The sequence below is a fragment of the Biomphalaria glabrata genome, chromosome 9 (genome assembly GCF_947242115.1).
Source record: "Biomphalaria glabrata chromosome 9, xgBioGlab47.1, whole genome shotgun sequence".
Classification (NCBI taxonomy): domain Eukaryota; kingdom Metazoa; phylum Mollusca; class Gastropoda; family Planorbidae; genus Biomphalaria; species Biomphalaria glabrata.
The window spans coordinates 2,785,923-2,905,149 of record NC_074719.1 but is presented as its reverse complement, the minus strand read 5'-3'; the positions used below and the strand labels follow the sequence as shown (position 1 = coordinate 2,905,149).

At 34.6% G+C, this 119,227-nt stretch overlaps 7 protein-coding genes across 22 annotated transcripts; 2 read left to right on the top strand and 5 right to left on the bottom strand.

Moving 5' to 3' along the window:
• Positions 1 to 2,493: 2,493 nt before the first annotated feature.
• On the bottom strand, positions 2,494 to 19,503 carry LOC106063225 (anaphase-promoting complex subunit 2-like). Its single transcript, XM_056042207.1, has 14 exons — positions 19,294 to 19,503; positions 16,135 to 16,363; positions 14,542 to 15,461; positions 13,861 to 13,978; positions 13,619 to 13,676; positions 13,185 to 13,317; positions 10,723 to 11,005; positions 9,129 to 9,246; positions 7,959 to 8,131; positions 7,542 to 7,828; positions 4,961 to 5,123; positions 4,297 to 4,392; positions 3,319 to 3,548; positions 2,494 to 3,097 (listed from the first exon to the last, which is right to left on the bottom strand). Exons 1-14 carry the CDS (start codon positions 19,354 to 19,356, stop codon positions 2,894 to 2,896), a joined length of 3,075 nt encoding a protein of 1,024 aa, XP_055898182.1. The 5' UTR covers positions 19,357 to 19,503; the 3' UTR covers positions 2,494 to 2,893.
• Positions 19,504 to 19,822: 319 nt separating this feature from the next.
• Positions 19,823 to 36,180, top strand: LOC106058467 (syntaxin-6-like). The gene is made up of 8 exons (XM_056040514.1): positions 19,823 to 20,043; positions 20,569 to 20,691; positions 21,979 to 22,148; positions 22,755 to 22,849; positions 23,146 to 23,328; positions 26,792 to 26,898; positions 28,863 to 28,957; positions 33,398 to 36,180. The coding sequence occupies exons 2-8, from the start codon at positions 20,657 to 20,659 to the stop codon at positions 33,472 to 33,474; spliced, it is 762 nt and encodes a 253-aa protein (XP_055896489.1). The 5' UTR covers positions 19,823 to 20,043; positions 20,569 to 20,656; the 3' UTR covers positions 33,475 to 36,180.
• A 2,625-nt stretch (positions 36,181 to 38,805) lies between these two features.
• LOC106075474 (zinc finger protein 675-like) lies at positions 38,806 to 51,737 on the bottom strand. 5 transcript variants are annotated; one of them, XM_056040509.1, is made up of 4 exons: positions 51,543 to 51,737; positions 49,866 to 50,153; positions 48,960 to 49,136; positions 38,806 to 47,355 (listed from the first exon to the last, which is right to left on the bottom strand). In XM_056040509.1, exons 2-4 carry the CDS (start codon positions 50,004 to 50,006, stop codon positions 46,354 to 46,356), a joined length of 1,320 nt encoding a protein of 439 aa, XP_055896484.1. In that variant the 5' UTR covers positions 50,007 to 50,153; positions 51,543 to 51,737; the 3' UTR covers positions 38,806 to 46,353. The 5 variants fall into 5 exon arrangements, with proteins under 5 accessions (XP_055896484.1, XP_055896487.1, XP_055896485.1 ...); XM_056040512.1 differs by having other exon boundaries at positions 38,806 to 47,352; XM_056040510.1 differs by lacking the exon at positions 51,543 to 51,737 and adding an exon at positions 51,203 to 51,507.
• A 2,926-nt stretch (positions 51,738 to 54,663) lies between these two features.
• Positions 54,664 to 73,431, bottom strand: LOC129928252 (zinc finger protein 345-like). 2 transcript variants are annotated; one of them, XM_056041757.1, is made up of 4 exons: positions 73,281 to 73,431; positions 63,287 to 63,570; positions 62,377 to 62,544; positions 54,664 to 61,263 (listed from the first exon to the last, which is right to left on the bottom strand). In XM_056041757.1, exons 2-4 carry the CDS (start codon positions 63,428 to 63,430, stop codon positions 59,596 to 59,598), a joined length of 1,980 nt encoding a protein of 659 aa, XP_055897732.1. In that variant the 5' UTR covers positions 63,431 to 63,570; positions 73,281 to 73,431; the 3' UTR covers positions 54,664 to 59,595. The 2 variants fall into 2 exon arrangements, with proteins under 2 accessions (XP_055897732.1, XP_055897733.1); XM_056041758.1 differs by lacking the exon at positions 73,281 to 73,431 and adding an exon at positions 73,001 to 73,273.
• Positions 64,697 to 66,562, bottom strand: LOC129928155 (piggyBac transposable element-derived protein 4-like). Its single transcript, XM_056041096.1, has one exon. The coding sequence runs from the start codon at positions 66,560 to 66,562 to the stop codon at positions 64,697 to 64,699; it is 1,866 nt and encodes a 621-aa protein (XP_055897071.1).
• An 8,912-nt stretch (positions 73,432 to 82,343) lies between the features above and the next one.
• LOC129928254 (zinc finger protein 383-like) lies at positions 82,344 to 93,177 on the bottom strand. 9 transcript variants are annotated; one of them, XM_056041770.1, is made up of 5 exons: positions 92,918 to 93,004; positions 91,869 to 92,247; positions 89,576 to 89,859; positions 88,841 to 89,008; positions 82,344 to 85,568 (listed from the first exon to the last, which is right to left on the bottom strand). In XM_056041770.1, exons 3-5 carry the CDS (start codon positions 89,717 to 89,719, stop codon positions 84,795 to 84,797), a joined length of 1,086 nt encoding a protein of 361 aa, XP_055897745.1. In that variant the 5' UTR covers positions 89,720 to 89,859; positions 91,869 to 92,247; positions 92,918 to 93,004; the 3' UTR covers positions 82,344 to 84,794. The 9 variants fall into 9 exon arrangements, with proteins under 9 accessions (XP_055897745.1, XP_055897744.1, XP_055897749.1 ...); XM_056041769.1 differs by having other exon boundaries at positions 92,807 to 92,991; XM_056041777.1 differs by lacking the exon at positions 82,344 to 85,568 and adding an exon at positions 87,048 to 87,216 and having other exon boundaries at positions 92,807 to 92,985.
• LOC106077683 (zinc finger protein 724-like) lies at positions 93,046 to 101,181 on the top strand. Of its 3 annotated transcripts, none has more exons than XM_056041766.1 (4): positions 93,046 to 93,132; positions 95,118 to 95,397; positions 96,094 to 96,261; positions 97,274 to 101,181. In XM_056041766.1, the coding sequence occupies exons 2-4, from the start codon at positions 95,254 to 95,256 to the stop codon at positions 98,417 to 98,419; spliced, it is 1,458 nt and encodes a 485-aa protein (XP_055897741.1). In that variant the 5' UTR covers positions 93,046 to 93,132; positions 95,118 to 95,253; the 3' UTR covers positions 98,420 to 101,181. The 3 variants fall into 3 exon arrangements, with proteins under 3 accessions (XP_055897741.1, XP_055897740.1, XP_055897742.1); XM_056041765.1 differs by having other exon boundaries at positions 93,094 to 93,161; XM_056041767.1 differs by lacking the exon at positions 93,046 to 93,132 and having other exon boundaries at positions 95,257 to 95,397; positions 96,090 to 96,261.
• The last annotated feature ends 18,046 nt before the right edge of the window (positions 101,182 to 119,227 follow it).

The window sequence follows — 119,227 nt, the reverse complement described above, 5'->3', positions numbered from 1 at the left end:
TTTTAAACTCTTTGGAAATTCAATTTTACCATATTTTGTACCCTGCAAAGTTTACGTGAAACATTAGTTTCCTGAAAACGAACCTATATAATTTGATTTTTTAATTTAGATTTGCTTATTTTACCCATTTAATTATACCATTTTTAAAACATTTCTTAAAAGATTTTAAGATTTATGTCAGGATTTGAGTTAGATTGACATATACAGTTTAAAGATAACTAGTCGACCCGAGGCGTAGCATACGCCGCGTCGTAATGGCCATGATCCAAAGACCGCTAAATAGCAGGGGTATGGAGAGACGTTTACCCGGATTGTAAACTCGAGGAGGGTCATGCGGACGTTCTCGGAAGTGAATAGTGATAGTAGCCAAAGAGAATTATATATATTATAGAGATTGGCTCCTTAGAAACCCAACTCTCCTCCAGTATACACTCATTTTGTTAACAAATTCAGGCAATGTTTTCCCTTGCTTGATTGAAAATATCTCTGAAAGCTTTAATGGTGGCTTGTGTTGCCTATAAGTAATTTCAGCACTGCCTAGTACTTTATGGTGTATGTAGATATATGTGGGCCAACAGCAAAAAAAAAAAAATGAAACATAATATAATTTATATATATAATTAGATGTGGAAAAATAAGCAGGTCACAACTGGGTCTGCGTATCATGTGAAACACCACAATCATCCTTAATCTTCAGTACATTGCCATTACATTTGCTGGAAGCCTGCTAGCTATTATTGGTTTACCAAAAATGTTTTTTTCGCTATATTTAAAAGGGTTGAACCACTAGGCTTGTAGGGATTAGCTTGTTGTGCTCAAATCCTCCTCCCCACCAAAAAGAAACAACACAATCGCCTAAAAAAATATTAGGGAACCGCACAACTAAATGTTTTCACACAAATAAGTAGGTTATGAATAAAAAGATATTTGTTATGTATTTTTTTTTCCTGTCAATGTTCTGTTTTGAAATATTTTCCAGTACCTCATTTATTCTCAAAGATTTATCTCTCAAGTACCCCTGAAGCAGAGTTCTCATTTCCATGTACTCACCACCACCCGTCTCACTAATTTTGTTCTAATAATTGATCAGTGGAGAATTAAGCTGTTAGATAATGAATTTGATTACAGTAGATGCATTAGACCATTTAATATAGGTAATCAGAATTAGATCTATTTAAAATTTATAATTTTAAGACCATAACCAACCAATACAAACAATGAATTTCAAATTTATTTTTTTTAAACAAAATTCATATTTATTCATAGTGTGAACATTTATTGTTTTGTTTTTTTATCACTTCCATATTATTATTATTACTGTTTTTGTATAACATGTCTACCATGTCTTGGCAATTTTCGTAGGTAGCAATTTTAAGTGGCTGTGCTGCTGCAATGACCAAGACATTTATTATGGTATTTGATTTTCAAGTCCTAATTGGACACACTACAATAATAGCAACATTTTTTTTTCCCTAAGTACACTTTTCAAAATAAATTATCATTTTTTTATAGTACTTTTTTAAAAAGTCAGCTCATACAACTTAATATCATTGACAGGAGAAGAGACAAGGGCAAGCAACTGGCATCTAAACCAGTAGGCTTTAGACAGGAGGAGTGGTTAGCCTTGCTGTATACCCACCCAAGAGAAGAAATACTCTATTATCTCAATCTCTGCTGCTGTGTAGCAACACCAAAAAATGGGAAAGCTGTTAGGAGTAGTTACGAATCTATAATACATACAAACGTTAAGTCTGTCCTTCTATACGGTTCTGAAACTTGGAGAGTCACTAAAACAAATATGGAAAAGCTACAGACCTTTGTTAACAGATGCCTACGCCGGATATTAGGAATTAGGTGGCCAGAAAAGATAACTACTATCGATTTGTGGGAGAGAACTAGACAAAAGCCCATAGCCCAAGACATCACAAAACGAAAATGGAGCTGGATAGGACACACCCTGCGAAAACCAGCTACCAATGTTGCAAGGCAGGCACTTGGCTGGAACCCACAAGGAAAGAGGAAAGTGGGCAGACCCAAGCAAACCTGGAAGAGGTCAGTCGTCAGTGAAGCTGAGGGTACTGGAATAACATGGGAGCAGATGAAGAAAGCTGCTCAGAACCGAGTTCGGTGGAGAGGTGTGGTTGCGACCCTATGCTTCCCTGGGAGTGCACAGGATTAAGTCAAGTAAGTAAGTCAGTCAGGAGTAATAGACCTTGAGGAAAAGTCATGAGCTTTGGCAGCCTCAGTACTACACCCTGGCAGAACCTGCAATGCTGCTGGTCCTAAACTGTATTGGATACCTGCCATTCCTTTGGACACATCAGCTGCATTCAGAGGGGGGACTTTTGTATGGGCAACAAAGTTCGAACCATAGATATTGCAGAGGCATTCATCTTTTAGAATAGCCAAAGTCATTCTGCAACTGCAGAAGGCCAACAGAACGCTCATATATATTAATAACTGATTTATCTATCTTTCTTCTCCTGGGTGGGTATCCAGCAAAACAACTTTAATCGGTGATTCATCTGAGCCCATCTAATGTCTATAAGAGACAGAAGGAGTCATAGTTAAGCTGCTTACATATTTAGTTTTTATTGTTTTTCATGTTTATTAGAGTAATGTTTACACATTGGCTCAATATATTTTTAACATTTTTTTTTTATCAGATAAAAGATGTATTACTGTCATTTCTTTAGCCTGTGCATCAGATTACATAATGCAAGCCTCCCCTTCAGTACGGGTACCTTTAATATGTATTGTCAACAAGATTCACTGTACTGAATGAATCAAACTTAAAGATGTTTTTTTATATACAATTGGTTTAATTTAACATTTGTACAATTAACAATAATTCAAATGCCACAATATATTATAAAAATAATGCTGCGAGTGTCTACTTATTAAGTCTATAAACTCCGCCAGAGAATATCAAAACTTGATCTTTGACCTTGTTATCAAGAAAAGTTTTGAGTTCCTGTTGTGTTATTTCGGAAGAGCTTGGCTCCTCCATGGCAAACATTCGTAGCATTGAGTGTATTCTTTCTAACGTTAAACAATCTAAATTGGCCAACATTCCCTGAATATAAGTCCAGAAAACCTAGAAAAAAACAAAACAAACAATAATATTTAAAAAAAACCACCAAGAATAAAGTTAAGTATTAAACATCAAGAATAAAGTTAAGTATTTTGATTGCAAAGTTGCGAAAGATGGCAGAAAAATGTCCAAACAAATTTTCAGTCTTTTTAACTATTCATAGCAGCGGTCTAAAACTATGTCACTAACTTCTAAATATAGCATGCGTGATTTGTAGCACTGACCTGCATCTCCTCTTCTTTTTGCTGCTGAGCCGATGCCATGGCTGATTCTATTTCCTCTTCGTCAATCATGATTAAGTCGTTGGGTCGACCTCGCTTCTCCTCAACCAGTTGATACACATCGGGGTGAACCTCTCTGAGCAATCCTTGGCCTTGCCAAAATGCAATTTTGCGTCGCAGTACAGATGCTGTCATCTCTAATTCAGAACTGAGCTCATCCACACTCCACTTGGCTGATATAAAAGTATAATTTGAGTTAGAATTTTCTACAAGTTAAGTGGCAATATAACTATTTGATAAACACAAGCTGAAACAAAAACTTTACTAAGTACTATTAAAATTTAGAGTTATTAGAAAAGTTATGGGGAAATATAAACTTCTAAGTGATAAGTTTTTTTTTTAAGCTATGGGAAAATATTAACTATATATTTGAATGTATGTGATATACACAAGCAGACAAAAACATCACTACACACTATTAACATTTAGAAAAGCAAACAAGTTTAATGTTTGATTTTTACTGAGGTTAAATACTTTGGAACAAGAAAAGTTTATGAATGATCTAAATTTAAACAAGATAATATTTTTAAAAGCCTATATTCTCAATAAATCTAACTGTGTCAAATTTGAACAAAACATAAAAATGTTTAATGTCGCACTGACAATTCCTTGCAGTCAACTAACAAAGACAATGATATTGAACAGTAGATAAATGAAATAATAGCTGATATCACTCAGAGCTATAGAACAAATGAATACTTCATGCTAAAAACTTTGTTAACTGTTCATCAGATATGAAATGACTAGCCCTGGACTAACCCAACACTAACATAGTTAACATTGGTATACTTTGAGACTGACTGACAATGACATAGTTTAACACTGATTTAGATTGACACTGACATAGATTTGACATAGACTGACACTGAATAGTTTGACACTGACATAGATGGACAGTTAAAAGAAAATTTCAAACATTACTTTTGTTTTGGAACTTCATAATTATGGCCGCTTGGACGGGAGACACAGAAAAGTTTAATGTTTCTTCCTTCAGTTCAATTTCAATATTCATTAAACCTGCAAATAAAAAATTGTAGTCAATAGTACATCACAGTCATTTTTAGTTCAACCAATAGCCAAAAGAAGAAATGTTCTAACACAGTGTTTCCCAAACTTTTGACCTATGTGTACCCCTTTTATAATTTTTGTAATGCTGAGTACCGCCCCCCCCCCCCCCCCATTTTTAATTTATTAACAGAACATAATAACTGGCTATTTTTTTTAAATCTGCATAGTTTATGAGGTGCAACGCGTACCCCCTCTAAATTCTTCCCCTTCACCTGGGGGTGCACGTACCTCACTTTAGGAAACACTGCACTACCAGATGAGCCTTGGTTGTCTAAGGTAACCAATGACAAGAAAGTTAGGGGTTCATGCCAATAATTTTACCAGACAAAAGATCTATAATAATTAGACAACATTATTGTCAAAGAATAAATGGTTTTTAACACATTTGTATAAGGTTTTCAAAAGATTCAAGCACTTAAATTTAAGGTCGGGCTGGTCAGAGTAACAAAACAAATTAAGAAGAAAAAAAAAAGCAAATAACAATGATGAGTACAAAACAACGGCATATATGACCAACCTAGATGTGGTTTCCATAGCAACGTCCTGTTTTGTTTCTGCATTTCAAAAGCCTTGGTATATTTATCCAGATGTTGTTGCAGCTCGAGTGGAAGTGTGATCTTTTCATCTCTGAAGGCTGGCCAGAATTGGGCAGACAGGATCATGGCATTCATTTCTATATCCTGGAACATTAAATGATGGATGTGGATTTCACAAATAGACGCAATGTCTCTTGCTATTACATTCATTCTGGCATCTGTGCACATTTTCAACATTCATTTCACAAGCTCAACAAAAGAACTAACAAATAGTTTACCCTTCGTCATCCAGTCACCAAAAACAAGGTTGATACAATGACTTGTCTTAAATGCAGTAAAACACAAACATATTTTCATTTCATTAGTTATTATTCCTTCTCCTTTCTTCTATGTAATTGAATTAGTAAACTATAGCTCTCATTCAAGTAATTAAATCTCAAAGATATGACTGAACCACCGGAGTTTGAGTTAACAGAGATGCCCACCCATAAGTGCTATAAATATCAACTCATGCACCATTTTGCCCTATCTAGTATAGAGGAAAGTACCTGGCAGCAGGATGCCGCTGTAAAAAACAGTTGGAGACCTGTCAAAAAAACTGCGGTACAAACATTTGAGACTCAAAGAAAAGCCATTATTGAAGACGAGTGCATAAGACGGAAAGAAAACTTACATAGACCACCAGCTGATAATGATTTTGCACGAAATGGAAGAAAACATGCAGGTCACAACTGGGTTTGGGAAGTCATGAGAAACATTGCATTCATCCTTAATCTTCAGAATCGAAGACATTGCCATCAGTAGTCTGATAATTTCAATCTTATTGTCAACACCCTCATTTGAGATGTGGTCCCTGTAAGTAATATCTAATAACTTCTCAACTTCATGACTTGAATTTTATTTCCATTTCTAAGCTTGAAGAATTGCAGGTTAGGAACAGTACCAGGAAAAAGGAAGGGCAGCAGACAAAGGAATGATGGGAATGAATGCTTAGGCTTTGCAAAAGATGAGCCCTTTAGACGCAGAGAAATGTAAGAAGCTGACAGATCACTTCTTGATCTCAATGATCCAGACAGGTGAATGAACTTTTTGAAGAGCGAGATAACTTCACAGAAGTATAAAAAACAACAACATTTGATTTGAGGCACATCGGCACAATTTAGGCCATGTCGTGCCTGCAGTCCCTTAAGGACTACTCTCTCTCTAAACAACAAGGGCCAGATTCTATACAATCATATCATTAAAATCAAGGTCTATTCAAAGTTAAAATAGTAAAGGTAGTAAAAATTTAAATATTTGGTAAAAATCTAATGTAAATAGTGCATGTTCACAAATTCATAAATCATATCTTCGTAGATAGCCCCACTTCCCGGATAAAGCCCAGTACCTTCCAAGGGTCGACATTATCAAATAGTGTTTTTAAATTAGTGGCTCTAAAATATTTCGCCCTGACATCCTGGTATCTGGGGCAATTAACGAGGATATGTTCCATGGTGAGGCGAGAGTCACAGTACTCACAAAGTGGGGACTCCTCTCTCTTCAGTACAAAAGAGTGCGTGATGTAGGTGTGGCCAATCCTAAGTCTGGACATGATCGTGCTACCACGCCTTGTCAGACCCTTAGATGTGGGCCGCCACCTGACATCCGCCACAATCTGCCTGAGTTTACTGTGAGTCTCAGCCTCCCATTGGTTGTGCCACTCTCGATAGGTGGCAGAGGCAATACTTTGTCTCAGGTCCGAGTAGGGAATTTGGGTTCCTGGCTCTCTTTGCTTCTCTGTCTGCGGCTTCGTTTCCCTCAATGCCAACATGGGAGGGGACCCAGATGAAGGTGACATCCCTACGGTCGGTTGTTATTTGGTCCAACAGCTTCAGGCTCTTATGTACCAATGGGATGTCAGTCTTCATCCAACAACTTTTGACCCTGACACATGTCAAAATAATACATAGCAAAAACAATAAAAGTATGAATAAAAACAAATGCCAACAGACAAAAAAAACAACCACATACACACCTAAAAAGCTACACATTAAAAGCTTCATTTTAAAAATATTTTAACTTTAAAAAATGAGCACACACAAAAAAACACTCCTTAATTTTAGGACCTAATGCCACTTCTTTGGAACTGTCTGGCATGCTTAAGGCCTTAGTCAGACAATAACATCCATTAAACGTTTGCATTCTTTAAATACAAAATGTGTCAGTCACTCTTTACGTGCCAATGCAGCAATGTGGCTTGGTCAAAACGTCTTAAAACTGTTTGTTGTAGGATTTAAATTGGAAACATTTTTTTGACAACAGGAAACATTAATGCTTTGCGTACAGTTGTAGAAAACAAGTAATAAGCAATTAAATTTTCTCTTGTGTTTCAGAATGTACTTTAGGGAGTGGTTCCGCCACATGTCCAAAAATGCGGATCATATGAATTTATCACGTTGAAACTTATGGTGAACCAGATCTGGTTCAAGGCATGTCAAAGGAATGTCTATTTGCTTATCTTGTAATCTTTCCTATTGACTATCTAGACACAAGTAAACAATTTAACTATGTCATAGAACTAACTTCATGTTTTTCTGTGTTTTTCCTGGCATCTTGAATTCTGGCATTCACACGTCGAGACTCTGTCACATCTCTCAACATGACTTCGCAGAAATGTAGCTGTGCCTCACCAAACCTTAGCTTGAGTAGTTCCAGATACCGCAGCTCTCTCTCAACATCATAGTTGTACTGCATCAGAATACGGTCTGCGAGCAGGGCCCTGTACTCATTAACAAATAGCTCCTTGCTGCCGTAGATGTTGACCAGAGTGGATAGTATGTCAGCCGATCTTCTATTTTTGGACACAGTGGCTGGACATATTAGAAAGTTCAAATATAAAACAACAAGTGATGGATCATGTAAGCTTCATATAGTGGATCTATCATAAATATTATTAAATACAGTATTCTTATGGTAATGATTCTTTAACAAAAGACTTACATGGGTCAGCATCTACTGGGTCCGGTGTCCAGCTCTCCCAGCCCACCATGTTGCCATCTTCTTGCTGGTTCTCTTCCCCAACTGGTTTGGTGTTGACCAGCTCGCTAATGAGTTCATTGTGACCTTCATCGGTCAAGCTGGCCACAATACAGCGCACAGTGTCTTCTCTTGACCTGTTGTAATAAGATAAGTTAATAACAGCCATGTCCAAATATTACTGAGTGCGATGTTTCACACGAACATGCAGAACCAGATGTGACCAAAATATTTTTACAACGTCTGATGCAGACAAACCAAATGTCTGCTGGTGATAATAAGTGATAAATAGAAAATATATTTTACAAAATGAGCTATAAGAGATTTCCTATTAAAAGAAAAATATTTTGCATAGAATAGAAATTTTGTAATAATAATCTTCTAAAATATAACTTTCAATAATTGTCTACAGTCCTTCAAAGTAAAAATAGTATTGAAAATAAACATTTTAAAAAATATAAGTAGTTAAATATGAAACTAAAAGGTGAAAATAAGAAATGGATGAAAAAGCTGAAATCAGACTATTATTATTATAGCTTTTATATAGCGCTACTTTCATGCTTATAGCATGCTCAGAGCACTTTTGGTCCAATCTCATTTTTGGACCAGTGGGGGGGAGGGGGTATCTAGGAGTTGGTTTTCCGTGCTGCCTTTAGGCGCTCAGTAAACACAAATCTGAGTCAGGTGTCAACCTCAAACCCCCTTCTAGGTAGCCAAGACAAGCCAAGTTCAAGCGCACTTAGCCTCTCGACCACGCTTCCCACTATTCACTTTTGTCTTTGCAAAACTTTGTAAACAAAATGGCCGTGAGAAAAATGTAGTTGTTTTTTTCATGAGTTAACACTAAAACAACAAGTTTCAATGTCAATTTTTCATAGATGTCTTGAACTTGAACCTCACTTTGTCATTGTGTGGTGTGAAAATCTACTTTAGAATTCAAACACACAAACATCTTTTCAAATTATTTTTGTACATCATATTATTTGACAAAATTATTATAAAATATATTTAATATTACAAATAAAAATAAAAAATAATTAGGTTTAAAAATGAGCGTAACTTTACCAAATAATAAAGGTTTTTATACTACAAAAAGTCCATTTTTGAGAAGAAACTTGACAGTCAAAGACTTACCTCAAATATCTGCCAACAGGTTCACAAACCAGTTCAAGGATTACTCCAGCTGGTTCTAAGAGTCTCAGAGACTTGATGGCTGCTATATAAGCTGTCAGTATATCTGCTGTGTTCACACCTAGTGAAATGGACCAGAGTTTTGATTGAATTGAATACCAAGTATAAAAAAAATTTGAATGAGAAAGTTGAAAAGAATTGTTCTGTTGTGTAAAAACTATTTTAAAACAGGAACTCTTCTGATGTGTAAAACTATTTTAAAATAAGAACTGTTCTGATGTATAAAAACTATTTTAAAACAAGAAACCTTCTAATGTGTGAAAACTATTTTAAAACTGGAACTCTGCTGATGTGTAAAAACTATTTTAAAACAAGAACTCTTCTGATGTGTGAAAACTATTTTGAAACAAGAACTTTTCTGATGTGTAAAAACTATTTTGAAACAAGAACTCTTCTGATGTGTAAAAACTATTTTGAAACAAGAACTCTTCTGATGTGTAAAAACTATTTTGAAACAAGAACTCTTCTGATGTGCAAAAACTATTTTGAAACAGGAACTCTTCTGTTGTGTAAAAACTATTTTAAAACAGGAACTCTTCTGATGTGTAAAAACTATTTTGAAACAAGAACTCTTCTGATGTGCAAAAACTATTTTGAAACAAGAACTCTTCTGATGTGCAAAAACTATTTTGAAACAGGAACTCTTCTGTTGTGTAAAAACTATTTTAAAACAGGAACTCTTCTGATGTGTAAAACTATTTTAAAATAAGAACTGTTCTGATGTGTAAAAACTATTTTAAAACAGGAACTCTTCTGATGTGTAAAAACTATTTTAAAACAAGAACTCTTCTGATGTGCAAAAACTATTTTGAAACAAGAACTCTTCTGATGTGTAAAAACTATTTTAAAACAAGAACTCTTCTGATGTGCAAAAACTATTTTGAAACAAGAACTCTTCTGATGTGTAAAAACTTTTTTAAAACAAGAACTCTTCTGATGTGTAAAAACTATTTTGAAACAAGAACTCTTCTGATGTGTAAAAACTATTTTTAAAACAAGAACTCTTCTGGTTTATTAGCTATTTTCTTTTTCTTCTTCTAGCCAACTTTTTGCTGCTGAACTATAGGCTCTTTAATTAATAAAATTACAAGCTATTTAAAACAGTTTTAAAAGAATTAAAAAAATAATAGTTGGCCTGTAAAAGGTGATTAACTTTATTGAAAAATGGTCTGGAGGAATGGGAGGCAACTTCCATTACCAACTCCAACAGCTGGATCTACCAGTATTCTTTAGGCCGACTACATGCCAGAATTAATGCATAAAATTGAAGCGTATTTCTAAATCCAGATTATCAACAATCTTCTATGAGCATATGACGTTTGGCTGACCTACAGAAGAGAGACAACTAAACTATTTGTATCCCAGTAATCCTGCATTTTACAAGGCGACCATCTTTTAAAAACATTTTGTAATACTTCTAGAATTAGAACACTATCTACTGTACATGTTTGCAGTTTTATAAAGAAAAGCTTAATAAATATACATTTTTTCATATACTACACTGCACATATTTCACAGGCTGAAAGCTACTACTCACCAGGATGTAAAAGTCTATTCTCCAATGCATGTTTCAGTGTGCACACGAGCTCAGACCTCAAATCTGTCTTCTCCAAACATGCTGTGAGATCTTGAATAGCAGGCTTGGAGTCGGGGTAGTCAATGATAATATCAAAAAACTGGCCAATCAAAGATTTGGCATACGTTTCATAGATGAAGTGGCGTAGTCTGTCTCGGAATGCAACCACACTGGCCAGCTGGGATGCCGTCTGCTTGCAGGCGTAGATGTGATTCAACCAACCCAAAACATGCTGATCCAACCACTGCAAAAAAATGTTTGCAGATAAAAAATACTAAAAAATTATATTTTAAGTACAACTGACTCTTGATAGTCTGACAGTTAAGGAATCAGAGGGGTGTCTAATTACTGAAAGCATAAGATTACCTGAAGTTGGCTGTACTTCAAAGAATTTAACTGTATATGTCAAGAGAAGTCTATTTATGATGCAATAAAGTATTCTTTTAGATTTCAAGAGTGTAAAAAAACATTAGACAAAAAAGAAAAAAGGTATTGATCTAAAAAATACATAACATTTGATTTCAGCTTTCACATACTGTACTAAATTGCAATTAAAATCTTGCTAAATTAAAAAAATATAGGTACTACAGTCTAGATCAATTACCTGATTGTACGTACGATAACTGAGTGTGTAGGGTTATAAAGTGTCAGACTAGCAAGAGCCACGTTAACAAAACAGATTGTGTACACATATCCATACAGATATTTTCATTACCAATCAATTATAACACCAGCACTTGAACATTGATGTCTTGCATCATTCATTCACCAAATTGGCTTCTTAACATAGAAACAGAAAAGACATGAAATGTGAGGAAAGTTAGGTTCAACTTTTTAAGTTAACTATAGCGGACAATGGATCGTGCCAACTGCCTTTGACTAGTCTAAAAAATGTATAGATATCCTAGAGATATCCCTGAGATATCCTTGAGAAATGGACGTTGTTAAGAAAGAATTCTGAAACACTTGGTGAAGTAGAAAATTCTGAGCCTCAACACAGAATCACTGTTTTTTTCTATTAAGGATTTCGAAGTGTTGTATTTATAAAAGGGGAAGTATCAGAAATTCCATGTAGCCAGGCTTAGCTTTAGATAGAAATATAGAATCTTCTGTATAGTCTTATAGTAATAATGCCATTTGTTTTTTATTCTTCACCAAGTAAGCCACTTCAATAGAAACACTGTGAGCCACTTCAATACAAACACTGTGAGCCACTTCAATACAAACACTGTGAGCCACTTCAATACAAACACTGTGAGCCACTTCAATACAAACTCTGTGAGTCATTTCAATACAAACTCTGTGAGTCATTTCAATACAAACTCTGTGAGCCACTTCAATGCAAACTCTGTGAGACACTTCAATACAAATTCTGTGAGCCATACAAACACTGTGAGCCACTTCAATACAAACTCTGTGAGCCACTTCAATACAAACACTGTGAGCCACTTCAATACAAACTCTGTGAGCCACTTCAATACAAACTCTGTGAGTCATTTCAATACAAACTCTGTGAGCCACTTCAATGCAAACTCTGTGAGACACTTCAATACAAATTCTGTGAGCCATACAAACACTGTGAGCCACTTCAATACAAACTCTGTGAGCCACTTCAATACAAACACTGTGAGCCACTTCAATACAAACTCTGTGAGCCACTTCAATAGAAACACTGTGAGCCACTTCAATACAAACACTGTGAGCCACTTCAATACAAACTCTGTGAGTCATTTCAATACAAACTCTGTGAGTCATTTCAATACAAACTCTGTGAGCCACTTCAATGCAAACTCTGTGAGACACTTCAATACAAATTCTGTGAGCCATACAAACACTGTGAGCCACTTCAATACAAACACTGTGAGCCACTTAAATAGAAACTCTGTGAGCCACTTCAATAGAAACACTGTGAGCCACTTCAATACAAACACTGTGAGCCACTTCAATAGAAACACTGTGAGCCACTTCAATACAAACTCTGTGAGTCATTTCAATACAAACTCTGTGAGTCATTTCAATACAAACTCTGTGAGACACTTCAATACAAATTCTGTGAGCCATACAAACACTGTGAGCCACTTCAATACAAACTCTGAGTCATTTCAATACAAACTCTGTGAGCCACTTCAATACAAACACTGTGAGCCACTTAAATACAAACTCTGTGAGCCACTTCAATAGAAACACTGTGAGCCACTTCAATACAAACACTGTGAGCCACTTCAATAGAAACACTGTGAGCCACTTCAATACAAACACTGTGAGCCACTTCAATACAAACACTGTGAGCCACTTCAATACAAACACTGTGAGCCACTTCAATACAAACTCTGAGCCTCTTCAATACAAACTCTGTGAATAAAGTCGTTACAAGAAAGTCCAGCTATACAAAAAATACGTCAACAAAAAGCTACTAAACAAACCTCTTCCAAGTCAGCAATGTGTGACGTATCAAAGTTTCCTTTACAGCTGTCCTCAATGTGTTTCTCAATCTGGCAGTGGACGATGTCTGTCACTGCTGACCCAGATATGAGTTCCATTAGACCTAGCTCATCCCTACAGATGAAAGGCACATAATATACTTTTTTCAAGCCAAAAAAAAAAAAATTAATAGTGAAAAACATTTGAATATATTTGCTAAGAAAAGTAAACAAAAGTTGGTGTAATGCACAAATTCAAAGACAAATTTCCGTACGGACAATAAAGATTATTATTATTATTATTAAACATTTACATAACATCAAAATACATTTTTTAATTAAACGAGAAAAATTTTTGCAATTTCAAAATTTATGTCAGTGTTACTTGTTAGTGGAAAGTAAAAAAAAATTATTTGTAAAAGAAAAAAAAAACTCACAATTTTTTGTTGATATCATCAAATTTTTTCTGACTTTCTTCCACATCTGCAAGAGAACCTATAAACAAATACATTTTAAAACCCAAGGATGAAAAAAAACACAATTACTAAGTTCTACTGATCACATTTTAGGGGAAGAGAATATTCAAACTTTAATAAGATATGAATGACAAGAGAAAAAAAAAAAAGTACAAACATTAAGATAACTATTATACTGAATCCACCTCAAGTCAATAATTTACCTGATTCATCAGTTTGATTTCGGTGAATGTCAAAAGCCTCAGAATAGAAGTTTTTCACAACATTTCTAAAGTGTTGTGGGAATGTGTAGAACAAAACAGATTTGATCATAAGTTGAACCTAAGAACAAGTCAAGACAAAAGATTAATGTGGAGAGCACGTAGAAAAAAGCGAGCTTCCAAGAGCAGTGATTAGCTGATCTACAAAAATGGAGAGTTACAGTATTAAGTTATATATTCACCCTTAATTCATGCTCACAAACGGCTAGTATTTTTTAACATCCAAGCTGCTGGTTCACTTTTCCCCAACTAATGTCAGGTACCCATTAGAACTGGGTGGACTCAGAGGCACCCTAAAATCCTGAAAGTCAAAATACCAGTCTTCACCAGGATTTGAACCAGGAACCCTTGGTTTGGAAGCTGAGTGCTTTACCACTCAACAACCACGCCTCCACAAGTAGTGAGACTTTGTATTTGTCAAGCAATATGTTGATAGTGTGCAAATAACAGCTAAATTAGGAAAAAGAAAAGTCTTGACATAAAAAAGTAACTATTTTTTTTGTAAAATGCTATGGTTGAAGTAAATTTTGATTCATTTGTCTTCAATATATGTACAAGCATTAGGAAGATTAAATAACCATTAAATATATTCAAAAGCAAAGTTTTTAATATACAAGTACTTACTCTGGCTTGAGTAGCAAAAAAAAGCTTTGTTCTATCATTAGCCTGCCACTGACTTGGTCTGTTAGTTAGACAAATACCGAACACTTCAGAGGCGTCTGGTAGCACCTCACATACTCCGGTAACTAATGAAGTTACCGGGTCTACGCTTATGGACATTCCCTGGAGCAATTGACCTTTCAACTGTTCTTCTGGCGTGCATTGAAAAGAGATAGGTGTGATGTTGCCAGGCGTTTGAGTTAATATTTCTCCGGGGGTGGATGTGATGCTGGGGAGATGAACTGCGACTCGGTCTGAATGTGTTCGGATGTCGGTGACGGGTGTTGTCTTGGCCATACAGAGGAGATGGAGATCCTTTCTACTGTTTACATGTGAGGCATACAGTTTCTTACTACCACCAATTGGAGAGCGTATAAATGATTCTTCTTCCTCCTCTTCTATGATATTGCTGATCCGGCTGTTAGAAAAATTTAAAGCTGGATTTAATGAACCTTGAGTTGTATCCTGCATAGAGTCACCTAAAATACTGCTGTCTTCACAATATGAAACTACCATTGACGTGCTAAGCTTCTTATCATTGGCAGCGGCACAGAGTTTTGTTTGGATAATACTTGCATCTTCACCATCATCCCTGGACTCTAACTCCATCTCCTCCCCCTTGGTACCTTTTTCGAAGGTGACACTCAGATGACCTGTCTCTATCTTGCTAGTGCGGTCAGACTTGAGCCCCACCAATGAAGAGGTCAGAGATTTCTGTTTATCTAGATTCCCAAAGCGCACACCTTTAGGGAAAGTGTAGTTCCCTTTCACAGGAGTGAATGCTGAAGCTAATGCTGATTGGCCAGACACAGGAGCCAGCAAGGAAAGACTTTGTAACCATTGCAATCTTAGTAGGGAAACCAAGTAATAGTCTTTAAACACACCTGGGAACATAGACAAAAAAAATTGGATAATAGATCATATAAAAAGAAAACTAAGAGAAGAGAATAGAGACAAGAAAACATATATATATATATATATATATAGTCTAAAGTAATGCCTCAAAAAAGATTTGTAACATTTATAAAAGAAAAATAGATTTTAGTTTTACTTAAATAATTTTTTTTCTTTATAATACAGTTTACTGTTGATAAGATCTTAAATGACACCATATAGCTGCCATTAAACATGATAAAAAAAAGGTGGTTAGGAGTTTTTATATTATTTTAATTAACCTAGTTTAGTGTGATTTGGACCAAATTACATTTACATTAACTGTAGAATAGGAACATTCAATCTGACTGAACATTATTATTATTATAGCTTTTATATAGCACTACTTTCATGCTTATAGCATGCTCAGAGCGCTTTTGGTCCAATCTCTTTTGTGGACCAGTGGGGGGGGGGGGGGGGGGGTATCTAGGAGTTGGTTTTCCATGCTGAACAGTGCTTTAGAAGTCCACAAGGACTTGAAATACTTAATGAGTTGGTGTTTTTTTTTCCCATTCTCTCAATGCCAGAGATTAAAAATAAATAATTACATTGACACAGACTGAACAGAATATATACATAAGACAGTGAAAACATTATTGCATTGAAACTTTGCTTTAAATTTACCATATAGAAATCCAAACGCTTCAAAAAGCACATCAGCATCAGTTTTGTTATCAGACTTGGAACACAACTTCCAAAAAGTTGAACTGACTCTCTTACTGAGATCCTGAAATATTGTTTCAATCAACCATTCCTCCAGCAAGGTATTCATGCCAGGGTTTTTTAAAAATAGGACTGCTTCTTTCAGTTCTGGAGTAATCGCAACTTGTCTCCATTTGATTTCTGGAAGAATCTATTTATAAATAGAAAAAAAAACAACAACAACATAAGCTTTAAAGCTAAGTAGCATTCCACAAAGGGAAATAAAATAAAACTATAGTTTATCTTTGACAGTGATTCCCAAACTAAAACTTAGTCCAGACATAGAGTTGGTTCTAGCTGTCCCATAATGTAGGCCCAAAGCTTCATTCCATTAGATATTGATTTTTTGAGGTGATAGTGCCCATAATATATTATATGTGTCAGAAATTTGTATAGCCAACATCTTCACCTATCCTTTAGTCTGCTGGACTGTTGGGGCACCACAGATGATCTGTCGACTATCTTCCTCCATTCCTCTCTCTCTTTTACCTCGGCTAGAATTTGTCCTTCAGTGATAGGCTCGTCCATTCTTAAACATTTGGTCTTCCATTGTTTTCTGTCTGCCTCTTCTTCTTTTTCCTGGTACTTCTCTCTGTGATACCTGAGGATCTTGTAATTGGGTCATAAAGTTTGAATTTGCATTTTTCAACAATAGTTAGCAGGTCGTCATGGGGCCAGATTGACACAGTGATCCTGTTTCTCATTTCTTTGTTTGTGATGTCGTCTTTGTGTGATGCCTATGATCCTTCCATAGCATCTCAATTCCACTGTTAGGATCCTCCTTTCTATTTCTGCAGTTAGTATCCAAGATTCGTAAGCATATAAATGTGGCCATGACCAAGGAATGCATCAGTTTGATTTTAGTGTCGATGATGTTATGGAGTTTGTGTTTCTATGGTGACGGTGGGAAGCATTTAGCGATGGGTTGTGAATGATGCAAGATAGATGATATTGTCGTCACTTGTTCATAGTTAGGACAGGCAATGGTAGACTATGCAATTCTGACCAGTAATTCCAGTTCGGTTCCTTCATCTGAAACAATAAGTTTGAGGTATTTAAAACTATTGACACATATCAGCTTTTCACCTCCAATACCGATGTCCCCTTTAAAACTCTGTCAACTGGCTATTGGTCAAAAGTTTGTCCAAAGAAGTTTCTACAATTTGAATATAATAGGTCCCAAGTTCAGACATTAGCAAAGATCTTCAGCAAGGTTCAGCAAATACTCAAAAGGACAAAGCGATGGAACGGTAACATTTCTAGAAGCAGGTTGCATGAAAAGAGCAAACTGTTTCACTTTTAAATTGTTGGTGAGGAATAACTTAATTACTAACACATATATGCACTAGTAGAATCTAGTTTGTGACTTTAAAACTTTAAAGTAATGAAAATCTATGTCTACAGAATATATTTCCGCTTGCTAACAGCACTAACACACTGGGTGACTAGATCTAGTAGCATCATTTTTATTTTCTTGTTCCTAATAATCTCTGGGATAAATCTGAGTACAGTAGATCTCTATCTAGTACATATTAAAATTTAAAAACATAAATAAGGCTAGTCTTATACTACTATAAATTATAATAGATCTATAGATCTAATCTAGATATTGTCACTAGACTATAGTACTATATATATATATATATATATATACTAAATCCAGCCCTAACTAGAAAAAATAGATTCTAGATTAGAATGATGTTTTAATTAATTAATTAAAATAAAAAAGTTTTTTGTTTTTTTTTAAAGTTTCATAATATTTCTTTAGAAATTAGATTCAAGATTCTAGAGATTTTAGATCTCTAGATTTTTTTTACTAGACTTAGATCTAGATTAGTAGATAATTATAATATACTTTTAACTTTACTTGGACTGGACTTTTAGTTAGTATTCATTTTAAATACTACATTATCATTAGATTATTTAAATATACTCACTCATCTAGTATTACTAATAACTAAGTAGTATGAACTCAGAGGCCGCCTGAGCAGTGCGAGGGGCCCTGGGCGAATGTCAAATGCGGGGCCCTGTGCTGTAAAAGTAGACTATGTATATATCGTAATATGTGTCACGCTAACAGGATTGCCCGCCTCTAACACTGAAGGCCTTATGATGAGATAAAGACGAAAATTCAATCTTTCAATCACAGTTTTTTTTGGACATTTTCTATAGAGTCTATTTTTCTACACATGGTATATAAAACAGCATAATTTTGCTCCTATCCTATATTTTTATATAACATAGAAATATAAATAAATTGGTATCATTGTAAACCTCTCAGCAAGCTCTACAGTCTACATAACTAGATAGTTTCTGTTCTTATTATATATTTATTTTTTAATTTTTTGTCAAAGTCAAAGTAGCTCTCCTAGTGACCTAGTCCTAGGTTGAGTAGTAAACTTAAATAATTCAAGTATTACTACTATACTATGTAGTTGAAGCTAGATGCTGAAACAAATGATACATACATATATTAAACATAAATGAATAACAGCACCAGGGACATTCCGATGCTCTAGAGGTTAGTTTCGCTTGGTGCATTATCGCTAGGCGGTGGTGTCGAATCCGGAGTCACAGGTTCGAGCCTCAGTCGGTGCATGCCCTTATTTTCGTAGCATTTTAATTCACTACTTTCTCTCTTAAAAAAACTTAGTCCCTGGTGCTGTTATTCATTTATGTTTAATATATGTATGTACTACTATACTAGTATTACTTACTAGGTATAGTATAAATTACTAATTAGTATTGACTAGTATGGTCTATAACACTATAACTCTATATTGTATATTTGAGTATTTGCGGGAAATTATTTGGTAGTATTTTTATTTTATTAAATTAAATAGGTGTAGTCACTCTTAGTCACTCTACTCTAGTTAAACTCTAGACTAGTAGACAGTAGTTACCAGTAGTAGTCTAAGTAGTACTCAGTACTAGTAGTAGATCTAGAACTAGATTTGATGACTAAAATCTAGATCTAACTAGTAGAAGTCCTAGATCTAGATCTAGATCTAGATTAATCTAGATAGAAGAATGATCATCATGACATCAATCATGATTTTAATTTTTTTTATCATGACTTACCGAACTAGCGGTTAAAATATTTTCTAAAAAGTTCCAAGATCGAGAAATATCCATCATATCCATGTTTAATTGTTTATAGATCTAGATCTATAATCTATAGATCTAGATCTATATAGATTATAGATCTATATTTCTAAGACGTCTAGTCTAAGTCTAAGTTATTCTAGATCGAGTCGTTCAATTATTTAAAATCTGTTCAGATCGAGTGATGTTTTCTTATTTCATTAAAAAGTATGATTGCTGTTTTGTTTTTCTTTTGTCCCCCCCCCCCCTCTCCCTCCCTTTCCCTCAAAAACATTTTTTTTTATATTCCACCTTTCGGTTACACCAAATATCAAGTATTAAACTACTGATTTTGTTTACTAAATTATTTAGATATATTCAAGGTGTTTACAATATATATCTACTCTAGATATAATATTAATGTTATGTTTTCTTTACTTTGTTTTCAGTTAATAATCTTAGTACACATTTTACAAAACTTAATATTTTAAGATTTGGAAAGTAGGTTAGGGATCCTCGAAGGAATTCCATTTAATGACGTCAATAGAAGTAGCCAAAATGGTGGATACTGTAAAATAGTTTATCAAAATACGTCTCTTTTTTTCTTTCTATTAACACTTTACAGATCTACTTTGTTTCTTCCCCTTTAGTGTTATAAATCTAGAGATGAAAATCTAGATTAAGTGTCAAAGTGACAGCTGTACAGCGCCTTCAACAACGAGAAAGTAATAAACATGAGCGAGTCTAGTGAGTGCGTTTTTTTTTAAATAATAATTTTAATTAATAATTAGATCTAGATCTAGACTAGGTCTAGTCTAGATAGATTTTAGATAGATCAATCTATATTTTAAGTCTAAGTCTAGATCTATATATTTATAATATTATTATTATTAAATATAGTATAGATCTAGGGTCTATAATGTTTATACTTTATAACATTATTATAAAACAGATTATCATGTCATGACTGTGTCATGACAGATGTGTCTAATATAGATCTATAATAATAATATTATAATATTTGAAAACGGTAATTACATGCTATATGTCGAATATGATGTCATTTGGAATGTGTCTGCTTTTGCCAAGACATATTTTTCCAACTTGAGTGCCACTCCAAAAGGGGTGTCTCCCTGTGCGGACCGCACCCTCCGCAAAGTTCACAAATTATTATATTTTTATTAATTTTATATTTAATATTATATATATATATAGATCTATATTATTATATATTATATTTTTAAAAATTATTATATTTTAATCTTACTTCAGCTAAGTGTAAAGCTTTTGAGGATTCCACTATTGTTGCTTGTGACATTTGACCTGGATAGCTAAAAAAAATATTCTTTTATCTGATAAAATGTCATTGGAAGACCCTTTCTTTGTCGTACGAGAGTAAGTATGAATTAACACATATATATATATAAATATATATATGTCACGGTATATACATATTTATTTATTATATTATATATTTTATTTCTTTTTAACAAATCAAGTTCTAAGTCTTTACTTCAAGCTTGGAGCAAAACAGTTTTTGTCATGAATCATTTTATTGTTCTCTGTAACTAAATATATTTGAGTGAATTGAGGAACTTTTGTCAAAGATTTCTTTGGGAAAATCTTTGTATTTTTACAGCTATCTTCTAACTAAGATTTTAAATGTCTCTTTAAACAAAAGGAGATTTATATAAACATTAACATAGCGTGAAGACAAGGCTTTTTTAGAATCGTGATCATAAAAAAAAAAATGAGACCAAATACTTGGTTCAGTCTTTGTAGATATAATAACAATGATGTCAGAACTGATCGATACCTTTTTTTTTTTTTTACTATTCTTTTACCAAATTTGATAAGATTATTGTTACACATGCTTTCAAAAAACATCTTAAAACATGTTTTAGAAAAATGTTTTAAAAATCAATTTTAGGAATAAAAATGACTGTTATGTAAAGAAAAATGATTGCTATATCTTTGTTATGTACCGTATATGACCGAAAAATAACAACAGTCAAACAGTCTTTGTCTTACATCTTGCTCTCTTCAATGTGGTTACCAGTATTAGCTAAAAATCTATTTCAGAAACCAAAAATTGGATTTTGTTCTGGGATACAAATAACAAAAATAGAGTTTTCAAGGATACAGTACCTCCTATTAATAAAACCTTGTCAGTATTCTAGTCATTTTAAGAGATGGCATTTTACCACCCCCCACTTGCTTGCAAATTTCTTTCAATAACATCTGAATGTAAGGCATTGTTTTTTAACTCTTTCTCTCCTAACTGACGATACCAACGTTGATTCCACTAGAATGTGGTAAATAATTACGGAGAGAAAGAGTTAATCAGAAGATGAAGGACGAGTGAAGTATTCCTTGTGATTACACAGACCACAGTCCCAAATGCACTTGGCATATTTTGCCACATCTGATGTACACGTCTGCCTTGGGTATATTAAGCTTCGCTTCTTTTTTCTTCATCTGTGCCTGTCCAGGGTTTTTCATCAAGTCTCTGACTATGGATGAATATTCTGATGAACATCAAAAACCGTTACTATAATTAGTTGAAGAAAATTTGCATAAATTACTTTTTATTATCTATTATCACATGGCATAGGAAAGTAAAGTCCTAATTTAAATTATGATTTTAGTATATTTATTAATAAATATTAATTCTCGTTTCAGTGAGGTACAAAAGGCTCTGGGTGTTGTTCGTAATTTGTTTAACAGATGGAGAGAGCTACAGGAGAATGGCGTCATGTCCTCGCGAGAGGAGTTAGAGTATACCACCAATGAATTGAGAAACAGCTTACGCAGCATAGAATGGGATCTCGAAGACTTAGAAGAGACTGTTGATATCCTTAAATAATTGTTCTGTTCTTTTATGTAAAATCATTGGGATATATTTTAAGTCAACCATCCCTCTATACTCCTTGGTATTCAGTCAAGGCTATTACTACATTTATCCTTTTCTTGATTGTTTTTTTTTTTTTAAAAACTTCTTTCTTCTATCTCACTTTCTTTTTCCATGAATGTTTGGCTTGGATTAAACTTTTTATTGTTTTAATTTGAGCAGAGCTCAAATCATGACCTATTTAGACTTGTTAACGCTCTAAGCTATTAGAGAGATATGAGACCTTGCAAGGCTCGTTTTCCTTTTATTCTCTTTAAAATGATTGAAAATACCTGTGTAACAATTTTTGGGGCCCCCAAGCAAGTGGGGAATTAAGTTATAGAATATATTGCCTATTGGTAAATCCAGCACTGGTTACTAGCATACTGGGGTATTTCTTACTATTTTGAATAGTCAAATGCAGCTTCATTTCTTCTTCACTCAGTGAAGCTGTACAAACAACTATCCATTTATCAAATGTGTACCTTATGCTATGTTTTTTTTTAGTATACGGTATTGATAGAAATATTTAAGGGACACAATTTTTGTTTTTCTTAACTTATGTAACGCATTGTTGAAAAAAATCCCAGAAAATTCAAAATCTCTGAATATGATCTACAAGAGAGGCGAAACTTTGTTGAGAAGACGAAATCAACTGTCAGGGTTAGTTTTGTTACTTGTCTTATTTCATGTGAGAGTTAGTTATTTTATATAGGTCACATTTCAAGTTATAGCTAGTTGTGCCACCTGTTATGTTTCATGTGAGAGTTTATTTCTTGTCATATTTCAAGCTAGAGTTAGTTGGGCCACCTGTCATGTTTCATGTGAGAGTTAGTTATGTTCATATATTTCAGGCTCTAGTTACTAGTATAATTATAATCATTATCTAATCTTATTTATAGAGTTAATAATAACGGGTAATAGTTGTTTTCAGTGTAGTTATTCATTTAATGCTACAGGACATGAAGAGCCAAATTTCAAGTCCAGGGAACAGACAAAGGGAAGAGGCCAATGCCAGACAAATTCTGATGACATCAAGCTCCAACGGTCCTAAAGCTCCACAAGACAAATACAAACGACTGGATGAAGAAATGGAACAAGCCAATCAACGCTTCATCAATGACACACAGCAGCAACAGAAGGTGAGTCTTTTTGTAATGATCCAATTGTTTTAAGGGGGTCATCTACCTTGAAAACTTTTTTTTTTGTTTTTAACATTTTAGGCTTTTTAATGTATTCAAATGATGTATTTGATCATAGGAACACATAATATGCCTTTAAAAAATATTTTTTTAATGAAATTCAACTTTTTTTCATCATAAGGGGGGGTCAAGGGGTCAAATCATGTCATTTCTAAGAATGTGTTTCTGAAATAAACATTAAAGCTACAGGTCTGAAATTTGGTATATTGATAGACACCCTATCTCCTTACAGGATGACAATGAGACATTGTGAAAAATGTATATAGATTTTTTAAAATAAATCTTTTAATTTTACCCTCTTCTGCGGACAGCGTTTTCAGCCATTGTAACCAATTAAAATGTCCTTTACTCTTTTCCTGTAAACATTTTATGACATTTTCTATTGTCATCCTGTGCTAAGACCATATTTAAAGATGTATACCAAATATTATTATAATTGAACTGATAGTTTTTGAGAAAAGTGATTCTTAAGATCACATACCCATGTAAAATAGACATTTTGAGAAAAATCAAAATTAAAGTTTCAATTAGTGAGAAAAACAAGATATGTATGTATATTGTTCAAAAAGATGTTTTATTTAGCTCATGTAACATCTAGGAATAGAAGCAAACACAGAATTTATTAAAATATTGTTAAATTTTACTTTAGATAGCTTCCCCACACTACACCCCCCCCCCCCCCCAGCGCAAAAAAAAAAATTCACCCGAAGACATTATAAGTCCAATTTTTACTTTTCAGACATTAATATAAGCCCCAAAACAACTAAAAATCAAGATAAAGTATCCCTTAATTATAAATACATGCAAATAATAAGTAAATAAATAGTTAAAATATAATTAATATGAATATGGTTGTGGTTTACACAAGAAGTTTTTCAAAGTTAAAAAAAAAATTACCTATACCAGTACAAATAATTTGGAATCTAGTCTTTCTCAGGTTTCAGGCCTGCATTTTTTTTATAAGCACCTAATGTTATTTGTACTCATACTAGAGGTTTGATAAGAGTACACACAATAATAAATCCAGTAAATAGAATGGCACCAGTATTTGAAAATAAATACAACTTGTATATTTTAGGTGGCTGAATAATTGTAGGGTGCAGTGCCTTTATAGTAGATAGTCCTTCATTGTAATATGATATGGCTTTTTATATATAGCCATTTAGCTGATAATACACATATGTATGCTGTGCAGTATAAATGTTATAGATGGTAAGAAATGCTGATATAATGTGACATGGCGAGACTGAAGCTCATTGCATGTGTACAGCTACAACGACAGAAAAACTCTGGTCCTTATTTATGTTGAAACAGTAGCTGATGATAAATTGGTTCACCTGGAACCATGCAGTGCTTGATGATGAATCTTGTAATGAAATAGGCAGAACTTTATAATGATGTAAGAGTCTTTGTAGCTGGAGGTGGTGGTCAACGACAGCATCCAACGAGAAAAGAATCCCAGGTTGTTAGCATGATATAGATCAAGGTCTATAAAGTGTAAATTGTTGCTATATTTGTGATAAGCAGCATGTGATGTGGTATTTGATTATGAAGTACTTCTATGTCATACTGCAGTATATAGGCAGCTTTCAGACAGGGTAGATGGTTGACGAGGTACTAGTATATGTGGTGATGTTTTCTTCCAACAAGAGGAAGGGTCAGTGTACACTGCATGTGTTGTTTTGATCTGTTGATATAAAGAAAAGGAAAATATAAATTAAATAGCCTATTATGAAAATATTCAAATGATAAACATAGCATTAGTGTTATTTACTCTATATAATCAAGAACTAAAAAGAATGATAGAAAAAAATGAATGGACAAAACTTTTTTTTCTTACCTACTATTCCCAATGTGTGTAGATCTAATGTCTATATCCTTGTAACAGATTAGGTAGATCATTACTTCTAATGGTAGTCAGGAGAACCTGAGACTGGAAAAAAAAGGAAAAAGTTATTGTATGTATGCCATTGTAGCCCAGTAAAATTTAGATCTAGAAATCTAGTAAATAAATCTACACTAGCAGGACTCACTCATAATTCATTTATTCACTACTCAGACTATTTATTCTTGAGATCAAAGTTATTTTAGATCTAGAATTAGAAAAAGCAACAACTAGATCTAGACTATATTAGATATATAGATCTAGATCTAATATCTATTCTAGAATCTAATCTTCTCTTCAGTAGTGGATACGATCTTACTGCTCATGAAATGGAGATCTAGATCTAGACTTTACTAAAGTAGACAAGATAGATGATAGAGATAGACCTATATAGATCTAAAACGAAATCAAGTTTCTAAATCTATTTTATAGAACTAGATCAATCCAAATACTAAGGCATCTAGAATATGAATCTAGATCTATCTAGAATCTAGATCTAGTAGGATAGCCTTAGCCTTAGACTAGCCTGGCCTAGCCCCAAGGCCAAGCCCAACAAGTCAAAGTGTAGTAACTAAAACTAGATCTAGTACGACCTAAACACTGAATATGTGCTTGTCCGGCCCCTAGATCTATGTTTTTATGATAATGCTATATCTAGATCTATAAAAAATATTAGGAAACATGTACTTACCATAAATAATAATGGCAAAGATAGCATACAATATCCAAAAGGGTCTTCTATCGATTCACGGACGCCATCATTGTTGCTGTAAACATCGGAACCACATGGCCGGAAGGAACCAATCAAAATCGTTTATTTCATAAATACACATCATGATCCAATCGGATTTGAATAGAGACACGTGTAGTGGTCTAGTTTGAACTAGTTTCAAGGCTAAGGTTATTTTTAGATGAATGAGTCATTGAAATGGACTTGTAGAGCTGACCGTAGGCTTTTCAAAGACACCAAACATGACCCACTTTTATGGCGGGCTACGCGGTAATCGGCATCGTAAAATGGCGATTTTTTCAACATTTAGAGCAAAATTAGCTTACCCCTACCCCTTTCTAACTCATTTTTTACATTAAAATACCTTTATTTTAGTGATTTTAGCTAAACTATATCATTTATAAGATATTATTCTAACATAATATGCAACTTTTGAAAAATCGATTTTTTTAATGAAAAATGATTATTTTTGACCCGTTGACCCCCTTAAGCTATAAAAGTTTATTAAATTTGACCTAATGTGTTTAAATTTCTAAAAGGAAAAATGAATAACCTGAAAGTTTTTTGAAAAATTGTACTTTTTTACTACGGTTCTATCTATTAGTTACCAAATAAATTTAGTTTTGGACTGTCAATTTTTACAATAAAATCGAAAGCTTCAATTTCAAACATTTATTCTTTTATTAACTACATTTTAATAAAGTTTCATTTTAATTACAATATTGACTACCCCCATAATGATTTTTTTTTCATGACTAAATTAATTCACTTCTTTTTATATGTCTTAGCTATTGATAAGATCTCAGGATGACCAGCTGGACATGATAGGCTCCAGTGTTGGCGTTTTAAAAAACATGAGTCAACAAATCGGCAGTGAATTGGAAGATCAGAATTTGTGAGTAGTCATTGAGTGTAACTTTAGTGAATTGGCTAAATAAGTTCAAAGAAAATATTTTGGTTGGCTATTAAGATGTTTTGTCAATAGTAGAATGTCTGTCTGAGTGGCATAAACCCCTTGGGCTATGTATTGGAGAGGCTTGAGTTTGAATCCTGACTCAAGCTGAGTGGTGTTTACTGAGCACCTCATGGAAACTCTCCAGATACTCCCACCATCTATAAGAGATTAGACTGTAGCTATAGCATGCAAGATGTGGTATGCAAAAGTAATTCAAATAAAATAAATTTGATACCGTACTAAATTTATTGACCAATCACTAAATACAAAATGCCAGTCCTCACCAAGATATGTATGTTTATATACGTAAATTACCCCCTTTCAGACCCCTTGCAATCTATGGGGCATATGATGTAAAGGTCATTTATTTCTTTGGCCAATAGTTAATGAGCAGGGTGTCATGTGAACACATCACGACCAACCACCTTTACTTTCCCTAAATAAAAGTCAGTTACCCATGCAATTTTGGTGCACTCAGGGGTGTCCTTAGAATCTCTACATACAAAATGCCAGTCCTCACCGAGATTCAAACCCGGGACCTCTTGGTTTGGAAACGAAGCACTTAAACACTCAGCCACCACACCCCCATATATACGCTTGCAACTTTTTATAAAGTTTAATAAAATATTGAGTTTGGGATACGTTTCTTTACTAGTACATCTTTGTTATGTATTATATTCTATGAACGAAAAAAACAACAACAGTCAGACAGAATCATCTTCATTCAGTATTTGTCTTGCATCTTGGTGGTAATCAAGCGATCATTTCTTAAAATACAAGAAAGCCCTAATTTTGCAAATCCAGTAATCTTAAGAAAATGTTTAGGATTCAAAACAAAAATAGCTCATCCCAATTTATCTTCTCAACACAGAAACTCCTCCCCTACCCTCCCCCCACCCCCACCCCACCCTCCAAAAAGATAACCAGATGAACTACCATTCAGAGTTGACATGATTGTAAAGATATTTCAACAAGTTATTGAATGCTATCCTAATGTAATTAAATAATGTACTTGAAAATTGCTGCTGTCACTTCTTTGATACTGGCAGTCGATGCGTAGAGCATTTTATTCAAATTTAAAATTGAAGAAAGATTGAATATCATGACAAGTAAACCAAAGTGGAGACATCTAATATGGATGAAATGTGCCTGTATATAAAATCCTAAAATCTTAGCTCATTAGCTACTAAGCCCATACCTAAGCAGCATCGCTCTAAATACTAAGCAAAGGGAGGTAACTCCAAAACAGAAATAGACTGACTTTACAAAATATATTTTTAAAAATGTAAAACAACATCTACCAGTAACAAAAAATACTTCTAAAAAAAAGAAAAGGATGGCCTTTAAAATGATGTATAATTTGAATAGGTTTTACAAGATTCAAACAATAAAAACAACAGTTAAAGACGAAAATTTGTTCGAGTGCCTGATTTTTTGAAGACTGGTGGAACCCCCCCCCCCCCCTCCATCAGATCTGTAATTTTGTTAACCTTTATCATTTACCCAAAGACCAGTAATGTTTATAGTTAGGAATTTAGTAGGCCTATACAATAAACATTATGCTTATATATAAAATCTGTATAATTCTTGAGTATTTACTGACTTTCACTGGGTGCGCGAGAGGCCCTTAGTTGCCATCATGCTGATGTGGTTCTGCATGTGTCTCAGGTTTCATGACTTCTAGCATAACAAAGTAAAAGTAATCAAACCTTTGTCCAAACCAACGCTGTGAACACCCCCAACTAGATCTATTTCATCAAAAGTATAGACAAAAAGCTTGATAAATTTTTCCCCCCCCCCCCTTTTGTTTAAAAAGAACGAATAAAACAGAAGAGTTACCTTGGACTACGGGTTGAATAACTTTCTTCCTCCCCTCTCAAACTGAAACTTGTTTGCCTCATTAGGATGTTAGATGAATTCCACCATGAGATGGATAACACAGAGAATAAGATGGACCAGACTATGAAGAAAATGGCTAAAGTGTTACACATGTCAAATGGTAGGTGTTCTCAGGAGACAGTTTCTGTAGGCCTAGATAGAACCTTTTTTTTTTTTTTTTGTTGTTGTTGTTTTGTTTTTATTAATATAATGTAATCAATGAACAGTTATAACAATAATAATATCATTATTGTCCTTGTGGAGATTTGCTGTACAATTAGTGAAATACTGGTACCACATGAAACAAAACATTATAACTTTAGTAAACAAAATGTACATGTTCACCAGTTTGATTTCAACATCAGAAAGTTGGATTGTATTTAATTTATAATGATTTGGTTGCCAGGGAAAACAAAGGAGTTCTTGTATCTGTTTTTTTTAGATAGATACCGCATTATATGTACCCGGTACCCGTGTCTTTAAAGAACAACAACTTTCCCAACTTCTCTTTCCAAATTTCAGAATATTTCAAATTGTAAATAGATATATAACTGGTACAGTAATAATATTTTTTTTATTTATATATATTGCCTCTCTTTTTTTTTTCTTTTTTTTTTTTACACCTATGTAACTCAATTTTTTTTTCATGCTATGAGTACTAGTACTGAATAATATTTTTTATCTCAAAGAGATTATCAGCTTTAAAATGACTTCTAATATTGACCTTAATGCTAGTGCTAAGTTATCAGACTCAACCTACCTGATATAAATTGGAAAACACTAACCATAGATAAACACCAAAACCTTAAGGACATAAATGAGCTTTTCATAGAAACTTTACACAACCTAAGTTTAGATCAAATCATTAAAAAGCCAACTAGATTAAACAACACATTAGATCTCTTCTTAACCAACAGACCTGGATTAGTAGTTGATTATGAAATTATCCCTGGTCTATCAGACCATGAGATCATAAAAATATACAGTCAGATAAAAGCAGTAGCCAATACAAAACCCAAAAGAACAATCTTACTCTGGAATAAATGTAACCTAACACAACTACACCAAGCTGCACTAAACTTTCAACAAACATTCTTATTAGAAAAAGACATTAACCAACCAGTTGATGACCTCTGGAATTTCATTAAAAACCATCTTAAAAGCATTATAGAAAATCATATACCAACTAAATACACATCAAACAAAATAAATAAATGCTGGTTTAATAATAGACTAAAGAAGCTTTGTAAACAGAAGGAAAACCTCTATAGAAAATTTAAAGAAACTAATGCAGAAAGAGTTTACAAAAAGTATATAAAAATTAAACACTTAACCCAAAAAGTAAGCAGACAGCTGCAGAGTGAATACATAAACAATGTAATATCTAAAGATAACAACAAAAACCTATGGTCATACATTAAGTCTAAGAAAATGGAAACAACAGGCGTAGCGCCATTAAAAGATGAACATAACATAATACATAATGATAATGAAACTAAAGCAAACATTCTAAACAAATACTTTCATCAGCATTCTCAGCCCCAGGAGACAAAGACATATTACTGAATTTGAACCAAGTAGACAACATAGAAGATATAGTAGTACAAGAAAATGGAATTCAAAAACTATTAGCCAACACCAAACCAAATAAAGCTTCTGGACCTGATGGTATTCCAGCTAGATTACTCAAAGAACTAAGTAATGAGCTAGCCCCAGTGTTCAAAATACTCTTTCAGGCTTCACTTAACCAGGGCAGAGTACCAAAGGACTGGAAAGAAGCTAATGTCACCCCCCTATTTAAAAAAGGAGAAAAATCTGACCCAGGGAACTACAGACCAGTATCACTTACCAGCATCACATGTAAAATCCTAGAACACATAATATGTAGCAACATCATAAACCACTTAGACAAACATAATGTCCTCACACCATACCAACATGGCTTTAGGAAATATAGATCATGTGAAACACAACTAATAGGACTAATTGATGATTTTTCAAAAGGTTTAGATAATAGTGAACAAATAGATGCTATCTTACTAGATTTTTCTAAGGCTTTTGACAAAGTTCACCACCATAGTTTGCTTAAAAAATTAAAATATTTCGGCATTAATGGTCCACTGCATCAGTGGATTAAAGACTTTCTGATAGGGAGAGAACAAACTGTAATAATAAATGGCTCTAAATCAACACCGATAACAGTAAACTCAGGTGTACCTCAAGGTACAGTCTTGGGTCCACTACTATTTTTAATTTACATAAATGATTTACCAAATTGCATTAGTTCAGGAACAAAAGTCAGATTATTTGCAGACGATTGCATAATATATAGAACAATAAAAACAACACAAGACACAGATATTTTACAAAGAGAATTAGATGAATTACAGAAATGGGAATCAAATTGGAGCATGTCTTTCCACCCAGAAAAATGTCAGTTGTTAAGAGTAACAAAAAAACTAAAACAAATTAATTCCACTTATCTTATTCATGGCAAACCAGTATCACAGACTAAAAACGCAAAATACCTAGGTGTTATAATAAATGAAAAACTATCATGGAATCCACATATTGATGAAACTACAAAAAAATCAAACAAAGCATTAGGATTTATTAAAAGAAATTTCTATAAATCAAATAAGAACATAAAACTAAAATGTTACTGAACCTTGGTTAGGCCAATAATAGAATATGCATCCTCCGTTTGGGACCCCTCAACTCAAGAAAACATTAAGAAACTGGAACAGACACAAAATAGAGCAGTGAGATTCATAACAAACGAATATTCACATTTGACTAGAGTAACACCTTTAGTAAAATCACTAAATTTAGAAAGCCTTCAGGACAGAAGGCTCAAAAGTAAAGTAGCAATCATACATAAAACACTGAACCATAATCTTCAAATACAAAAACAAAATTTAATAAAATACTCTGAAAGACACAAAGATAAAGGCACATTCCTCGTCCCATATGCTAGGACAAATTTGTACAAATACTCCTTCTTCCCTAGTGCTATTAGAGCATGGAATGGGTTGCCTGAGCTAGCCAGGAAAACCAGTGACTTGGCAGAATTTAAGTCATTGGTTAATATGCATAACTAAATGCATGACGCGTAGGACGTAATCATCTTCTTTTTTGAAGTAACGTCTGTATTATATAAGATAAGATAAGATAAGTATCCTTTCAAATTTTAAGTTTATACAAAAACAGCTTCCATTTGTAATTAGTTTAATTCTTTTTTAAAGAGGTACACAAAAGGTCATAATATCTTTCATATAATTTTGGTGTTTCTTCTTTTGCTGATTCTATTCTAAACCTAAATTTACACCACTTAACAATCACACTACACTGCACTAGCACTGTAACAACTAGTTTCCTTATAAGATGTAGTTATACATTCTGTTTGCTTTTATGTCTAGTGTTGTTTTTTTTTAATGTCTAGTATTGAGACAGAATCACCATGTGGTACCGCTATTTGTGCTGGCTTAAACAAAAAGAAAATAAGCGCTTTGTGGTCTCTGCAATCCACATGTGTTGTACAGCTCATCGAATAAGAAAAATATATTCACCATCACATATAGTGTCTGTTGAGAAATGTGGCACCACACATGATCTGTTGACCCTCTTTTTCCATGCCTCTCTGTCTTATGCCTTGAATAGAATCTCTTTCAATGACAGGCGCATCAATGACAGGCGCATCAATGACAGGCGCATCCATGACAGGCGCATCCATGACAGGCGCATCCATGACAGGCGCATCCATGACAGGCGCATCCATGACAGGCGCATCAATGACAGGCATCCATTCTTCATTGTTTTCTTCCCATTGCTTTCTATGTCTCCTCTCAATTTTGCCTAGTAGGCTGTCACAGATTACATTATAGAATTGTGTGTACATTTCACATTTGAAAGAAATATAAGCCCTCGACATGAGCCTCGGGATTTACCCCTCAAATTTAGACACTTGACAGCACGTCAGGATTTACCCAAGGGACGTGATTATGAAGTTTGGAATCTATTGGTTGATTTGAAATTAAACAAAGACATTTTTTAAAAGAGTTAGCGCCAGAGAATTGGCGAGAGTAAGAAAGTAACGCCAGTCGATAAAATAATTGGTTAGTAGACAGTCACGTTTCTAAGAACTCTGTTTGAAAAGCCTTTGTAATATGTTTCATGCTCATTGATTTGTAATTTGTACATAAACTGTACTTACGTTGTATTTGAATAAAGTTCCAGAGTTTTGTTTTATCAAAGAATCGTTAATTGTGATTCTAGATCGTCATTTTTTGTTAACTATTGAATTCAAGTAAAATCCCCGGCATAACAACACATCGTACCATCTGCATGTTGTTACATAGGCCTACTGTTCCCAGAAAGAAGTACCTTGTGTAAAGCCAAAAATATTTAGCTTTCGTTTTTGACAGTGGCCAGCAGGTTATCATGGGGCCCAATCGCCATTGTCATCCTGTTTCATATCTCCTCTTTTTTGATGCAGCAAATACATTAGACAAATAATTACGAATGATTAGCCTTGTAAATACTTTTTATTTTTCCATTTCAGATCGCAGACAGTGGTGCGCTATTGGAGTTTTATCATTAGTGCTTCTAATCATCATCATTCTTTTCTTTTTGGTATAGTGAACTCACGTCTCTAATTATGCATTGTCGTTGTGTGTACGGGAATGTATTCAAACTTTTGAAGGCAGACAGAATGACACTATATATGTACCTGTATGTAAGTTTTCATCAAATATTTCCTTGGGATCATTTGAACTTGTTCTTGGCATGCAGGAAACTGAGGAGTATCTCACACATTTTGTTTTTGGCTAATGTTTTGGTGTAATGGTAACTCTTAACAATCTGGATGGTAAATTCATGTGACTGTTTTCCTTAATGACCATATATACATCTGGTTAGTATACATCTTTATGTCTTGCTGTCCAGGCTGGCTGGGATCAAACACACCATCAGTTGAGAAATCTTGTGTTTCAATCTTCAAATAAACGTCTTAATATTATTCTTCTTCAACCTGATAGCCCATGCAAGATGGCTGCCTGGTTTGTGCTCTGAACTGTCATCTTGATCGCCCTGGGTTTGAACCCTCCCAGTCGCCACACTCCCCCTGGTCTTGAGGGAGGCTTAGACTAGGATGTAATAATCTTCAATTCTGAAGGAACATCCAAAATATGTAAAACATATTTCAAAAATTACAATCCTGAAGAATGGAATAGTTTGGAAATGTTATTAGTTTTCTGGTTCATGTTTGATTAAAGCTCTCAATCAAATGAAGCCCAACAACAAGCTTTTGTATTAAATGTTGTGCCAAGTCTTCAAAATGGAGGTTTTCATTATGTTCAAGATTTCAATTTCTCGCTAAATTATTTGTACCATACCGGTACTCTTAAGTAATTTCTTACATATTTTTTTTTTATGTTCACAATTTCTTAGGTGTACAGTACCGGTACCTTAAACTTGTCCACATTATATTTTACATAAAAACTAATCAGATCTTTTTTCCAATATGTCACTTTTGACTTGGCAATACATTTGCAAACTTCCAAAGTGATCAGTGCAACTTTTGTTATGTATGCTGGTCTTAAGTGTAAATGACTAATGATTATCTAGTGTGGATTTTTTAAAAAGTGGGATTCAAGTGAGCTAATAAAATCTCGCACAGTTGTCTTATATTTTTTAACTTGGCTTGTCTTGACTACCTAGAAGGGGGCTCGAGGTTCGACACCCGACTCAGGCAGAGTTGCGTTTACTGAGCGCCTAAAGGCAGCACGGAAAACCAACTCCTAGATACCCCCTCCCTCCCACTGGTCCACAAATGAGATTGGACCAAAGCGCTCTGAGCATGCTATAAGCATGAAAGTAGCGCTATATAAAAGCTATAATAATAATAAATTTAGTTTGCTTATGAAAAGGCACTTTATAGTGACTAAATTGAAGCTAAATGTCTGGAAGATGTACAGATTTTGTAGTAACTTTGTATTGAGTTTTATTTCTGCTGCTCTTACTATAATTCCAATGTTAAGAATTTTTAACATATTTGTGAATAAAACATAGGGACTCCTCTCCAAGAGGCTCCTCTGTTTCTATGGCTAATGTTTAAATCGTGTGGCCAGCACAATGACCTTCTCTTCATTTCCACGAAATTCATCAGGATTAGAAATGGGTGTCCTAAAAATGCAGAAGTTCAAAATCCAACTGGGATTTGAACAAGACTCCTCAGCATGGAGACCAAGCACTCTACCACTCAGCCACCTTGCCTCATGAATAATAAATATTAACATAATATCTAATGTATTAACAACACATTTGTTAGGCTAACTAAAGATAGATAACAGTTACCGGTACACAATAGTTTGACTTGGGTATTTTACAATGGTACTGTCATTTTAATTGTTTGTACCAGTATTTTGAAGTGGTAGCAGGCATGATTAACATTGGGTATCTACACTTCTACCGGTATAAAATGGACCGATATCCTTTAGTTTACATGGAGACGCAGTGGCCGAGTGGTAAAGCACTCTGCTTCTGAACCAGGGCTCCCAGGTTTGAAGACTGGGAGTTTAAATTTCAGGATCTTCAGGGCACCTCTGTGTCCACCCAGCTCTAATGGGTACCTGACAGTTGGGGAAAAGTAAAGGCGTTTGGTTGTTGTCCTGGCCACATGACACCCTGCTTGTTATAATATATAGGAGCCAATGGGTTAATGTCAGTAGTACATAGGAGCCAATGGTTTAATATTATGTTGTTTTTTTTATATTGTCTCTCAAGTAGAGTTCTAACAGGTTGTAATATTGATGATGATATTGTTTCTCAACTTTTTTTGGTGAGAAAATGTTTTGAACACTGATCAAATGATCAATGATGGACTTGGTTAATTATTTTTTCTTTAGCATGTCTATCCAAGTAGAACTTTTTTTTTTCTGCTACTTTTGTCACTGAAGACTGTTTTAATGACAGAAAATGTCACAGTCTGCGTCAAGTCTGTAGTTGCAACATTGCCAGGATCAAACATTTTTTCATACCAGTTCCTGCTGCTGTATTGCTGAAATGAAATGGTCGTATTGTCCTTCTTTATACAACCCACTAGCAATAGGTTTTGTGTGAGTAGTAGCTTAAGAAAATGTATAATAATAGACATTGAAACTTGACTTCTGCTCAGAAGATTACAAAATTTCGAAGCACAAACTAATTGATAACTAGTACATATGTATTTAAAGAAAATAATTGTATAGAGACTATGTATAAGTTGCACCTCCTTTATTTGTGTGTGTTGTGTAGTTCATTGTGCACTTTAAAATGTGTAAGTGCTTCCCAAAAAAAAAAGTAAAATTGTTTCATTATTTTTGTTCATGTTTAAGATTGTTTTCTGTTGACAGTATTAAGACCAAAAAAGGGAAAGCACTTTGATGATTGCAGTTAATGTGTATTTATTCTATGAAATGTACATAGTTTATTTTCTTGTAAAACTATTTCACTGTTAACTTAAATATTTATTAAACTTATTGAATTCTAGATTGATCATTGACAGGTACACCAGAATGGATTTCTCACTTTCTCCTGGTCACTTGATTCTATATATTCCTTTTATCCTGAGGTCCCATCTGGTGCATAGGCCACAAAGAGGTGTCTGTTTACTGGGCAAGTCTCTCCAACCGTATCTACATCTTTCTCATCTGATTGTCTCCACTTCCTCTTTCCTTGTGAGTTCCTTTTGTGTGGGGGCACTGTGACTGAGTGGTTAAGCGCTTGGCTTCCAAACCTGGGGGTCCTGGGTTTGAATCTCGGTAAAGACTAGGATTTTGAATTTCTGGATTTTTAGGGCGCCTCTGAGTCCACCCAACTCTAATGGGTAGGCCTACCTGACTTAAGTTGGGGAAGTAAAGGCGGTTGCTTGTTGTGCTGGCATCTCTGAAGGATATATTCTTTTCAATGTATTGCCAAACCATTTATCTGTGTAGATTGGAATAAAGTAGACTAAACAGTTTTCTGATTACCGGTACTCAAGACACTTCAGTGGTGAGTCACCTTTTCTCCATGGCTGCGGTCAGGCCAATTATTGCTATGCTAAGTGTTTACGTAATGGAGATGTTGAAACTTGAACTCCTATTTCAACCACAGATCATAAATTGGCATTGCACCAATATGAAGAAAGATACTTGTATGTACATAAACAGTCTATTTAAAAAGTTAAGATGCTTGGAGTTTCTCACTTAAAGAAATTTGTTTCGTTTGCATTTAAAAAGTAGGAATCATGTTAGGAAGAAGTAACCTAAAAAAAAAATAATTTTTTTTTCAAATCAATTTATGAAGCTGGTGTGGTCTCTACTACCGGGTATTGGTCTCTACTACCGGGTATTGGTCTCTACTACCGGGTATTGGTCTCTACTACCGGTATCTCATTCTACTTCTTGTAAGACTGCATTATTCCCAGTGAGCTTGCATAGTCAAAGTTCTTTTATCATCAGTCTTGCTGCTCATTGGACAGTGAAGGAAATGTTGATGTGTTCGTATGTCTGCTAATGGACCAATCGTAAACAAACACCACTTAGCCACGTGATAATATTGATAAAACAATGAAAAAAATATTATATTTTGTATAGAGGATATAGAGAATCACGTGGCTAAATGGTGTTTGTTTACAATTGGTGAATGAGGTCCATTGATTTCATTTTGTTGCTGAATACTGGTACAGGAAATATTTGTGGGAAGCACTGTGGAAATGTATGTTCAAAATAGAAGACACAAGTCAAATTTAATTTAATATTTTGAAAAATTATAATGATCAAACCAGAGTTTTCACAATGTACCAGTATGTGACCAATTAGTTAAGTACTTCTTCCTTAAGATATACCCTATAAATTTAATTTAAATGATGATATTTTTGAAAAGTTATAATGATCAAACCAGAGTTTTCACAGTTTAACCGATTTGGCAGGTACTTATTTTCTAAGAAAATCATTAGAGAATTTTAGAACCCACTCCAGTGTTCGCCATTGAATTTGCAATTTTATAGGAAAAATGTAAACAGTGTTTTTATTTTTAATAAGTTAAAGGCAATTTCAGGGATACGAGTCAAGTTTCTGTTTTGTCCTATAAGTGACAAACTTCATCATTGTGTAGTTCAAATTAGAGCTTGAAGAGACTTTAGAGAATTTGTTTTTGTGGTCCCTCAAGCTGTCAGCCACTAAATTACCATGTCTCATTCTTAATGCTAGAAATTCCTATTTTCCAAAGCTCAAAAACTTGACATTCAGCGACAACTTTCAACCAGTTTATGTAAATACTTGTACACCGCAGTGTGCTAATTGACTTGTATTTGGGTTGGTCAGTTTCATGTTTGAAATCTTCATTGCTCTCTCTTTCTGATTTGCAAACTTGTAAATATATTGATGCAAGCCATTGCTCTAGTAGGTACAGAAATAACTAGATGTATCCATAGATGTATTGCAGGCTAACTGTTGGGGAGAGGGTGTATTTAGAAGAAGTGCTATGATGTTTGTATTAAAACTATTTGACAAGACTGAATGGTGTAGGGTACATGGGAAATTCACTTGTAATCATATTTTCTTAATCAAAATCTTCCATTTTGTTTTTTCTTACAATTGTACATTTCACCAAAATAAGTCATTTCAGTTAGAAATAGAGAAATTAATGGGATCTTATTCTTGCAGTTTGTTTGTTTTGTTTTTTAACTAATGTAAATTGAACTCAACTTTTTGTCATTGACCATTGCATTAATACATATTCAGTTGAATAGATTTTTAAAATGTATTTCATAAAATGTTTTATTTTTTTAGAAAGTAATTTAAATTGTACGTGTAAGTTATGTCAATGTGACAAGTCAATATTTTCTCACAAAAAAAAACAGCAACACAAAGACCAAATATAACAATTGCATAGTTTTTGAATTTGTTTATTTTGTGGGCTAATTCCTTAGTTCTTTTTTTTTTTTAATGTCCTGCTTTGTTTGTGTTTTGGACTGTTACTTTGTTTGGACTATTACTTTTCTTTATACCAATACCTGAGTCTAGATATAAATAACAGCAAAAAAAAAAAGCGAATAGTGTGGACTAAAGTGTCAAAACCCCCCTGTTGACTCTTTGTATCACTTCACAGGAGATGCAAAGTGTAACTCTTCTGGAACTCGTGGGCCAGAATGTGTCACAGTGGTGGGGGCTTTCCAATATAGTTGTAAACAGAATGTACATTTTCCCACCATAGCAACTGATGGGCCAAAGAAGTGTATGTGAGCTCTAGAAATAGATCGTAACTGATATGACTCTCAAATAGTTTCTCTCAGAACAAAATCCAGTCCCTGAACTACTCTTGTGACTTTGAATTGCTTCTACTGACAGGTGAAGGCACAGCTAAATTTGGGAGAAATACATTTGTACAGGTACTCTGATTTCAAACCCCAGCTGCCCATGTGTTGCTGAGACTCTGATTTCAAACCCCAGCTGCCCATGTGTTACTAAGACTCTGATTTCAAACCCCAGCTGCCCATGTGTTACTAAGACTCTGATTTCAAACCCCAGCTGCCCATGTGTTACTAAGACTCTGATTTCAAACCCCAGCTGCCCATGTGTTACTAAGACTCTGATTTCAAACCCCAGCTGCCCATGTGTTACTAAGACTCTGATTTCAAACCTCAGTTGCCCATGTGTTGCTGAGACTCTGATTTCAAACCTCAGTTGCCCATGTGTTACTAAGACTCTGATTTCAAACCTCAGCTGCCCATGTGTTACTAAGACTGATTTCAAACCTCAGCTGCCCATGTGTTGCTTAGATTTTAGGAGTCAACTTTGAAGAAGAATAAAAAGAACCACCAAATTAGGCATTATAAACAATGATATCCCTCATACAACTCAAACCAGGTTGGTGTCAAATGTATTGTTCTAAATCAAAAAGGAAATTTGGTGCATAGACAAAACTTAGATCCAGGACTGTGCTCTTGAAAATAACACCGGGTACAATATGACTCTCATGACAATAAATATTCTGGTTTGATCTTCGGTGTTCCAAGTCTTAATGATTATAAAGAACTTAGGTTAGTTCTTACTGAAGACAAATGGCTTGATGTGGGTGAACACGACACCACACTGTACTAAGGGTATGATTCTGATAATGGTTTGTACATATATATATGAAGAGGTTGACCATTCCAGATTACTTTAATAGGAACAACTATTGTATCAACACTCAACAATAGAGTATAAACTTATCAACAAATACAAAGCTAGGGATCTATCGAGCCATCATCCTCCCTACATTGCTCTATGCCTCAGAAACGTGGACAGTGTACAGAAAACATGCAAAGAAACTGAACCACTTCCACATGACATGTCTAAGTAAAATACTGAATGTCAAATGGCAAGACAAAAATCCCAGATACTGAAGTCCTTCGAAAAGCGGGTTTGCAAAGCATCCACACAATCCTGATGTAGTCCCAGCTGCGATGGGCTGGACACATCTGCAGAATGGAAGACCGCCGCATCCCTAAACGACTCTTGTATGGCCAACTAAGCGAAGGAAAGCGTAGCATAGACCCAGCCATCTGGGAGACAGAGGCACATGACAGAGCATCATGGCGTCGCGCTGTGAAAACTGGCGCACAGGTTGCTGAGGAAAATAGAAAAACGCTGGCAGAACAAAAACGCCAGAAAAGAAAAGCAAGGCCAATGACACTAGCTCCAGCTGGAATACCCTGCCCAGTGTGCGGCCAAACATTCCGGGCTCACATAGGTCTCACCAGCCACATGAGGAGGCATAAAACCCCAGTGCAAAGCCCTCAAACCCCCCCCCCCCTCTTTGGATGACAAAGTGGTCATCATCGAACCACGATGGAGGAACTCTATATATAAACTTATAAGATTTATTTACAGCATGCATGGGTTACACATATAATATAAAATGCACAAGCATAATATATTAGAGAGTATTAAATGTGCCCAGATTACATACCAGCATCCAAGGGCACTTAGACCTAGATTTAATAATGCATTATCTTAAGGATATCATCAAACACCATAGCATTACCCAAAAATATTCAATACACACACAGAAAGAATAATATCTCCTTACTCTAACCATAACAACCATCCACACCCTATTCTCCAACTGACTAGACTGACCACTGGATACCCTATTTATTCCCTTGAAAACTCACAACTAATAAAATAAACAAGCACACACACAATCTCACATCTTACACACCCCTGCTCTTGACAATGATATACAAAAAGACAACAGATTGAAATGTTTTGTTTCAATTAAACGAAATTCATTTTGCAAGAAAGAAAACAATAAGAAAATCCAATTAAAAACATGTTACATTAACACTAAATCTGATGTTTGTGATTCTACTCAGATGTTTGTGATTCTTAATGAATATCATATTAATTATTTCTACTCAAATATTTCTTAACAAGTACTACTTACAACACATTCATGTTTATACAACATCCTAGCGCAATCACTTGAACTTAAATTACATCTTTTTAAAGTTTTAAGAAAAACCTAAACTCATTCCCTCTAAATATTCTTGTAAATAGGCTGTATTCAAAGAAAGAGCAGCTAACTGGTGAGGTTTTGAAGCCGAAACTGTAGCAATACATTAGAAGTTAACTAAAAGTAATGCACTAGAATTTTTAATATACCTTTAAGTTATTTTTAGAGTTGACCAATTCATTATTGCACTCAATAGTTTTTGAAATCTTGTTAGACATTTTTTATTAGAATGATTCTTTTCACATACTGGTATATTTGCATTCAAATTAAACAAGTTGAAAGGTCATGCATGTTTTCAAAAAAGGAAAAAGAATATTAATCAGTCTGACAATATTACATTAAATTTGTGTTGTACAAAAGTGAATACTGTACGATAACAGTGAAGATGAAAAATTCTAACAACATTCACACACGAAACACATACACATTAACAACCAGCGCTTTACGACTTTGACATCAATGTACTTCTCGATGACGACAGCTGATCTCGTAACACTGACAGAAAGTGGGATAAAGGAGTTTTTAAATCTTTCTGTTTTAGTCCTAATGGAAAGGAGACGACCACTTCGTTCAGATCTTATGTAACAGTAGTTTAATGGGTGCAGATTGTCCTTAAGAATCGAGTGTTTTGGAAAGGCATCTTTCATGAAAATTTGAAGATTATGGTTTAATGTTTTATCTAAAATTGCCACTGTTTTATGTACAAAGTATTTTTGACAATGTAAGAGGGATGTGTGATAAGACACTTCTACCGCAATTAATTTTTTTGTTGTTTTTTTTGCTCAAGGTCTGTCAAAAAACTTACATCTAATTCATTTCATTTTGTATCCATGGAAAGCAACTCCCTAAAAATTATAGCACTTTCTACACTTCCCTTCTTGAAACATTTCAAACAATTTAAATCACTTACCGGTACTGGAAAAAGTTTATCATAAAAAGAAATAAAAAATGTTGCTGCCATGCTCATTTGTTTTATTGATCTGAAACAGTGTCTTAGGGCTAAAAACTGAACTTTTTAAACTTGTTTTTGCCGTTGACAGCAGTGATATATTGTTTTACAAATTTTAAAAAAATCTATTGCACGTTGGCAAGTGATTTTGGTAACCATTTCATAATCAGCTGTTCCTGCAGTAAAATGTAGGACAGGGAAAATGTTGCCTATTTATACCACCCAATACTTTAGACAAAAGTTTGAAATGCATTGAAAATTCAAGGAACAAGGAATCAACATTTGAAAAACTGGTAGATGTGATTTAACTAGACTAATAACAACTAGCGAATCCTTAAATTGAAATATTGACTTGCATGTAAATCATATAAATACAAATCTAGCTTTGAACTTTACTGGCATAATGTCATTTTTTTTTGGTAATATATTATTATTTTGGGTGGTTCAAAAAAATGAAAAAAATGTTTTTCATAGGCTTTCCTGGAATATTTGGGCTAAAACTAAATTCCAGGCACTTTCTAGGTTTCCCTGCAATGTGGCATTAATAATCTATATGACTTGACTTAATCCTGTGCACTCCCAGGGGAGCATAGGGCCGCAATCACACCTCTGCACTGAACTTGGTTCTGAGCAGCTTTCTTCATCTGCTCCCATGTCATTCCAGTACCCTCAGCTTCACTGATGACTGACCTCTTCCAGGTTTGCTTGGGTCTGCCCACTTTCCTCTTTCCTTGTGGGTTCCAGTCAAGTGCCAGCCTTGCAACACTGGTAGCTGGTTTTCGCAAGGTGTGTCCTATCCAGCTCCATTTTCGTTTTGTGATGTCTTGGGCTATGGGCTTTTGTCTAGTTTTCTCCCACAAATCGATAGTAGTTATCTTTTCTGGCCACCTAATTCCTAATATACGGCGTAGGCATCTGATAACAAAGATCTGGAACTTTTCCATATTTGTTTTAGTGACTCTCCAAGTTTCTGAACCATATAGAAGGACAGACGTTTGTATTATAGATTCGTATCTTGTTGTGTAGAGATAATGCCTCAGAGCGCCAGATAGTTTGAAGAGTTGAAAAGGCAAACCTGGCTTTATTGATCCGAATTAGTATATCATCGTCAGCTCCGCTATGACTATATACATTTTTTTAATGACAAATTAAAATTTTTGTTTTTTTTCAATCAACTGATATTGTTGTTTTAACTCTCTGTCTCTTGAGCTTCATCATCAGGGTGCTGTGATAGTTCGCATAACAAATCCCTCCACTTTTCCCAGTCAACAGCTGTTCTTAGCAGGATATCAAGAGAGAGGCTGATCCATTCTTTCATGTTATCTAGCCACCTTTTCTTAGGATGACCCTTTCTTCCACTGTACCTTGAAGAATGACCTTTGGAAGCGAGTGTGTCTTACAATATGACCAAACCAGCTCAGCTTTTGTCTCTTCACAATATTGAGTTCTTTCTTTTTGCCAACCAGAGTGTTAACTTATTTTGACTCCTGTGTCTTCTTTTGCTGGTATCCCAGCATTTTTCTGTTACATTTACTCTCAAAGGCTTGGATACTTCTTTCAGCCTGAGTGTTCAGTATCCAACATTTACAACAATACGCAGAGACCACCAGGAAAGAATACCACTTTAATTTTATGGGAAAGCTGATGCTACTCTTTCAGAGTTTCCAGTTTCTCATGGCAGCAGATTTTTTTCTAGAAGTATCATATCATATCATATTTTAATATACCGGTATGGCTTTGATAATATCAATAATATTTTTTATCTATGTTGAGCTCCCTCATCACATGCCATCATTCTGTTAAGAATTATTCTTAGTATTATCTTGCTCTGGCTTCTTGAGTTTTGGCATTGTCTCACGTTTCCTTTCTTCGGCAGTGAAATATTTAATTCTTTTGGCTGTTTTTTCATCCCATATTTTCTGACAGATTGTCTTTCAACTTCTAGTTATATGTAATGCATTTAAAGTTTTGATGGTATTTTATCAATTTCAGGCAACTTGCCACCTTTAAGTGATTTTATTGCTTCCTCTATTTCTGAATCTAGAATCTGAGAATAACTAATAAACTGATTTTTGCCATGAGAGACAGTTAAAAGGATGCATACCTGAATGATCAATTAAAAGCTCATAGAGATTCTAGACAATATTTTTTGTTTTAAAAAAGTAGCATATTACAATAACTTGTTACAAAATGAATACTACTTTTAAAGAAGAGATGTTCAATGTTTTAAAACCTCAACAATGACTTCATTCAGTCATGTCTGTAGTTCTCAGAGGGAGGAAATTAACTAGATTAGACAGCTTTTTACTATAAGGAATCATCTCATTTTGATGATTGAATGAATGCTTTTTTGGCGAAATTGGACATTTAAATAGCTTTTACCTGGATGAATCATCACATGATTGTTTGAATAATAGGAATAAGAGAATTATTTTTTGTTATAAATTCAATATTTCAATGGCTTTTAATCTGAATAAATCATTTCTGCTGTTTTAATTTTGAGGAATGAGTACATTCTTTGTGACAAATTTGACATTTAAATGGCATTTTACCAGAATGAATCAACTCTTGCTGTTTTATTTTTAAGGATTGAGTAAATTTTGATGAAATTTGACATTTAAATGGCTTTTTATCTGTTTAAAATGAATGAATCATCTCATGCTGTTTTAAATTTGAGGACTGATTGAATTCTTTTTGATGAAATTTTACATTTAAATGGCTTTAAACCAGAATGAATCATCTCATGCTTTTTTACATTTGAGGACTGATTGAATTCTTTTTGATGAAATTTTACATTTAAATGGCTTTAAACCAGAATGAATCATCTCATGCTTTTTTACATTTGAGGACTGATTGAATTCTTTTTGACAAATTTTACATTTAAATGGCTTTAAACCAGAATGAATCATCTCATGCTTTTTTACATTTGAGGACTGATTGAATTCTTTTTGACAAATTTTACATTTAAATGGCTTTAAACCAGAATGAATCATCTCATGCTTTTTTAAATTTGAGGACTGATTGAATTCTTTTTGACAAATTTTACATTTAAATGGCTTTAAACCAGAATGATCATCTCATGCTTTTTTAAATTTGAGGACTGATTGAATTCTTTTTGACAAATTTTACATTTAAATGGCTTTAAACCAGAATGAATCATCTCATGCTTTTTTACATTTGAGGACTGATTGAATTCTTTTTGACAAATTTTACATTTAAATGGCTTTAAACCAGAATGAATCATCTCATGCTTTTTTAAATTTGAGGACTGATTGAATTCTTTTTGACAAATTTTACATTTAAATGGCTTTAAACCAGAATGAATCATCTCATGCTTTTTTAAATTTGAGGACTGATTGAATTCTTTTTGACAAATTTTACATTTAAATGGCTTTAAACCAGAATGAATCATCTCATGCTTTTTTAAATTTGAGGACTGATTGAATTCTTTTTGACAAATTTTACATTTAAATGGCTTTAAACCAGAATGAATCATCTCATGCTTTTTTAAATTTGAGGACTGATTGAATTCTTTTTGACAAATTTTACATTTAAATGGCTTTAAACCAGAATGAATCATCTCATGCTTTTTTAAATTTGAGGACTGATTGAATTCTTTTTGACAAATTTTACATTTAAATGGCTTTAAACCAGAATGAATCATCTCATGCTTTTTTAAATTTGAGGACTGATTGAATTCTTTTTGACAAATTTTACATTTAAATGGCTTTAAACCAGAATGAATCATCTCATGCTTTTTTAAATTTGAGGACTGATTGAATTCTTTTTGACAAATTTTACATTTAAATGGCTTTAAACCAGAATGGCGCAGTGGCTGAGCGGTAAAGCGCTTGGCTTCCAAACCGGGGACCGGGGTTCGAATCCTGGTGAAGACTGGGATTTTAATTTTGGGATCTTCGGGCGCCTCTGAGTCCACCCAGCTCTAATGGGTACCTGACATTAGTTAGGGAAAAGTAAAGACGGTTGGTCGTTGTGCTGGCCACATTACACCCTTGTTAACCGTAGGCCACAGAAACAGATGACCTTTACATCATCTGCCCTATAGACCACAAGGTCTGAAAGGGGAACTTTTTTTTTTTTACTAAACCAGAATGAATCATCTCATGCTGCCTTAATTTTGAGGACTGATTGAATTCTTTTTGACAAAACTGACATTTAAATGCCTTTTTACAGGAATGAATCAACTCATGCATTTTTAAAATTGAGGACCTCTTGTATTCTTTTTGACAAATTTGACATTGAAATGGCTTTTTACCAGAATGAATCATCTCATGGTATTTTAAATTTGAGAAGTTAATGAATACTTTTAGACAAATTTGACATTTAAATGGATTTTCACTAGAATGAATCATCTCATGCTTTTTGAAATATGAGAAGTCATGGAATTCTTTTAGACAAATTTGACATTTATATAGCTTACCAAAATGAATATTTTTATGCTGCTTTAAATTAGAAGATTGGCTAAATTCCTTTTCACAAATCTGACATTTATATGGCTTTTTACCAGAATGAATAATTTTATGCTGCTTTAAATGAGAGGATTGGGTAAATTCCTTTTCACAAATTTGACATTTAAATGGCTTTTTACCACTATGAATCATCTCATGCTTTTTTACATTTGAGTAGTCATTGAATTCTTTTAGACAAATTTGACATTTAAATGGCTTTTTACCAGAATGAATCATCTCATGCATTTTTAAACTTGTGGAGGTAATGTATTCTTTTAGACAAATTTGACATTTGAATTTTTTGTGCATTCCACAATGACGTGCCAGGTGAATTTTTAAATTAGGTTTATGAAATATTTGTTTTTGACATAAGTCACACTTAAATGTTTTTCTAGAGCTATGCATTAATCCATGGTTCTTAGAGAATTGCTTTGCAGCAGAAACCAGCTGGAGAGTTCCATTTTCATTTGAACTATTTTGTTCTTCATCTTTAAAGTTTCCAGCATGCCCATCTTTGTTAGGAGAGTTTCTAGGTTTATCTTGGTTGTAAGACATACATCGATTTTGATTTATTTCCTGCTGTGGAGTGAAACAAAAAGAAAGTCACCTAAAACAATTAGTTGAATCAGCGGTTCTCAACCTTTTAGGCTCGGGGACCCCTTTTTACAACCCCCCCATTCTGCCGCAACCCCACCCCCTCCGCATACACACACAGCAATAGAAGAATGGACAAAAACAATTCATTTTTTCGATGGTCTTAGGCGACCCCTGGCAAATCATCAATCGACCCTCAGGTTGAGAACCCCTGAGTTAAATCATTTTATTCTTCTAGAAAACTAATATCACATTATATTAAGCTTTTGAAATGTCCTTGTTATATTCTAACCCTAAGTTTAATGACACACTATCCAATCCTGTGCTTGATATTTGTTAAGTAGTAATTGAATTAATACTAATCTTCTGTAAAACTTTGAATACTTTAATATCCCATATTTTAATCCTTTAATAAAAAGGAGCATACACAATCAGACACATCAATTTGAAAACCAAACAGGCATATGTGATGTTGAGATGCAGCACAATAAACGAAGTGGAAATAAGCAATATTAATTCATAAAACCAAAATGAGATTTTTTTTTTTTCAGGATTGCTGCTTATCTGTATGAATCTGAATTACTATTTTATTACAACTATCTTCTGTTAAGAGGGAACATTAAGAATCAATCTATATTGGCATGTATTATAAATGTATAACTTTAAAATCTAACAAAGTCTCATGTAAATATAAGGGCCTAAATCTTTGTTTGTATACTGCTGTTCACACCTATAGGTTATCAAACATTTTGATATCGTCTTGAGTTAACTTACAAATAATCATAGATTGTATTTAGGACTTTTTTTTTAGCGATAATTATTACGCTATTATCAAGCATTCCTTTTAGGTTTGGCTGGGCAGAGGAATAGATAGTCCTTCAAGTACTAATGGGTACAATATGGCCTAAAATTGTTTTCATGTTCCTAATGTTCCTTCAGAATTATAGATTAATACAGCCTAACCCAAGCCTCCGGAAAGAAGACGTTGGCCAGGGTTCAAGATGACCATTAAGATGACAGTCTAAAGTCTCTCAAAGATCCTGGAAATTGAAAATCCCAGTCTTCCTCAGGATTCGAACCTGGGACCCTTGGTTCACAAACCAAGCACTTCAGCGCTCAGCCACAGCTCCTCTAATTATGAGGATAGCTTTACTGTTTTTTTATTAAACCTGACATTTAAATCAACTATACCGGTATATCAAATAGAACTAATTTTGTAAGACTTAACTTATTATTTTGTTTCATAAGGTTGTTATTGCCAGACATGGCTTTTACATGCAGCTCAGATATTGGGTCTAGCAGAACTGTTATTACTAACAGGAGAAAGGACAAAGGTGAGTAACTGGTGCCTAAACCAGTAAGCATTGCATAAGGGGCTTGTAAGCGTTGCCTGGCTTCCAACCTAGGAGAAGGAAAAGTCTGAATTCAAACCTCTTATGTGTAGCAGCTATACCTAAACATGAGAATAGTCGTCTTTAGTCAAGCCTGAGGAAAAATCAGGAGCCAGCAAAGCTTACGGCAGCTTGACATAGGTAAGTGCTACACCCTGGAAGAACATACCACAATTAATTATAGAAAATTTGTCTTACCTCTGTCTTGTCTGATAAAATGGATTCCCTGGTTTGACCAATGAAGCAACTATCTGATGTCTCTGGATGTAGAGACAATTCTGTCTTCTCATTTTTCATAACTTTGCAGAGATCATTGGTAAAGTCTTGCTTCAAGTCCTCCATCATTGGCATTGAATGCATTTGTTCTTCGTATTTCTTTGTCAATAGAATTGAAGTTCTATATTTAAATCATTTTTAACAGATATTGAGGGGCTATTTATATCAACTCACTCTGTCTGTCTGTCTGTCTGTCTGTACAAGTGTGTACACGTTATTTCTCAAACCCCCCATTTTCGGATCAAGCTGAAACTTCTCACTATTATTTATTGACATAGACAAGACAGGAACCAATTTAAAAAAGTAACCAATTAGACAATTTATTACTGGAAATTATTATTTTGTTAAATATCAACAAAGGAAGCTAATACATCAGCATTCACAAATATGGCTAAATTTGTTGGGTTTAGTCCCCTGAAATAATTGTTAACGCTATTTCTGCCTCCCACATTCTCCTATCAAGTTGATACTTTACAAAATTATTTATTGTACTTAACTAAACATGAAGCAATAAACAAAAATAATCAGTCAATTAATTATTGGTAATAAATTATTTTGTTTGATATCAAATAAGGGAAATAATGTGTACATCATTTGTAAATAGTTTTAAGGATGGAGTTCTTCCCCTTTAGATAAGCTTTGTTTAAAAAAAAATATTAATATTTTGCTTGTTTCAAGAGTCTCATTTATTTAAATAACAACATATAAAAGACACAAAATAATAATTCTTCTTTAATATGAAAAAAAAAAAGACAACACCATTTTTTAAAATTAAGACTAAAAAAAAATCAATTTTTAGTATTAGACATTATATAAAATGTCTCTTACCTGTATCTGTTCTTCTAAACCCAATTTGGAGGTTTGATACATGTAACTGTTGTCTGTCATCTCTGAGTCTAATGACTGTTCTATCTTCTCAATTTTTATGAAATTTTTAAGCTCAGTAAAGTAATCCTTGATGTCATCCATGGTAAAAGTAGTTTCTCAGAGTTTTTATAAGCAAGATTCTTTAACTTTTTTAAAAAAACTTTTTAAGACTTTTGTCAGCTCATGAAGCCAGTTATGTCATAGCACCATAAAAGTGTATGGTTCTTCCAATTACAATAATGGCTACTCCTGTAACAAAAAAAATCAAAGGAAATAGAAAACTTTGATGAAATATAAATGTGTATACTGGTACTAAGTTATAAACTAAGATGAATTTATCTTAATAAAGGTGAGCTTCATCTTTTATCATAATTAATTAAGAAAAGAGGCCAAACACTTTAACCCTCTCATTAAGTTGAAACTGTCACAAACTGCTAATATTTACATTTCTTCTTCTTCATCGTTCTCATTGTTATGTTGGAGTGTTCATATGACTAGACCAATACATGAGATGAACTGCGCAGTGGTTTCCAAATCAGGGAGCTCTCCATATAGTTTTCTTTCTATTGGGGTGATTGGGGGCCAATGTCTTATACGGGCCTCTTGGTAGAGAGAGCAGTTTTGGAGGACGTGGTCGGCATTTTCTGGTGATACTCCACATGGGCAGATTTCACTGGTTCCAATTTTGAGCTTCCGGAACATGTGTTGTCGCATTCTGTTGTGTCCGGTCCTGAGTCGAAAGATTAGACGTTGGTCTTGTCGGGATAGCTTATAGTAAGCATCATCTTTCTTGTGATCTGGATGGGAGCTCGTCCATTTCTCATTTATTTTATCTACGATTAATTTTTTCATTTCTTCTGGATAGAGTGCAGAGTTTACTTGTGAGTTTGTTCTCCCACTCTTGGCGAGTGTGTCAGCCTTCTCATTTCCTGCTAGTTGTATGTGAGCTGGTATCCATTGAATTTACAAAGAGTTAGCAATCGGTTTGTTGAAAAGGTCGTGTGGTGAATCGTGTCATTGAAAAAAAACTAATAATGACGCCAATGTCTTCGATTCCGAAGATTAAGTGCAGTGCTTCACATGACTACGCAAACCCAGTTGTGACAGGTAAAAAGTATTAAGATATAAAAAATCAAGATATAAAAAAATAATTAAAATTTTGGTAATCTAGCGCAACTACCTAATGTATATAATAATACATGTTATATTGTCTATATTTCTATATGATTCTTGATTGTAACATTGTTTAATTCAATGTTATTGAATATTTCAATATTTGAATGATTGTTACGACTTACGGAGTCACGGTACCGGGTAACGCCAGTAATGGTTTTACAAGACATTTAATGTAATGTTACACATGTAATTTAATGTTAATGATACAGTTAATGTATAGTTACTACTACTGAGTACTAGATCTAGATCTAGTAGTAGCTAAGTAGACAGTAGTACTAGTAATGTCACATTTGACTGTGATTTGACATTACTATTACTACTACTAGTGTAATAAGTGTACTAGCTCTACTGAGGACTGAGGTCTACTGAGCTCTAGTACTAGACTCTATTCTCTATAATTAGTATAATAAGTAAGTATTTAGTATTAGATTATTAGAATTAGAATCTAGATCTAACACTAACAGCATCTATTAGTAGACTATTTCTTTTTCAATGCCCCGAGGTCCATCCTGAAATAAACTTTTTTTTTTAATTTTATTTTATAATTGACTCTAATTATTCTAGTAATTAGATCTATAAAGGGTATTAGTTTGTGTATAAATCATTTATTAAATGTATTTGATCTTCTTCTAAGAATATGAAACTATTAAATAATGGTTGATCAGAGTAGTTTGCTCTTGGTTCATAATTTTTTAAACTTTTTTTAGCAACAAAATACAGAAACCACAGACCTATATAAAAATATTGGACCGTCCGTGTTTGTTCCATATAGACTCTAATTGTGTTATGCACATGGTCATCATATTATCACTACTACTGAACCTGTGTTGAGGGGGTCCGTGAGAAACTTAGGGCACGATATGACCTTAATTGTGCCGATATGCCATAAAATCTAAATCTAATTTATTAATAAGAAAATAGGCCACGCACTTAAAATTCTTTCTTATAGATTACAGATAATTGCGTCCTCCAAATTTCATGTCAATCTATTCATGCATAATAATAACGTTGATCAATTACTCTGCCAAGTCTTTGATTGATTAATTCAGGCAACCCATTCCATTTCACTATAGGATGCATATCCTAATATTTGCATAAATAAGGTTAAAGTTAAAGGGAAACTCTGACAGTTTTGACAATTTTTGATATAATATGTGTTTTGATTTACAGATAATGATTATATTATTTTTTGACAGATGACTTCCACGTCTCACATGCATATGTAGCAGTTGGAATGACGATTGTGTTGAGAAGGTGTATTTTTGTCTCGAGTCCAATGGCTTGGCTAGTCCAAATAGGCTGCAGCCTTTGGAAAATGCTCCCTGCCTTTCCTATTCGACATGCTACATCATGGTAAGCATCTCCATCATTTGTTATGATGCTGCCAAGGTACGTGAACTTGTCCAGCTCTTCAAGCTTTGACTCGCCAAGTCTCAAAATTGAGAAAAGACTAAATGTGGCTCAACAGAGATGGCTGAGACGGATTTTGGGAGTCAGTTACACAGACCGGATCTCAAACAAGGAAATCCTATGCCGAACTGGGAGTCGAACACTTGGTGAGGTTGTGACTGAGCGTCGCATGAGGTTTGCGGGACATGTTTTACGTCAAAATGAATTACGCACACCAAGAGTTGCGATAACATGGAAGCCAAAACGAGGAAAGCGCAAACAGGGACGTCCTCGTATTACCTGGCGACACACCTTCATGGAGGACCTCAGAACAGTGGACACCAGGTGGGAGGAGGCTTCAGACATTGCCAGTGACAGATCATTATGGAGACAGCTTGTCGCCCAATGCGCCGAACGGCGCGGGAGGACCTAAGTCTAAGTCTAAGAATATATTATTCTTTTCTTTTAATTTGCAATAATAGCTTAGTAGTAGCTGATGTGTGCTATTTTTTCCCTTAACCTCTTTCTTTGATTGGATACCTAAAATTAACTTGTTTACGCTGGACACTTGCACTGGTTTGAAATCGCTTCCAGAAACTGGTCGAAATAGGTCACAGACTCGACTCGTGACAATCACAATGCGGCTTTCGATCCACGATTGACAATTCGCAACTGGCACAAGAAAAACTGGTCTCCCCCCACCTCCGTTACATAGATGTAATAAAACGGGACCTCAACACTGACCATTGGGAATTCATAGCTCTAGACCGCACCAGATGGAGAGAGAAGGTGATAAAGAAAGCTATGGACAGTGAACGAACATGGTCTCAGCTCAGAAAGAAAAACGCACAATCCGAAAAATAGCCAGCTCCTCTACCACCGAAGTAAAAGCCATCTTAGCATGCGCTATTTGTGGACGGAAGTGTCTCTCCAAAAAACGGCTCCACAGCCACATGAGGAAGTGTGCTCTGAGATGAGCCATAGTCGTTCTACGACTGAAGGAGGCCAATACTATGTTTATATTCCTATTTTATTTGTAAATATTTCTCTTAATAAATTGAAACTGTAACTTACTTAGACTTAGGTCCTCCTGCGCCGTTCGGCGCATTGGGCGGCAAGCTGTCTCCATAAAGATCTGTCATTGGCAATGTCTGAAGCCTCCTCCATCCTGGTGTCCACTGTTCTGAGGTCCTCCATGAAAGTGTGGCGCCAAGCTATACCAGGAAGTCCCTGTTTGCGCTTTCCTCGTATTGGCCTCCATATCATCGCAACTCTTGGTATGCGTAGTTCATTTTGTCGTATAACATGTCCCGCAAACCTTATGCGACGCCCTGTCACAACCTCACTAAGTGTTCTACTCCCAGTGCGGCAAAAGATTTCCTTGTTTGAGATCCGATCTGTGTAACTGACTCCCAAAATCCATGTCAGCCGTTTTTGTTGACCCACATTTCTTTTCTTAATTTTGACAGATGACTCCCATGCATATGTTGCAGTTGGAATGACATTGTGTTGATAAGGCGTATTATTGTCTCGAGTCCAATGGCTTGGCTTGTCCAAATAGGCGGTACCCCTTTGGAAAATGCTCCCTGCCTTTCCGATTCGGCACGCTACATCATGGTAGGCGTATATATATGGGCGTAGCCAGGGGGGTTATTGGGGTTCAATATATATATATGTGCACCGTACCCTTTTACTATATTTACCAAAACTAACAGCGACACTCACTACTATAAAAAATAACGCTCACTCTACATGTACAGGTGTTGTAGACTAGCATGTTGCCATGTATTGTGGAGTGTGTTTATGAAGGAAACAAGAAGAAAGGAGAGCGGATTGTTTTGGTTGTGTAGGCTGAAGAGTTTCTGATGAAACCACAAAGCAACTCGTGTTCATAAATAAAGGTATGAAAGTTAAAGAGAAAAAAAGACTAGCAAGATACAGGAGATGGAAAAGATGTGCATTTTTAGTGAGTTATATCTTATTTAAATTATCATATCAATTGTGTTTCTACATACTGGTACTTTCATTTTGAATATTATAATTATAAAAATAAAACAGAAAGACATGCATTTTTAGTTAGTTATATCTCAATTAAGGTTCTCGGTCATTTCATCCCCTGGTCATTTCATCCCGTTATTTTCATCATCATTTTATCTAACAAATAGTTATTGTAAAAATCATGAAATGAGCAATATTTAATATATTCATTTTTTATTTAGCTTAAATGCCAAAAGTGTAACACATTAGATAACAATAAAATTAAATGCCATTAAAAACTATAAAAATTTAACATGTATAAATACAGAGGTAATGTAAAAAAAAAAGTGTTATGGGTGGAGTCAGCCTTTATTAGAAAAAAAAAAAAAATTTTTTTTAAGGCTAAAAATGACGCGCCCATTTTAAAAAAAGAGCGATTTAAAAAAAATAATAAAGTGAAACAGGGTTGTACTTCCAACACCCCTTGGCCTTTGATGATAAGTTATCAGCGGCATGGTCATAATTATTCTAATGGCACGTCTATCTCTCAAATGATTTTCACATTTCTACCGAAACTTGGCCTTTGATCACTACGTCATGCACAGGATAATATTATAATATAACATCCCCCACATCCAAAAGAAGCGCAATAGCTAAGTACACACCCATACTTACAATATATTATATAAGATTTCTCATCAAGAATGCAAAGTGGAAGAGGAAACAATATAAACGCGTTAGTAACATGTCAAAAAATATCAAAAAGCATTCTACATAATCATATTTATATATTAGATGAAATGAGGACTTAAAGTCAAAGCCTCAACAGCACATTTAACAATGAAAAAAATATTTAATTCAGGATGAAATGACCAGGGGATGAAATGACCGGGGGATACAGCAACCAGGGGATGAAATGACGGGGGATGAAATGACCGGTCACGTTATTTAAATTATCATATCACTTGTGTTTCTACATACAGGTACTTTCAATTTGAATATTATAATTATATGTAACCAATTTTAGTAAAGTATATCCCTTATTTAAATTATCATATCACTTGTGTTTCTACATACAGGTACTTTCAATTTGAATATTATAATTATATGTAACCAATTTTAGTAAAGTATATCCCTTATTTAAATTATCATATCACTTGTGTTTCTACATACTGGTACTTTCAATTTGAATATTATAATTATAGAAATAAGACAGTAAAGTCATGCATTTTTTGTACCTTATATCTTATTTAAATTATCATATCACTTGTGTTTCTACATACTGGTACTTTCAATTTGAATATTATAATAATTAAAAAAAGACAGAAAAGACATGCATTTTTAGTTAGTTATATATCACTTATTTAAATAATCATATCACTTGTATTTCTACATACAGGTACTTTCAATTTGAATATTATAATAATTAAAAAAAGACAAGAAAAGACATGCATTTTTAGTTAGTTATATATCACTTATTTAAATTATCATATCACTTGTATTTCTACCTACTGGTAAGTATATCTACCTGGTACTTTCAGTTTGAATCTTTTTATAATTATGAAAATAAGAATATAAAAATAAGAATCTTCTTGGTGATTTTTCCACCTAAGGAGTCCTATAAGCAACACAAGCTATAGCCTAGGGCCCACTCAAATATAATAATCACAATATACTTTTATGTAATTCATAGATGACACTTGAATTATTAATGTATCTTGCTACACTACACACAAGAAAACTCTATATGTATTGCAAAGTTGCTGACATCAACCCACTCTCTCTCTATCCCATAATACCTTTTTTTATTATTATTACCAAGCACAAGATTCCCTACTCATATCTAAGGACCCTTTTTTTTTTAACATATTTAATTAGACAAGAGGATGACTCACTAACTAACAAACATTCAATCAGAGTGGTATCCTCATTTAACCTTGTATAATTTACATTTTATGTATGATAATTTTGCAAGATGTTGTCATTCAAAATTATGCAGTTAAAACAATCATATGAAAATTAATATGTATTGAAGATCTATTACAAAACTATCATTTAATCATTAATTGAGTTCAAATCATTGACTTTGAGTACAATAAAAAAAATTACTTAGTATTTATCAACATATGATGTTTAGTTCCTGTTATGTCCTAAGCAATAATTATTTACATAAAAAAAATAATTTTTTAACTGTGATATATAATTATCATATCATAAGAATACATTAATTTCTTTAAAAAAAATGTACAGGTATGAATTTATTTGAAAAGAATGAAAAATTCGAAGCTACTTCCATTTGTAAGACCTGTAACATTATTCAATTGAATCAAGACTTTATGTTCATTAAGTACAAAGTAAAAAAAAAAACGGACATATGTATTCCATTCTAAATTGAAAAAAAACATTTTGTATTATCAATATTCAATTATGCCCTCTATATTCTTGGACTATTATCACCATTATACTCCATTTCAAAGTGTTTCAAAGAAAGTCAAGTGTAATCAACATTAAATGACATTCAAAACATCTGTCCATCCATTCCAGTGGCGCTACAGCCCATGAAGGGCTCTGACCTGCTTCAACACATCCTTCCATTCAGATCTCTCATGGGCCTTTCGTCTCCACGCTCTAAGCCCAAGCTGCAAGGCAGCAGGTTTCATTTTGGTCCACCCCGGGTATTTTATTTCCCCGGTACCCAACATATCTGGAGGGCATTCCTCTATCCGCCACCTGGGGAGGCGCTCAATGGGAGATTAAAACATATTCATCATATATTTTACTATCATAATTACTTCATTTCATGCATCAACAAACAAAACATACTCATCAAGTATTTACATCTTTATTTTAAAAGATTTGATTTCATTGCGTACACTATTATACAGAAGCTTGGTTTTAACATTTTCTGCTCTTATAGAGTTCTGATTTTCAGTTTATAAAATTAGCATAAAATAGAGTCTCAATATTTGAAATAAATCATAGAGCTAATTATTGAGCTAACTGGATTTATCTAAGTAAAACTATGAATTAAATGTCTTTTTCACTAACATTATTTGTTTCATTATTCTACGTCAATAATGGCAAAATATGTAGGTCACAGCTGGGACTGCGTAGCCACAGGAAATACTGCATTCCTCATTAATCTTCAGATCCGAAGAAAAGCCTTATTATTTTTGTCTTACAGTAAACCATGGCATGTTATTTATATGTACAAAATATTGAAATAAAGTATTATTTATCACAACTTATTCTTGTAGATATATAAATACCCCACATTTTAACAAACATTACATGCGTCTAGGGTGTTGTTTTTTTTTAAATATGCTAAAAATGATCAAATGCACTATCAAGAGCAAGTAAGTAAAATGAAAACATTTTAAGACAACTTAAACATCAAGTTGCCAGTGACAGATCTTCGTAGAGAAAGCTAAAACGGCCCAGGAGGACCTAAGTCCAAGTTGAGCGTGCTATCTTTCATCTCTGGGAGTCTAATAGTTATTCTTGAAATGCCCTTAAAAAAACATGGGATTATGAAGGCCAAAAAAGATAAAACTAGAAAAAAAAAATGAAAATTCTGAATATTTGAGCTATAGGCATACTTTTGGTATACTCAGTCTTAGAATCATGAGTTCTATAAAAAAAAAATAATAATAATCCATTCTGGATGAATATGAATAAATATCTAGTAAGCTGTACATTAAATGCACCTGAACTGTGTATATACACACATGATGCTTCAAAAAGAATATGCCAAAACCATTGTCCTATATTTAACAATACAAAAAAATATGCCTAATAGGACACAAGTTTCTTAAATAACTTCAAGTTTTTGGTCCAAGCTGCTCACCACCACCAGGACAGCATCAAGTTGATATGAAAATTCCTCCCAAAAACACTCCAGGATGTCCCCTCCTATGTGTTGTTAGCAGCTGTTGCTCAATCTTTCATGCTATTGATATTTACTGACAATAAAAAATATGTCATTAACCTGCCCTAACAAAAATGTTTCTGCCCTGTGACAATGAGAATTGTATTTGCAAACTCAAGTACACAAAACGCCTTATCTGCTAAAGAGTCACCATTTTATGAGTATAAATATGTAATCCTTTCATGCTGTTTAAAAAATGAGGAATGAATTTCTTTTGAAAAAAATTTCATGTAACTGGCTTTTTACTAAAATGAAGCCTCATGTTTTCTTAAATTAGAGAACTGTATGATTTTTTTTCACAAATTCAATAATGACATTTTATCATAATGAATCATCTGGTGCTGTTTAAAAACTGATTTTGTTTTTACATTTTACTTTCAAATGGCTTTTCACCAGAATGAATTAAATATCTTGTACTGTTTTAATTTTGAGGAATGAGTGAATTCTGTTAGACTAATCAAGCATTGAAATAGTCCATTGTTAGTTCCCCTGTCCATAAATGCAATGCACCTTAACTGTATATATACACACATGATGCTTCAAAAAGAAATATGCCAAAACCATTGTGCTATATTTAACAATAAAAAAAATTATGCCTAATAGGATACAAATAACTTCAAGTTTTTAGTCCAAGATGCTCAATGTGACCACCACCACCACCACCACCAGGACAGCATCAAGCTGATATGAAAATTCCTCCCAAAAGCACTCCAGGATGTCCCCTTCCTATGTGTTGTTAGCAGCTGTTGCTCAATCTTTCATGCTATTGATATTAACTGACAATAAAAACTTTGTCTTTAACCTGCCCACACTGAAAATGTTTCTGCCCTGTGACAATGAGAATTGTATTTGCGAACTTAAGTACACAAAACGCCTTATCTGCTAAAGAATCGCCATTTTATGAGTATAAATATGTAAATCCTCTGAATGAGTTTCTTTTGAGAAAAATTTCATGTAACTTGCTTTTTACCAAAATGAAGCCTCATGTTTTCTTAAATTAGAGAACTGTATGAATTGTTTTTTCACAAATTTAACTTTTTGATCAAATGAATCATCTGGTGATGTTTTTAAATTGATTTTTTTTACATTTTACATTCAAATGGCTTTTCACCAGAATGAATGAATTATCTTCTGCTGTTTTAAATTTGAGGAATGAGTGAATTCTTTTAGACGAATCTATCATTTAAATAGCTTGTTAGTTCCCCTTTCAGAATTTATGATCTATAGGGCAGATGATGTTAAGGGCATCTGTTTCTGTGGCCCACAGTTAACGAGGGTTTCATGTGGAAGGCACAAATACCAACCGCTTTTACTTTTCAGAATTAGACATTGAAATTGCTTTTTACAAGTATGAATAATCTCATGATGTTTTAAAGCTGATGATGTAGTGAATTTATTTTGACAAATTTGACATTGAAATGGCTTTTCACCATAATGAATCATCTCGTTCTGATTTAAATTTGTGGATCCCTTTAATTCTTTTAGACAAATTTGACATTTAAATGGCTTTTTACCAGAATGAATATTTTCATGCTCATTTAAATTAGAGGATTGGCTAAATTTTTTTTTACAAATTTGACATTTAAATGGCTTTTTAGCACTATGAATCATTTCATGCTTTTTTAAATATGAGGAGTAAATGAATTTTTTTCGACAAATTTGACATTTAAATGGCTTTTTACCAGAATGAATCCTCTCATGCATTTTTAAATATGAGGAGGTAGAGAATTCTTTTAGACAAATTTGACATTTAAATTTCTTTTTACCAGAATGAATATTTTCATGCTGCTTTAAATATGAGGATTGGGTAAATTCTTTTTCACAAATTTGACATTTAAATGGCTTTTTAGAACTATGAATCATCTCATGCTTTTTTAACTTTGAGGAGATAGAGAATTCTTTTTGACAAATTTGACATTTAAATGGCTTTTTACCAGAATGAATCATCTCATGACTTTTTAAAGTTGAAGAGGTAGAGAATTCTTTTAGACAAATTTGACATTTAAATTGCTTTTTACCAGAATGAATCATCTCATGCATTTTTAAATATGAGGAGCTAGAGAATTCTTTTTGACAAATTTGACATTTAAATTGCTTTTTACCAGAATGAATCATCTCATGCATTTTTAAATATGAGGAGGTAGAGAATTCTTTTTGACAAATTTGACATTTAAATTGCTTTTTACCAGAATGAATCATCTCATGCATTTTTAAATATGAAGAGGTAGAGAATTCTTTTTGACAAATTTGACATTTAAATTGCTTTTTACTAAAATGAATCATCTCATGACTTTTTAAAGTTGAAGAGGTAGAGAATTCATTTTGACAAATTTGACATTTAAATTGCTTTTTACCAAAATGAATATTTTTATGCTGCTTTAAATTTGAGGATTGGGTAAATTCTTTTTCACAAATTTGACATTTAAATGGCTTTTTACCAGAATGAATCATCTCATGTCTTTTTAAAGCAGAGGAGGCAAAGAATTTTTTTTGACAAATTTGACACTGAAATGGCTTTTTTCCAGAATGAATCATCTCATGGTTCTTTAAACTAGTGGCAGAACTAAATCTTTTGTGACAAATATGACATTCGAATAATTTAATTCCACAATGAAGTGCCAGGTGGTCTTTCAAATTACATTTATAAAACATTTGTTTTTGACATAAGTCACACTTAAATGTTTTTCTAAAGCAATGCTTTAATTCATGGTTCTTAGAGATTGATGAAGTAGAGAATGGTTTTTCAGCAGAAACCAGCTGGAGCGTTCTATTTACATTTGAACTATTTTGTTCTTCATCTTCCAGGTTTCCAGCATGCACATCTTTGTTAGGAGAGTTTCTAGGTTTATCTTGGTTTGAAGCCATATCTTGATTTGGATTTATTTTTTGCTGTAGAGTGAAACGAATAAGATGTTGACTAAAATAATAAGTAATATTCTTTTATTCCTATTTGAAAACAAAATTCTTCAACAACTACAGGGGACTGAGAGAAGACTTAAATAAGTTTTTAATATTTCATTCTCTTCAAAAACAAGAATAACATAAACAAATACTTTTTTCAAATCACAAAGCTTATATAACCTGTTGTTGTATCAATTAGTTTGGATCAGTTATATAATTAAATTTAAAATAGATGGTTCGAGGCAAGCACGCTCCTTTTATGAACCATGTGACCAGAGAAAGGCTTTTATCTCGTGGCCAGGATGAGAAATTGGCTCTTCACCAATCTCTCTATCAGGAGGCCCCCGTTGACTAGGTGATCGTTTATTCACACCCATCTTGGCATATTGCACGCTCTTCCGAGCCCCTGCATGAATTCCTCCTTTCATGTGTGGCTGGAAGCTCAGGCCCCACGTGGGGGGCCATCCTAATGCCTATGCTATCCCATCATACCCGTGGGGGGACCATCACCACAGGTATGGGCCCCTTTGGGAAACGGGCTGCTGGGGGTTTCGAACTGGCTTAGCGAGCCTTTTTTCCATCCCTACCACATGTAATGTACCCTCGCTAGAGGATACATGTGGTAGGCCACTGAGAGCTATGTTAGCTACCGTATTTCGCCTATCCACTTTCCCGGGCGGATGTTTCCACCGGAGGGCCAACGCTGAGGTGACGGGAGCATTCCTCCGGCCAGAGTGTACCAGCTTTTTGCAAACTTTGCTTAAAGACAGTTTTAAACAAATGTTTGCTTTCAGTTCTAAAACAATTTATGAATAAACATGGCATGTAACATATTATAATAGCTTTGAATGCTCTTTTTTTTTAGAGAGTGAGATAGCAAAAGTGGATGTAGTTTGGAACCTGGTTGATGCTAGGCGATGGCACTTGGTCAAGGTCAATGTTTAAATCGTCATCTGGACCTACCTATGTTTCACTATATTTTCTTTACCTTCTTCTCATACTAGCATTGGCACCTTACTCCAGCTATTATTATATGTTACAAGTCACGTTTTAAATAGTCTGCAGTTTTTAAAGAATTTATTTAAAAAAAAACTGTCCAACCTCTGATAAAATTGATTCCCAGGTTTGACCAATGAAGCTGAATCCAGATGTCTCTTTAAGGAAAGACAATTCTGTCTTCTCATTTTTCATAACATTGCAGAGATCATTGGTAAAGTCTTGTTTTAACTCATCTATCATTGGCATTGAATGAATTTGTTCTCCAGATTTCTGTCTCAATAGAATTGAAGTTATAAATTAAAAAGCTCATTTTCAATATAGCTGTGAAGGGACTATCTTTTTCTAGTGTCCCTTTTTATTAAGACAATTACTTCTATAAGATAAATGATGCTCTGGCTATAATTCAAAAAACAGAAATGGAAAAGTGGTTTGAGTGTTGGGACAAGTCCCTAAGAGCCCGTGGAGTCTGGGAACGCATGAGGCGCCCTGACCGCACTTTCCGTGGTGGAGGCTGTCCAGGCCTGAGCAAACTATTATAGCACAGTCCAGGACAGGCCATTTGGCTCATATTTCTCACGGCTAAGGCCAAATTTCAATTCATGGAGCCCCCGCTGCGGTGAAGAAGAGGAAACCGTGCCTCATATTCTGTTTGACTGCCCCAGACTTGCTAATCTCCCTCTCGACAGGCCAGGGAAACCAAACATTGTCGACCTGTATGGTGACATTTATGCAAGACAGCAGGGTTTCTGTCCAGGACTATTGTAAGAGAGGATTTGAGCTTCTCAAGCCCTCACTCAAATGGAGTTTGATGATGATGATAAGATAAATCATCTTGGTTCTTCACCTATGTTTATATACTTCACAACAGAATTTAAAAAGTGCCAACATATCTAAGCATGGTCAAAAATGTTTTGTCTTTAAATGGAAAACAAAATGCATCACCAAATTATTTCACATAAAGCTTAGAGAATACAATTTTAATTTCTTAAGCAATAAATAAAATGTGTCTTACCTGTGTCTGTTCTTCTAAACTTAATTTAGAAGTTTCATACATTGAACTGTCGTCTGTCATCTCTGATTCTAATGACCAATCTATCTCCTCACTTTTTAGGATAGTTTTAAGTTCATTAGTAAAGTCATGCCTTATGTCATCCATGATAAGAGTTTCTAAAAGCAATATATGCTTAAACTTTTAAACAATTTTCGAATGACATTTGTCAGCTTATAAATCCAATTTTGTCATAGTACCGGTATCATTATAATTGTGTGGCTGTACAATTCCAATAATGGCTATTCCTGCAACACAAAAAAAAACAAAAAAAACAAGGAAATAGTAAACTTCCATGAATGTAAATTTTTATAAGTACTTGTATAGAAAGTTTAACTCTGCAAAGTTGTTGGAACAACAAAAAACACACACAAAAAAAAACAAGAAAAACCTAAAATACCGGTATATTTTTCTTTATAAAGGTAGGCTTAATTAAAGTCTTAACTCTTTCAGCCTGTTGCTAAAATAGCAATGGATGCGGGCAAAAATGGCTACCAGTTTTTGTTTACAATAGGGTTATAAAAATATTTTTTATCTCATAAACGGTAAATCACAGATAAATAAAGTTATATATCAAATTAAAGCAAAGATCTTCACCAACACAACTCTTTTAATCTTTTTGTAGTTTATTTAATTTGTATAGATGATTTTGCAGGTTGAATAGGATGGAAAAAAATAAAAGAGTAAAAAAATTTTTTTTTGTCTAGGTTTGTTATACATAATATATGTATAATATTGCTTGAAAAGAGTATATTTTGTACTCATTTTAAAGTAAATTCATTTTGATAAACATAAATCAAGTTTTTTTTTCCTAATTTCTTGCTTATTTATTTTAATTTAATTTTTTTTCTAAATTGCATTAATTTTAATTAAACTACTTTTTTTTCCATATCTATTATAAAATAATTTTTTTTAATTTCTTTATTATTACAGTCACCATAAATTATATATTAAACTACATAGATATGCATAAGAATTCTTTTTTACCCTTTCTTTATTCTTTTAAATGTAAATAATTTGTAATTTCATGTCTTAGATCATAGTCAAATTTTTTTCGCAATTTTTTTTTCTTTGCAATAACATCAATATATACTCTTTATTTTTTTTGTATTGACCATTTTGACTAAATACTTTTCATTAATTAGAAAGAGGATTCATTTCTGAATAATTTGATATACAACACTTAAACATGCAGTGAAGATTATAAAACAGATATTACCTTAGACGCGTAGAGTTGTAAATCCAATTCGAAATCATTTTTGGCAAAAAACAATATCCAGTGAAATAGGAATAATATTTACATTTTACACACACACACACACATATATATACATTTATTTACATTACATAGATGCTACTGCCACTACTCGAAAGCTATATTTTTGCCAGATCCTCATGGTATAGACGAAAACAATGTTTCACACAGAGCCGAGGTTGCGACGGGCAACCCGAGCAAAAGAATCTAGTCCGCTTCCGTTGTGATTGACTCTTGCAATAGACACAAGGGCGATCATTCTCTTCATAATGAACAAGATGAGGCCCAGGTGCTATTTTGCTGTCAGCTTTAACAGTCTTCACTTTCACCTGTCTGGGAACATCACCCAGTGCAGTGGCAGCATCAACTAAACCATCAATTAAAGTTTCTTTAAATTTTTTTAAAGAAAGCTTTTTTGAAGGCTGGTCACATGTAACCTGTGTGGCATTATAAATGATGAGGGCATTAATCTGTGCAATTTCTAATATCCAGAAAAAGACTTTCTTCCACCATTTCATGCTTTTTCTAGAATGCACAGAATAATAAGAGAGCATTTGGTCTGCCCTGTCGCAACCATTCATCATCATATTGTAGTCGTGAACCATTTCTGGCTTCTCGACAACACTGCGCTTCTGTTGCACATTAATGATGCGATTGGTTGATTTTGTGGACACCATAATGCAAGGCTTTTTAGCTTTCTTATCCTGCCATGCCACACAAAGAGCATCTATACTGCCCACAGACTTGTAAAATTGAGTTTCTCTGTGACGCAGCTTTTGCTTCTTGAGCTCGGCAGGGAAATTTTTCCTAGCCAAGTTGACTGTCCCAGTATAATAAAATCTTTTCTGAGTTAGATATTCCAAGAGATCTGTTGATGTATAATATCTATCAGCAAAAATATGATGCCCACTTTGAAGTGGTTGTAGAAGGGTATCAAATATTTTGACTGCATGGCTGGTAATACTCTTTGATGAGTCTGAGTAAGTAGTGTCACTTCCATAATAAGTAATAAGATTTATTACATAACCTGTACTGCTATCACACAGGCCATAATTTTTTATGTGGTGCTTTTCAGGCTTACTAGGGTTGTACTGTAATGGTCCAAACCTGCCTTTAAATCCTATCACCATCTCATCAATAGCAACCTCCTCAAAAGGATAAAATGCCTTTTGAAAATTTGAACACATCATCTTTACGAAGGGTTCAACTTTATCCTTACCGACCGAGACCGCTTCACCTACATGCATCATGCTAAAGAACAAGAGTTCAAATCTAGCTCTTGTAAACATGGTATTAAACCATGGCTGATAATATATGTCTTTATTAGACCAAAAGTCCCTGACAGACTTTTTGTTTTGTAGACCTATCGAAATAAAAACTGCGAGAAACTTGTACATTTCTGCAACATTTGTGTCTGTCCAATTATTAAAAGTGGACCTGACAGTAGGAGGATTGTGTTTTTGAATCACAATTTTAGCATAATCATTAATGCTATCAACTAAAAAGGTCATGATACAACCATCTACTAGCCTGGTAAAAACATCAAATGGTGTAGAATCTCTTGTCAAATCTAACTCAGAATTGACTCCACTTTTAGAAGGCTGGGACATTCTAAATGTATTGGCAGTACTGACAGGACAATTGTCAGCAACCCTCTCCCATTGCCACCCATCATTATTACCACTAGTTCTAGGTCTAAAATCATCTGGTTCTGGAATTGTAGCAATAATACCAGTCCCATCATTGTTAGCTTCACTGCCACTATCACTGTCAGAATCTGAGTCAACCACAGTATCATCATGTCTAGCTCTTTTCTTCTTCACAATGTTATCATCTACACCATGATTTTCTGGCAAATATGTGGAATCATCTTCACTATCACTATCACTAGAACTTTCTAAAGCTAAAAACAATTGAGTAGCTTGTGCTACCGTCAATCTTTTAGGCCTACCACTAACACTACTGCATCCAGGCATAGCATCCATGTTTGTTTTTGTTTGCTAAGCAACACACTAATTAAAATAATATTAAAACAAAAAAACAATCCAGGTTATTGCATAAAGACGCTTAAAAAAGGAAGGTTTCGTTTCTTTTTACTATTTTTGTTTTTAGAAATAACTTTAAAAACTCTAACTACAAGAAACGGACTAATTTTAGAAGCCACCCCCCAAAAGCCAGTATACTGGCAAACCAGGCTATGAGGTATAGCTGTTTTGCCAGTATACTGGCAAAACAGGCTGAAAGAGTTAATAAGAAAATAGGTCAAACACTTCTTATCTTCTAGATTTCAGACGTTACTTCAAAAAAGAAGATAATTATGTCCTACTCGTGTTGCTATGTCAATCTAGTCATGCATATTGATTTAAACTCTGCTAACTGGTTGGTTTTTTCTGGCCGATTTAGGCTACCCAATACCATTCTCTAATGGCACTAGGGAAGAAGGAGCACTGTTATGAATTTGTCCTAGCATATGGAATAAGAAATGTGCATCTGACTTTGTGTCTTTCTGAGTATTTTAATAGGTTTTGTTTTTCTAATTGTAAATTATTGTTTAAATGTTTAGTGTTTTATGTATTATGGCTGAAGTGTCTCTAAATTAAGTGATTTTACTAATGGTGTTACTGCTGTATTTTGTATTTTCTTTATGTTTTCTTGATCCCAACAGAGGATGCATTTTCTAATATTGGCCAAACTAATGTTAAATAACATTCTAGATATATGTTCCCATTTTTCTTTGTAAAAATTTCTCTTAATAAGTTGAAACTGTAACTAATTGCCAATATTTACAAGAGTTTGGATTTATAGGTAGGACTGACTAACTGGTGTTCTGAAGAGATGGCGTAGTGAATTTATGTGTAATTAATGGAAAATATTAAGTGAATATTACTTTGCAGACAGCTAAAGAATGTGTGTTTCTAAAGTAACAGAAAAGATGGCTTTGTTTTTGGTAGGATAGAAACCAAAAGAGGGTCTGGTGTAATTCACTTTGTGTAGAGAATTAGGTCACTGCAAAAAAGGTTTGAAACTAACAATAGATAACTTTAATACCTTCTATTTTCATAAGCTCATCACTAGCACAGTGGTTAGTTATTGGCTTTATCTCATATATAAAATGCATTTAAAAAGTGACCTGGGTTACTTTCACCCAGATACCTCCTTCTTTTGCCGCCCCTTTTCCCAAACGGTCTAGACAAGTGATAGGATCATAGCACATCTAAAGACAAGTGATAGGATCATAGCACATCTAAAGACAAGTGATAGGATCATAGCACATCTAAAGACAAGTGATAGGATCATAGCACATCTAAAGACAAGTGATAGGATCATAGCACATCTAAAGACAAGTGATAGGATCATAGCACATCTAAAGACAAGTGATAGGATCATAGCACATCTAAAGACAAGTGATAGGATCATAGCACATCTTAAAGACAAGTGATAGGATCATAGTACATCTAAAGACAAGTGATGGGATCATAGCACATCTTAAAGACAAGTGATAGGATCATAGCACATCTAAAATGCTAAAGCATGAAATAGCACTAAACAGAAAACAATTGATACAAATATTTCTATTCTCATAAATTTAGATCATTTATAATATTACTAGGTGGCTGAGTTGTAAAGTACTTGGCTTCCAAACCTTGGGTCTGAGGTTCGAATCATAAAGACTGGGATTTTTACTTTGGGATCTTTAGGGCGCATCTGAGTCCACCCAGTTGTAACGGGTACCTGACTTTAGTTGGGGAAACGTAAAGGCAGTTGGTCATTGTGCTGGCCACATGACACCCTCTTTACCATGGGCCACAGAAACGGATGATCTTTACATCATCTGTTACATAGATCAAAAGGTCTTAAAGGAGAACTTCACTTATTTTTTTATAATATTACTAGCAGTGCGCACCATCTAAGCCCATTGATAAGTTTTTATGTGTTTTATTGTTTATTATGGCCAGTATTGTTCCTAGGCTTTATATTGCTCATTATGACTGGAACGCCCCTTCCTTTTTTATATTAAAAAAAAAATGGGTCACATTTTCACTATTAACATAACATACATTTTTAGCCCGTGAATTAGTGTATCAGTTACAATGAAATTTCATGGCCCACTCTCTTTCTTTCTCTCTCTGGATCCACTATTTCGTTGTTTTTTTTTAAAACTGTGCATCGTAATTTTTCCCACATAGATTTGATTTGGAAGGAAAGACCTGCTTCATAAAGTCGACACATACATGGTCTCACATTTTGAGGCCTGATTATTTTAGTAGCACTTTTACTGAACGCCCCCCCCCCCCCAACTAAAATTGAAAAAGCTAGTCCTTCATGCACATTCCCATTCCTCTATCTACATTTATATTGGTTTTTTTTTTTCCTCTAAATAAAATATCACTTTGGTTCTATTAATTGTAATCTTTTCTTTGACCCCTTTTGAATGTAGCAAAATGACAATAAATAGAGCTAGAACCTAGATTTTTAATGCTATTAGGGTTTAGTTGTTGTTTTTTTGTTTGTTATTTTTTTCACAGTGGTAGGCCTGCATACTCTTAATTGACTTTATGTTGTGTCTGTTCTGTTGTATTTATATGAGAAAAGAGTCCTTGTAATCAGAACAAATCTCCATAAGGATCAATAAAGAAGTCTTAGTCTTAAGTGCCATTCCTAGATCTCTCTCTTGAAAAAAAAGAAAAATACTTTAAGTCACTCTACATCTATCGAAATAAACTGAATACAAACTCTGAGGCCATTTTTTAGAATCATTCAAAGAATCTAGTATTCTTAGTTTAGAACAGTCTATATTATTATTATATATTATATATCAAGATCTAGATTTTATTATTATTATCAATATTATTCATATCATCATGTAGATCTAGATCTATTTATGCTATTACTAGAATTAGTAATAGTATTATAGAGTAGTATTTCTATTAAAGTGTAGACTATAATAGACATATTAAAAATTGAAATTAAATTACAGTAATAAATATAATAATTGTATTCAAACCGAATTCTTACTAGACTCAAGATCTATTTAAGTTAGTAAAATATAAGTATAAGTATGAGTCTATAATAAAAAGTCTGGTTATAGCCCAGAGTTCAATATAAATAATAAATATAACATTAACAATGATTCATGATTAACATCTTAACATTAATTTAAATTAAAATGATTAACAATATTAACATGATTCATGATAAAAATGATTCACGTGGTCGTGATTGTCATTAACATGATTAATCATAATAATCTAGATCAGTGATGCCCAACCTTATTTGGTCTGCGGGCCATTTTAATTTTCGGCATTCGAGTCGCGGGCCATATCACCAAAAAAGAAGAAAAACAATATACAATAAGCTGTTTTTAATAGTTTTATTTGTGGACCTACTTACATAAATTAATGTGATGCATGAAGTTTATCCAAAACCATCTTCTGAATATCTGGCTGCATCAGAGCACTGAATCTAGATGTTTATCTGTGGGGCGATTACATAACATGGTTATCGCCCATTTCATCACTGAAAAAGTTTGTTCACACAAATCAGTGCTTGTAAACATTGTGATCATCGTTAACGCTTGTTTTCGAAGATTTGGAAAAGTTTCTGCAGGTAACACGGAGTAGAAGTCAATAGTCTGCATAACTTGAAATTTGTCAAGCAGGGATGTCTGGCTTTGTAAGTCAATCAGTTCCAGTTGCAGATCTGTAGGGGCACTTGACACAAGCAGGAATGTCTGGCTTTGTAAGTCAATCAGTTCCAGTTGCAGATCTGTCGGGGCACTTGACACAAGCAGGAATGTCTGGCTTTGTAAGTCAATCAGTTCCCGTTGCAGATCTTGTCAGGGCACTTGACACATCGGCAGCAAACAGATTTTGAAAAAGACGGATTTCATTTTTTTAAATTATGAAAATCCACAAATCTTGCACTGAAATTATCCATCAAGAGCCTTAGAAGTTGGATCATTCTTTCTTTTGGGAAAGACATATTTAGCTGCTTATCATTTCCTAGAGTAGTACAGGTTGGAAAGTGGACAAGATGCACCCTTTCCGCCTGTTGAATGAAGAGTTGCAATTTTGTTTGGAAATGTGAAATCAATTTGTCTTTCCCTTGTAGTTCATTTAGATGTGATGTGATGTCGCATAAAATAGCCAAATTTCCAACAACCATGAGGGGTCATTCAGTTGTGGCACTTGTTTTGATTTTTCCGTCATAAATATTTCAATTTCGTGTCTCAAATCAAACAAAGTTTTAAAACCTTTCCTTAAACAGCCCTCCCCCCCCCCCCCCCTATGAAATATAAAGGTCTTCATAATCAGATTCTATTTCTGTCAGAAAATCTTTGAAAGTTCTGTGATTCAACGTTCTGTGATTGGATGAAATGTACAGTGTTGAGCACAATCATCATCACATGGTCCAGATTCAAAACCTTTTCACAGAGATTTAGTCATATTTCTAGGGCCATCAGTAGTCACTCCAACTAATTTATTCCAAGGAAGAGCAAGCTCCTCAATGATGGATGACACTTCTTTGAACAGGTTTTCTCCAGTTGTAGTCCCATGCATGCTCCTCATAGCTGCTAACTCCTCTATTATATCAAAATTTCTGTTTGTATTGCAAATAAATACCAAGCGTCGCGCAGTATCAGTTATGTCAGTGGACTCGTCAGCGGCAATAGAAAACATTTTGAATTCTGCTGCTTTGAATCAATAAATCAGCTCCAAAAAGAGAATAAATATTGCCGGGCTCATTTGTATAGACTTACACTTAGCCAATCAAAAAATATAGTCAATAATAGTCTTAACCTTAACCCTAGCTAGGAAGAGGTAAAGTCATCTGGATAACATAGGAAAAAAAACAACCTAACTTTCAAATTTGAAATTCGTTTTTCTTACATAATAAGACAGCTAAATGGAAGGAAATTGGGTCAGAATCATTGGACAATAGACAAGCACATTATACAGCGTGCTAGTTTTATAATAAATTTTAAAATAATTATTTAATGACCACAAAAACAGCAAATGTCCGAATTCATGTAATGTTTTAATTAAATAAACGAAGTGCCTATTCCCAACCAGCTGGGAATTTAATAAATGTATGTCATACATATGACCAAAAAAAAAAAACCCAAAGTCTCTGTTGATTGTGTTGTGCTATTTATGTAGGAGATTTAAAACTGCATGGCAAGGAACAAGGACACATTGATTTCTAGCTTAGTAAATGATATATGGTTTAAATACAAGAAAAGTAATAATTTTTCTCCACATTAAAAAAGTTGCCGGTATGCCGTACCAGTGTGTACTGTCACACAAAAAAGCCCCAATTGCCCTGTATATGAATTGTTAGAAAAATTTTCATAATTATAATTAGTCTATAGGTCATTCATAAATAATAAATTAAAATTATAAACTTTACATAAACTAAGAATGCTAACAAAGAAAGACTTAATAAATAAAGTTTTTTTTTTCTCTAAATCTCCTCTTCTACTATACACAAATATGTATAATAAACAAAATATGTACGACATATCATACTTTAAAGAACTGGAAGTTGTAAAAAGTGGCGCATCAGAATCGGAAGTGAACAAAATTGGTCACCCCTGCGCTAAACTTTAGAATGAAGATGGAACATTAAAACACGTCAAAAATATTAACAAGCAGTATAAGCCCTATAAACACACATATATATATATGGTGAATTGAGTGCTTAAAGTCAAAGCGAAGTAAAAAAAAATATAATTAGGAATAAAGTGACCAGGAATGAAATGATAACATTGGTAACAGACGAATACTATCAGAAATATTTTTTTTTTTGCTGGGTGCCATTTCCAAAATAAATCTTTTAGGGATGAAGAATTTGAGTACATATATCGTCTATCTCAACTAATGTAATTTATCCAACCATTAGTGCAAAGACAGCAGAAGGGCGATTTAAAATTGTAAAGGATGCGCCAAATGAACTGAAACTGTTTGTATCAGAATATGGGGGAACAACATTTTTAGTAAAGCTTGAACAGTTAAAGACATGTATTTATCATATCAGGACTAATGAGGAATTTGTTATTACTAATGTGCCCAAGGCCTTGGCGGAAACAAATATTAGTATGAATGGTGAGTGCTGGTGAAGAGTTTGTTCCTATTGCCACAACTTCTCAGGAAGTGTCCTGTCTTTTAAATGAAATTAATGAGCAGAATGTTGAAATAGTCACAAGTGTTATTCGTGCTCAACCCTTTGTAGTTCATAGTAGTGTAAACAATCTGTCTGGTAGTGATATTGTTGACTCATCTAAAGTTATAACTGATACATTTAGTAAATAAGTAATGAGGTAATGTTACATGTAATGTTGAGAAAAGTAAAAACTAAAGGCTAAAGGAAGACCTAATAATAAACAACACTTCACAAAGAAAAAAAGACCAAGTTTCCCTTACAGCTCAGTTAGTCTTTGGCTTTACGGTAACGGTGCCTTTACAACTTTACTTTTAACTTTACCATCATCAGTCGTTTCAGTTCATGGAGCCAGACACTACAGTACCAGAAGCAGAAGGACCTCGGACGCAGATTCAGAACAGTGTACACAAGGTGGGAGAAGGCTTCAGACATTGGCAATGACAATGACATCTTTATTGACTTTATGGAGACAGCTTGCCGCCCAAATCGCCGAACGGCGCTGGAGGACCTAAGTCTAAGTAAGCCTAAGTAAGTTATTACCGTATGATGTAGACTCTAGATCTATATATTGACATAGTCATTGGAAATACGCCATTTTGGTTTTAATGTTTATTACTAGACTATCTCCCTTGAATTATTTGCCAACTTTTTTCTGTTACTGTTTTGTCTTTCTAGCAGCCATTAGATCTAGATCAGTGATTCCCAAAGTGGTCTATATAGACCCCCAGGGGTCTACGAAGATTTCCAAGGGGTCTACGAAAGTGGAAAAATAAATTGGGGGTCTATGAGATGTGCACGGGGGTCTATGACAATGAATCTCATTTCAGCAGGTCAAGACTTGAATTTTGATATCCCGTTAATGGAATTATGTTATACACACATTTATGATTTGTACCTTACTAAATGCTCGAGTGAAAAAAATGTTATAATTAATTTGATAACTCTTTCTAAATAGCGTAATTTTGTCACGTTGTAATTTTAACAAAAAGAAATGTAGATTGTACACAGCTGAGTATTTGAAATTGGACTTTATTCCCTGCATGTCAAACAAGCGATTGTTTATGTGCCTTTTTATGATACCATGAAACCAATTATGCTGGAGGATCATTTGAGGCGATGCCACTCTGATATAAAAGATAAATGCTTGAAAAGCTTTCGAACACTCAAAGATACAGTTCTGAATAGACCCACAAAATCCCTATCAACATCATAAGTTATAACAGTAAAAGCTTCTTCTTCTTTGTACTTATTATTATTTTGGAGGGTTCAGATAACTAGACCAGTATCTGAGATGTGGCACAGTGGTTTATAGATCAAGCAGCTCTCCATATAGTTTCTATTATATGGTGAAGGTTTGGGGCCATTGTCTTATTCGAACCTTTTGATGAAGAATGCAGTTTTTAAGGACATACACAGCATTCTCTGGTGAGAGCTAATTTCACTGGTCCCAATTTTCAACTTCAGGAACGTGTGTTGTCGTCTCATTCTGTTGTGTCTGGTTCTTATATGAAAAATTAGTCGTTGGTCGTATCGTGATAGTTTATAATAGGAGTCGTCCTTCTTGCTATTCGGAGGAGAGCTTGTTCGTTTGTCGTTTTTTTCTATTCAGTATTGGTTTATTTATTGTATTTGTTCTCCCACATTTGGCAAATGTGTCAACCTTCTCATTTTCTTATATTTCAATATGTGCTGGGATCCATTGGAGAACAGTTTCTCGCTGTTGTTGTTGAGCTTTATAAGTGCTATCCTGAGTCGTTTCACATAGGAGAAATTTGAGTTTTCCAAGTTTTGGAGGACTGTTTTTGCATCGGTCAGGAAGACAATCTGACTGTTTGGCGTACGTGGTGATTTGCTAGCATGGTAGCTGCTAGTTCCAGTGCTCCCATTTCTGCTCTGTGGCTATCAGAGAGCTCACCGGTTGCAATGGACTAAATTTAATTAATTAATTTTTCTCCATTGGGACATTTGTTGATAATTCCAGCTCCTTAAATGAATAGAAGAGAGTTCACTAATCTCTTGACCTCTGTAGGATTGTAGTCGTTTTTTTTTCTTCTTTGTAGTTTTTTTTTTTGCAAACTAACATATATTTCTCCATATGACATATTTCTCTATAAGCTGGCTGAGTCAACCTTATATGGTAATGGACTATTTTTATTGACATATGTTCGATTTATTATAGATACAACAAAATCTACCCAAAAAAAAAAAACAACAACTATGTTCTTTGCGAAAACGTATACAATATTACTAAAGGGAAATTAATATTTAATGTTTGGAGGACTACTTGACGGAACAACAAATCCTTCAATGAAACTTAATCTGCGTAGCAATGGATGGTAAACTTGCAAAACTTTTAAAACAAAACCTTTCCATTGTGTTTGATAATTGTATGTAATACATAGGTACTAGTATTTTGTTTAAATCTGAATTTTATTAATAAAAGATATAACTTAAAATGTAGTTTGAAATTATTTTTTTACTATTCGATTCACTGGTTAAAAATTAGTTATAATGGCTGCCTGGTCGTGCGGTTTGTGCGCTGGACTGTCGTTCGGATTTATCGATGGTCGAGGGTTCAAATCCTGCCCGCTTCCATCCCCCGTCGTCCTGTGGGAGGTTTGGACTAGGAAGTAAACTATCTTCAACTCTGAAGAAACATCCGAAACATGTAAAACAAACAAACAAAAAAACATAGAATTTGAAGTTAATGAATTTGCAAAATGAAATATAACTGAAGCAGGGGGTCTACCGAAATCTGGAAAATGCGAAAAGGGGTCTATGAGGCAAAAAAGTTTGGGAACCACTGATCTAGATCTAATATTAAAATTCATTTAAAAGGCAAACAAGCTTTTGTACTTTGAAAAATAACTCAAAATCTAAATTAAAATAATGTAGTCAAAGTAATAACAGCAGACAAAAAAATGTGCGATCATAAAAGAAGTGACATGTTTTCTCATATTGCTATGCTGGTCCTCAGTTTAAAAAGATAATTTGACTAATTGCGCGATTGCCCTAAAAAAAAAGTTGCCACCAGCAACAATTTTAATGATTAACCTTTTTTGTTTAATCATTTCCTTTTCCATTTGTGGAAATGTTATGGGCAATTATGTTGTGGGGGTAGATGTATTTTCTAATGATATTATGGTATCATATCAGGGCGTTTTGTTATGGTGGTGATTTGTGACAATGACAAAATGGGTGCAACTATTGAATGTGTTGAGATGGGAGTTGATGGTATTATTTCTGTTATACCAACAGGCTCTGTTTCAGGTGGTGTAGTTTCTTGTGTTGTTTTTTTTGGATCATTGTCAGTAGATATTGGCCTGTATAAAGTAGCGATGTTTTTAAATTTGATACACACTGTGCTTAAATCGAAATAAAATACTCTGAAAGACACAAAGATAAAGGCACATTCCTCGTCCCATATGCTAGGACAAATTTGTACAAATACTCCTTCTTCCCTAGTGCTATTAGAGCATGGAATGGGTTGCCTGAGCTAGCCAGGAAAACCAGTGACTTGGCAGAATTTAAGTCATTGGTTAATATGCATGACTAAATGCATGACGCGTAGGACGTAATCATCTTCTTTTTTGAAGTAACGTCTGTATTATATAAGATAAGATAAGATAAAAACTCCATCAAGTGTCCAAACATGTGATGTCTTTTGTTGCCAGCTTTCCATCTAACTTCTCTCCAGAGCCTCTCAACGTGTTGAGTGTGAGCTTTTGTCTCTGGATTGACAAAATTGTAAGAGTGGTTTACAGTTTGATGGCGATATCCTTCGCTGTTCAGGCAGTCGTAAGAACACCAGCAGTCACTCATGATGGTACTTTGGTTCCGGGTAAAATTCTCTCTTTATGATTTGTAAAAGAGTTTCCTTTGTTCTGTCTTTCAAATTGTATGTATAACGAAACACTTTTTTGTATCTCTTAATTTAAGTATATTTACCTGGTGCTTTCAATTTAAATCTTTTTATAATTATAAAATAAGAATCTTATTGGTGAATTGTCAACCTGAATAGTCGTATTATAACCCAGGCATGGATTTATCTAAAAGCAAGCTATATCTTAGAGCCCTTCTCCAAGGAAAAACTCAAATTTAATAACCACAACATATTTTTTTTTTGTAATTCATAGATGACACTACAAACGAGAACGGTACGTGACGTTTTGGCGCCGCCGTTTTGACACGAGCTGTTTTGGCGCTTGTGACGTTTTGGCGCGAGATATAATTTGACGATAATTTAATAAGCACGTAGCGTTTATAACGTATTTATAGCGTATTTATTTCAATTTTTCCAAAATATTGTATGTATAGTACGGTATGAATTCTAACAGCGAATTTTATTTTTTTTATAAATATAATGGTTTTGCTTATTTCATGAATATAGGTCTATAATAAGTCAGATTCCTGAATGGTAACGACATGCTATCCCCTCCCCTTTATTTATATGTGAGTTCTGCTAATCGCTGATCTCGTCTACTTTGGCCTCTTTTTTCTCATCCATCAATTTCCATGTTCTGTCTTGTATCCACCGTTCCTTGTACGAACCTCCCCTCCTTCCGCGCATTCAATAGTGGTATCTTTGAAGTTGGCCCACTCTTCGTCAAGGGTCAGTATATCTGCAAGAGCCTTGAAGCGGTTCTTTAGTTTCAATTGAAACTGTGCTGCAATATTGCCGTCTTTAAGCTTCTCTACATTAAATGGGCGGGGTCGTGTGGCTCGTTTTGGTTGGCGTTTCAGTCGGAGCTTACATTTGCCACTGACAAGGTAGTGGTCTGAGCTAATATCCGCTCCTCTGCACGTCTGCTAGAGATGACCTCCACAGGATCGCAGCCTAGCAGAAGAAGCTTATAGGGAAGCAGATCTGAAAGTAAAGAGAAGCTTTCGGCGTGATAAACGGGACTGGATTGAAGAGAAGGGTGAAGAGGCACAAGCAGCTGCAAGCAGAAATGACACAAAGACTCTCCATCGCGAAGCAGGACGTTTTGGCGCCGCCGTTTTGGCCCCGCCGTTTCGGCGCGAAGGTCGTTTTGGCACGGGACGTTTCGGCGTATGTTTATGTTTATGTACGTTTATTGTATTATTTCTTTTAAAAGAATTATTTATTTCTGTGTTTTGCATAAGTGTTTGTGTTAAGACGTATTTTTCACGTATTAAATGTAAATGTGTGTTTGTTTTTCACATCATTTTCTATAATAAACATTTTGGCTTGTGTATGTGTGTTTATTAAGAGGCACACTTTTATTTTCAAAAAAGTTTTTAAGATATTACTTTAAAATTAAAAACAAAATGAAACGATGATAGACTAAAAATTGATGCAATTATTTGTTTACATTAACATTGGTTTATTTAATAACTGTATGGTATCTCCAGCTTTACATACCAAACACTTGCTAATATAAGTAAAAATATAATACATGTACCATGTTTCTCAAAATACTTTAAGTTAATTATACATAGACACCATGGTTATTTGCCTAAGTCGCTGGAATTCAAGGGTTCATTAAAAAAAAAGCTACGTACTTATTAAATTATCGTCAAATGATATCTCGCGCCAAAACGTCCCGGCGCCAAAACGGCGGCGCCAAAACGTCACGTACCGCTCCATCGTATTGTCCGAAATCTCCATGGAGCAAAGCGTGGACATGGAGCACCGATAAAAGACAAGCAGGCAAAACTTTGCTAACAAAAGAAGAACAAGATGCAAGATGGGTAGAGCACTTTAAAGAGACCCTTAACCAGCCATCGCCAGACCTGACTTACACATTCAAGGACCCCTCTCCGGACAATGATCTTAATGTCAAGACAGACCTAATAACTGCTGAGTAGGTTATCATGGCCATTGCAGTGCTAAAAAGCACTAGGTCTCGACATGGTGTCAGCAGAAATGCTAAAATATGGGGGACAGTGCATTGTTAACAGAATGACTGATCTCTTAAATCTCTGTTGGCGAACTTTTAAGTCCCCGAGAGCTGGCAAAAAGGAGCTTTCAAAACGGACAACTTGGCAGACTGGAACAACTGGAGGGGCATTACTCTCCTCCCCCGTCAGACTTGGTGAGTCAAAGCTTGAAGAGCTGGACAAGTTCACGTACCTTGGCAGCATCATAACAAATGATGGAGATGCCTACCATGATGTAGCGTGCCGGAAGCATTTTCCAAAGGCTGCAGCCTATTTTGGACTAGCCAAGCCATTGGACTAGAGACAAAAATACACATTCTCAACACAATTGTCATTCCAACTGCTACATATGCATGTGAGACATGGAAGTCATCTGTCAAAATTGAGAAAAGACTAAATGTGGCTCAACAAAAATGGCCGAGACGGATTTTGGGAGTCAGTTACACAGATCGGGTCTCAAACAAGGAAATAAATTTTATGCCGAACTGAGAGTCGAACACTTAGCGAGGTTGTGACAGAGCGTCTCATGAGGTTTGCGGACATGTTCTACGACAAAATGAACTACGAATACCAAGAGTTGCGATAACATGGAAGCCAATACGAGGAAAGCGCAAACAGGGACGTCCTCGTATTACCTGGCGCCACACCTTCATGGAGGACCTCAGAGCAGTGGACACCAGATGGGAGGAGGCTTCAGACATTGCCAATGACAGATCTTTATATAGACAGCTTGCCACCCAATGCGCCGAATGGCGCGGGAGGACCTAAGTCTAAGTTAGTCTGCTAATCGCACTGGATGACATTTTTCGATTTCTTTCCAAAAGAAAATTTTTTTATTTGACATTAGTGTAATACTTTTATATAACAAAAATCATGTTAATATCTAAAGCTTTATTTCGCTGAATGACGACAATAACTACACATAGTAAAGATCAAGACACGGAATGTGGTCAGTACAAACTCTGACGTGAATCCACCAATGTAAACAAACACTAGGGGCGACAATAGATAGAAACAAATTCACAACACTAAAATACTTTGAAAAGATATATTTTGAGAAATTGGGTAGGGGTGATTTGGGTGACACATCTCACATTGACGCAGGTATAGTTAAACAAATGAAGACAAGACCATCACCGAGCACTGGTCATTGGTGTCATGCGTCTGGCGATCATCTCCTTGGAACTGGTCATTACCGCATTACAGCTATCCCGCCCCCTCTCTTCTGGGCACATTGCACTTCTTGTATATATTACTCTTTCCTCTACCCCTTCCCTCTCTCACGCGTAAGACGATAATCTGTTTCTAGCACTCCACTTAACATCCCTAGATGCGAATTTATAATCCTTAATCTTGAATTCCGAGAGCGGCCCAAAGTCTACCCCTCTCTTTCAATCTCTTCGCCCCTACGTCTTTACAAGCTCGCGTAGTTTGGACCATTCACTAATCATTTTTCTCCAGCACGCTGACAGACTAGAAAAACTTTCGCCGTTTCATTCTGTTATATTTTAAACTGAAAACCTGTGGCAGTCTATATAAACAATGGGAAAAGTCCAGTCGAAGTGAGGAAAAGACATGTTTTGTTTGTTTTGTAAAATGTTTGACATGTTTCGGATGTTCCTTCAGAGTTGAAGATAATTACTTCCTAGTCCAAACCTCCCGCAGGACGACGGGGGAATTGGGAGCGGGCAGGGTTTGAACCCGGGACCATCGATAAATCTGAACGACAGTCCAGCGCGCAAACCGCACGACCAGGCAGCCATTCACGATGGATATCTCTCTGTGTTTTTGATAAGTTTAGTGCAGACCACTCTAAGTAGGAAGTATGGATGGCAGCCTGGTGTTGTGTAATATTAGAGATTTAACAATACTTGCATAACAAACTTAAATACCAGAAGAAGTGGACACAAATATTTCTTCTGTACGTGAAAAATATGTCTTAACACAAACACTCATGCAAAACATAAATATGCAGAATTCTTTTTAAAGAAATAATACAATGAACGTACGTAATGTATTTCGCGCCAAAACGTCCCTTGCGCCAAAACGACATTCGCGCCAAAACGTCCCTTGCGTCAAAACGACATTCGCGCCAAAACGTCCTGCTTCGACACAAGAAAACTCTATATGTATTGCAAAGTTGCTAAAATCAATTCAATCTCTCTGTATCCCATAATACCTTTTTATCACCAAGCTCAAGGTTCCCTGCTCATATCTAAGGTCCCTTAAATTTTTCTCACATATTTAATTAGACAAGAGGATGACTCACTAACTAACAAACATTCAATCCGAGAGGTAACCTCATTTAACCTTGTATAATTTACATTTTACGTATGGTAATTTTGCAAGATGTTTTCATTAAAAAATATGTAGTTAAAACAATCATATACAAGGTTACAAAGCCAGTTTGTGTGGAAACACAAACTCAAAATCGGCCACCGAAGTGGTCCACCCAGGCAGGCTTCAATATTTTCAGCAAGAATATCCGAATGAAATTATATCTAAGACCAATGACAGATAAGAATGAAAAAAGAAGGTTGACAGATCTTGTGTAGTGCCCCAACGGTCCAGCAGATCAAAGGATAGGTGAAAGTAAATGTAAAGTTCAGATGTGAACCTGGCCTAACTAGTTCCCCTTTCAGACCTTGTGGTCTATAGGGCAGATGATGTAAAGTTCATCTGTTTTTGTGGCCTACGGTTAACGAGGGTGTCATGTATCCACCACAACGACCAACCGCCTTTACTTTTCCCCAACTAATGTCAGGTACCCATTAGAGCTGGGTGGACTCAGAGGTGCCCAAAGATTCCGAAGTTGAAAATCCCAGTCTTCACCAGGATTCGAACCCAGGACCCCCGGTTCGGAAGCCAAGCGCTTTACCGCTCAGCCACCGTGCCTCCCCTGGCCTAACTGATGTCTTATAATTGATGTAATTGTTTTGAAAAGGCTCAATCTCTTATTCGAATCCTCAAGAAAAAAACATTTCCACAAAAACAATATCAACAAAAATGCAGTTTACAAGATTACTATTCGTTTTAAATTATGTCTAACTTATAATGCATACTAAATAGATTTTTTCTCTTTAAAAAAATAGTAAACATTTGTTTGTGTGTAAATATAGTACTTAGTATAACAGAACTTACATAACTTAACAATACAAATATACAACTGTTTGCATAAATGTGTTATAAATATGGAAAACAGTGGGGGGGGGGGGTCTCCCCTAATAAAGAGCCTCAAGTGTTTAATAGTGAATAGTTGTAAAAGTGGTGTATTTTATGAAAAAACTGCTTGCATAAGTGATTTTAAAAATTAGATTTTTCGCTTTCAGAAAAGTAAAAAGTAGCAATTGCATCAGAACTTTGAATGGTCTAAAATATTGTGATGTCAGATTTTTATTATCTTTTCTAGTTTACGAGATCTAAACGGGATGGACGGACAGACATTTCACACAAAACTAATAGCGTCTTTTCCCCTTTCAGGGACCGCTAAAAATAATATGTATTGTAGTTCTATTACAAAACTATCATTTAATCATTAAATAAGTTCAAATCATTGACTTTGAAGAAAATACAAAAGAATTACTTAGTATTTATCAACATAAAATGTTTAGTTCCTATTATGTCCTAAGCAATAATTATTTACATAAAAAAGTTTGTTACTGTGATATATAATTATAATATAATAACCAAAAAAATGTATAGGTATTAATTGAAGACCTTTATTTGAAAAGAATTCAATTGAATCAAGACTTTATGCTCATTAAGTACAATTTAAAAAAAAAACTGTCATATGTATTTAATTTTATTTGAAAAAACATTTTTTATTATCAATATTCCTTTATGTCATCTATATTCATGGACTAGTATCACCATTCTACTCCCATTTCAAAGTGTTTCAGAGAATGACATTCAAAACTTATTTATCATATATTTTTATTATCATAATATCTTCATGTCTTGCATCAACAAACAAAACATATTCATCAAGTGTACACATCTTCATTTTAAAAGAATTTATTTCATTGTGAATATTATACAGAAGCCTGGTTTAGACATTGTCCTGCTCATATAGAGAGTTCTGATTTTCAGTTTATTAAATTAGCATAAAATAAAGTCTCAATATTCAAAATAAATCATAGAACAGCATTGCAACTGGCTTTGCAGGTCATTATGCATAAAATTATCTAAATATAACTATAAATTGAATCTCTTTTTCACTAACATTAGTTTGTAATACATGTTATTGTTAACAAATAATATGCCCTTCATACTTTAAAGGAAGAGCAGAAAGTTCTCTAAAACATGATACCAGAATAACATGTTAAATTATTGACACATATTCGTTTCATTATTATAAATCATTAATGGCAAAATATTTAGGTCACAGCTGGGACTGCATAGCCATGGGAAATACTGCATTCCTCATTAATCTTTGGACCCAAAGACAAGCCTAATTACTTTTGTGTTACAGTAAACCATGGCATGTTATTTGATGTTCAAAATATTGTATTATTTATCAAGACTTATTCTTGTAAATATATTTAAAAAAATAAAAAATAATCTAAGTTACATTTGGAATAATCCATTCTGGTTGAATGTGAACTATATATATATACACACATGATGCTTTAAAAAGAATATGCCAAAACCATTGTGCTATATTTAACGATAAAAAGAATTATGCATAATAGGACAAAAGATTCTCAAATAACTTCAAGTTTTTTGTCCAAGATGCTCAATGTGACCAACAACACCAGGACAGCATCAAGCTGATATGAAAATTCCTCCCAAAAGCACTCCAGGATGTCCCCTTCCTATGTGTTGTTAGCAGCTGTTGCTCAATCTTTCATGCTATTGATATTTACTAACAATAAAAACTTGGTCTTTAACCTGGCCACACTGAAAAGGTTTCTGCCCTGTGACAATGAGAATTGTTTTTGCAAATTCAAGTACACAAAACGCCTTATCTGCTAAAGAGTCACCATTTTGTGTGTATAAATATGTAAATCATCTCATTCTGTTTTAAAAATGAGGAATGAGAGAGCTCATTTAAAGAAAAATTTCATCTAACTGGCTTTTTACCAAAATGAAGCCTCATGTTTTCTTAAATTAGAGAACTGCATGATTTTTTATTTTTTTTTACAAATTGAACAATGACTTTTTATCTAAATGAATCATCTGGTGCTGTTTTAAAATTGATTATTTTACATTCAAATGGCTTTTCATGAAAATGAATTAAATATCTTGTGCTGTTTTAAATTTGAGGAATGAGTGAATTCTTTTAGACCAATTTAGCATTGAAATAGCTTGTTAGTTCCCCTTTCAGAATTTATGATCTATAGGGCAGATGATTTTTAAGGGCATCTGTTTCTATTGCCCAAAGTTAACGAGGGTGTCATGTGGCAGGCACAAATACCAACCGTTTTTACTTTTCAAAATTAGACAATGAAATAGCTTTTTACAAGTATGGATCATCACATGATGTTTTAAAGCTGATGATGTAGTGAATTTGTTTTGACAAATTTGACATTTAAATGGCTTTTTATCAGAATGAATAATTTCATGCTCCTTTAAATTAGAGGATTGACTAAATGCTGTTTTACAAATTTGACATTTAAATGGCTTTTTACCACTATGAATCATCTCATGCTTTTTTTTAATTTGAGGAGGTAGAGAATTCTTTTAGAAAAATTTGACATTTAAATTGCTTTTTACCAGAATGAATATTTTCATGCTGCTTTAAATGGGAGGATCTGGTAAATCATTTTTACAAATTTGACATTTAAATGGCATTTTACCAGAATGAATCATCTCATGCATTCTTAAACTTGAGGAGGCAGAGAATTCTTTTAGACAAATTTGACATTTAAATAGCTTTTTACCACTATGAATCATCTCATGCTTTTTTATATTTGTGTAGTGATTGAATTCTTTTAGACAAATTTTACATTTAAATGTCTCTTTACCAGAATTAAATAGCTTTCTACAAGTATGGATCATTACATGATGTTTTACAGCTGATGATGTAATGAATTTGTTTTGACAAATTTGACATTAAAATGGCTTTTTACCAGAATGAATAATTTCATGCTCCTTTAAATTGGAGGATTGGGCTAAATTCTTTTTTACAAATTTGACAATTTGGCTTTCTTACAACTTATGATGTATCTCATGCTTTTTTAAATAATATTTAGTTAATTCCTTAAGACAAATTTTACATTGAAATAGGTTTTTACCACTATGAATCATCTCATGCTTTTTTAAATTTGTGGAAGTAGAGAATTCTTTTAGACAAATTTGACATTTAAATTGCTTTTTATCAGAATGAATATTTTCATGCTGCTTTAAATTAGAGGATTGGGTAAATTCTTTTTTACAAATTTGACATTGAAATGTTTTTTTACCACTATGGATCATCTCATGCATTTTTAAACTTGAGGAGCAAGTATATTCTTTTAGACAAATTTGACATTTATATGGCTTGTTACTAGAATGAATCAACTCATGTCTTTTAAAAGTAGAGGAGGCTGAGAATTCTTTTAGACAAATTCGACATTTAAATTGCTTTTTACCAGAATGAATCATCTCATGCATCTTTAAGCTTGAGGAGCAAGTGTATTCTTTTAGACAAATTTGACATTTGAATTTTTTGATTCCACAATGAAATGCCAGGTGAACTTTTAAACTATATTTATGAAAGATTTGTTTTTGACATAAGTCACACTTAAATGTTTTTCTAAAGCAATGCTTAGAGATTGATGAAGTAGAGAATGGTTTTTCAGCAGAAACCAGCTGGAGCGTTCTATTTACATTTGAACTATTTTGTTCTTCATCTTCCAGGTTTCCAACATGCACATCTTTGTTAGGAGAGTTTCTAGGTTTATCTTGGTTTGAAGCCATATCTTGATTTGGATTTATTTTTTGCTGTAGAGTGAAACAAATAAGATGTTGACTAAAATAATAAGTAATTTTCTTTTATTCCTATTAGGAAAAATAAAAAGGTTTTAGTTCAATGGGCTATGATCCTATTACTTGTCTGGACCTGTTTTTCATGCTATTAGTTCAATGGGCTATGATCCTATCACTTGTCTGGACCTGTTTTTCATGCTATTAGTTCAATGGGCTATGATCCTATCACTTGTCTGGACCTGTTTTTCATGCTATTAGTTCAATGGGCTATGATCCTATCACTGGTCTGGACCTGTTTTTCATGCTATTAGTTCAATGGGCTATGATCCTATTACTTGTCTGGACCTGTTTTTCATGCTTTTAGTTCAATGGGCTTTGATCCTATCACTGGTCTGGACCTGTTTTTCATGCTTTTAGTTCAATGGGCTATGATCCTATCACTGGTCTGGACCTGTTTTTCATGCTATTAGTACAATGGGCTATGATCCTATCACTGGTCTGGACCTGTTTTTCATGCTATTAGTTCAATGGGTATGATCCTATCACATGTCTGGACCTGTTTTTCATGCCTTTAGTTCAATGGGCTATGATCCTATCACTTGTCTGGACTTGGGGGGGGGGGGGGGGGGGGGGGGGGGTGAGAAAGAAAGGGAGAATCTTGGTGAAGGTTATCGTGATAGCTTTTCAGTGTATTTTATATAAAAAAAAAAAGTTGTACAACTGGAATAGGAATGGGGACTTAAGCCTCCTCAAGCAACTACACTAACCACTGTGCCAGAAAACTGTTTATATAAAGAGAAGGTTTCCTAGTTAGTTTCAAACTTTTAAGCAATGATCTTATATTCTACACAAAGTATAAAAAATGGGGACTAATTTAACATCAGTCAAGTATAATTTCTTTTCCTTGGTTGGTACCAAACAAAATAATTCATTACCAAAAATAATAAATTAACAAATTGGTTAATTTTTTTTCATTTACTCATGTTTTATCAGGCACAAGATGTAACTGTGCGCACAATTTCAACTTGAACTGAGATTGGGTGTGGGCAAAATAAAGTTTGTAAACGTTTGCCAGACAGACAGACAGAGTGAATTATAATAAAAGATCCAAAGAGATCATGATACAAAGGTAACATCAACAAAATGAAGACCTTGGGCTGTATGGTTTACTGTCGTTACTTAATGCTTACGTCTTTACAAATTGTCTCTACTAGTACAACATTGGCTATGAACTCTGTGCTTGTTTAAAGTGTTGTTTACCATCCAGTAATTCTAGCCAAGTGTTTATTAAGTGGTAATTTAATTAATGCAAATCCACTTTAGAATGTTGAATATTTTAATAACCCCCAAACTTGCAGCACAGTATAATTTATGCAATAAATATTTTGTGTAGGACTTCAAAATGTTTATTATTATTCATTGTTGTGTCCCTTTCTTTTAAGTATGAATAGTCGGCTGAAGGCAAGTGGATGTTAGATGATAACATTGATTCACCTTCACCTATCCCTTAGTCTGTTGGGGCAGCACACAAGATCTGCCAACAATGTATCTCCATTCTTCTCTGTCCTTTGCCTTGGACAGAATTTCAATCAATGACAGGCCTGTCCATTCTTGGATGCTGTCTTCCTCTTGTTTAGCAGCCAAGGTAAAACTCCAGTGTGTTCTAGAGATAATTCATAGACATTTCAAGACTAAAGGTGGCCATACTATTTGATTAATTATTCTGCCATGACTACGCTGGAAATATATTTCTCAAGACTTAACCGCAGTTACATCAGTAGCATCAGTATCTTAAGTGATAATGAAATGACCTGATTGTCACTCACATAGCTAGAATACTCATCTGCTGTGTGTTAGGTAAACAGCCCAAATGCTGAAGAAACAATTTGAAGGAGGTCCAGATTTCACTTTACTCAACGTAGAACACAGCTTCTCATTAAATAATTAAGAAACATTTTTTTTTTCATTATACTAATTCATTGTTTTTAGATTCAAGATGTGACAAGATGAGCCAATTTTTTTCATCTTGAAGTCTAAATGGTTTCTTTGGATTTTTTTTTCAGTGATTCATCTTTTCTGCTCTTTAACCCTAATCCTAACCCATGAAGTGAAGTTTTAATTTAAGACAGTTCACTACAAAACAATTAGTTCAAGAGCTTACCAGCTTATTGCAAACTCTGCTCTAAGAAAGTTTTAAACAAATGTTTGCTTTCAGTTCTAATACAATTTATGAATAAACATGACATGCAACATATTGTTATAAACCTGGTGGTGGCACAGATGAGAGTAGTGGTGTGAGTGTAGTCAGCCGATGCAAATCGCCCCAGGCCAGCGCTAGACGAGCGGTCAACCATGACGAGTTACAACGGTCAGCCAAGACGAGTGTCAACACGATGGTTCGGGAAGGATCGACGTCGTGAATAGAGCTCAGGAGCGTCACGAGAGTTGTAGTCATCTGACTACCTAGAAACGTCGAGCGGCGTTCTGTCCGGTTCGAGAAGGCCAGTAGGGACCCTATATAAGATGGAGGTGTCGCAGTCAAGACGGTCGAGAAAAGGGGCTCAATACAGCACAGTTCACGAGAGGAAGGTTCACGACAGGGGTTCAGAACACAGTCGACTACAGCACAGTTCAACGGTGTGGTTCTGTACGAGCATTACGACGGTTCAGTGAGGAGTACTGTCAAGTACAGTTGAGACGAACTGCGTCTTGATCTTGGTCTGCGATAGAGTCCGACACAACGAGCCTAGTGTGTGAAGTCAGTCCTGAACTGTTGAACCCCGTGCAAGCCCGGAACGAGACGGAGAGGTCAGTGCAAGAGTTTGATACGGCGGTACGGTGTTATCGAGAGATATTTGTACAGTGTACGTGTTGCCAATTGTACAGTGTTGGCTGTTATTTATTCAACTATTAAAGTGTTACGTTACTTTGGAGCCCTGAGTTGTCAAGTTCTTTAAGTTGGTGGTGTATGGTGCAGTTTGCAGAGAGCCTGGATAGTGAAATTCGTAACAATATTATAATAGCGTTTGAATGCTCTTTTTTAGAGAGTGAGATAGCAAAAGTGGGTGTTTGGGAACCTGGTTGCTGCTAGGCGAAGGTGCTGGATCAGGGTCAGTGGTTCAAATCTCCATCTAGGCCTACCTATATTTCACCATATTTTCTTCACCTTCTCATAATAACATTGGTACCTTAGAGCTTCTATTATTATATGTTCCATGTCATGTTTTAAATAGTCTGCTACAGTTTTTAAAGAAATTGTTATATAATAAAAATAAAAGTTGTCCTACCTCTGATAAAATTGATTCCCAGGTTTGACCAATGAAGGTGAATTCTGATGTCTCTGGATAGAAAGACAATTCTGTCTTCTCATTTTTCATAACATTGCAGAGATTGTTGGTAGAATCTTGTTTCAAGTCATCCATCATTGGCACTAAATGAATTTGTTCTTCAGATTTCTTTCTCAATAGAATTGAAGTTATAAATTAAAATCTCATTTTCAAAATAGCTGTGAGTAAAGTAAAATTCCCCTTTCAGACCTTGTGGTCTATAGGGCAGATGATGTAAAGGTCATCTGATTCTGTGGCCGCCTACAGTTAACGAGGGTGTCATGTGGCCAGCACAATGACCAACCACCTTTACTTTTCCCCAACTAATGTCAGGTACCCATTAGCGCTGGGTGGACTCAGAGGCGCCCAAGGATACCGAAATAAAAATCCCAGTCTTCACCAGGATTCGAACCCAGGACCCCTGGTTCAGAAGCCAAACGCTTTACCGCTCAGCCACCACGCCTCCCAAATAGCTGTGAAGGGAATATATTTTTCTAGTGTCACTTTTATTTAGATAATTACTTCTATAAGATAAATGACCTTGGTTCTTCTCCAAAGCTTAAATACTTTACAACAGAATTTAAAAGTGTCAACATATCTAACATGGTTAAAATTGATTTGACTTTTAATGGAACAAAATGCATCACAAAATTATTTCAAATACAATTTTTAAGCATTAAATAAAATGTGTCTTACCTGTGTCTGTTCTTCTAAACTTAATTTAGAAGTTTCATACATTGAACTGTCGTCTGTCATCTCTGATTCTAATGACCAATCTATCTCCTCACTTTTTAGGATAGTTTTAAGTTCATTAGTAAAGTCATGCCTTATGTCATCCATGATAAGAGTTTCTAAAAGCAATATATGCTTAAACTTTTAAACAATTTTCGAATGACATTTGTCAGCTTATAAATCCAATTTTGTCATAGTACCGGTATCATTATAATTGTGTGGCTGTACAATTCCAATAAAGGCTATTCCTGCAACACAAAAAAAGACAACAAGGAAATAGTAAACTTCCATGAATTTAAATTTTTATAAGTACTTGTATAGAAAGTGTAACTCTACCAAGTTGTTGCAAAAACAAAAAAACACACACAAAAAAAACAAGAAAAACCTAAAATACCGGTATATTATTCTTTATAAAGGTAGGCTTAATTAAAGTCTTAATAAGAAAATAGGTCAAACACTTCTTATCATATTTTATAGATTACAGACGTTACAGAAGATAATTATGTCCTACTTATGTTCCTATGTCAATCTAGTCATGCATATCTGCCAACTGGTTGGTTTTCCTGGCTGATTCAGGCTACCCAATACCATTCTCTAATGGCACTAGGGAAGAAAGAGCACTTGTACGAATTTGTCCTAGCATATGGAATAAGAAATGTGCATCTGACTTTGAAGTTAGCTAAGACGTCCAGGATGACATCACATCCAGAAGATAGCATTTTCTGCTAGCGGTTCATGGACGTCCCTCTTTGCTTTATCAGTGATAAGGGGAGGGAAGCTAAATGACCTCTGACCTGAGGTCCTGAGGTTGTCTGCCTTGATCCAATGAATGGAAAAGGGTGAGTGTGTGTACAGTAGGTGAACTGGGTGACAACTCAGCTCTGCTATTAGCATATGATTTTATTCTTTCTGACTCACAATTCGCAGGTGTCTGGAAATTTAAGCTCCCAGTAATTTAGGCACCTGCGACCAGGAAATCTGGCACTTTTTGACAAGGCAGAAAATTAGGCATTCTTCAATACAGACTTAATTCTGAAGATAATTGATTTTTTTAGCGCATTTTTTATTACGAAAATACCAACAATAACTAATTTTCAACAGAATGTTCATGATTCAAAAGAAAAGCTGACAAAACGAAAAAAAAAAAGTACAATCACAGAATGCCGGGGGGGGGGGGGGGGGGAGCGGGGTGTGGAATCACATTATAATTTAGGCCTACACATCAAAGGATTCTGGGGAGGGGAGGTAGAGATGTTTCCGGGCTCTAATGTAAAATTCAGCCACTCATAAATCATTAGTAAATGCAAAGTCAAGTTTGAGGGTAGTGTATTGAATTTTACCATTTCAGCCCTCACCCAACCTTAAACGATAAAGCAAAAGATTCCGATGATAGATACAGAGTCGGATCGGGTGTGATGACGATATATATAATCGCCTTATCCCCATCTAACTTAACCCTTAAGATGTGTGCTTGTGGAAGAGAAGGCAGTTCACAGAATGATAAATTTGTCAAATTCTGTTCAATATTCAGTATATATTCAGATAAATCTAAAAAACTTGAAATCAAATCAGAAATATTTTTTCATTAGTAATGTCATTCATTACTTAACATGAATGATTATGATATTTATACTACTAGAGTAGACTAGACTCTAATACTCTATAATAATAATACTATATATAATATATAAATTATAGTATATAAATAATATATATATATTTATAATATTATATATATAGATACATACTTATTATTAGGCTATATACTAACAAATTATTAAACATTGTTAATATGTTACTGTTATTGGTCATTAGTGCTGTTACTATCTTAGGATGGCTGCCTGGTCGTGCGGTTTGCACGCTGGACTGTCGTTCAGATTTATCGATGGTCCCGGGTTCAAACCCTGCCCGCTCCCATCCCCCGTCGTCCTGCGGGAGGTTTGGACTAGGAAGTAATTATCTTCAACTCCGAAGGAACATCCGAAACATGTAAAACATTTTACTTATTATTACCAGTATTTAGATCTAAAATCTAAATGATTATCATTATGTTACAAACCGAAGGAAATGAATGACTATAGACCTGTTTCACTTACTTACATTGTTTCTAAATGTTTAGAAAAATTGGTTAAAATGTTTCTTCTGAATGATCTTTGCAATAAGTTAGACCCTTTACAATTTGCTTACCAAAAGGGTAAAGGTGTAGACGATGCCATCCTAAATATTTTAAACTGTGTCTACAAACATCTGGACTTACCGAACACTTATGTAAGATTGTTCTTTATTGATTTCTCATCAGCTTTTAACACTATACAACTTCATTTACTCATTGAAAAGATGAAAGCGTTGCAGATTAGTCCATACATAATACTATGGGCTAATGAATTTTTGACCCAGAGAGCTCAGAGGGTTAGGGTAAACAATGTTATATCTAATGAACGCATAGTTAACACAGGGGCGCCCCAGGGGGCTGTGACATCGCCTATGTGGTTCATTTTGTACACCAATGATTTTCAATCCGATAGTTCTTGTTGCTCCTTCACAAAATTCGCTGATGATGCGGCTCTTCTTGCCCTGCTCTCAGAGAGCTCAGACGTAAATGAGTATTTCAAAGAATTAGAACACATTGAAGAATACTGTAAAGATAATTTTTTTATTATTAAATGTAAAAAAAAAACAAAGAAATGATAATCGATTTTCGCAGGGACAAGAAGGAAAATGATATTGTTTCTGTAGCTGGAGAGACTATTGAAATTGTGCAAACCTTTAAATACCTTGGTACTATCCTAGACAATAAACTAAATTTTACTGCAAATACTGATTATACTGATTATATCAGCAAAAAAGGGCAGCAAAGATTACGACTACTAAGAAAACTGTCCTCGTTTAATGTTAGCGAAAAGGCCTTGGCTATGTTTTATCACGCTCACATCTGCAATGTGGTATGGTAATCTGAGCATTAAAAATAGGAATAAACTTAATAGAATCCTCAATGCCGACAATGCTGCATTACCCAAACATCTATAAAAAAGCTAACAAGATCCTTGAAATAAAGAATCACCCTTTGTGTCAGGATTTTGTGATTTTACCATCACAAAAGAGATACAAGACACCGATAGCAAAGACAAACAGACACAAACACTCTTTTGTTCCCCTGGCAATCAAATCATTAAATAAGAACAATCTGGTACAAACTTTGTCACATGTAAATTATGAGTGAGTCTGGTGTGAATGTACACTTTGGTTTCTTATAGTTATAATGTTTTTTGTTTGGTAATGCACAAATTGTAAGACAAATTTCCTTACGGATAATAAAGATTATTATTATTATAGGATAGGGTTTGTTGCTGAAAATAAAAATTATATATGTGTCAGACGCGAATAGCCCAATTTTCAGTAAAAGAAATTACAAAAGTCATTTCTCTATAGAAGAAGTTACGAAGGCTATATAGAATACAACCACAGACCTATATATACTACAATAAATATAGGTTTTTGATTGCTAGTTACGATTTATTTAAGTAGGTGCTGTTTTACTATTACATACCAAGTATGCCTTATATAGTCAGTTTTTATTAGAAAAAAGTCTAGATCTAATAAAGACTAAAGTTTTTAAATTATTACTTTTATTATTAGATATAGATTCTAGACATAAGACATATATAATCTAATAATACTGTTATAGTGTAATACGTTTACTATTATAATTATATGTATAATACTTAATACTTAATCTACTAAAACTAGACTTAGAAGTTAGAGATCTATCTATAAATCTATTTCTATCTATTTATTAGTCTATAATCTAGTCAATCTAGATCTATACAGAATATTCATTATAATACTTCTACTTATAATGACTTATTTAATAAGCTAGTACTTAGACTTAGATCTATTATAGTTTATTAATAGATTTACTGTGACCCATTTTTTTTTTAAATGTAAAAAAGGAAAAGGAAGGGGCGTTCCAGTCATAATGAGCAATATAAAGCCTAGGAACAATACTGGCCATAATAAACAATAAAACACATAAAAACTTATTAATGGGCTTAGATGGTGCGCACTGCTAGTAATATTATAAAAAAATAAGTGAAGTTCTCCTCTAAGACCTTTTGATCTATGGAACAGACGATGTTTCTGTGGCCCATGGTAAAGAGGGTGTCATGTGGCCAGCACAATGCCAAACTGCCTTTACGTTTCCCCAACTAAAGTCAGGTACCCGTTACAGCTGGGTGGACTTAGATGCACCCTAAAGATCCCAAAGTAAAAATCCCAGTCTTTACGATTCGAACCTCAGACCCTAGGTTTGGAAGCCAAGCACTTTACCTCTCAGCCACCTAGTAATATTATAAATGATCTAAATTTATGAGAATAGAAATATTTTTATCAATTGTTTTTATATAGTGCTATTTCATGCTTTAGCATTTTAGATGTGCTATGATCCTATCACTTGTCTAGACCAGTTGGGAAAAGGGGTGGGAAAAGAATGAGGTATCTGGGTGAAAGTAACCCAGATCACTTTTTAAATGCATTTTATATATGAGATCAAGCCACTGTGCTAGTGATGGGCTTATGAAAATAGAAGGTATTAAAGTTATCTATTGTTAGTTTCAAACCTTTTTTGCAATGACATAATTCTCTACACAAAGTGAATTACACCAGACCCTCTTTTGGTTTCATCATTCTATCCTACCAAAAACAAAGCCCTCTTTTCTGTTACTTTAGAAACACACATTCTTTAGCTGTCTGCAAAGTAATATTCACTTAATATTTTCCATTAATTACACATAAACATTGGCAATTAGTTACAGTTTCAACTTATCAATAGACATTTTTAAAAAGAAAAATGGGAACATATATCTAAAATGTTATTTAACATTAGTTAGGCCAATATTAGAAAATGCATCCTCTGTTGGGATCAAGAAAACATAAAGAAACTAGAAAATACAAAATACAGCAGTAACACCATTAGTAAAATCACTTAATTTAGAGACACTTCAGCTATAATACATAAAACACTAAACATTTAAACAATAATTTACAAATAGAAAACAAAACCTATAAAGATACTCAGACACAAAGTCAGATATGCACATTTCTTATTCCATATGCTAGGACAAAATCGTACAAGTGCTCCTTCTTGCCTAGTGCCATTAGAGAATGGTATTGGGTAGCCTGAATCAGCAAGGAAAGCCAACCAGTTGGCAGATATGCATGACTAGATTGACATAGGAACACGAGTAGGACATAATTATCTTCTTTTTTGAAGTAACGTCTGAAATCTAGAAGATAAGAAGTGTTTGACCTATTTTCTTATTAAGACTTTAATTAAGCCTACCTTTATAAAGAAAAATATACCGGTATTTTAGGTTTTTCTTGTTTTTTTATGTGTGTTTTTTTGTTGTTGCAACAACTTGGCAGAGTTACACTTTCTATACAAGTACTTTTAAAAATGTACATTCATGGAAGTTTACTATTTCCTTGTTTTTTTTTTTTTGTGTTGCAGGAACAGCCTTTATTGGAATTGTACAGCCACACAATTATAATGATGCTATGACAAAATTGGATTTATAAGCTGACAAATGTCATTCGAAAATTGTTAAAAAGTTTAAGCATATATATTGCTTTTAGAAACTCTTATCATGGATGACATAAGGCATGACTTTACTAATGAACTTAAAACTATCCTAAAAAGTGAGGAGATAGATTGGTCATTAGAATCAGAGATGACAGACGACAGTTCCATGTATGAAACTTCTAAATTAAGTTTAGAAGAACAGACACAGGTAAGACACATTTTATTTATTGCCTAAGAAATTAAAATTGTATTCAAAACATTTTTGACCATGCTTAAATATTTTGACACTTTTAAAATTCTGTTGTGAAGTATATAAACATAGGTGAAGAACCAAGAGATGATTTTTCTTATCATTATCATCAGACTCCATTTGAGTGAGGGCTTGAGAAGCTCAAATCCTCTCTTACTAAAGCCCTGGACAGAAACCCTGCTGTCTTGGGTAGTGCATAAATGTCACCATACAGGTCGACAATGTTTGGTTTCCTAGGCCTGTTGAGACGGAGATTAGCAAGTCTGGGGCAGTCAAACAGAATATGAGGCACAGTTTCCTCTTCTTCACCGCAGCGGGGGCTCCATGAATTGAAATTTGGCCATAGCCTTGGAAATTATGAGCCAAATGGCCTGTCCTGGACTGTGCTATAATAGCTTGCTCAGGCCTGGACAGCCTCCACCACGGGAAGTGCGGTCAGGGCGCCTCATGCGCTCCCAGACTCCACAGGCTCTTAGGGACTTGTCCTAACACTCAAACCACTTTTCCATTTCTGTTTTTTGAATTATAGCCAGAGCATCATTTATCTTATAGAAGTAATTATCTTAATAAAAAGGGACACTAGAAAAACATAGTCCCTTCTCAGCTATATTGAAAATGAGATTTTAATTTATAACTTCAATTCTCTTGAGAAAGAAATCTGGAGAACAAATTCATTCAATGCCAATGATAGATGAGTTAAAACAAGACTTTACCAATGATCTCTGCAATGTTATGAAAAATGAGAAGACAGAATTTTCTTTCCTTAAAGAGACACCTGGATTCAGCTTCATTGGTCAAACCTGGGAATCAATTTTATCAGAGGTAGGACAATTTTTTTTAAAATAAATTCCTTAAAAACTGCAGACTATTTAAAACATGACTTGTAACATATAATAAAAATAGGACTAAGGTACCAATGTTATTATGAAAAGGTGAAGAAAATATAGTGAAACATAGGTAGGTCCAGATGATGATTTAAACATTGACCTTGACCCAGTGCCATCGCATAGCATTAACCAGGTTCCAAACGTCATGTTTATTCATAAATTGTTTTAGAACTATAAGCAAACAAAGTTTGCAAAAAGCTGGTACACTCTGGCCAGAGGAATGCACCTCAGCTTTGGCCCTCCGGTGGAAACATCCGCCCAGGAATGTGGATAGGCAAAGTACGGTAGCAAACATAGCTCTCAGTGGGCTACATAACACGTTGTAGGGATGGAAAAAAGGCTCGCTAAGCCAGTCCGAAACCCCCCAGCAGCCCGTTTACCAAAGGGGCCCATACACATGGTGATGGTCCCCTCAAGGGTACTATGGGACAGCATAGGCATTAGGATGGCCCCCATGTGGGGTTTGAGCTTCCAGCCACACATGAAAGGAGAAATTAATGCAGGGGCTCAGAAGAGCGTGCAACATGCCAAGACGGGTGTGAATAAATGATCACCTAGTTGACAGGGGCCTCCTGATAGAGAGATCGGTGAAGAGCCAATTTCTCATCCTGGCCACGAGATAAAAGCCTTTCTCGGGTCACATAGTTCATAAAAGGGGCGTGCTTGCCTCAAACCATTTGGACATCTGAACCAGGTACACTCTGAATCTATTTTAAATTTAGTGATATAACTGACCCAAACTAATTGATACAACAACAGGTTCTATAAGCTTTGTGATTTGAAAAAAGTATTTGTGTGTTTTTCTTGTTGACTGAAGAGAATGAAATGTTAAAAACTTATTTAAGTCTTCTCTTAGTCCTCTGTAGTTGAAGAATTTTGTTTTCAAATAGGAATAAAAGAATATTACTAATTTGTTTTAGTCAAGTCTTATTTGTTTCACTCTACAGCAAAAAATAAATCCAAATCAAGATATGACTTCAAACCAAGATAAACCTAGAAATTCTCATAACAAAGATGTGCATGCTGGAAACTTTAAAGATGAACAAAATAGTTCAAATGAAAATGGAACTCTCCAGCTGGTTTCTGCTGAAAAATCATTGGGTACTTCATCAATCTCTAAGAACCATGGTAAAAAGCAATTTCAATGTCAAATTTGTCTAAAAGAATTCTCTACCTCTTCATATTTAAAAAGACATGAGATGATTCATTCTGGTAAAAAGCCATTTAAATGTAAAATTTGTAAAAAAGAATTTACCCAATCCTCAAATTTAAAGCAGCATAAAAATATTCATTCTGGTAAAAAGCAATTTAAATGTCAAATTTGTCAAAAAGAATTATCTACCTCCTCATATTTAAAAAGACATGAGATGATTCATTCTGGTAAAAAGCAATTTAAATGTCAAATTTGTCAAAAAGAATTCACTACCTCTTCAACTTTAAAAAGACATGAGATGATTCATTCTGGTAAAAAGCAATTTAAATGTCAAATTTGTCCAAAAGAATTCTCGACCTCTTCATATTTAAAAATACATGAGATGATTCATTCTGGTAAAAAGCAATTTAAATGTCAAATTTGTAAAATAGAATTCTCTACCTCTTCAAGTTTAAAAATCCATGAGATGATTCATTCTGGTAAAAAGCCATTTAAATGTCAAATTTGTCAAAAAGAATTCTCTACCTCTTCAACTTTAAAAATGCATGAGATGATTCATTCTGGTAAAAAGCCATTTAATTGTCAATTTTGTAAAAAAAAGTTTAACCAATCCTCTAATTTAAATGAGCATGAAAATATTCATTCTGGTAAAAAGCCATTTAAATGTCAAATTTGTCTAAAAGAATTAAAGGGATCCACAAATTTAAAACAGAATGAGATGATTCATTATGGTGAAAAGCCATTTCAATGTCAAATTTGTCAAAATAAATTCACTACATCATCAGCTTTAAAACATCATGAGATTATTCATACTTGTAAAAAGCAATTTCATTGTCTAATTTTGAAAAGTAAAAGCGGTTGGTATTTGTGCCTTCCACATGACACCCTCGTTAACTGTGGGCATCAGAAACTGATGCCCTTAACATTATCTGCCCTATAGATCATAAATTCTGAAAGGGGAACTAATAGAATTTACTCATTAATCAAATTTAAAACAGCACAAGATAATTCATTCATTCTGGTGAAAAGCCATTTGAATGTAAAATGTAAAAAAAAATCAATTTTAAAACAGCACCAGATAATTCATTTGAATAAAAAGTTAAATTTGTGGGAAAAAAAAAATCATACAGTTCTCTAATTTAAAAAAAAAACAGGTTGGTTTCATTTTAGTAAAAAGCCAGTTACATGAAATTTTTTTCAAAAGAAACTCATTCCTCATTTATTAAACGGCATGAGAGGATTTACATATTTATACACACAAAATGGTGAATCTTTAGCAGATAAGGCGTTTTGTGTACTTGAGTTTGCAAAAACAATTCTCATTGTCACAGGGCAGAAACATTTTCAGTGTGGGCAGGTTAAAGACAAAGTTTTTATTGTCAGTAAATGTCAATAGCATGAAAGATTGAGCAACAGCTGCTAACAACACATAGGAAGGGGACATCCTGTAGCGCTTTTGGGAGGAATTTTCATATCAGCTTGATGCTGTCCTGGTGGTGTTGGTCACATTGAGCATCTTGGACTAAAAACTTGAAGTTATTTGAGAAACTTGTGTCCTATTAGGCATATTTTTTTGTATTGTTAAATATAGGACAATGGTTTTGGCATATTCTTTTTGAAGCATCATGTGTGTATATATACAGTTCAGGTGCATTTAATGTACAGCTTACTAGATATTTATTCACATTCATCCAGAATGGATAATTATTTTTTTTTTTATAAAGAACTCATGATTCTAAGACTGAGTATACCAAAAGTATGCCTATAGCTTAAATATTCAGAAATTTCTTTTTTTTTTCTAGTTTTATCTTTTTTGGCCTTCATAATCCCATGTTTTTTTAAGGGCATTTCAAGAATAACTCTTAGAGATGAAAGATAGCACGCTCAACTTGGACTTAGGTCCTCCTGGGCCGTTTTAGCTTTCTCTACAAAGATCTGTCACTGGCAACCACTAGCGGATCCAGAACTTTGGAATGGGGGGGGGGTGATTTTTTTCCTAACCCTATGCATAAACGTGTGTACAGCACACACACATACATATATATATATATATATATATATATGAGAATTTTAAAAAGCAGCATTTCTCAACCTTCTGTGAAAAAGTGGGGCAGCGCTATTAGGTTCCCTAGTGGGGTTTGGGGCAAAGCCCCGACGACAAAAGCATTTTCTTGCATTCTTTACTGCAGAAACGCATTCTCCTGACATCTACAGCTTATTATTCATCAATAGAGTTTGGGGTCGAAGCCCCGACGCCAAAAGCGTTTTCTTGCATTCTCCACTGCAGAAATGCATTTTCCTGACATCTACAGCTCATTCATCAATGAAGTTCGGGGCAAAGCCCAGACGCCAAAAGCATTTTCTTGCATTCTTTACTGCAGAAACGCATTCTCCGCACATCTACAGCTCATCATTCATCGATGAAGTTCGGGGCGAAGCCCCTACGCCAAAAGCGTTTTCTTGCATTTTTCACAGCAGAAACGCATTCTCCTGACCTAAAGGTCATTATTCATACTATTAAAAAAAGGACCTTTTGAAAAATATTGTATTTGAAAAATATTCTAATATGAATTTATAGGCCCTGAATACATTGCAAATAAAACTGATTTGTTCCTTGAAAAGATAAGATACCCCACATATTTAGATTTTGGCTTTGAGGATCGACGCTGAAATAAATTATTCGAATAATAATATTCAATGAAATTGAAGTATAAGTTGTGAGTTATAGTCCCAAATTAATTTAACTAGTAAAATATCCCATTGAGTAAAGGTTGGGAAAAGGCGACTATAAATTAATTTTTTCGGTTTAGAACTCATCTCAATCATGATTCTTATACTGAAAAATTTCGTTTGAATTCTAACAAAGCAAAGTCTTTCTTAAAATAATTATGATAAATTCATGTGAAATTACATAAACTCTGGAAATGGGAGGGGCGGTAGAGTGAAAACGATTAATCCTCGCTCCTTTAATAATTTCTGCTAAAGATTGCATTTGGCATTAAAGAATAAAAAAAAAAAGTAGGGTGACTCGATATAAGAATTTAATTTATAGTATATATATAAATTATATTAGTGACAGATTTTTTAAATTTTGTAATTTCTTAACTATAATACTAAAAGAAAAAGTATTGGTTTGTCCTATGGGGGAAATGCGATTGCATATATCGCCCTTCCCACCTGGTGCAACCCTTTTTCATTTAAATTTACTAATGATAAAATTTGAGATTAGAGTGTGGTACGACATAATATACAATGGGTTCACATATCAATAAGTAGTTTATATTAAATAGATATTCAACTAATTTTGTTCACAGACTATGATTTTCCATAAAAATAGGTCGCGCCCCCCCCCCCCCCCACTAAGAGGGCTAGAGTGGGAAGGGCAGTACATGCAATCGCCCTCCCCCACAACCCCACCGAATCGACCAAGATACCAGAACGGGAGCGACATAATATAAAATTTATATATTAATTCAACTAATTTTGTTCACAAACTATGATTACTCCATAAAAGGTTTAGGTGGGAAGGGCAGTAGAGGTATTCGCCCCCCCCCCTTTCCCAAACGACAAACAGGGAACGACATAATATAAGGATCGGTTAAAATATCAATAAAAAGTTTTAATCACATAGATATTTAATTGATTCTGTTAGCAAGCTGTGATTTCTACAAATAAATTGGACCGCCCTCCCCCCCCCCCCCCCCCCCAACTTGAAAGTGTTTTGGGGGGGGGGGGCGGGATTGATACCATCGCCCCCTCCGACCCCACCAAATCGGTCAACATACTAGAGGGGGGGGGGGGCGAAATAATAAAAAAAAATAGGGTTGAAATATAAATAATTAGTATATATTATTAACATAAGTAACAAATTTGTATACAAATTGTGTGAATTCTATACTAAAATTCGTCCCCCCCCCCCCCCCCCCCCCCCCCATGGATCCGCCAGTGCTGGCAACTTGATGTTTAATTTGTCTTAAAATGTTTTCATTTTACTTACTTGCTCTGGATGGTGCATTTGATCATTTTTAGCATATTTTAAAAAAAAAAAACACCCTAGATGCATGTAATGTTTGTTACAATGTGGGGTATTTATATATCTACAAGAATAAGTTTCTGATAAATAATACTTTATTTCAATATTTTGTATATATAAATAACATGCCATGGTTTACTGTAACACAAAAATAACAAGGCTTTTCTTCGGATCTGAAGATTAATGAGGAATGCAGTATTTCCTGTGGCTACGCAGTCCCAACTGTGATCTACATATTTTGCCATTATTGATGTAGAATAATGAAACAAATAATGTTAGTGAAAAAGACATTTAATTCATAGTTTTACTTAGATAATTTAACCCAGTTAGCTCAATAATTAGCTCTATGATTTATTTCAAATATTGAGACTCTATTTTATGCTAATTTAATAAACTGAAAATCAGAACTCTATAAGAGCAGAAAAATGTTAAAACCAAGCTTCTGTATAATAGTGCACGCAATGAAATCAAATCTTTTAAAATAAAGATGTAAACACTTGATGAGTATGTTTTGTTTGTTGATGCATGAAATGAAGTAATTATGATAGTAAAATATATGATGAATATGTTTTAATCTCCCATTGAGCGCCTCCCCAGGTGGCGGATAGAGGAATGCCCTCCAGATATGGTGGGTACCGGGGAAATAAAATACCCGGGGTGGACCAAAATCAAACCTGCTGCCTTGCAGCTTGGGCTTAGAGCGTGGAGACGAAAGGCCCATGAGAGATCTGAATGGAAGGATGTGTTGAAGCAGGTCAGAGCGCTCCATGGGCTGTAGCGCCACTGGAATGGATGGACAGATGTTTTGAATGTCATTTAATGTTGATTACACTTGACTTTCTCTGAAACACTTTGAAATGGAGTTTAATGGTGATAATAGTCCAAGAATATAGAGGGCATAATTGAATATTGATAATACAAAATTTTTTTTTTCAATTTAGAATGGAATACATATGTACGTTGTTTTTTTTTACATTGTACTTAATGAACATAAAGTCTTGATTCAATTGAATAATGTTACAGGTCTTACAAATGGAAGTAGCTTCGAATTTTTCATTCTTTTCAAATAAATTCATACCTGTACATTTTTTTTAAAGAAATTAATGTATTCTTATGATATGATAATTATATATCACAGTTAAAAAATTATTTTTGTTATGTAAATAATTATTGCTTAGGACATAACAGGAACTAAACATCATATGTTGATAAATACAAAGTCATTTTTTTTATCGTACTCAAAGTCAATGATTTGAACTCAATTAATGATTAAATGATAGTTTTGTAATAGATCTTCAATACATATTAATTTTCATATGATTGTTTTAACTGCATAATTTTGAATGACAACATCTTGCAAAATTATCATACGTAAAATGTAAATTATACAAGGTTAAATGAGGATATCACTCTGATTGAATGTTTGTTAGTTAGTGAGTCATCCTCTTGTCTAATTAAATATGTTAAAAAAAAAAGAAGGGTCCTTAGATATGAGTAGGGAATCTTGTGCTTGGTAATAATAATAAAAAAAAGGTATTATGGGATAGAGAGAGAGTGGGTTGATGTCAGCAACTTTGCAATACCGGTACATATAGAGTTTTCTTGTGTGTAGTGTAGCAAAAAACATTAATAATTCAAGTGTCATCTATGAATTACATAAAAGTATATTGTTATTATTATATTTGAGTGGGTCCTAGGCTATAGCTTGTGTTGCTTATAGGACTCCTTAGGTTGAAAATTCACCAAGAAGATTCTTATTTTTATATTCGTATTTTCATAATTATAAAAAGATTCAAACTAAAAATGCATGTCTTTTCTGTCTTTTTTTAATTATTATAATATTCAAATTGAAAGTACCAGTATGTAGAAACACAAGTGATATGATAATTTAAATAAGTGATATCTAACTAACTAAAAATGCATGTCTTTTCTGTAATTTTTTAATTATTATAATATTCAAAATGAAAGTACCTGTATGTAGAAACACAAGAGATATGATTAATTAAATAAGAAATAACTAAAAATGCATGTCTTTTCTGTTTTATTTTTATAATAATAATATTCAAAATGAAAGTACCTGTATATAGAAACACAAGTGATATGATAATTTAAATAAGGGATATACTTTACTAAAATTGGTGACATATAATTATAATATTCAAATTGAAAGTACCCGTATGTAGAAACACAAGTGATACGATAATTTAAATAACGTGACCGGTCATTTCATACCCTGGTCACTTCATCCCCGGGTCATTTCATACCCCGGTGATTTCATTCCCAATTAAATATTTTTTCATTGTTAATTGTGCTGTTAAGGCTTTGACTTTAAGCCCTGATTTCATCTAATATATAGCCTAAATATGATTATGTAGAATACTTCTTGATATTTTTTGACATGTTACTAATGCGTTTATAGTGTTTCCTCTTCCACTTTTCATTGTTGATGAGAAATCTTATAATATATTGTAAGTATGGGTGTTTACTTAGCTATAGCGCTTCTATTGGATGTGGGGGTTGTTATATTATAATATTATCCTGCGCATGACGTAACGATCAAAGGCCAAGTTTCGGTAGAAATGTGAAAATCATTTGAGAGATAGACGTGCCATTAGAATCATTATGACCATGCCGCTGATAACTTATCATCAAAGGCCAAGGTGTGTTGGAAGTACGACCCTGTTTCACTTTATTATTTTTTTTAAATCGCTCTTTCTTGAAAATGGGCGCGTCTTTTTTTGCCTTAAAAAAGGTTTTTTTTTTGTTTTTTTTAATAAAGGCTGACTCCACCCATAACACGTTTTTTTTTACATTACCTCTGTATTTATACATGTTCAATTTTTATACATGTTCAATTTTTATAGTTTTTAATGGCATTTAATTTTTTTGTTACCTAATGTGTTACACTTTTGGCATTTAGGCTTAATAAAAAATGAATATATTAAATATTGCTCATTTCATGATTTTTACAATTACTATTTGTTAGATAAAATGATCAGATGATGAAAATAGCATTATGAAATGACCGGGAACCTTAAATAAGAAATAACGAACTAAAAATGCATGTCTCTTCTGTTTTATTTTTATAAAAATAATATACAAAATGAAAGTACCAGTATGTAGAAACACAAGTGTTATGATAATTTAAATTAAGATATAACTCACTAAAAATGCATATCTTTTCCATTTCCTGTATCTTGCTAGTCTTTTTTTCTCTTTAACTTTCATACCTTTATTTATGAACACGAGTTGCTTTGTGGTTTCATCAGAAACTCTTCAGTTTACACAACCAAAACAATCCGCTCTCCTTTCTTCTTGTTTCCTTCATAAACACACACCACAATACATGGCAACATGCTAGTCTACAACGCCTGTACATGTAGAGTGAGCGTTATTCTTTAAAGTAGTGAGTGGCGCTGTTCGTTTTGGTGCGGAGGGTAAATATAGTAAAAAGGAAACGGTGCACTGAGAGCACCGTGGATAGATCCACATGGAGAGCAAGCTCAAGAAGTGTCCATTATTGCAGACGGCAGGCACAGCAGAAGTAGAAATAAAAACAAGGTATCAAGTAGTTTCAATCAGTCATGTGATTATATTTGTAAGAGGGGAAAGTAGGCACGTGTTTGTTTTTTTTTTTTTCATAGGTCGGTGTTATATACAATTTGATGAAGCTAAGAAACAACATCCGCAATTGAAATTAGCGTTTTAGATTGCAAGATTAGTCTATAAATGTCTATCTCAAAGGATATGCTGTGTGATAAGGACATAAAGAAGGGAGCTAAAGCGATGAGCAACCGTGTCATGGGTACAGAAAAGAGTCAGTTGTAATATTTTACCTGACTGTTAAAACTAATGCAATAGTCTATCGCACCCGTGTGTTGAGCCTTTTGCAGTCTATCTGCTCTTTGCTAGTGTGTAAAGTGTCAATGCTCTTTGCTAGTGTGTAAAGTGTCAATGCTCTTTGCTAGTGTGTAAAGTGTCAATGCTCTTTGCAAGTGTGTAAAGTGTCAATGCTCTTTGCTAGTGTGTAAAGTGTCAATGCTCTTTGCTAGTGTGTAAAGTGTCAATGCTCTTTGCTAGTGTGTAAAGTGTCAATGCTCTTTGCAAGTGTGTAAAGTGTCAATGCTCTTTGCTAGTGTGTAAAGTGTCAATGCTCTTTGCTAGTGTGTAAAGTGTCAATGCTCTTTGCTAGTGTGTAAAGTGTCAATGCTCTTTGCTAGTGTGTAAAGTGTCAATGCTCTTTGCTAGTGGGTAAAGTGTCAATGCTCTTTGCAAGTGTGTAAAGTGTCAATGCTCCTTGCAAGTATGTAAAGTGTCAATGCTCCTTGCAAGTGTGTAAAGTGTCAATGCTCTTTGCAAGTGTGTAAAGTGTCAATGCTCCTTGCAAGTGTGTAAAGTGCCAATGCTCCTTGCAAGTGTGTAAAGTGCCAATGCTCTTTGCAAGTGTGTAAAGTGTCAATGATCCTTGCAAGTGTGTAAAGTGCCAATGCTCCTTGCAAGTGTGTAAAGTGCCAATGCTCTTTGCAAGTGTGTAAAGTGTCAATGATCCTTGCAAGTGTGTAAAGTGTCAATGCTCCTTGCAAGTGTGTAAAGTGTCAATGCTCCTTGCACGTGTGTAAAGTGTCAATGCTCCTTGCACGTGTGTAAAGTGTCAATGCTCCTTGCAAGTGCGTAAAGTGTCAATGCTCCTTGCAAGTGCGTAAAGTGTCAATGCTCCTTGCAAGTGCGTAAAGTGTCAATGCTCCTTGCAAAGTGTGTAAAGTGTCAGTATAAAATCACAAACGACGAATAAGCCCCTGCATCCGCAATGTTCTAAAATTAGCATTCACTTTGGCTGGCTTAGGTATAATCATTGACTGCCAAGGGGGTCGATGTTCAAAAGATATATAATGTTATTCCTCTACAGACTGGATATTTCAGGAGAAATGCGGGTCGCCCACTTTTTGCATACACTGATGTAGGCCTATGTATGCGCGACATGAATCTCTTAAAGAATGGGAGGAAAATATATACAAGGGCGTAGCCAGGATTTTGTTTGAGGGGGGATTTTTTTGTTATCTCCCCCCAACACCCCAAATAACCCCCCTGGCTACGCCCATCTATATATATATATATATACGCCTACCATGATGTAGCGTGCCGAATAGGAATGGCAGGGAGCATTTTACAAAGGTTGCCGCCTATTTGGAAAAGCCAAGCCATTGGACTCGAGACAATAATACACCTTCTCAACACAATGTCATTCCAACTGCAACATATACATGGGAGTCATCTGTCAAAATTAAGAAAAGACAAAATGTGGGTCAACAAAAACGGCTGACACGGATTTTGGGAGTCAGTTACACAGATCGGGTCTCAAACGAGGAAATCCTTTGCCGAACTGGGAGTAGAACACTTAGTGAGGTTGTGACAGAACGTCGCATGAAAGCGCAAACAGGGACTCCCTGGTATAACTTGGCGTCACGCCTTCATGGAGGACCTCAGAACAGTGGACACCAGATGGGAGAAGGCTTCAGACATTGCCAATGACATCTTTATGGAGACAGCTTGCCGCCCGAACGGCGCAGGAGGACCTAAGTCTAAGTAAGTAAGTTAACAGTTTCAATTTATTAAGAGAAATATTTACAAATAAAATAGGAATATAAACATAGTATTGGTCTCCTTCTGTCGTAGAACGACTATGGTTCATCTCAGAGCACACTTCCTCATGTGGCTGTGGAGCCCTATTTTGGAGAGACACTCCCGTCCACAGATAGCGCAGGTTAATGTGGCTTTTACTTCGGTGGTAGAGGAGCTGGCTATTTTTCGGATTGTGCGTTTTTCTTCCTGGGCTGAGACCCATGTACTTTCACTGTCCATAGCTTTCTTGATCACTTTCTCTCTCCATCTGGTGCGGTCTAGTGCTATGAATTTACAAAATTAATACAATACAATATAATACAAAATTTAATAAAATACTCTGAAAGACACAAAGATAAAGGCACATTCCTCGTCCCATATGCTAGGACAAATTTGTACAAATACTCCTTCTTCCCTAGTGCTATTAGAGCATGGAATGGGTTGCCTGAGCTAGCCAGGAAAACCAGTGACTTGGCAGAATTTAAGTCATTGGTTAATATGCATGACGCGTAGGGCGTAATCATCTTCTTTTTTGAAGTAACGTCTGTATTATATAAGAATTCCCAATGGTCAGTGTTGAGGTCCCGTTTTATTACATCTATGTAACGGAGGTGGGGGCGACCAGTTTTTCTTGTGCCAGTTGCGAATTGTCAATCGAAAGCCGCATTGCGATTGTCACGAGTCGAGTCTGTGACCTATTTCGACCAGCTTCTAGAAGCGAGTTCAAACCAGTGCAAGTGTCCAGCGTAAACAAGTTAATTTTAGGTATCCAATCAAAGAAAGAGGTTAGGGGAAAAAATAGCACACGTCAGCTTCTTGAAGGTCAAAGTTACTAAAATAATTATCTGAGAAGGTCCTTTGATTCTGGAACGTACGATCAAAGAAAGTATAAATTAGTGGAAAGTCAGTTAGACGGGGTCCTCGCATAGTAGTGGTTCTTGTAGAGCGATGGTCCTCGCTTAGTTATCGCTTAATTCTCTTAGTAAAGGTTTAGTTAAGTTTTGTGATATTAGCGGGTCCATTTAATTAAAGTTTTATTAGTTGAAGTTGAATGTTATACTTAGTGAAGTTTCATGTATCTTAAAGTTTTATTTATGAAGTATCAAGTCAAGTTGTTATTGAATTGAGAAGTTAATTTGATGTGAAAGTTGAAGAAGTATTATTAAAGAAGTTTGGAAGTAAATACAGAGAGTTCTTTCTTCACTTCATTGAGTTATCAAGTTTGATAATATAATCCCCGGCAAGTGTGATCGTCACAGTGATTCTGGATAGACCCGATCAGCGAGTTTTTGTAGCCTGGGAAGTATCACTCGAGCAAAGACTTTGCCTACAATACTTAGGAGGGAGATTTACCTGCAATTGTTGCAGTCGCTTCTGACAACTTTGTTGTAATACAGTGTAATGATTTTAGCATCCCGCAGGTCTTGTGGTACATATACATAAAATGTTATAGGGAAACTCCGATGGTTTTTCAAATTTGAGTTATTGACTTATTTAAATTCTGCGTCAAAAGTTGTAATAGTAAACATTTTACCATTTTTTATTTCAATGCTTAGAAACATTTATATTTAATAAATTAGTCAGTAAATTCTTGACATCTTCAAAAAAACGGGAATCTTTGAGATTTTGTTTTTAGGTTAGGCATACGTCGCTTCTCTCAACAATACTGAAAAGGAAACTAGATTTAACCAATCGTATCTCTTCATTCTTACAGTAGCTGTTAGACAGTTAGGCTGTTACAGTGAATTATTCATATTGAATTCTCGAGTAGAGATAGCAATGTCAACAAATGAAGTCTCACCAGTAGTTCGCATTCTTCTGAATACCCAGTATGGATAAATAATAATATCAATTTTTTCCCATCTCGGGTAACTTTGCTTTGAGTTTAAAAACCTAACTATCTTCAACAAAAATATAGAAGGACAGTATTAGTTTAAGTTGAAAAACTTAACTACTTAAAGCTATTCATACAAAGAAAGTGCGTCTAGTTTTGCCCTTTTTTTTTTTTTAATGGAAGGGAGATAATTAGCCATTATTATGTGTGAGAGAGAGAGTGTTTGGAAAGAGGGATGTGAAGAGAGCGGGAAATTAAAATTCAGAGTGATCTCAAAATATAGAAATTGGGACATGAACGGTTCTCACACAAGCTCTATTGTTGCCGCATTAGTGCTGGGATTATCAGACGCCAGCAGTGGCGTAACTAAGGAGGGGGGGGGAGGGGGGAATCCCCCCGGGCCCCCAACGGGTGTCCGAAATTTATTTGTTAATACATAAATTAATATATTTGATTGACAAATAGTGTCAACGTGTCTTTTTTTTTTTCAACATTTATGGATTAAATTTAAAACAAAGACTAGATCTAGGTCTATCAGTAGGCCTACGTTGACTTTGTTGACATATTATTTTAAAAATATTTTTTGCCACAGAGGTCAAAGTTTTTTTTAGAAGTTAATTTTACAGTTTAAACTTTGTTGCCACGAATAAAACTGCATGATATACAGCGAATTCCAGGTATCTTGTTACCTTTACTAATAATAGATCTAAATGGCGAGTATTTTATGGCTACACTAAAGCAAAATTTACAGAATCGAGTAGGCCTATAACAGATCCAAAAGTTATTCTTAATTAATAATGCTAGAATAGTCCATTATTCGGGTTTGGCATCTATAATTTCAGAATTAAACTTCACACACGAGTTATTACCACTCTATTCATCTTTCCTCAATCCAATAGAAACTCTCTTTTTATTTCCATCTAATCCTTTTGCTTTCACACAAAACATAAACAACAAACAATGACGTAATGTCATATAATATTCACCAATCGTAAACAAACAACATTTAGTCACGTGATCTTATTGATAAAACAACGGGGGAAAAAACTGTCATGTGACAACCATCATGAATTAAACATGAGATCGTAAATTATATAGAAGAGATAGAGCACCACGTGGCTAAATGTTGTTTGTTTACGATTGGTGAATGAGGTCCATAACGCCTCGCTTTCGAGGAATTTAATATTTATTTCTTTACATTTATAATATTTATAATTAATGAAAAACTGTCATGGAATCCCCATGTTGATGAAACTATAAAAAAATCAAAGCATTAGGATTTATTAAAAGAAATTTCTATAAATCAAATAAGAACATAAAACTAAAATGTAATTTAAACTTGGTTAGGCCAATAATAGAATATGCAACCTCTGTTTGGGACCCCTCGACTCAAGAAAACATTAAGAAATTGAAACAGACACAAAATAGAGCAGTGAGATTCATAACAAACGAATATTCACATTTGACTAGAGTAACACCTTTAGTAACATCACTAAATTTAGAAAGCCTTCAGGACAGAAGACTCAAAAGTAAAGTAGCAATTATACATAAAACACTGAACCATAGTCTTCAAATACAAAAACAAAATTTAATAAAATACTCAGAAAGACACAAAGATAAAGGCACATTCCTCGTCCCATATGCTAGGACAAATTTGTACAAATACTCCTTCTTCCCTAGTGCTCTTAGAGCATGGAATGGGTTGCCTGAGCTAGCCAGGAAAACCAGTGATTTGGCAGAATTTAAGGTCATTGGTTAATATGCATGACTAAATGCATGACGCGTAGGACGTAATCATCTTATTTTTTGAAGTAACGTCTGTATAAGATAAAATAAGATTGTGATATTGTTGTTCATTATTATTGTTTATAATTTAAATTTAAATTATAATAATATAATAATATTTCATTATTACTTATGTGTTACTCATTTATTTTAATCTTGATCATGTGTATGTTGGAGTTTTATTTAAATTGACTGCCTATGTAGCACTTGTGCTTTGTGAAGACTGGGATTTTTAATTTCGGGATCTTCGGGCGCCTCTGAGTCCAGCCAGCTCTAATGGGTACCTGACATTAGTTAGGGAAAAGTAAAGGCGGTTGGTCGTTGGACACCCTTGTTAACCACAGAATCAGATGACCTTTACATCTGCCCTATAGACCACAAGGTCTGAAAGGGAAACTACTTTTTTTTTTTTTACATTATACAGGTTACACACAACAGTATATGAGCTTTCATACCAATAGATTAACTCTATATTCTAACGACAAACCCAGAAACACAATTGCAAGAAAGAGAGACAAAGAGAGAACGAGAGAAAAAGAAATTAAAAGAGAGATAAAGAGATAGAGGAAAATAGAGAAAGAAAATAGAAAGAGAGATAAAGGAGAATATATATATATATATATATATATATATATATATATATAGGATTTTGTGTTCTTGTAGTACTGCTTCCTTTCTTTATTTTTTTCCCCTTCAAATGCTGTAGAAGGAAAGGGAGGATACTAGGATCAATCCATTGAAATGGTTAATTCGTGGATTATTTACCCTGTCGATTTACACTCTTTCACTAATCTCCATCGTTTGAAGATCTATATAGCTGAGAGAGTCTACTCCCTTTATCTGGCCAGGGAAATGTAAAATTTCTCAATTTTAGAATAACCTTGTTTCAAATCGCCTCTTACTTTGTGAAGCTAATGTTGATGTCTAGATGACACACTGTACAGTAACTATTGTATAAGAATTATTGTTTAAAATTTTAAAAAAATAATAAAATTTCTATGAAATTTTAAGAAATGATGTCACGCATTTTTAATTTTTTCTTTTCGTTCAATGAAAAAATAAAGAGAAAATAATTAGACAGTGCGAGGATCGAACCCACGCGCTATAGCGTGACACTATAATAACTAAGTTGACCAGCCATACTACTATAAAGCAAAAAGTAAAAGTTACCCTTTCAGACCATGCGATCTATAGGGCAGATGGTGTTAACGGTCATGTGTTTCTTTGACCAATGGTTAACAAGCAGGGTGTCATGCGGCCAGCACAACGATCAACCGCCTTTACTGTGGTCTCTATGGTCATGTCCCACAGCCGTCGCGGGCACGTTGCCCTGCCTCATCGTGGCGCCCGCGTGGAAACGGCCATCTGAGGAAGTGGCTAGGCTAAACGGGTAGCAACACAGGACTCCCGTGGGGATGCCCACAGGTAGACGAGAGTCCACTCATTGCACGGGCGGAGTTGTAAATAAGTCCCCACAAACCTGTCACCAACCCATGCGCTGTTCCTCAAAGGGACCGTTACATAAATGGCGGGTCCCGCACAGTTAGCTTGGTACATTGAAGGAAAATGGCAGAAGATCCCGGTGCATTCTCGGCCTTCGGCCGTGTATCTAGCCCACGTTTCGGGGGTCAAACGCATCGGTCAACAGCAATGCTTTACATAGGCATTGTTAGGGTCTCTCCCAAACAGAACTGTGTGTTCACACAGGTTTTTTTTTTTTTACTGTTTGGCGTCCAAGCAGGTTTTTTTTTCAAACTTAGGGCTCGAAGAGCCTTCGGCTCAGCCCTGCGACATTAACATTGGTTGGTTGGTCCCACAGCCGTTCCCCCGTAGTCGAGCGGGAGGTTTTGATCAGGATGTTAGAATCTTCAATTCTGATGGAACAACAAATTACGTAAAACAAAGAAACACGCTCTGGGTGCGGCATGCTCAGCGTACCAGCGCACGGGACTGTTGTTCAGCTGACACGATAATCGTGGGTTCATAGCCTGCGGGTTCATAGCCTGTGGGTTCATAGCCTGCGGGTTCATAGCCTGTGGGTTCATAGCCTGTGGGTTCATAGCCTGCGGGTTCATAGCCTGTGGGTTCATAGCCTGTGGGTTCATAGCCTGCGGGTTCAAAGCCTGTGGGTTCATAACCTGCGGGTTCATAGCCTGCGGGTTCATAGCATGTGGGTTCATAGCCTGCGGGTTCATAGCCTGTGGGTTCATAGCCTGTGGGTTCATAGCCTGTGGGTTCATAGCCTGCCCTCTGTCTTTTGGGAGGTTTTGATGTAGATTTTCTTTACCTCTTAAGGAACATTAAAAAACATTTTACAAACTTTTACAAGTTTGTGGAAAACAAAATTATACTGAAACTCCTGGTATCCCCCAAGACTCAAATTCGGAACAATCCTCTCTTGGGGTGCAGAGGCTTTAAACAAAATGAAACCTCCCCACCCAGTTCAGTTTGATTGCAAGATTGAATAAAAAATCTGCAGTTTTATTAACTCTTTCTCTCTTTCTATTTACCACATTCTGGTGGAATCAACGCTGGTATAGTCAGTTAGGAGAGAAAGAGTTAAGTTTTAAGCCTTCACCTATCACCTTAGTCTGTTGGACCAGTTGAACAATTTTATCTGTTTTGCCACAAAGCATAAGTGATACAAAGGCAGTCATTACACATACTAACAGTAGACAAATAACATACTCAAAATAATCAAATTGAAGACACAAGAGAAGTAATACGGATGTAACTGGAACATTGCATTAGAAATACTAGTACTACTTAACAACGGGCTATCTAGCTTGATATATTGAGATGATCTGTAGATCTAGTTAGGACTGTTGAATGGTTTATTTTGAGATTTGGGGCACCACACAAGATCTGTTGACCGTCGTTCTCCATTTCTCTCTGTTTGGAACACACGGAAGGCACAATGACAATGGACCTCATTCACCAATCGTAAACAAACAACATTTAGTCACGTGATCTTATTGATAAAACAACGGGGAAAAAATGTCACGTGACAACCATCATGAATTAAACATGAGATCGTAAATTATATAGAATATAGAAGATATAGAGCACCACGTGGCTAAATGTTGTTTGTTTACGATTGGTGAATGAGGTCCATTCTGCCGATCACGCTCCACTGCACATTCACTCCAGTCAACAAAGTAGGTCAGAAAACAAACAATACTTGTAGGAATCCTTGACCAGTTTGCAGTGAAAACAAATAAACTGACCAGTAGAAAAGAATATTATAAAAAGAATTTAAAGAAATGAGGTCAAGAACTATTTCAGTTTTTGGAAAGTTTTCCTTTTTTTATTAAGTTTATAAGAATGACAGAGCAAGATATTGGGGTTTAATGTTCACTGTTAGTCCCTGTTGATCAGTCCCTACTGTGTTGATCAGTCTCTACTGTGTTGATCAGTCCCTACTGTGTTGATCAGTCCCTACTGTATTATCTCTTTATTGCATTTATACTTATCACATTCGAGGCCCTATGTTCCATAAGGAACGCAAAGGGAAGATGATAATGACTTATCACATTCACCTATCAACAATTCTTTAGAACAGGTGGGGCACCACATGTGATCTGTTGATCGTCTTTATCCATTCCTTCCTATCTTTGGCCTCGGATGAAATCTCTTGCCGTGACAGAGCCGTCCGCTTCCATTATTACCTATTACAGTTTTTATCTCTGTGTTTATCATTGCGATCTATTTCATCGAGTTGTATTGTTTTCTTTGGACTGAGTTTGAAACGATTACATTTTAATCAACTTAGAATTGTGTATCAATGTATCATCAAATACACAAAGTTGTAAAAAAAAAAATGTCCATTTTTTAAAAACATTTATCATTCATTAGCTATTAAAAAAACAAGTAACATAAACGAAACTTATTGAAGTAACAATTGAAGTAACATCTTTTTTATTGAAGTAACGTCTGTATCATATAAGAAATAACGACAACTGAAGTAACAACTGAAGTAACATCTGAAGTAACAACTGAAGTAACAACTGAAGTAACATCTGAAGTAACAACTGAAGTAACATCTGAAGTAACAACTGAAGTAACATCTGAAGTAACAACTGAAGTAACAACTGAAGTAACATCTGAAGTAACATCTGAAGTAACATCTGAAGTAACAACTGAAGTAACATCTGAAGTAACAACTGAAGTAACATCTGAAGTAACAACTGAAGTAACATCTGAAGTAACAACTGAAGTAACATCTGTAGTAACAACTGAAGTAACATCTGAAGTAACATCTGAAGTAACATCTGAAGTAACATCTGAAGTAACAACTGAAGTAACATCTGAAGTAACAACTGAAGTAACATCTGAAGTAACAACTGAACTAACATCTGTAGTAACAACTGAAGTAACAACTGAAGTAACATCTGAAGTAACATCTGAAGTAACAACTGAAGTAACATCTGAAGTAACAACTGAAGTAACATCTGAAGTAACATCTGTAGTAACAACTGAAGTAACAACTGAAGTAACATCTGAAGTAACAACTGAAGTAACAACTGAAGTAACAACTGAAGTAACAACTGAAGTAACATCTGAAGTAACAACTGAAGTAACAACTGAAGTAACATCTGAAGTAACAACTGAAGTAACATCTGAAGTAACAACTGAAGTAAAATCTGAAGTAACAACTGAAGTAACAACTGAAGTAACATCTGAAGTAAAATCTGAAGTAACAACTGAAGTAACAACTGAAGTAACAACTGAAGTAACAACTGAAGTAACATCTGAAGTAACAACTGAAGTAACATCTGAAGTAACAACTGAAGTAACATCTGAAGTAACAACTGAAGTAACAAATGAAGTAACAACTGAAGTAAAATCTTCTTTTTTTGAAGTAACGTCTGTATTATATAAGAAATAACGATAACTGAAGTAACAACTGAAGTAACAAGTACAACTTCTAAAATGTAAATGGGAAAGTATTAAATAAATTAAATTAAAATATTAAATATCAAACTGTTTCAGAAAGAAAAATGCCATTTGAACCATGTTTCTATATGTCGATAATTCTTTTTAGTCTTTTATTCAACATGGACTTTTTTTTTTTTTGTTGCTTTAGGCCCTAAACGGGTGAAACTTTCCCCCTAACCCCTAACCCTTCCCTATTACCTCTATAGAAGTTTTTTTTTTTAGCGGCGCGCAAAGGTTCCAAAGTTTAGTGGGCAAATTAGGGTAATATTAGTGTTGGATTTTAATTAAGTGGAGGTCCCTAGCTGGAGTTTTAATAAATCCTAATGCTTTGTTTGATTTTTTTTTATAGTTTCATCGATATGTGGATTTCATGACAGTTTTTCATTTTCAAGGGTGACCTAGGTATTTTGCGTTTTTAGTCTGTGTTACTGGTTTGCCATGAATAAGATAAGTGGAATTAATTTGTTTTAGTTTTTTTTGTTACTCTTAACAACTGGCATTTTTCTGGGTGGAAAGACATGCTCCAATTTGATTCCCATTTCTGTAATTCATCTAATTCTCTTTGTAAAATATCTGTGTCTTGTGTTGTTTTTATTGTTCTATATATTATGCAATCGTCTGCAAATAATCTGACTTTTGTTCCTGAGGTAATGCAATTTGGTAAATCATTTAAGTAAATTAAGAAAAGTAGTGGACCCAAGACTGTTCCTTGAGGTACACCTGGGTTTACTGTTATCGGTGTTGATTTAGAGCCATTCATTATTACAGTTTGTTCTCTCCCGCACCACAACTATCAGATCACGTGATTCACCTGTGCAATTTTTATCTAGAACCAAATTCCAATCCAAGCCACCAACATAGCAACACACAACAGGAGAATAATGACATCGGTAATTTAACTCTTGTACTACTAATTGACGATACCATCGTTGATTTGAACTCATTGAGTTAAATTAATGTTTGACTTTATAAACTTTACATTGTCTTCTATGGTATGAGCATTAAGTCCCTTTAATTCTATACCAAAACATTTTCTGATAACAAACAAAAAAAAAGTATTGAAGCTTTTAACATAACAGGGGAGTGAAATACTACTGAGGAAAAAAAAAAAGAATCTCGTCGAAACGTGGAAAATAATTTCGGAGGGAAAGAGTTAATAAAGGAAACGTGGGGGCTGAGTGATGAAGCGCTTGGCTTCCGAACCGGAGTGCGGGTTCAAATCCTGGTGAAGACTTTGGAATTTTACTTTCTGGATCTTTAGCGCGCCTCAGAGTCCACCAAAGTTTGGGGGAAAAGTGAAGGCGGTTGGTCGTAGTGCTGGCCACATGACACCCTCGTTAATCGTGGACTGTAGAAACAGATGACCTTTACATCATCTGCCCCCATAGATCACAAGGTCTGAAAGGGGGAACTTTACTTTTTAATTTAATGAAGTTATATATTCATTGGCCTCCTTCAGTCGTAGAACGACTATGGTTCATCTCAGATTACACTTCCTCATGTAGCTGTGGCGCCCTATTTTGGAGATCTATTTAATAGTAGGATTTAGCTTCTGAAAAAAAAGGCGGAGAATTAATTATTTTTTTAAAAGTATTTTTACATATTTAGAATTCAACATTTCATCTAATTTTTCAACATTGGGCCTGGAATAGTTTGCTTTTTTTTACTAATCTTAGTCTGTGCAATTTAAAAAGCTCACACACCAGTAGACAATGAAAGCATATCTTCATTAATACGTCCTCTACAAAGGCCTAGTGCAGCGGTTCTCAGCCTTTTATGCTCGGCGACCCCTTTTTACAATCCCCCACTTAGCCGCGACCCCCCCCCCCCCCGCACACACACACAGCAATAGAAGAATAGACAATAACAATCCATTTTTTCAATGGTCTTTGGTGACCACCTGGCAAATCGTCAATCGACCCCCAAAGGGGTTGCGATCCACAGGTTGAGAACCCCTGGCCTAGTGCTAATGGAAAGTGAATGTTAGCCTACTACTTATAATTCTTAATATAAGTAAATCTTCTTCTTATATAATACAGACGTTACTTTAAAAAAAAAGATGATTACGTCCTACGCGTCATGCATATTAACCAATGACTTAAATTCTGCCAAGTCACTGGTTTTCCTGGCTAGCTCAGGCAACCCATTCCATGCTCTAATAGCACTAGGGAAGAAGGAGTGTTTGTACAAATTTGTCCTAGCATATGGGACGAGGAATGTAAAGTATCATTAAATGGTAATTTATTTCAAAAGGGTGGGCAGTCTTCAGAGACGACCTTAGCAATGGATGAGGCCCTGATCGAGTGTCTTTAGGGGCACGAATACTTGTTTGATGGGCTGAAGATGACGAAAGATTCTCTCTATGGCGGTGCTCCAATCTCTCTCTCTCTTTCCGTCTTTGTTTTTCTCTGTTTTTCTCTCTCTCTACTTTTCTCTTTCCCTTAAATGTTAGCTTAACTCTTTCTCTCCGTAATTATTTACCACATTCTGGTGGAATCAACGCTGGTATCGTCAGTTAGGAGAGAAAGCGTTAAAATAATGATCTACTTATAAGCTTAATATGACACTAAAGAACACTATAAGCCGGATACACCAGACTCTTTCATAGCACACACTCTCTACAGCACAGGTTACACACAGCACCGTATGAATCAGAAGATGTCTATGGTATGAACATTGTTACCAAGGGGAATAACTCTAAAAACAAACACATACACATAAATACAATGGCATTATCTCTCTCTCTCTCTTGTCGTTTGGTATGCTCTGATTCTAGTATCCTCCCTTTGTTTCTACAAATGTCTATTTAAAACTAAATCATCAGAGGCGGTGAGTGTCATTAGGGACACGAATATTTGTACGATGGGCGAAAGGTGACGAAAGATTCTTTTTGTGGTGGAGCTACAATTTCTTTCTTTCATTCTGTCCTTTTTTTTTTCTCTCTCTCTTTCCTTCTCTTGATACACTCTATCATTGGCCTCCTTCAGTCTTAGAACGACTATGGTTCATCTCAGAGCACACTTCCTCATGTGGCTGTGGAGCCCTATTTTGGAGAGAACACCAAAGATCACTGAACTCAATGAGTGACACCAACACTAGACGCTGGGTACATCAGACTCTTTAATAACACACTCGCACAAAACACAGGTTATGCACACAACAATAGCAGTTAACCAAGGGGAATAACTCTACATACAAACAAATACACAGAAACAAAATGTCAACACCTCTCTCTCTCTCTCTTTTCCTCGCTATCTCTCTCGTCGTCTGGTATGCTTTGATGCTAGCATCCTTCCAGGGCCGTCCCTTACAATGGCGGGCCCTATCCGAAACGGATTGTCTGGGTAGGGATAAGAATAGGCCTAATGTCAAAATTAAGATTTTGTGTTAGAAAATATATACATTCGTCTTTGCAATAAATTTTTATTAAATGAAACAAAGACTTTTTTTTGTAATATCGCGCATGGGATTGGCACTTCGAAATGACAAATTTGTCAATTTTACAGCAGATTTTTTATGAGTTTTCAGGAGATTTTTCT

Coding starts and splice junctions, on each gene's coding strand:
- LOC129928254 (XM_056041774.1), bottom strand. CDS start 89,719: ATGGATGACATAAGGCATGACTTTACTAATGAACTTAAAACTATCCTA. Junction 89,009..89,575: donor GTTTAGAAGAACAGACACAG/GTAAGACACATT, acceptor CTATTGAGAAAG/AAATCTGAAGAACAAATTCA. Junction 85,569..88,840: donor GGGAATCAATTTTATCAGAG/GTAGGACAACTT, acceptor TTCACTCTACAG/CAAAAAATAAATCCAAATCA.
- LOC106077683 (XM_056041766.1), top strand. CDS start 95,254: ATGGATGACATAAGGCATGACTTTACTAATGAACTTAAAACTATCCTA. Junction 95,398..96,093: donor GTTTAGAAGAACAGACACAG/GTAAGACACATT, acceptor CTCTTGAGAAAG/AAATCTGGAGAACAAATTCA. Junction 96,262..97,273: donor GGGAATCAATTTTATCAGAG/GTAGGACAATTT, acceptor TTCACTCTACAG/CAAAAAATAAATCCAAATCA.
- LOC106063225 (XM_056042207.1), bottom strand. CDS start 19,356: ATGGATATGATGGATATTTCTCGATCTTGGAACTTTTTAGAAAATATT. Junction 13,318..13,618: donor GATGATATCAACAAAAAATT/GTGAGTTTTTTT, acceptor TTTCATCTGTAG/GGATGAGCTAGGTCTAATGG. Junction 9,247..10,722: donor GAATAGACTTTTACATCCTG/GTGAGTAGTAGC, acceptor CCATTTCACTAG/GTGTGAACACAGCAGATATA.
- LOC106075474 (XM_056040509.1), bottom strand. CDS start 50,006: ATGGATGACATCAAGGATTACTTTACTGAGCTTAAAAATTTCATAAAA. Junction 49,137..49,865: donor GTTTAGAAGAACAGATACAG/GTAAGAGACATT, acceptor CTATTGACAAAG/AAATACGAAGAACAAATGCA. Junction 47,356..48,959: donor TTTTATCAGACAAGACAGAG/GTAAGACAAATT, acceptor TTCACTCCACAG/CAGGAAATAAATCAAAATCG.
- LOC129928155 (XM_056041096.1), bottom strand. CDS start 66,562: ATGGATGCTATGCCTGGATGCAGTAGTGTTAGTGGTAGGCCTAAAAGA.
- LOC106058467 (XM_056040514.1), top strand. CDS start 20,657: ATGTCATTGGAAGACCCTTTCTTTGTCGTACGAGA. Junction 20,692..21,978: donor CCTTTCTTTGTCGTACGAGA/GTAAGTATGAAT, acceptor TTCTCGTTTCAG/TGAGGTACAAAAGGCTCTGG. Junction 28,958..33,397: donor AGTGTTACACATGTCAAATG/GTAGGTGTTCTC, acceptor TTTCCATTTCAG/ATCGCAGACAGTGGTGCGCT.
- LOC129928252 (XM_056041757.1), bottom strand. CDS start 63,430: ATGGATGACATAAGGCATGACTTTACTAATGAACTTAAAACTATCCTA. Junction 62,545..63,286: donor GTTTAGAAGAACAGACACAG/GTAAGACACATT, acceptor CTATTGAGACAG/AAATCTGGAGAACAAATTCA. Junction 61,264..62,376: donor GGGAATCAATTTTATCAGAG/GTTGGACAGTTT, acceptor TTCACTCTACAG/CAAAAAATAAATCCAAATCA.